This window comes from Talpa occidentalis, unplaced genomic scaffold, assembly GCF_014898055.3.
Source record: "Talpa occidentalis isolate TD23 unplaced genomic scaffold, MPIMG_talOcc4v2.1 talOcc4.5, whole genome shotgun sequence".
Lineage (NCBI taxonomy): Eukaryota > Metazoa > Chordata > Mammalia > Eulipotyphla > Talpidae > Talpa > Talpa occidentalis.
In genome coordinates this window covers 78104591-78248769 of record NW_023604861.1, presented here as the reverse complement: position 1 = coordinate 78248769, position 144179 = coordinate 78104591, and the positions used below count along the sequence as shown (strand labels likewise).

At 41.0% G+C, this 144179-nt stretch overlaps 1 long non-coding RNA gene across 3 annotated transcripts; it reads right to left on the bottom strand.

Moving 5' to 3' along the window:
- Positions 1–35445: 35445 nt before the first annotated feature.
- On the bottom strand, positions 35446–138174 carry LOC119259844 (uncharacterized). 3 transcript variants are annotated; one of them, XR_008554339.1, is made up of 6 exons: positions 138064–138174; positions 137564–137694; positions 90928–91136; positions 48422–48602; positions 36557–36670; positions 35446–35689 (listed from the first exon to the last, which is right to left on the bottom strand). It is a non-coding gene; the product is annotated as an uncharacterized LOC119259844 (long non-coding RNA). The 3 variants fall into 3 exon arrangements; XR_005128584.2 differs by having other exon boundaries at positions 35446–36670; XR_008554338.1 differs by having other exon boundaries at positions 35446–36670; positions 138129–138174.
- Positions 138175–144179: the final 6005 nt, after the last annotated feature.

The window sequence follows — 144179 nt, the reverse complement described above, 5'->3', positions numbered from 1 at the left end:
TTCTTTAAATTTCTCAATGCCAAACCAAGTCCCAAGTTGCAAACAGGGTATTTTAGACATCAGTACAAACTGCTTTGTCAGATTAGAAATACTTTTGATATTTGAAGAGTTTCAGCAAAATATAAGGCAGGTGATAAATACACTGAGATTACCGTTTAGATACCCGCAAGTGTCATTAAATGACAACTTATTTTCCAATCTACCTTCAAATTACATACAAACATTGTTGAAGTAAAGAACTTTCTATAATAATATCAGCACATCATATTTGGCTTTGCATCACTTTCATTCATGAAATGTTAAATTGCTCCCCCACTTCTTGATTTTTGTCTTACTTTATTTCGATGGCTTCAGAAACCATATTCTGTACTGTGATATTTCCAGGTCAAATTTTTGCGCAGACAAAGTCAATCAATAAACATTTCATCTGAAAATGCTAAAAAGCATCTGTGTAATATGTGTAAGATTCCAATCCTTCATAGTGATTCTCAGGGTGTCCTTATCACTGGTATGGTGTTTACAACACATTCTTGTGGGAATCAAGGTCAGAATACTTTCTGCATTTCCATTAGTTCCCACTAGAGAATGACAAAGTCCTTTCAACACTTCTTAGAGACCTCCTTTCAGCCCTCTACCATGTCTAACGCCTTAGAGTCAACATCTGAAACAATTATGCATGCATTGACTTGATACCTGAGGACCTATAAAGTGCAGTTAATTTGGTAAAACATCCAGTTAATATTCTGAGTTTCTACATGTTTTGCAGCATGTGACTCAAATGACTGAATTTTTGCTGGGTTAATGGGAAGTTCAGACACCTCCCAAATCCACCATTGCAAGACTCAAAATATGTGACTAACACTATCCATAAAGTTGATAGAATCAATTACTTTAACTGAAAGAAAACTTAAATTGTCCCTTTGCATTGGCTGTGCCATCAGCTGAACATGCTACATAACTTCTCCTAAAATATGATTTGATATGAGAACATCTGTAACCATGTGGAACATATTTTTCCCAGGACTTTACTTGGAGCTCTCTACAGATATCAGATGTTCTCCACAGAATCTGTGACAGGTCTTAGGATTCTTGAATAAACATCAGCTATGCCTCTGTCTTAAACAGTGTCAATGTGAATTGAAATTTTGCCAGCCTTCTTAACATCACCACCAGCAGACTTCTTAATTAATCTGTTGATACTGCAGATAAAACTTATATTAAAATCAAAGATGCATAGCCAATCTTCCACTTATTTTAGAAATTCACTTCAGTTTCCAAAGATTCAAGATGTGTTTGAGCAAGCAACAATCTGAGAAATATGCACTGGAGCTCTATTTTACCACTTATATTTGCTAGAGTGACAGGGTCCTTTACAATGGCCTAAGTCCATTAATCATGCAAAATAAAAATAATACTTCAGCACAACTTGTTCTTTCTTCATGTAATTTTGATTATCAAATGGAAGACTGGTGGTGTGATTAATAGTACTTCTTAAATGGGAAGCCTTCATCTCGTATACCAGTCTCTGACATAAATGTTCTACAAACTACATCTAAAAATATTATAAAAAAGAACCTATTCCATTAATTTTAATAAAGCTATCTCGGATATGCACAAGGAGGTATACACAAAGATATTCTCAAAATTTTTCAGTGATTTGAAATATTTGGATAGTCTTGTGTCATATAGTAAAGTTAAATGATTTATGGCACATTCCACAAGAAAAGCTATGCTGTTACTAAAATATGGTAAATGTATTTTTACTAACATGGATAATAGTCCACCGTTATAGTTAAGTGGTGGAAAATGTTAAAGACAATACAATAGTTTTTTTGTTTATGTTTTTAGTATGCATGTCTACATTGCAAGGAAATAATTCTGAAAAGATAGACATCAAATAGTAAAGAGTGGTTATCTCAGGATGATGGAACTATGGGTATATTTTATCTTTGCACCCTTCATTATGCCACCACCACTATGCTGTGACCTGTAAGTGCCCAGGATGTGAAAAGGTAGTCTGAGCTGAGAGCAAAAGACAGAGGGTGCACAGCTTTAATGGCTCCCAAAGGCAAAGGGCTCTGGCATGGAAGCTGTGAATGTGCACTTCTAATAGGCTCCAGGAAATACTAAGGTTATTACTTTAACCACTACCTTCCTACCTAACACTGTCTTCTTCCTACCTAACATTGTCTTCTTTGGCGGGGGGGGGGGGGGGTGTCTCTCTGTCTATCTGTCTGTCTCCCTGCCTGCCTGCTGATTCTTCTACTATATGATTGGCTTGGAAAGGCCTGTGGCTTCTGGCTCCAAACCTAGGCCTTCTGAATAACTAAGTGTTCAATACGTGATTGATGAAGAAATGCAGTGACTTTCAGGCATGGTGGTAGAATACTGAGCAGCTCTGTGGTGTTCACTACTTCTCATATGGGACCACATCATCATAAACTGCTTCACCCACCTGTGGGCCAGAATCTCTGGGGGCAGGACTATGAATCTAGCTCTCCAGGTGTTTCTGCTCAGTAAAGGTTGAGAAACTGTCCCAGGAGTCAAAGGATAGGGAGAATTCTGTGGTTTGGTCAGGGAAGGTTTTTGCACTGAGACAATGGAAGTCCCTGATAACGTGACACTGCCTTCAAGGAACTTCATCACACTTTAACTCATTAATCACTTCAGTATGAATTAATGCCTCCAATTAACACAGAAGAAAATAGAACAAAGTTGATAAGATTTAATAAAAAACTCTTTTTAAAGGTGCAGAAAGAACTTAGAACTAACTTAAGGATTCCCCAAGGAAGTTGGGGAAGAAGCACATCACAATCTGCCAGAAGACTTCTTGTTTTCAGGCAGGACAACCCCCAAATAAAGAGATTTTTAAAAGAGAACAAAAAGATGAATAAAAATGTTCCTACTCCCCTAAAGACGTTTAAGCAAGCTCTAAGTTAGAGGAGAAAAGAGAGCTGGACTCAGAACACTTAGTGGACGGTCTCTCCATGCGCCACTGTTCCCAGCTGTATCTGCCAAGACCCAGAATGCCGGGATCTTATAAAAGGCATTTTGAGAGGCCGCAACACTTCCTCCTCTTACCCCAACATGAGGCCCTCTATTAAGCCGGAACTAATTCTTATGACAAGTTACAAACCACAGGCAAAAATAATGAAAACCCTGACACCACTTACACTGGAGGAAGACTCCAGAGAGTTCTCATGACAAAGCCCCCATTATTCACCTAACTCTCATCGTCATCCCCAGCGCTGAGCACAGCAGCCTCCACAACCCTTGTAGAATGTGGCAGAGGACAGAATTTCCACAGTGGCACTGGTTCAAACTTATAGGAGACGATTCCGCCTATCTGACCAACTTTTACAGATTTTCTCTTTGAATTAGAATGAGAAAGACTCAAGTCAAAAGTTCCAGGTTTTATATTCCTGGTTATCGAACAGGGCATGGCCTGAAACAAGTTAGCTGATTTCTCTGGTCCCTGAGTGTGTGTGTATATGCTTGCATGTGTGTATATGTAAAAGTACAGCAATGGCTTCAAAATTGAGAATTTGAGCACATCTAGTATGGGGGTGATGTCTGTGTCCTTCCAGTTGTCTATTCACAAGTACTGACAGGTGCTCCTTTGCTAGAAAAAGAGGACTTATGCATCAAAGGTCTGTAAAAGGAATGAGGGTTGAGGAGCCACTCTCACTGGCAGCAACCCTGTTGGCCTGGAATCAGAAGGATCTGCCACCACAGTGAGGCTCCAGTGGCAGAATATGTGAGACCTGGCTCTTGCATGCAAGTATGCCACCCTCACTCTCCTGAGGAACGCAGAAACAGAGAAATCCATAAAAGAACGCCAAGGAGAGAAACTTCAGAATTGGGTCATTCCACTTACAGAGATTTCCTTCCAGCTCACTGGTGGGCAAGGCCTGGAAACTGCAATGCAATGAAAGCACTCCCATGATGCACCATGGGGCCAACAGAAAGCTCTAAGTAGGGAATATACTGGAAAGTAACTATGAACTACAAAAATTAACTAAAAGTATACAAAAGCCCCTACCTTTCTTTCTCAGCAAGAGGTCAAAGGGCAAAAGAGAACTCATATACCAAAGGTAAATTAAGTCCATAGAGGGTCCATGTGACTACATCTAAAAACATCTTTAGGAAGATAGATTAAGTTTCTCTTACTTTCCAAAGAGGCCTCAAATTGTTTCTGAGGTTGACTGATCCCTGCAAACTGTGAGTGAATTCAGCCAATCTATCTCTGATCTTCATAGCTTTAGTCCCCTCTATCTCCATTTAGGATAGTACCATCTGAATACAGACACCTTCAAATCAGCATGTTCTAAACTAGAATCTCTTTGTTCATAAATTTTAATTATCATTAAATATACATATATGTACTTTCCTCAGATCTAAGGTCATCGAGGTTACCGGATCTTATGTGTCTTTGCATCTCCAATGGAAAGATAGTAGCATCTCATAGTAGTTGGTTGCAGTGAACTAGAGTACTCATAAGTTTTAGCGAGAATAATGCTAGCTGCTGTGACACTTATTATACATGTTCTCAGGAACTGATTAAACATTACTTTTTTGCACTGAAGAACCCAACATGGATGTTCCTGACTAGCAGGCCAGCACTTTACACAGCTTATTTGGAACCTAGGAAAATTCTGTTTTATAGCTTTGCCCCCTTTAGGGTCTTAAAGTCATCTGCATTCCGCCCAAAGATGAGAGCAGGGTGTTAGGAGGAGAGGAGTACTGAAAGAGAATAAACTGCCGAGGAAAATCCCATTTTTGCCTATTCTCAAAAGTATCCAAGTTTGGAGGACAAATTATGTTGTGACGCTACTGGTGAACATCTCATAATCTATGAAACTACCACAGAGTTTCTCAAGGCTTACATTTTTCACCATAGACAACTGAAAAACTCTCTGTAAATATCGTAAACTTAATGAAGATAAAGGTCATTTCACCTCGCCACCATCTACTCTCCTGTGCAGTCAGGTAGACTTTGAACTTTAAAGTTTATTTCAGAGAAATCACAGCCCTCCAGAATATGCCTCCTCTGTGCAATATCAAAGCAGTGCCCCAAATGTGAAGGACCAAAGTCTGATACTGAAAAGCAGAAGTTTCATATCCAGTCACCAATAAATCTGTCTTCCAGGAAAGGTCTGCCATCTTCAGACAGGCTAGTTTTCCTTGCCCCCCTCCCCAAAAAACCCTACAATCCAATATAAAAACCCACCTTACTTCCAGCACTGAAAAGCATGACCTATTAGGAAGTCAAGAACCGTTTTCCCAATGGTGAACTGCCACTCAACTTTAAAAACAGAAGTTTCTAAATTTGAAATTAAAATTATATAGACGGGAACAAGCCTGAGGTTTACCTTTCTAATAACCCTTCATGATGTGAATGGGTTCCTAGACCCACTTCCTAATGTGGGTATGTGTGGAGGCCTCCCCACACCAAGACACAATTGAGACTTCAACTCAGTTCTGACACTGTCTACCAGTAGACAGCATCAGGTTCCACAGGTCAAAGGTTCAGCCTCCCAAAACCACCCTCTACTTCAAATGCCAGTCCCAAGCCAGTCAGTCTGAGTAGTTGGCTACAGATCAGAGGTTCCCAGGACCATCACTTCAGGTTAAATAAATTTGCAGAGTGGCTCACAGAACTGAGAGAAACATTTTACTTACTAGTTCATTGGCTTATTTTAAAAACTGATTTACTCTGTTGTGCAATGAATAGCACATTGGGCTTCTAAAAGCTGGTTTATCATATAACCCGGGAACAGCCAGATGGAAGAGATGCACAGGACGAGGCACGGGGACAGTGCAGAGCTGCCATGCCCTCTCCAAGTGTGTCTTGTTCACCAACGAAGCTCTCTGACCTTTGCCCTCTCCAAGTGTGTCTTGCTCACCAACGAAGCTCTCTGACCTTTGGGCTTTTATGGGGGCTCCATAACACACGTATGATTAACTCATTGGCCGATGGCAACTGATCAAACCTCCAGGTGTCTTCTCTCCACGGAGGTCAGAAGTGGGACTGAAAGTTTCAACCCTCTAATCACATGACTGATTTTCCTGGCAGGTAGACTGCATCTTTAGGTAAATGAATAACTTGCGACACTCACACTCTCAACACATAGGAAATGTCAAGGGTTTGGGAAGCTATATGACAGTCACTGTGGACTAAGACCAAATATATGTGAAAAAATATATACTTGGTCATCTGAATAATCAAATACATTTCTTATAAATTACACAATATTGCACAAAGCAAAAATAAAGGTGTAAGGAAATGTTTAAAGTACTTAAGGGCAAAAGGTTTTCAAGAATCCAAGAGAATTTCATAAAGTACAAATATATTATATCATGTATTAGATGGCTAAATGGAAACAATGTAAAACCCTTTGTTAGCCTACACTTTCATAACTTTAGTCTGAGCAAACTGAAATTATACAAAAATCTCTTTGAAAAATAGTCTGCAATTCAACTACACCAGTTCAAACTGATTTTTCATTAGTCCAGATGAAAAAGACTTTGCAAAATATAGAGGATTTCCCATCTAACAACTTCTCCAGTGGAGTCTTGTGAATATATTGCTAAGGAGTCTGATCAAATGCTTAAGTATTAACCATGTGCAAGAAAAGCCATTAAATGAATGAACCTTCTGTGAATTAAATTGATTTTCTAGAAAATGAAAACAAAACTGAATCCAAAAATAAACTATCTTAAAAATCACATTAGATGTGTAAAACCATAAAATATTTTTTTCACTGAGGCTATAAAAATTAAATTAGCTAAAAGAGGAAATAAATGCTTTTGTGTTCCAAGCTGTTCCATTTATTAGGACAATAGTACCTATGAAGGAGCCAAAACTCTAAAAAGAATGGTAATTGTTTCTTGGGATGATGCTTTGTGTAGTGAAAGAAAGTCAGTTTTATCTCTCAGTAGCTTTGCGGGAAGAGTAAAATCATACTTAGTGGCTGCTCACAACTGGAAATGGAGGGGTGATAACCAGAAGTTCAGGGATATCCACATTTGACCCAAAAGCCAATTGCTGACTAGTGATACCTGGAGAGGGAAGAAAGGAGCAGAGAAGCAGCCTGCCTGCCCTCTCCTCAGCAGGCAGCCAGCTCCTCTCCTGCTCTAAGCGGAAATCTAATGGATGAACTTTTCCAGTAATGAGGCTTCACAGTCTTGCCACCACCAAGAGGAACAGCAATCAGGCCAAGAGAAAGGCTGCTAACTTGCTCACAGAAGTGTTGATAAGGCTTTCTGCAACTGGTCTACCAGAGGAGGGCTTCTTATCAGTCGTCATTTGAACACTTTGTGAATCCTTCTTAGACCTCCCTGCACCAGACAGACAGATACACATACATATACACACACACACAGGCAAGATGGAGCAGGGAGGGAGGATATTACCAAATTGAATACCAACATTTTCAAAGGAGACTGTGTCTAGTGCATGTGTCTCATGTTATGAGAAAGCTATACTCCAGAAGAATATCATGTAAATCCCATCAGAATTAGAGAACAGTACCTTTTGGTAAACTCCAAATTGTTTAGTTTTCTTGAAGGGAGATGTACACATTATCTATAATTCCAGCTTCAACTCGATGACTGTGATTTTCAGACAAAATATAGAGGAAAATGAAAAAAACTGTCTTTTAATCTCCAGGATAGTTGAGCAGTCAGACAACAGACATAAGCAGGCAGGAAAACATGCTTTTCTTTATCAGAGTCACTGTGAGTGGGCTTAACAGCAGACCAAGCTCAAAGAAACTGGGATCAAAAGCAAAAAACCATCGACATTACTTAGCTAAACATTTTAAGAACTAGTCCTACTTAATATGGTAATAATCCTCATTTGACTAATATTTTTCAAAACACTTGTATGAAATTTTATTTTTAAGGTATAATCAAACCCCAAGAACAAATAATTAGCACTGTCCAAGTCAAAGTCTTGAATTCCTCCCCTTTGTCCTCATTCTGTTACTTCCAATCCCTTTTCTCTCACCCACTGCCAGAACTTCACCCTCAGACTCTCATGATATAATCGGCAGGTAGAAATACAGCTCAAAATATCATTATTTTTATATTATATGTATTCCAAGAATGATTATATTTATTTTCAGTTTGTAAACAGAAATACAATCACAGATTTTACATGTAATCCCTGACATCATTTATAATCATCTAGTTATATGAAAAATTTAATGCCCCAGCATTTTTTATGGTCTTCCTTTCCTATTTTAATCACTCACTGTACCAATTATCAATTATCTCTTGGTCACCTGGAATTTATCTCTAAGCTTTTTTTTTTTTAAGAAAATAACTAAATTCTTGTCTAGGAGAAAAACCAACCATAGGAATTTTCTGAAACTTTGCCTATCAGAGAATTTATCTATTGTTTTTGCATATAAAAGACATATTATCTAGGTATAAAATTCCATGTAATTTCATGAGCAAAACTACAGCCATTGCTTGGCATTGCTATCATAGAGTACTACTATTCTGGATGATTTTATCTTTCTTCTTTTGGCATCTTGGCATCATTTATTTGTCCCACACTGAACATGTGCTGTTTTAATTAAAAAAAAAAAAAAGAACAAACAGATTTGTGATGTGAGCTTACTATTTCATTCCCACATTGTGCTGAACTGAATGTTAAGAGGTATACACCAATAAATGTTGTCAAGGACACAACTATAGGTCAGCTATAGAACAATGGGGACTACTGATGATATAAATGATTATTATTACACAGTAATTTTACAATGAACAAAAATACATTGGGATTTAATTATCACTTTTTAGGGAGGAAAAAAAAAAAAACAACAGTATACCTGGACTACACAAGGTGAAAACATCAGAGGTCCTCAAACCTCCCCAAATTGTCCACAAAGATTCTGAAATCTGAGGTCACATGGTTTCACAATTAAGTTCAAGTCCTAATCTCCTTTAGGCTACAGAAGAATACCACCTCGCAGTCAGAAAGATGAGATGCCCCTTTCCCCAAAAGGAGACATCAAAACTGATTAAACTTTGGAAGGATTTGGATGAAGGACTACAGAACTGCTGTTAAAAACACCCTGTCCCAGTTCAAATTATTTCACCTATGGTCTCACAATTACTTTGTTGTAGCAACTCATGTAAAGGAAAAGACTTTTTGCTTTCACATTCATTAACCCATAGAAAATTTATGAGGCACAGCACCCTAGAATATCCTCCAAGAACCTCTAAAGGGGGAGGGGACTGTAACAATGCAAGCTCCAGAGGCTCCTCTACCTATCATGCAGGTGAGCCTGTACAGGTGACCTAAATTAGCCAAGCGAAGTATTCTTATCTACACAACAGAAATGTAGTAATACTTAACTGATAAGACTGTTGTGAGGGTTAAACGAGAAAACTATATCTAATACACTTAGCACAGGGCCCTTCATGGTTTTTTATGGGTTTTACTATCACAGCCAGGCCCAAATAAAGATCCCTGTGCTTGAGTAGAAGAAGTCTATAAAAGCTGCCATATCAAGCAATACACACAGTGACTGTGCCAATCTTGACACCTTATATCTTTATATCTTTCCATCTTATAGAACTTCCTATGTCATAACATCTATTTGTACATTCCCAGGGCCAGCTATTGTTAAGCTGTTTTTGTAGAGCCCCCAAAACTTTGTCATGGCAGCCCTCCAGTTTGGCCCTATGATGAAGTTCTTATCGGTGTGGTAACCTGCTAACATTTGACCTTTGGCAGCCAAAATCCTGGTGTCCAAATTTGCTTGCTTCAGTGTTTCACTGGGCAGACAACTGGAGAAACAGCTGTGCTAATGGTTTATTGACTTTTAGGATAAACTCAGCTAGGAGTGGCTAGAAATCTCCTTTTTGTCCCAGAAAAGAGAGATCCCTCTGAATTTCAGAAAGAAAAGACATCTCAGAACCAAGGGGTTTCTAGACTGTGATACGGGATGCTCTCAAGACTGCCAAGAAGAAAACATCTCACAGAGTTGAATGAGCTGAATGAGAACAACAGAAAGACAAGAAGGTTCTTGTGCTGCTTGTGCTCCCACCCAACAAGTCTCCTACTATACTCCTCCCAAAGTTGGGTTTGTTCTCAGCAGTGAATTGATGGCAAGGGGAGTGAGCAAATGCTGTATCCGAGTAATACCTGAGAGAGGGTATTAACCGAGAGAGTCCAAACCAAGTTAAGAAGTCACACTCCAAGTCCTGCTTCCCTGTGACACTGACAATTTGCAGGGGAATCTTCAAGTCACCCCACTTTTCAAAACTTCTATCCTCCACCTCTATCCATTTGCTCCCACAATTTCCACCCTCAGCAGTCTATTACTCCTTCTCTCCTTTTCTAAAGAGATCCTGAAAATGTGACAATTAAGAATAAAAAACAAATGAAAACACAAAGCTAATCACACAGACACTTCATAATAATTTTATAAAATAATATTTTAGAGTATCTCTTTGGAGGTAAGGTACATCCATGGTAAAGCATCGGAGTCAAAGAAGCTGAGCAAGTACATCAGATTTTAAAGTTCACATGAAAGCAGATTGAAAGGCCCCAGGTCACATATTCCTCTGTTTGACTTTTGTCGGAAGAGCTTACAACCTGGAAGCAGCCACAAGGCGAAATATTACATCAGACTTGTGAGAGCGTCTCTCCCTCCTGTTTTGTTTCTTTGTCAATGAGCTACCAGTGACTCCCATTCAGGAGCCGATTATGGCCATGAAACCTGTCATAAGCAGAGAAAACTGTCCCACAAACTTCACACTACCAAATCACAGAAGAAAGGCTGGAAGCTCCATTCTTTAATTTATTCACTGGGGCGAGTTTTCTACCCACTACTTACCCACTGTCTGATTCCCCACCAAAGCAGCATTTGCAAGTTGAAAGATTTATATTCTGTGAAATATTTCACTTGTCATCAGCCAGTGGCTCCAGGCTTGCCGGCTGTGCTGGTCAGTTCCAGGAAGGTTCCCTCAGCCTTCCTCATAGGCAAGGCCACACTGCTCCCAAGTGGCTTTTATGGAGAATCAGGAAGCCAGAATGAGCTGTGTTGGAGTGCTCTTCAGACCTCCCAGGCTCTACCTGCCTGCTAGAACCCCATCTCTATAAACCCAGACCTTGACACACTGGAGAGCTCAGCAGCTCCCAGCTATAGGGAGGCCCCTGGTCATAGCAAGGGGAGGAGTCACCTTAAATGCTTAAAACATCTAAAGAGCTTCACAGTTGGTCAGAGAAAACAAAGTCCAGAATTCAACCTGGATTTCATCACAGGGGAGTCTGTTAAGAAAAAAACATAAGGATGCCTTCTCCATCCTTTAACTTTAAAAAAGGAAAAAGACAACCAAGAAAATAATTGGACACTAAAAACACAGTCATGAGTACCTCTTCACAGGACTATTGGCACCACCTGAGGCAACTCCTTATCCTTTTATGAAACTATGTATAGCAGCTTATGAAAGTAAAGTGGTCTTAATAAGCTAAGTCTCCTTCAAGCTCATCCTTTCTCATCAATTAAAAATACAATCTATCTTTATAATTAGTGTTCTTATAACTGATTGTTATTGCACCCCAAAAAGGGTAGAACGGATGTTCTGGTACTATGATATAAGCTGTGCTCAAAGTTTAGAGCTACATCACCTCGTTAATTCTCAGTTGACAAGAGCTCAGTTAGTTAAAAACAAGACCTTCCTCCCACCCACCCACCACCCCCCCAAAAAAAAACAAGTCTCAGGGATATACCTGGCCCTACCAATTCCTGTTATCCTGGGGAATCTCAATACTCCCAAGTCCAGACCAGTGAAAACAGAACCTGTGCAGGTGGACCCAGGCATCACCTAGGTCATGAGGCTCACGGTGTTTTGAAGCTCCGCCAGGAGTTACAACCTGCAGGTGAGTTTGGGAACCGTCCTCCCTCGCTGGTGTTCTTAATACTAGCTGCACATAAAATTAACTGTGAAACCGCCCAACAATACCTATTCCCAGACCGCACCTCAAAACAACTAAAAGCAATCTCTGAAGATGGCGTGATTCAGAAGGTATATTATTAGATCAAATCATTTCACTCATTACAAAAACGTATCCACAGAAAAAGAAAAAAGCCTATATACATATACATATAAGATAAGCATAACCCCAAATCTATCTTCCAGAAATAACCATGGCCACAGTTAATTTCTGTAACTGGCGTAATGGGGGCAGGGCGTGTGTTGCAGGAACCTGTAAATGAAGGAAAGCGGACTCACAGGTCTTGAATTCAAAGCCCCCACCACCTTCCAACACGCTACAGGACGCTCAGAGGCGGAGGCTGCCCCTGCCGCGCGCATGCGCTTATGTAGACACAGGCTCGCACACAACTGACGCAGCGGAAGGCACGCAGCACGCACGCACGCACGCACGCACGCAGGCGCGGAGCACGCCCTCTGCACTGGAAACCTTCGCTTTGTGGGTAACCAGGTTAGAAGCATAGTGTTCACCAAACGGTATTTGCGAAAGAAGTTATCTCATGTGAATTTTTTTCTAATCAAAGATTTTTGGAATGCCCAATGTGAGCGGCTCATCGGAAAAAGCAACCCTAGCGGAGGGCCAACTTGCTCTCACACCATCTGTAGGGTGAATGGTTTTTCAGGCTTTTCTGTCCTCCCACCATTAAGATTGCTGGGCCTGATGGGGCACCTGCAGTGGTTACATTGTTGCAAATTATCTTGTTTACTTCTGTGGGTCATAGGCGTATTGAGACAGCCACCAAGAGAAGCAGAAGAGAGAAGGGGAGAAAGGAAGCCAGAGAAGCCCAGAGTAAGGACTTGCCCGGGCCTTGGAGGCCTTTTGGCCTCCTGGCCTCCTGGCCCCCTGGCACCGCTGCCTGCCGTGTACCTGGTTGTTGCGCTGCATGCAACGCTCAATAAAAGCCTGAGAATGCCACCGAGGGCTCCAAGACTTTTCTTTACCTGTCTGCGGGATCATAGATAACCTGCTCCTTGCCCTTCCTGCCCCTACACCATCCTAGGACAAAAATAAATAATAAAAAAGTGATGCTTGTTGAACCTCAGCTGTAAATCTTTGGTAAATTGTTGTGGCTTGTTTTTTTGTTTGTTTTTTAATTAAGACATTTGAAATACTAAGGTACAGGAAACAAATCCCTACCATTGAGAGCCTGGGGATATTTGAGGCCAAAAAGGAAAGATGAGTAACAAATTCCCGTAAGGCACTTGGTTAAAAGAAAGAGAGGAGCATACGGCCAGAGATCCTTTATAATATGTTGCTATTGTTAGGAATTTTAGTACGCTGGTAATTATACATGAATCCTCAGGCAAATCAAGCCTCATCGTCCCATTTGTAAGTGAGAGACATTGAGTCTAAGGCAAGGTTTCTCAGGTTGGCTTTACTGACATCCTCAGCAGGATACTTTTCATTTATGGGGGAGCTGTCCTGTGCATTGTGGGTTTAGCTGCATGCTGACCTGTACCCCTAGCTACCAATAGCAGACACTACCCACTCCCAGTTTTACAATCAAAAACTTCTCCAGAAGATGCCAAATACCTCTTGAGAAGCAAAATCAGCCATGGTTAAGAACCCCTGATATGGGGTAATTCTGAAGCTTTCTTTTCAAAAATTCACAATGTGGTTTGGTTTTTTTTGAAAGTGGGGAAATGATTTGACAAACAGGGAATGTGCATATAAAAAGACAAAGATGAGAAGCTGTGGTTACTATTTACCTGTGATAAAACAGAGGTTCTCAATCTTGGTTGAATATCATAATTTCCTTAATAACTTTTCAAATTCCCAGTCTGGAGATCAGACCCCTGACCAATTAAAATCAGAACTCTGGGAATGGAAAAGCATTTATCTCATTTCAGTGGGCAACAGTTTGAGGAGCACTAAAGGAGAGCTTAGCATGAAACAGAAAGAGCAATAAGTCTGTTCATCATTTCTTATGATTCCAATAGTTCATTTCAAACAGCAAGAAGAAAACCAAAAATCTAGTTTATACAGGCATTTTGCAAAGCACTGGGAATCAGGTAATCTTGAATCAACCCATCCTCAAGCTTTAGTTTAATTAAAACCAACACTGAATTCTAAGAAAAGTACACAGGCATACAGAGACCTAAGCAAAGTCAGAGAGTTCAATATCTCTCCATGATGTGCTACCATTCAACCCTTGAATCTCCTGTCCCCTACAGTTATTCACTTAAAACCATGCCAGTCATTCTCTCCAAACCATGACTGTCAATTGCATTAATCCTGTTGGAGATTATCTGTTCCGGTTTATCAAGCAAATGACAATCACATCAAAAGAAAATGTTATCACTCCCTGGAAGAGGAAGATACACCCTATGGACATCCCTGAATGAAATCAGTCTATGTTGCTGTGTTTGGAAGAACCCTGGAGACCCAGGCAATGAGCAAAGCCACTACATTGCTGACTAGATGTGAATAATAATATAAGTAGTTCAAAGGAGTTAGTCTAAAGTCACCAAAGAATTCTTGACTATTTCTTGGGGATTCTGTACTGATTAACTTGGTACTCTTTCAAAATGCTCACAATAACCTATGAAGAAAGTGGTGACATAAACATGTACAATCCTTTTTATTAGAATTTGACTTTGCTTGCTAGTACAAGTAACAGTGGCAGCCAAAATTTAATAAACACCCTGTGCCAGGCCTAGTGCAGTATTTTATATAGATATTTTATTTCATTCTCATTAGATTGGTTTAGTAGCAGTAGTGGTGGTGGTGGTATCATCATCCCTGTGTTGCAGCTCAAGAAACTGACACTTAGGTTAAATGACTTGCCCAACACCCTGCTGCCAGAAACCACAGAAATGGGAATTAAAACCCAAGTAGTCTGGCTACAGAGCTAAATTTTTGAGCATTATGTAATATGGCCTCCTGAGTCTCCTATTCATTTTTCAGATCATGAAACTCGTAACTTTGCATAGCAGTCTTTCAATCTCAGATTTCAAAACACTTTAAAGTTATATAGCATATAAGCTTATGACTGGATATGATCCACATGCAGTAAAGCTATGCCAGTGTTTACTAGCACAGCTTCGATTCAGAGTTGCCTTGGGGAGCTTATTTAAATGCAGGGTACTGGGTCCCATTGCATACGTACCTTATTGCATTTTGAGGAATCAAGAAGTCCAGGGGAGAATCTGCATTGTGAAGATGCTACCCAAGTGATGGTGTTACCCACAGAAGTCCAAAAACCATTCCCCTAGAATTGGTAGATCTTTGCATACACATGCAAGGCTTTTCTTTGACTAACTGACTTCCCTTAGTAACACTTCTTCAATTGTGCCTGCAAAATTCGAAGAAAGAAAACTTGTCTCTCCAGAATTATAACACAAAGAAACTTCAAAGATCAACTTAAAAACCAGAAAATTCCCAGTAAGGCAGCCCTCTGAAAAATCTCTCAATGTGTTTTAACATATTCAACTTTAGACATAAATCCACTTATCAAAATGCATCCTACATTGTACTGAAAATCTCCTTCTGAGGAGACCAGAAATCTACTTTATTATTATCACTTAAGTTGTTAGACAAGGCCTTGAATACACACGCACATACTTGCGCGTGCACACAGCCACACACACGCACAGCCCTACACAAATTTGAGTAAACAGTATCTAACCAGAAAATAGAATTGCTCTCAAATAACCATTATGACTTTTCTTATATGCTCACATTGCAATAAAATTCAGAGTGAGAGCTATCAGTGAAGATGGAAATTACAGACCATGCGCTCTTCTGCCAGATATGAGCCCTTAAGGGCTGGATGGCATCTATTCTTCTCTCAGTGTCTCCAGTTCTGAGCACATAGTAGGCAATTAATCCCCTGTTGTGTTGAGAAAGAATAAAGGAAACTTCAAAGGAGCCAGTGAGCAAGTCAATTCCCTGATGGAGAAAGCATCACTGGTCAGCTCTTCTCCCAGGAAGACTTGGGCAGGTCTGCTCTGCAGAGTATAAGCACATGCAAGGCTTTTCTTTGACTAACTGACTTCCCTTAGTAACACTTCTTCAATTCTTGAATCCATGCATCTTTGGTACAAAAGATAATAATCACCTTGGGGTCTCCCTGGTGGCGCAGGACTGCACTATCAAGCTATCGCCACTGCAGCACGAGTTCGATTCCCCAGCCGGCCAGGGTGCTAACCCACATGGCACAACAGACCTCTCCTGTGTCGCCCGCTGCTCCCCTCAGCAGTGTATTTCAGTAGATCCGCCTGTTCTGCTCCCCACTCTGTCTCTGGTGAATCCTCTCACCTCCCACACCTCTGGCCTACATCCCAGCTCTTGTATACATAAATAAATAAATCTTTAAAAAAAAAAAAGATAATAATCACCTCAACTTCTTCAGCACACATACAACCCAAAGTAAGCCACCAAATAAAAAATGAAAACCAGGATAAACACATTGAGGAAGGAAGGGAGAGAGAGGACAGATTGTGGTTTTTAAAAAAAAACAAAACAATAACAGTATACAACAAACCAGGGGTTATGAAAATATCAAATTTTCATTTTATAGCAAAGAGTCTGTTGTTTGCTGCATTCTACTATTCATGAATCTCATATTCTTCTTTACATTAAACGTATTTATGCTGCTGCTTTATTCTCTCCAGTCTCCGTACAACATTAATATTCACAAAGCTGCTAAAGGCTGCCAATGTACACACACACACACCCCTCCATCCCACCTAAAGGTCATCCTCTTGATCCCTGGGAACTTAGGTGATTAAGTAATACCCAAACTGCTGCAAAATGAATGCTAGGATGATATTACTCAAATAGCATCAGAAGAAACTATGTGTGAGGTTGGTTTCCACAGAATAATTCTGAGTTAATGGATTCAAAGTGTCTTATTCAGACTTTTACATAGTCACATCAAATCATAAACATTCAGACTTAAAAGACCCCAGGAAATCAAGCTCAAAGTTAAACTGCTTGCCCTTAATCAGATGATAAGTTGGTGCCTGAGTACCAAATGCTGTTGTCTCTCCGCGATGCCATATTGGGACCAATATTTTGCACTTAATAGATAGCTAGCTGGCAGTTCAACAAGAAAATTCATCTGGAGTCTTCTTGGTAATGACTGTGAGATCTGAATTCAATGTCTATAAATAATTGCCAATTTTTGCTACAGTTCCTAAAGAATGCTGGACTCCAATAATCAATATTGTAATAAATGAGTTCTAGCTCTTCTTTTTTGTTAACCTCTTTTTTTAAGTGTCAGTGGCTAATGGAAATAAAATATGAAAAAGAAAAGAGACTTTAAAGTTCAGAAAATCAACAAGCTAGATAGCCCCATTGGCTGGCTACATACTTTATTTCATAACTCTAACCCTGGCCATCTTTAAAGAAACCCTACTGTCTAACACTATTTCTCCAACTTTAATGTCACATAGATCTAAATGAATTAAATAAAATGTAGATTATGATTCAAAGGTCAGCGGTCTTGAGATTCTGCATTTCCAAAAAGCTCCCAGATGATACTGACGCTGCTGGCCACAGGACCCCCTCTTTGAGTAGCACCCGCAGTGTTCAGGGCATGGACCATGCAAAGCAAACCAGATGGCAGAGACTGAACGACAAGTCCGTAGGCCCTGAAAGCAAGGGTGGCTTCTCAGGAAAACTGCAAAGCCAGAGAATGGGCCAACAAAAGTTAGTTTGCAGCTAATTGAATAATATCCCCTGGGCCTTTAGTCTAGCTTATCTAGATGTCAATGTCAGAGAAGCCCACAGTGTCATCATTCAATGGTGGTAAGTTATATTTATCCAGAAGACTCATCTCTGAGAAATAAATCTGGAAGCACAAAGGCAGCAGAGCTTCCAATTCTCTGCATTAATACTCAGGAGCAAGGAATAAATGAAAACAGAGCACTCCCAGTTGCTTATAAATAACGTCAACGCCAAGTGCAGGGAAAGAGAAAGGCCTTTAATGATGCAGCCAGGAGAGCGCAAGGCTGAGCCCAGCCCTAGCCTTAGTTTACTAAACAAACCAAATCGTCATCTTTGCTTGGAAAATAGGTTTTGTGCCAGATGGACATTTATTTCTGAAAATCAAATGGGCAACTTAATTTCAACCTTTCTGATTAAGTAGATCCTAGCCGTTCTATGAACATGCTTCCAACCTTTCCCCCAGGGAACTGAGTGGTAACATGAAGAGCATGACCGTTTATTTGGCTTAAGGAACACATTAATTTATCTGGTTTATAGAATTTAAACATCTGACGAATGACAGTGGGGTTGATTTTATTCATCAGCTAATTGCTTTGCCACCTGGAGCTGAAGCTTTATATATGCAGCTTATAAAAGATCTGAAAAGGATCTCAATTATTCTTTAATTTGTTCCTTGAATATAAAGTAGGAAAATCTGGCTTAATCAAACATTGTCTCAATTCTACTGGGATATGTCTAGTTACCTTATAACAAGGTAAGCTTTCATTTAATCATATGATATGATAATTCCCCACTTTCAAGCCAAGTATCCTCTTAGTTACAATCAATTTTCCACTGAAAAAATAAACATTGTCTCTTTACTGAAATCCCAGAAGAGAAAAATAGCCCTTTTTAATGAAACTTGCTGCTAATACAACCACACTAGGAATTTCTGTGTAGGAATCCATTAAACCCCCTAATTTGACATTGCTGGTAAATTGCAGAATAAAGCGAGTTCCATGAACAATTCTCTATGCACATGGCCATTCTTGGCACACATGGAAGAATGGATAATGAGTGCACACACGCACACACACACAGCATTACTGGAATCTATTAAATCTCACTTAATAAATGTTTTAATCAAGTTGAATTCTACAATTTATCTGAGGGGGAAAAAAGAGGAGAAACTAGCAGTCATGCAATTTCTTTAATTGCACTGAGTGAATCTGAAATGCCAGCATGTGCTAGAAGGCTGCTAGAAATCCCAGGACATAAAAAGCAGTAACTGGCAGGCAACTGGGACACCTCCTGAAATGTAATCTTGCAACAAGCTGAAAGAATGTAATGCCATTACTTTAATGACCCAGGGTGTTGTGGATTTAAAGCCAAGTATTTGGTCCCATCTTACTAAGTTTTCCTTCCTCATCTATTAAATGCCCCAAGAAGGGGTAATGCAAGTGACAGAATGGGCAAAACCAGGGGGGATGAGGGGCCAGGCATTGCACAGTCTTCTTACAACAAAGCAGGTCAGCAGCCTGCAGGTAGGGGAACATCTGAGGTGTAAGGCAGGAAATTGTACAGCTATAGGCAGATGGGTGGCAACACAGACACTGTTGCTAGGAGCAGAGACTCGGGTTTAAAGGCAGGTCCCCTAGTCCCAGAAACGCCGCTGAAAGCAAAGAAAGACTAAAATCTTTTAGGAACTGTTACATGTGAAGAGACAAGCAACCAAAACAAAACTCCAGCAGAGAGGGAAAAACACAAGAACCCCAAAACAGACCAGGATGCATGCGGGGAAATTGGCCGTCAAGAATAGTGCAAACACAGGGGACAGAGGTGATGGTGCATGGGTGCATTGGTGAAGGAAACTATGGAGACTACACCTGAGGGGATGGGGGGAAGAAAATATGGTTTAAAAATGAACAATGATGTAAAAAATGAAAATATATATATAAATAAAATTACATATCCCCCCCCCAAAAAAAAAGAATAGTGCAAAGAGACAAAGACTGGCACAAGGATGGACGTATAGGGTAAAACCAGCCCTATTTTATCATCTTCCATGAACAAGAAGTATGTCTTCCTTAGCATTTTATTCAAGAATGAAGTACAATTGAATTTTAGAACTGAGCAATATCAAAATCCATTGTACACATGCACAATAGGAATCCCCCAGATCTTGAAGATAGCAGACCTTAGGAAATAGAGCTCAATTCTGGAGTTAAAATTCTAACCCTATAACTCACTAACTGTTTCTCAGGGAAGGTTTTTGCCTCTGACTTACAGGTTACTGGAGGGAACGGGGATGGAGCAGGGAATGGGGCAGAGACTTAGAACATTAATGCTGGTGGCTTACTGGAGGCTGAGTGGAACATTTGCACATATGGAGAAAGTAAAAACATAACTACCAAATTGTAATAATAATAAATCAAAATTTTAAATGGAGATAATAAACATAGTGCCTTTCATAGGACTGCTGTGAGAATTAAATGAGATAATTCATAAAGAGCGATTATAATTTCTGAGATATGTAACAACTCAGTAAGTATTACCTTCCATATTGTTGTTATTATTATTATTATCATCACTTTTATGAACTGAATTGTGTCCCAAAAATGCATATGTTGAAGTCTAATCCTCAATGTGACTGTATTTGAAGATGGGGCCTTTAAGGAGGTAACTAAGTTTCGTTCTTTTTTTTTTATTTTTTTGTACAAGAACTAGGGTGTAGGCCAAAGGTGCAGGGGTGTGAAAGGATTCATAAGAGACAGAGTAGGGTGCAAAACAGGTAGATTTTCTAAAATACACTGCTAAGGGAAGCAGCAGGCAAGACAGGAGAGGTCTGCTATGCCATATGTGGATTAGCTCCATAGGCAGGGATGGAACTCAGGCTATAGCAGTGATCACAATGAGATTTACCCCTAGAACACCAGGGACCAAGGTAATTAAGTTTAAATGAGAAAAACAGTGTGGCACTTCCTCAAAAAATTAAAAATAAACTACCATATGATCCAGCAATCCCACTTCTGTGTATATATCCAAAGGAAATGAAATCACTACCTTGAATAGATATCTGCACCCTGATATTTATTGTAACATATTCACAAAAGCCAAGAAATGGAACCATCTTAAATGCCATAAATGGATGAATGAAGAAAATAAAACGTGACACATATATACATATATAATGGAATCATATTATATGTAATGAATTATAAATATATTTATATATAATTCCACAAGTGGAATATTATTCAGTCATTAAAAAGGAAGGAAATCCTGCCTTTTGTGACAACATGGATGGACCTCCAGGGTATTATGCCAAATGAAGTCAGTCAACAAATACTTTATTCTCTTTCACATGAGGAATCTGAAAAGCTGCACTCAACTAAACAGAGAGTAGAAGTGGGCCTCCCCAGTGGCGCAGAGGTTGAGCACTGGGCTGCGAAGCTGCCCGCAGCCTCTGCAGCACCAGTTGCATCCCCAGCCGCGGGCGAGGGTCCCACATGGTGCACAGACCTCTCCTGCCGCACCCGCTGCCCCCCTCAGCAGTGTGCTTCGTCAGTCTGCCTGTTCTGCTCTCCGCTCTGGCTCTGGTGAATTCTCTCATCCTCCCGCGCTTCTGACTGTACCCAGTGCTCGTATAAATAAATAAATCTTTAAAAAAAAAAAGAGAGAGAGAGAGAGAGAAGTACTACCAGAGATAGGGGAGATGTTGTACAAAGGGTACACAATTCCAGCCATAACATGAGTAAGTTCTTGGGATATAATATACAGCATAGTGACCATAGTTTACAATACTGTATTGAATACTTGAAAGTTGTTAAGAGAATAACTCTCTAAAGTTTTTGCCACACATGAAAAAGTGTGATTATGTGAGGAGATAATTAGCCTTATTGTGATGAATGGTTCAACATCACTTATAATCAGGGAAATACAAATCAAACCCACAATGAGATACCACTTCACACTGGTGAGAATGGCCCATGTTAAAAAAAACTGGCAACAACAAATTCTGGTGAGGATGCAAAGAAAAAGGAGCCCTCTTACACTGCTGGAGGGAATGCAAATTGATCCAACCATTATGGAAAGCTGCGTAGAGTTTCCTCAAATTACTAAAAATGAAGCTACCATATCACCCAGTGATTCCACTCCTAGAAATTTACCCAAATGACACAAAAACATTCATTCAAAAGGAAACCTACAGTCCTATGTTTATTGCAGCACTGTTAACAATATCCAATATATGGGAGCAACCTAAATGCCCAAAAACAGATGACTGGACCAAGAAGATGTGGTATATATAGTATATGTGTGTGTATGTACACATAAATCTATGTATAATGGAATATTATTCAGCAATCAAAAAAGATAAACTCACGCCATTTGCAGCAACATGGATGGAACTAGAAGGGATTATTATATGTGAAATAACTCAGAAAGAAAAAGAAAAATATTGGATGGTTTCACTTATAGAAGGAATAGAAGGAAATTGAACAAAGCGACCAAAAAAAAGGCAAAATTTGCAGGCAAACTATAGACCGGAGGCATAAAGGATAGGAGAGGGAGGAGAGGGGTCTAAAATGGAGGGAGGAGCACAAGGGACTATAGTGACAGTTCCTGAGTGATATGGTGGTGGGAGATTTATGGGGACTACACCTGAGAGGCAAAATCAAATATTGTACAAAAATTAACAACAATGTAAGAAAATGAAAAGTTCAGTCAAAAAATAAATAAAGATAATACTATAGCAAAAAAAAATTAACATTATTGTGGAAATTATTTTGCTATATATGTGTATCAAATTATATTGTATGTCTCAAATTTACATGTTTTATGACAGTAATATCGCAATAAAGCCAGAAATTTTTAAAAATACTTACAAATAAAAGAATGTGCTCTGTGATCTGCTTCAGGTCAATTCCACAGTAATGGCTCTGATTGTTTATCAGCTGATACTTGAGGAAAGGTGATGAATACATGGGAGCTGATTTTTCTATTCTCTCTGCTTTTTTAAAAAAAAAGATTTATTTGTTTATGCATACAAGAGCTGGGGTACAGGCCAAAGGTGCGGGGGGTGAGGGTGAGAGGATCCACCAGAGACAGAGTGGGGAACAGAACAGGCAGACTGGCTGAAATACATGCTGAGGACCCAGCGGGCGAGTCAGGAGAGATCTGCTGTGCCATGTGGGCTTCTCCCTGGCCGGCTGAGGATCGAACTCATGCTGCAGAGGCTGTGGATTGCTTCATAGTGTGATGCTTAACCCCTTGCACCACCAGGGAGACCCTCTCTCTGCTTTTGTAGATTTTTTTTTTTAATTCAGAACAAAATTTTTTCATTGAAGTATTTTTACTGAGGTAGTGTTGAGTGCAACACTGTATATGATTAAGGGATATAGGTTCATACCTTTTCAATGTATGTTATCATACCACACCCACCACCAAATAATCTGCACCAATAATCTGCAATACAATCTACTGGGCCCATTCCCCCCTTTGATCCTCCTCCCCTATGTCTCTCCCACTGGTTCTCAATTATGCAGTCAGATTTCAAGGATTTGTTTTGGTTTAGTTTTGTCTGTTCTTTTGCTTTATTTCTTTATATTCCACATATGAGCAAAAATGATACGATATTTGACTTTCTCCTGACTTATTTTGCTTAGTATAAACCCTTCCAGTTTCATCCATGTTGTCACAAATGTGAAGATTTCATCTTATTATTTTTAAGGTCATAGTATTGCACTGTGTTTATACACATCTATATCCACTCATCTGTCATTAAGCTCTTAGTTGTTTCTGTAACTAGACTATTATAAATAGTGCTGCAATGAACATAGGGCTGCATATATCCCTTTGAATTAGTAAATTAACATTCTTCAGATAGATACCTAGGAATGGAATTGCTGGATCATATGGCAGATCTATTTTTAGTATCTTGAGAAGCCTCCACACTGTTTTCTGCAGGGGCTGGACCATCATTCTGATGTCCCTAAATTATACTCCTGGAAAATATCTTCATTTATCTTCAAAAACTATCGAATACCTGTGTCACAATTAGGGATTTTGTTGTTGATGATGAACAGTATCTAGAAGTATAATAGGATATCTGAAGAAACAAAACACCTGGTCCCTACTCTCAGAACTAATTCTCCACTAGGTAGAGACAAGACATGGGGACTTAGAACAATTTCACAGAAACTCAGAACTGTTCATAATTAAGATTCAAGGTAAGTGTGACTGGCTGATAGTATGCAGGACATTCAGCACAGGACAGACAGAAGCAGAGTGGGGAGCAGGAAGGTTTGGATGAGATCAGCTTAGGGTTAGGCCCACAGGGTCTGAGACTTGGGAGCAATTCTTCAGAGGCAAATGCTGGCATCAAAAGATAAGTCTGGGCAAAAAGTCAAGTTTGAATAAGCAGGTGGGACTTTATGTGCCACATGCTAATGGTTCTCAAATGTCTGTCTCTTCTCCCTTCTCTAGGCTGGGATTTGTCACAGAATTAGACAGTGTGCTTGATTTTCTCCCTGTTTTATTAGGTTATAGATTCAGCAGCATGAAAGAGGACCCAAAATGTAGTAGTTTAACCAAGAAACATTTCTCACTCACATAAAAATGTGAGCTTCTCTGTTCTTAAAGTTATCAAGGGTCCAAGTTCATTCTGCCTTGCCATCACAGGGGAGATGCCCCTGTCCTTGAAGAGGCTCACCATCACGGGACAGCATTCCCTCTGCCAGAAAGGGAGGAGAGAGATAGGCAGGAGAGAGTCTGTGGTTTCTTTTTGAAGTGGTACAAATCTTCAGAAGTTGACTGTGGTAATGGTTGCATAACTGAGTAAAGTGGATTGTGCACTGTAAATGGTTGAATTGTATAGTATGTGAGTTATATCTCATTAACATTGATCAAAATATTCCCCAACCCCCTGAGTATTCAGACCCCAGTCTTAAACATTCCATACTTTGTGTTTATTCCTCCAGGAGGCTCACATGCAATGCACACATGTGACTTTATTCCACCTTCCTGATCAAGTTCACATTTGCTATTTGTGCCTTTGGGCTTTAGAATTCCCTGTATATCCACAATTCTCCCTATCCTTCCTCACTGAGGAACATTTTATTTCCAGAATTTTATCATTGTTTTTTCCAAGATAACATTTTGGTTATCTTAACAAGTCTATATCCAACACAGCCATGGTGAAAAGAGATAATTTGAGAATAGTCTTTTACTAACCTAGCTGCAGGTGAAATGCATGTTACACCAAGAATGTGCATTATTTTCTGTCACCCTATCTTTAGACCCTGACAGGCTATCTGGTAAGTTTGAGGATTTCCTAATACACTTTAATAGAATTAAAAAGTAAATTGCTGGCGTGGAAAATATCTAAATAGCCAGTAAGAAAACAAAAAGTTAACCTTCTAGCCCATGCTCATAACAAATGATTTCTACTCTCTCTAGTGGTCAATTTCTAAATACTATGCCAGCACAAAATTATCTGTCTTTACTGAGCTTCCCAACTCAGTTATTGCCTGAGTTTTGTACCAGGGCATCTGCTCCCTAGCACTGAAACAGATCATTGTGGTGCCATAAAATACCCCCTTGAATACATAGTGCAGTTAAGAAGCTTTTGGGAGGTCAGGTTATTCAGCTGCCCTTTCTCCGGCAGAAAAGAAGTGATCAAAGCAAAGTAGCAAAATAAAGTAAGATAGACTAGGGCTCTTGTTATCTCTTTCCTCCCATCTCTTTCACACATGTCCTTGCTTCCCCCTAAAATAAAACTTCCTTGGAAAAACAATAGAGTGATTTTTCTTTAAAATGAAAAAAAAAAGAGGAAGACCAAAAACAAACACGCCATCTGTTAACAAACATCCAGAATGGATAATTCTGAATACTGAAAATATGGATAAATTTCATTTTCTTCTTTTCATTTTTCTGTATTTTTTTAATTATTGAAAAAATTCGATAAATAATATTTTTAAATATGTATCATGTCCCATAACCTCAACCCAGGCACTGTCTGAATGCAATGCCCTGTTTGGGCTCTGACCCCAGAAATAAATGGGAAATGTAATTTTTCTTTAAAAACCTATCGGCTCCGGGCCGATGCAGCGGTTGAGCGCTGGGTTGCGAAGCTGCCCGCAGCCTCTGCAGTGCAGGTTCAATCCCCGGCTGCTCCCCAGCCACCAGAAGAGGGTCCCACATGGCGCGCAGACCTCTCCTGCCGCCCGCTGCTCCCCTCAGCAGTGTACTTCGGTCCTTCTGCCTGTTCTGCTCCCCGCTCTGGCTCTGGTGAATTCTCTCACCCTCCCACGCTTCTGACTGTACCCAGTGCTTGTATAAATAAATAAATAAATAAATAAATAAATCTTAAAAAAAAAAACTCCCAGACATTAAAAAAAAAATAAATAAATAAAATAAATAAACCTATTGGCCCCATCCCTCCTAAATAGTCTCTCCCCTACCTAACATCATAGCCCTGTGCTCCATCCAGGAACTAATACTTTTCCTTTTTTTTTTTTAAGATTTATTTATTTATGCATACAAGAGCTGTGGTACAGGCCAGAGATGCGGGGAGTGAGATGATCCACCGGAGAGAGCGGGGAACAGAACAGGCAGACTGACGAAACACACTGCTGAGGGGAGCAGCGGGTGAGATAGGAGAGGTCTGCTTCGCCATGTGGGTTTCTCTCTGGCCAGCTAGGGGATTGAACTCGTGCTGCAGAGGCTGTGGATTGCTTCATAATGTGGTGTTTAAGCCCTTGTGCCACCATGGAGGCCTTGGGAACTAATACTTTTCCATCTGCAGTTTCAAAGTTACCCCTTTGGGGATTATTAGAGGTGCATGTACGCATGTGAGTGTGTGTGTGTGTTTTCACTTTTGATTTTGGGAATATCTAAATTCACAGGAAGTTGCAAAGAAATGTACTGGCAGGTCCTGCATACTCTTCACTCAGTATTCCCCTTTATAAACACCTTACATAACTATTGTACTATAGAGCAACAGCAAAGCCAAGAAATTGACACCATAAAAACCATAGTTTATTCAGATTTTACTGGTTATACATGTCTGTGCTCTATGCAGTTTTATCACGTGTGCAATTTCACGCAACCACCACCACAAGACACAGAACTATTCTAATAACACAAGACCCCCTCCCGCTTCTTCTTTATAACTACATCCATCCTCAATCCCAACATCCCTAAGCCCTGACTCAGGTCTGCTAAGCCCTGCTGCACCCTACCTGTAGATTCCTTGGGATCTTCTACATAATCATGTTGTCTGCAAAGAGATAATTTTCTCTCTTCTTTTCCTATCTTTCTGGCTTTTATTTCCTTCCTGTTCTTATCTTATTGCTGTAGCTAGAACTTGTACTACTATCTTGAATAAGTAAGTATAGGGGGAGCAGACATTCTTCCCTTGTTTCCAGCCACAGAAGGAAAATATTTCATCCTTCACCATTAAGTATAATGTTAGCTATAGGGCTTTCATAAGTTCAAGGAAAGTCCTGACTATTCCTAATATGCTGACAGTTTTTATCATGAATGGGTATTAATTTTGTCAAACGTTTTTCTGCCTCAGTTGACATCTATGACATTGGAATGATGGATTACATTGATTCACTTTCAATCAGCCTATATACCTGGATTAGATATCACCCGATTATAATTATTTTTGTTTTATACATGTTGGATTTGATTTGTTAAAATTTTTTGAAGATATTTGCCTATAAACTCATGAGGACTTTTGGCCTATGCCTCTGTGTGTTGGGGTTGGGGCAGAGGCAGGTAGGGTGTGGAGGGAGAGGGGTGTCACAGTTTGGTTAGGGCAGGCAAAGCTAAAGTTAGCTCCAAACAGCAGACCAGGAGTTTGAAGAGCCAGTGAAGAGGCCAATGGACCGGATCTTCACCAACAGCCCGTCAAGAAGTTCAGGAAGCGGTATGTCTCTAATTTATAATTTTCTGTTTTTGCTTTGTTGTGTTTTGTATTGCTATTTTTTTTTACACTGATGTCTTATTTGGTTCCCCTATATTCCTGCTATAAGGCATCCTGCACGGGAGGAGGCGGGAGAGGGATCAGAGGGAGGGAGGGAGGAGCACAGGGGGCTGAGGTGATGGCGCTCGGGTCCACTGGTGAAGGAAACTCTATGGGGACTACACTTGAGGGTGGTGAGGGGAAGCAAATATTGTTTAAAAATGAACAGTGATGTAAAAAATTAAAAATAATTTAAAAAAATATATAAATAAAATAAAATAAAATTGATCAACTGTAAAAAAAAAAAAGTCAGGAAGCATTAGGATCCAGGTCCTTTGATGCCAACATTCCAACCTATTTGCCAAGAAATCCAGTTCAACACCCTGCCCCTTTCCTGCAGATCTGGTGAAGGGCTTGTCCTCAATGCACGAAGGTGCTCTTCCCGGAGCTGTGTCCCGTGTAACAGCGCTCTGAGGAGGCCTGGGGCAGAAACATGCTGGAAGCTGCCAAGGATTCTGCTTCCTTGTTCAGAAAGGGGAGATAACAGATTTTCCATCTCACATACACCCCAAAGTCAGGCTGTTCCAGACCTTCATGGTGCACAATCTATTGCCCCATCCCAGGCAAAGAGAGAATTGCTGGTCTTAACTTCCTGCTCTATGAAGTCTCAGATTCCCCAAGGAGAGGCTTACAGATGTGCAGCCATAAGGAAGTTCCAGGGCACATTTGTACCACTAGTGCCACTGTAACATGTGACCAGAAAGAGATGAAACAGAGCACCCGCATACGAGATTACTGATTTATTTTATCACGTATTTTAAATGAGGCACAAAATCTACACTAAAATAGAGTGGAACCAGGGTGTTTGCATAAAGGACCAATCCCACGGTAAATGAAAGTCTAAGTACACTGAATCGGATCACTGCCTCATCAAATCGAGACACTATGTAGCGCTAATGTGCTACTACAATTCAGTACTGGGCCTCAACAATAAAGCCGGGACTGTAATTACTATAATGACCTCCCACTGCTATTGTGTCTTTAATTAAGTCTTTATCAGTAGGCATTTGCCACTTAAACCTAACTCACTGTAACTACGGCAGCGTATCATCTACATTTTCACAAAGAATTACTGAATCATATTTCTGTCACAAAGATGAAAGGGAATATTTTAGTTCAAGTGCCATTTGCAGACAAGCTGCATAAAGAAAAATCAAGCTGTCCTTTAGCAGCACTTTCTGACAAGTGAAACTCAACTGAGAGATGCTGAGGGGTTTTGTGTATGTGTGTTTTGGCTTTGCTGGGTTTCTTTTTAGCACAACTCCACTTCCTGTCTACATAAACTAGGGGAGAGAATGACACCCAATGAATAACACACTTGATTACATAAAATGTTTTGAGGTGAAAAGGGCTGAGACCCTGAGTTTCTGAGTGAGTTGCCCCAAGTCGCATGGTGGCGACTGACAGAGCTGGGTCCTGGTTCGCACCTCCCAGCTCTTCTCTGTCTTGTGAGGCTGGCCACAATACTGGGAGGGCCAGCAAGCTGCACTAGAATCAGCCCCGGCTGAGGAGACACATTCCAAGTACAACTTTCCTGTCATAGTCACTTCCTCACTTTGCCATCAGAGTGAGTGCTCAAAAGACCTTTTGGCAGAACTCAGCTGAGAGAGCCCAGCAGGTAACCATTTATCAGAAGAAGCCACCCTATTCGAGGCCCTCCAGGGGCTTTCACTAAGGGCCAAGCCCTACAGAGTTGGCCTCTGACGAGGGAAACCTGGGCATGCGCTCTGATCCTGCTCCTCTGAGGTCACTTGACCTGCTTGGGGACCCAGGAAGAGCCCCTCCCCCAGGACTCTGAATTCCCAGGACCTTCACCAAGGGGATGCAGCATCATTGTTTGTGTTTTTGCACATCTCCAAAAAAATTTGGACTTTAAAACATGCTCCTCCTCAGAAGGACATACATAAATCCTTCCAGAATTGGGGAACGATCTTCACAGAATAGGCTTGGGGGGGTAAGGAGATAGCAGAGCCTCCAGCAGGGCCCCCAGCAGCACTCATAAAGGAGAGGAAGGGGAGGAGATGGAGCTAGGTTGGGACGTCCCAAGGCCTTAGTTGCCCAGGAACTCAAGGACAAGTATGGGTGCTGCAGCTCTGTGACCTCCCACAAACCTGCAGGCATGAAGAGGCCAGCAACTTCAGTTCCTTTTATTTGAGGGATTCTGACTCCAGCTGGGGAACCTGACGCTGCCACCAATTGCCACCTTTTTCAGTGCCATCATAAGCCACAACTGCTTCCCCTTTCCTTTGCAGTTCTAATTTCATTTTGAACAACATAAAGGCTTTAACTGGACACAGAAGAACTGAAAATGAGAATAAAACAGAGTGAGAGAGGAAGCATGCTCCCTAGAGGGACCTGGAGGGAATTCTATTCAATTTTCTCCCACATATTTGCACCCACTGGGGAGCAACTCAGATTTTCCCACCTTGGCAGGGATGCCTGCTGCGAAAGTACAACTCAGCTTAGATGGGGCCACTGTTGTTAGCTGACTTCTACTCTTTCACTGTCTGTTGTTGAGGGAGCCAAGCCCACAAAAATGAGCAGAGAATTCTACCGTTGGATAAGAAATCCAAAATGACCTCGGCCCTAAATAAAGCAGCAATTTCAAAATTTACATGAAACCTTGTTTGCACCTACTGGACCAAAGTGGCCCCAGCTGGAATCTACATTGATCTGATGAGATTATACTTTTAGGCATGACTTCCTTCTCCTTGCTTCTTTGTTCTATAAAGAGCTCTTCTCAACCAGAGATTTGTCAGTGAATCTCCAGATTACCCTGTCACTGGGGCCTGCAGGCACCTCTTTGCTTTGCTTGTTTCTCCTCGCCTCCCCACTGCTGTGGACACCCTTCCCCCGGAGTCTGCACACAGCCCAGAGGCATGGTGGCCAGGGCCAGAGGGAAAGTGGCTCTGAGCACGGTGGGTCTGTGTTTATGAGGATCCCTGCCACTGTAGTTGGTCCTTTCAGAGACTGCCAGGCCTTCTCGACTAAGTCTGCTTCTCTCACAGGGAGCTTAGGCCGATGATTGTTTCCGCTAATGCTCTCAGGGGCTACCTTTTCATCTGACAAAGGACTAGGCCAAGTGATGAAAGACATAAGCCAAAATCCACTCTATGCCTCATCATACAAATACTTGGCTTTCCTGGGGCCACAACGCCTTCTAGTGACTGACATGTTTCTAGGTTCCTTACCACACCCTGCTGTGGACAGTTAGGATGTTTCTCTGGGTAAATGCCAAGATCCTCCCTGGAGGGCAAAAGAAATGTCAGAAGCACAGCTCTTATTAAACAATCTGAAATTATCATATGCCTAAAAACCATATTCGCTAGGAAGGATCTCTCTTAGATGTCATTTCCACGAAATGTAGAGGTAATTCCCATCCCGCAAACATGGAGCTGAGCCCAAAACACTTCATAAATATTTGTTGAATATAGATGAGTGATGCACGCCTGAATAAATTAATTTTTCTCAAAAGGAACCCAATTTCCTCCTCTGTTCCTTCAGTCTCCTTATTGCCAAGCATTGTATTGTGGATGACTCATAAGAAACCTCGTATTACTTCCACATGGAAAGAGAAAAGATAAATGGAGAGTATAAGAGAAGTATTTATTACCATGGAAGAAAAATAAGGATTGGGAAAAGTAGGGGTAAGCTTAGTTTAGATACCTGTTTTCAAACTTGTCTGTGCATTAAAATCCCCTGAGGAGTTTTAAAATGTACTGATGGCAGAGTCCCCTGACTTAATTGGTACAGCGTGTGATCTAATAGGACATTTTTTAAGTACCCCAGGTTCTTCTACTATACAGCCAAGATTAAGAAACACTGGTTTACAGGACACCTGTTCTAGAGATCTGTATACTAGTTAGAGAACAAAAAAAAAAAAATTGGCTCTGAGCCTCCTAGCAGCTAAGGCGAAAAGAGGGAAACACAATCCATTACACAATCCAATGACCACAAAAGAAAAATCAAACTGCTTATTTAAAAGTATAGTTAATACTGAGACTTGTCCCCAGATTTGTCCTCAGAAAGAAGACTTGGAAGGAAGCAAGTAATAATGTCTTCAAAGATGTTGCTACAGTACCCAATCAATAAATATTTACTGAGCACCTACTTCTTAGATCAGCTCTGTTCCAGGACCTGTAGGCAAGAAAATTTAAAAAACAAACTTGAAACTTTCTGCCTAATGACAATTAATAGCTGCTATTATTGAATGTTGTTCTGTGCTAAGCACTTCATATTCATTGCCTAAGTTAATCCTCACAACAACTCAAGGAGGTGGGCATTTTACACTTGATGGAAACTGAAGTTCAGAGAGGGCGGCCATTAAGTGTTAAGACTAATAGTCAATCTCAGGACTGTCTGACTCCAACATACATACTCTTGACCACTGTATTATACACTTAGAAGTAAATATAATTATTTTCATTGGACTCAACCTTAAAATACATTTTACTTTGAAATGAAAACATCATCCCAACCACCATTTGGTTAAAGCAAGTTCTGAAAATAAATTAGAACCACATAGTTCAATCACTGTTAAAATTAAAGATGCCTTTACCCATTGCCAGCAGAGTTATTCCAACAGCATATGCAGGCATATATACCAGTTATTCATTGTACCATTATTTCTAATAGCAAAAGACTAGAAACAAAGCAATAGTGTTTGAATGTGGTTGAATAAACAATGGTACATTCAGGTAATGAAATACTATGCAGCTATAAAAAATGAGCAAGATCTTTACGCTCTGATCTTAAAAATGAAAAATAATGTTCCAGACCATGGAATTACCTTTGAAATAAAAATGGAAGTAAAATAGCCATATATATTTAGAGTTTCAAATACTTCCTTTAAAAACCACCTGAAAGAACAATAAGAATCTAATAACAATGGTTGCCTATAGAACCCTATAAAATCAGGGAATGGGTAAGCAAGATAGATAGAAAGAGAAGACAAGATTTTAATGATATTTATTTTTAGCCCTTAAAATTTTTCCAACTTGCGAAAGTATTGCCCATTGAAGAAGACAAAATAATGTGAAAGAGTAACTGTGTGAGAGCTGAAACTCCTCAACTAATAAGTGGTAGAGTTGAAATTTAAATCCAAGTCCATCTGCTTCCAAGTCTATATTCTTAACACCATAGCGCACTGCCTTCCCCAAAATCTCAAGGGCAGCAACATTCCTTCTGATAGCCAGCCAACAGAACTGACCTGAATGAACAGGGTCCTGTCCTCACCCTTAGATATCCCTTAAGTGTGGCTCAGCATCTGGGGGGGTCCATAGCACTAATTCATTCACATTTGTTGGTTTCTAAAACTCTCCATGAAGGAAATGAGCAGTAATCACAAGTAGATGGGGAGTCATCTGCAAAGAGATACAAGCCCTAACAAAGATAAGTTGAGTATGTTTAAACATACAGTCCTTTGTAATGCAAACATTTAGAGGTCGTTTGTTTAAGGTGTGTTGCCTGCTATAAACCTTCCCAGTAACAAATAATAATATATTCTAAACACATTGTACCTGTTACTCAGGTTTATGACCATGCCTTGGCTTATAGTAAGGAAAGGACTGCCAATATAGAGCAAGGATGCTGCTCAACATAGAAAAGAAATTGACAAAATCTAGAATTTTACAGCCTGTCTACTCTGATTAGAAATGGTAAGTCCTAAAAAATAAAGCCAGACAGTTTTCTACCCACGACTTCTTAAGTTTGAAATCATCCCAAAGCTGCCTAAGAGGATATTTAGAAGAATCATTTTCAACATCTCAGGCACAGATGGTAGGGCTGTCCCCAGACGATGCAGCTGATGTGGAAGTGTTTGTGTAAAATTCCCAACTGCCCGTGAGTTGAAGAAGCATGTTAAAGGGATAACGGGTAGCACAGTTGGCCTTGACAAAATAGGAACTCCTCCTAAGGTATTGTTCCCATCCTTACAGTGATCTTGCATAAGCTAAATTGGTCTCTCCTTTTCTTGGAGGGTAGGAAAGATGGATCGATGTCCCTTCTCTTTCCTGAACCCAGACCAGCCACATTTGCTTTTCTTCCAGTAAAGTAAAGAGCGAAGCCTGAGGTTTGTGTTTTTTCCAGATCTGGACAGCAGGGGAGCGAAGGGGGTAATTTTTCTAGATAGAACTAATGTTATCAAAGGGGCCCAGATGGGCAATGCATTGGACTTTAAATTCAAATTGTAGAACCAAGGACTATTTGATGCAAGACTGTGAAATGAGGCACTATTGTTGTCAACATTCTTTTTTTTTAAATAAATTTTATTTTTATATTCCCCACACAATTGCAACCCCCTTATTTTGACCCCAATCCCTCCCCTCCCTGCCCCCCACCCTCCATAGAGTGTCTCTGGTTCAAAGTTTTTTGTTGATTTTGATTTTCACTTTCTTATAGTTATTCATTTTCCTGGTCCCTTATTTAAGTTTTCTAGATTCTTTGAGCCCCTTTTTTTATGTAAAATACTTTACCTGCAGCAGACTAAATCATTCTCACAATATCACTATGAAGTGGGTACTCCCTTTTGCCTCCTCTGAGGCACAGGAAGGTAATTTGTTCAAGGACATAGCTGTGGATGGGCATGAGATTTGGCCCTGGGGGGTCTGACTCTTGAGCCCAGGAGACCACTACGTCTCAATCATTTGTAATGATGAAGCATGCTCCCAGAGCTAGGTTTGAATTTCATCCTTATCACTAGCTTAGTTGAATGATACTAGGCAAGTCTCTCTAAACCTCAGTTTCCTCATCTGCAAAAGGGGATCAGTCACAGAATCTATTTCATAGGGTTATAAGGCATGACTGCGACCTGCATGTAAAGAATCTGACATGGAACCTGGCATGTGGTAGGTGTTCAGAAGTATTAGCTATTGTTGTTATTGAATATTTATAAGTCCTGTCTTGCCTCCCCCAATGTCATTGATGGTAAAGATGAAAGTTATTTGCTATCTTTCTCCCCAGGTGCCCAGTAGAGTGTCTACCACATAGCAGGCACTTGTAAAATGTTTGTTGACTAGAAGGTTCAACAACACTACTTTTCTCTGCTATTTCCAATGACCCAGTAAGGCCTCCTCTATTTTGACCACAATAGGCTCTTCTGGCTAAATTCTATTCCTTAACATTCAGAAATATATTATCAAGTGTCTAAGAGATCATTCTCAAATTCTTAAATTAGCAAAATTGTATGATTTTTTTTCCCTATAGAAAACAAGAAAAAGTCAGCCCCCCTCCATGCTCCCAAACCTTCTTGGGCTCTTGCTAGCATTTCAGAAAGTGCTCACTTTCATAAGTATAAGGATGGAAACTTACCAAAAAAAAAAAGCCTAGATTAGAAGGGAAGTGAATTTTTTCTTTGTAAAAAGCTTCATAGTCTCTTAACATCAATGATCCCCTCAAACTCCACTTCCAGAGAAATTCAAAGAAGATTTAACTCACATGGAATATTTCAGAGCACATTCATTTTGTAAAGTGAAAGTAACTCTCGTTGAATACAGCAACGTCATAATCCCATGCTGGCACACAGCCTGCATGCCCCTTCCCCCAGATGAAGAGGACTACCCTCATGGTGTACCCCGAAAATGCAAGCACTCATCTAGCAACACCACTTGCCTGCCACGGAAATCTCCCTGCAACCCCTCCCTATTGGCCAACCAAGCTTCTCAACATTCAGCAAACATCCTTCTTAGGCAGTGTATTAGTTTCCTAGGGCTGCTGTAACAAAACACCACAGACTGGCTGGCTTAAAACCACAGAATTTTATTCTCTTAAAGTTTTGGAGGCTAGGAGTCTGAAGTCAGAAGTTGGCCATGTTCCTCCTAAAGGCTATAAGGAAGATTTTTTTCTTGCCTCTTCCATCTCCTGAGGGTTGTCAGTAATCCATGTTGCTCTTTGACTTGCAGACATATCTCATTCTCTCTGCCTCTGCTTTCACTTGCTTGATTGCCTCTGTGTCTAAATTTCCCTCTTCTTATGTAGATTCAGGATGCACCCTAAGCCAAGATGACCGCATCCCACCTTGAGCATATTTGCAATGACCCTGTTTTCAATATTCACAGTTTCCAGGTGGACATGAACTTTGGAGGATACTATTCTACCCAGAATGGAAGAGAAGAGTATGGGAAGAGAGACTCAGCAGCTATGCTCCTGTTCCAATGTTGCAGCTATTTTAAAAACAGTAGCAGGGTCTAACTTGAAAGCCTCCTTCCCCTCTACAAAAATGTGCTCCAATATCTATATTCCACCATTAGAGAGTTTCCTTTTGTTCTCAATGCCTTTCTATTGCCAAACAAATTAAAACAAAACTTATAATATTGCAATTGCAATCTGAAAGGGTGGCATTCATAAATCATTATCATTTCACATTCAAGTGGTCATGAACCAACAGCTAGCAGAAGCAAGATTCCATCTGAATGGAGTGTGGAATCTGTGACTAGAAGGGAGCAGGTGGCTCAACAAACCTAAGTGTTGAGGCACCAAGCACAAAAGTGAACTTACTGCTTGGTGAAATCTCCCATGTCTCAGGGAACCCAGAGCACCAGAGACCAGATACCATGCAGGAGCTAGAAGGAATAGAGTTCATAACTCATGCTAGTTCACGTGTATGGAGCACCTACTATATGCTAGAAACCATGCCTGGTGCTTTGCACACATTATTTCATTCCACCTCACACCAACCTCAGGATGAAGAACATATGATCTCCCGATTCACAGATAAGAAAACTAAGACTCCAGGGAGTTAGGTAGCTTGGAAAAGGTTAGGAAAAAAGCAGTGAAAATCAAGCTCAAGACCATGTGCCAATATCTCCTGACACTTCACAGAGGAGAGAAGCTACAGGATCCAATATTCCCAGCCTCACTTCTGCTGGGAGCTGGTCCAGTTTGATCTTCTCTTGCTGTACATTGGGTTCGCTCTTCTGCTTCTAAACTGGCATCTGTTTTCTATTGTGTTTTCAATGTGCCTCTGTGTGTATCTTGGAGAGAGGGAGAAAGAGGATATATGGGTCAATATAAGCAGACTCTTAAAAGCTTATACTTTATCATTGTAATAATCATAATGTATTTTACTTTACAGCCACTCATAACTGAAGCCTCTGGGCACCCTAACAAAAATAGCTAAAAGAAAAAAGGAAATTATATTAAACAAAGGAAATACGACTATAAAACCCCAATAGCCAGGAAACTAAATGAACAACATAAAACCTCCAAACAACAAAACTACAATGAAACCAAGGGGGGAAAGAAACCTTTTCACGAGCTTTACCCTGAAGGATTCCACGCTGTGAGATCACATCTGTTTAAAGCACCATAATTTATCGATATGACATCAAACCAGGAACCAGCCATTGTAAACCTTTCCCGCAGAAACTCTCAGAAAACTAACCAGGTGGTCGATGGGGGGGTCTGAAGCATGTAGCCGGGGCAACAATGACTTTAAAATTTTATGTTCAAATACATCTATGTGAAGTTCCAAATCTTGGTACTGGGATGCAAAAATTAGTTCATTCCATGGCTAAGCAGAATTTACAAACAGGACTCTTTTTAACAAAATCTTTTTTTTTTTTTTTTTTTGTGAGCTAGTTCATTCACTACAACTCACAGAATTGAGTGCTTCGTTAAATGGATCATTTTCAAGAATGGATCCTATTTAGGATTAATCACTGAGTCCCAAACACTAAGAAATCTTTTGAAGGAAGGATAAAGACCATTTCATTTATAAAGCAACTGAGTCACTGAGCCTATCCTCCCATTCTGATGTTGCAGCTATTTCAAAAACAGAAACTCCTGCTGACACACGATACCATCATAAATATTTGTCCAGGAACCACTGATCATCATATTCATGCTTATGAGGGCAATATTTCCCCCAAGCAATTGCTTCCATATCTCGCCTACATGCTTTCCTATTGAATATTGGAAGGAGAACCTGCTGGCGGAAAGTCTTTAAAAGATTTGTAGGATTAGGATAGCCCAAGGGCTTAGGAAACAATACTGGTGGCAAAATCACATCAAATATTAAAATCTCGAAAGCCATGGTGTCTGTGAAGAATGTTTTTCAAAGTGTTTGTTCTTTCTACGTTGGTAAACATGTGGTGTCTGAATGAAGACACTCATAGCAGAAACAGATCTGGAACCCAATGAAACTAGAGTGAAGCAGTTAGACAGACATACAGAGGGAGAGAACGAAGGTAGCATTCAAGGGGGAACTTGATGATACAGAAGGATCCCTATGCATTGGAGAATCAACCCAGCCTGGGGTCCCACCCACAATCTTGCTTTTAGTAGCTAGGAGACCTGGGATAAGTGACTTAGCTTCTCTGGGCCTCTGTTTCTAACTTAAAAAATGAAGAGAAATTGCTAAAACAAACAAACAAAAAAAAACACCCTGCTCTTTTTCTTGTATGAGAGCCCAAGGAGTTCTCCAAAGGAATGACCTGGGTCTCCACAGTACAACCTGGCTGACTTAGTTAACAGTGCAAGCTGCAGGATGGTCCACACAGGATGACGCAATTTGTGTTTAGAAAAAAAGAGAACCCAGAGAACTCTGGAGAACCCAGAGTTCTCATTCAGGACAGTATAAATATGATTTTCCTTACAGAGCTGAATATTTCAAAAATTGGCTCAAAACCCATTTGGAAATGGAAAGGTAAGGTGCTTATTTGTAGCTGAAGAAGGGGAGGTTCTGGACAGGCTGAAAACCTGGATGGTTCCCGTATGCCAACACAGCAACCACTGGGGAACCAGCTTCACTTTCCACCATGTATCTGCCAGGTGTGAGGCACACACACCCACATCAGTATCCAAAAGCAGTTTCTGGAAACTCTAATAAGGTTACTAACAACCACCTCTGTCATGTTAATCAGGACACAGAACCTTTAGTCCCTTCTCGCTTTGAACTACCAGGTAAACCACTGGCAATCTGGGAGAGGACAGAGTTCCTCCTCATTGCTCAATGAAAGTGTTGGTGGACCTTGCTGGAAAGACAAGGTCTTCTTGTACAAGGTTTTCTTGTACAAATTAGAAGAGGAGGCATCACAAGCACACAAAGAGAAGAGAAAATGAAATAACCTCTCACAGCCTGAGAGGCTAAGTTACCAAAATGTGTTTCTTAACTTTAGATGCAGAGTGAGGATGAAGACAAACATTTATTTCAAAGTAGGTTACCCATGTCTTCTAGGTTGGCCCAACAAAACAGAAAGACTAATAGTAGGTAACAAGGGAGATGACTTAGAATTGGCACCAAAATGATTGTGATGTTTTTGTCCATGAAAAACTTTAAGAATACATCCAATCACACAAATAAAACAGAAAATAATGCTAGATGCTAGCTAAAATGCAAGAGTATCAGGAAGAAGGGCAGCTTTTTCTTCTGTCCATTTTGTACTCGTCAGATTCAGGATAAAGCCTCCTGCTGGGAGGAGGCGCTAAGGGATGGGCAGAGGATCCCCTGGTCTGCATGGTTGTTAGCTTCTGGCTCCAGGAATTAGCTCCACACACAAAGTTTATTTTAAAAGAAAAAAAAAAGGAATTTGAACCTAATTAAATATCAACTGAATTTGGAAAATTTTTTATGTTGCCTTTTTTTAAAAAAAACTGAATAATAGATTCAGGCACTATTCAATGGTAGACATCCTTCAAAAACAGTTTAAATTTAGTGTGTGTGTGCGTGTGCGTGTACGTGTGCGTGTGCGTGTGCGTGTGTGTGTTTTAAATCAACATTTGGGTTTAGCAAATTAGTGCAGGTTTGCCTGTTTTCTGGTATATGGATCAGTTCCAGATCTGTTTTTAAGTACCAAGCTCCTGAAGGATTATTATTTTTAGAATTCATATTCCTTCCTAATCCCCTAATCCATTTGGGGGAAATGTCCAGATTGTCAACCCAATACATGAGAAACCCTCAATGAAGCAGCAAGGAAAAAAAATACAAGACAATAGACAAATAACCATGGGATATAGCTTTTGTTGAGCTTGAAATGTGCCAAGTTGGAAATAGGAGAGAGAGGTTTGTGATATTCCAGTGGAACATATTGTCACTGTTATAACCAGCCCACGTTCACCGGAGCTGCCAATTATTCCCCAGCCACCATTTTTTTCCTTTAGATTGATCTCCTGCTTGAGGCTGTTTCACACCCATGACTCTGAAGCTTCCCTAGTGGCATGTTGGCTAATTAAGAGCAAAATCCATCTCTTGATGAAATAATGCTGCCACTGAAAAGGAATTCTACATTTTTTTTTAAATTCTTAATCAGGCTGGAAGGAGCAGTATTCTAACACTTGTATTGCGCATAGGAAAAAGGTCTATAGCTAGCAATTAGCAATGATGAAAAGGACAGCGATTTAAAGCATGTTGCGGTGACATTTTTATCAAATTAAATGAGTTTGCTAGGCCCACCAGCTGCATATGCTTATTGTCATTTACTGTTTGGACAGCAACACATCAGCCACTGAGTATCAGGAGGTGCTGAATTTAATAAGTCATTTTGACACTGGTGTGAAACGAGCAAATCAGCATTCTGAGGAATGTGTTCACACTCTGAACAGACAGGCAGACATTCTAAGCATGCGAGGTGACACCAATCAACAGGAAGAAATGATGAAAGCCAGGCTAGGAAGCAGGCACAGCGGTGGCGGCAACGCAGCCACAGAGACACCACTGGGAAAAAGAAAGAGATACATGCACTCCCGCACAGACCCGCACCCCCCCATACACACACCAAGGGTTTCTTGGTGTAGTTAGAACATCTAAAGAAACAAAGACTTTTCAGAAATACTGGGATGTATACCCATTGTAGATGCTGTAAGTTTTCATTTATAATTTAAAGACTTACACATTTCCCCTGTAACAACCACTTGAAGAAATTGTCAAGTCTTCAGAATTGTTTTTTTTTTTTTGCCCCCCTCATGTTTGAAACATGGCATCCCCTTCAAAAGAAATAAATAAAAATTCCTCTCCATCCTGGAAAACAAAAGTTTTGGCTTACCCTTTCTACCTAATGTGTTTGCTCTAAGCTGATTGTCCAGCCAGGATAGAAGTATTACTTGGTTTTTATTTACAGTGGGGTGAGGGTATAAGTTGCTTTCAAAACTCTCGCTCAGAATATAAGATGTAGAATTACATTCTGATAATCCCAGGAGCTATTTATGTTGCGGGAGAGATCTGATACCAATGTCTTAACCATGTACCTGGCATCAGAGTTAAAACACACCAGAAAGTCGATTGCCAATTACCTCTTAAAACATGCAGGTGTAATTTATAGCCTAACAAAGGTGACTAGTAATTAGTTCATGGCTTCGGAAGTTTCTAATGCCATCTAGTGGAAATGGTACATTTGATCACTTGCATATCAAACGGGAGCCTCAAATCCTAGATAATATGTAATTGTGCGTCTGCATATTCAGAAAAGCTCAACTCAGAGTCAAATCTCAAATATATCTAAAAAAAAAAATTGCTCCAGTGTTTTCATATGACTTGAGTGCACATAGAAAACAAAACTCTCCCAGAATACCCTTGGATACCTGCCCACGGAACATGAAATAAGTGTCAGCACCACCCACACCGCAGCTGTGTCTGCAAGATCACTTTCCTATCCCTGTTCTCTCTCATCTTCTAAACTCTAGAATCTAGAGGTCGACAATTCAGTAGACTTTTTTCCATTATTTTGCAAACAGTAGGTTCAATAAAACCTTCAAGATACCTTTTGAAAAAAATAGTACTGGAGGAACTAATTTGCTAATTTAAAACTAGAAACAGATCAATTTTCAGTGAAATCTTCATAGATTCTCCTTCATGGGATTCTATAGTGAGATTTTGAGCAGAATAGCGTTGGCAACTTTGTGCTGCTTTTCAAGGGGCTCACCAAGCAGCTGTGGGCATCTGATGCAGGAACCAAAAGGTGTTTTAACGCAATTGTAAAAACAAAAATAGGTCATATTTTACTTTGTATATAAAGATAGTTGGTAAACAGATATGTCACTTTCCTCTGTATCACTTCCCAGAGATAGTCCTCTCCAAAAGCATCGTTATAATAAGAGAAATCTCTGGAACCTTGAATTCTAGTGTAAGTTAATGTGAACTCAGAGCCACTCATTTCACTTCTCCCCCCACCTCAGTTTCTTCTTCCATCAAATAAGGAAGTTGGACTTGAAGTCAACTTAAAATCACTTTCTTCTTTAAAATTTCAGTTTTGAATTTCAAGGCCAAGACTCAGGACTTCTGTTTCAATGTAATTATTTTATTTAAAAAGTGCTAATTTCAGGGGCCTCCCTGGTGGCGCAGCCGTTGAACGCTGGGCTACAAAGCTGCCCGCAGCCTCTGCAGCGCCAGTTCGATCCCCGGCCACCCGGGGAGGGTCCCACATGGTGTGCAGACCGCTCCTGCCGCACCCGCTGCTCCCCTCAGCAGTGTATTTCGTCAGTCTGCCTGTTCTGCTCTCCGCTCTGGCTCTGGTGAATTCTCTCACCCTCCCGCGCTACTGACTGTACCCAGTGCTTATATAAACAAACAAATAAATAAATAAATAAACAAATAAATGGATGAATGAATGAATAAATAAATGAATAAATAAACAAATACATAAATCTTAAAAAAAGGTGTTAATTTCATTATAGCTGTTCTACTTAAAATAATCATGTTTATCAAGATCATTTATTAGTATGAGACTTGCAGTGAATTCCAGTGTTTGAACCACATCAATTTTATTTCTTATTTTTTTTATTTTTATAAAGATTTATTTATTTATTTATACAAGCACTGGGTACAGTCAGAGGCGCTGGGGGGTGAGAGAATTCACCAGAGCCAGGGCGGAGAGTAGAACAGGAAGACTGACGAAGTACACTGCTGAGGGGAGCAGCGGGCTGCAGGAGAGGTCTGCGAGCCATGTGGGACCCAGGCCGGTGGCCGGGGATCGAACCGGTGCTGCAGAGGCTGCGGGCAGCTTCGCAACCCTGTGCTCAACCGCTGCGCCACCGGGGAGGCCCCCCACATCAATTTTAAAAGCAATTTATCTGTTAAAAAAAAATACCGGATGGTCTCACTCATAGCAGGAATCTAGAAAACTTAAATAAGGGACCAGGAAAAAGAATAACTATAAGAGAGAAAATATCAAAATCAACAAATAACTATGAACCAGAGACACTCTATGGAGGGTGGGGGGCGGGGAAAGGAGGGGTTGGGGTCAAAATAAGGGGGTTGTAATTGTATGGGGAATATAAAAATAAAATTTAAATAAACTAAAAAAGAAATTAAATAAAAAAATAAAATAAACATGATTTAAAAAAGAGGGGGCTACAGTTTTAGCAAATGATGCTAAAGAATTTTTAAAGAATTAAAAATAGAAAGTATCTTTTCTATATACACCCACCTTAGCACTCCTATGATGAGTAAAATATATTTTATTTTAATATATTTGTAAAATACAGTATATCTTCTCAGTGGAAAAGAAATATTAACCATTGCACATGTAAAAATTTTTTTTAAAAAAGATGAGGAAAAGGAAGAAACAAAGAGAAAAATCATTTGTAGTTCTAACATCCAAGAACATCAATCTATTGAACACCATGGTGAATCCCTCTCAATCTTTCCTTATATATAATATTTACATAATTTGTACCATATGGTATATATAAATATATATATATTGATTTTTCACAATAGCACCAATTTTTCTGACTATAAAAATATAATTTATTATTATAGCAAATTGTTTAAATGTATAAATACATAAAGAAAATTAAAATTGCCCAGAATCTCACCACCCAGATATGTCCTCATTTACTGTTTTATTTCTGTAGAGTTCTTTTTCTATGCATAATTTAACACAGTTAAGATTATATTACATATTCTGATTTTAAGTACAATTAATCCAAGAAGAGTCATTCACGAGTCCTAGTTGGAAGATGTTACAAAGAGGGTCTTAATCACAGATTATGTCTGCCACTAGTAGTTTATTCATTTTTCATAATTACAAAAAAAAAAAACCTATATACTCAGGTCACTCAAAATGAATTCTAAGAAGCAGAAAAATTATTACTCAAGTTCCTTGTCAATGCAATGCAGTTATAATGCTGAATAAAATTAGTTTCACTGAGCAGTGGGAAAAAAATACATTACAGGTTTAGTAATTCTGCAAACAATGTCACTGTCATTTAAACATTGCAGTTCTTGTTTTAGAATAAAAAAAGAAGTAGGCTTTGTTGTCTTTTAAGTAGCAGGAAATTCCATCTGAACCATGAGGCAAAGAATATAACCTAAAAACACATTTCCTGACACTTAACAAATAGCAAAAACCAACAGAATTAAGTAATGGAAACTTCACAGACTCTAGCTACTCCCCAGAGCTATAAATTTATTTGAAAATATCTAATACAGTTTGATTCCTGATCATGGAATCAAAACAAAATAAGAAGATATTTGTAAATCTTTGTATGTGATAGTTCCTCATTCCCTAGTCTTTTATTCTACAATTGACTGGAATAAAACTTAAATTTTTCAAGTTGTTTCCAACTGGACATATTGTGAAATTTTTAATAGTTTCCACAAATTAAGGCAATTTTTGAGTTGCAACATTCCTCTTCCCAAACCTCAAAACTGTGGACTGGCATTGTCTTCAGTGGCAGTTATGGGGAGAACACTAAAATCAACCTGATTTTTGTTTCTGGGTAAATTGTTTTTGAACCTAATACTTAAGGATATTTTCTTTGGCCTTACAATTCAAAGGTCCCAAGAGGAGTCTAGCAGTAGGCCTTTTTCTCTTTTTAAGTGATAATCTTCTAAGTCATTTTATTTGTTATTTATTTGTTTATTTATTTGAACTAACATTGGTTTACAAGACTGTATGTGATTCAAAGCTATAGGATCACACCTCCTCAGATGCATGTCACCACATCACACCCATCTCCAAGGCACCCTCAGCTCTCCATCATAGTCCATTGTGCCCCCTCCCTTATTTGTTTCCCCCTCTGCTCCTCCCTATCTAGTAGCCTCAATTCCACAGTCAGATTCCTAGGGCTTATTATTGGTTTGGTTTGGCCTGACCCTTTGTTTTATGTCTCTATATTCCACATATATGAAACAAATGGTGCCTGTCTTTCTCCTGACTTATTTTGCTTAGCATAATGCCTCATTTCCATCCATGTTGTCACAAATGGCAAGAATTGATTTTTTTTTTATAGCTAGTATTTCAGCTATATACACTATATAGTGTTGTGTATATATACTATATATCGCTATTATAATAGGACTAGACCATTCCCATTAGGACCACTATGAGTCCTTTCACTCTCCATTCAAGTCTTCCTTTGGCTTAGGAAACTCTTCCCATTATATCATCAATTACCACTTTTGTCCAATTGGGAGGATGGTCTCATCTTCATGAAAACCAATTCATCTCTTATCCCTATATCTACCCATCCCTCATCCTTGTAATCTTTGTCTTTTTTTCCTCCACACTTAGAGAAAAGTTTTATTTTCCACAGTATGTGTTCTACATTACATAACTCTATAATGAACTTTAATTTCTAATTTATATCTAACTTCCTGACAGTCCATTATTTTACCCATTTTTTTTTTCATTCTCCCCTGTTATGTTTTTACCTCAACCCTATTGCCTTTTTTAGGTAGTACTAATGTAAATATCTTTAACTTGAGATGTTCTTTTACCCAAAACTTGTCTTTTATAAAGATATTTTAGAGACAGTATGGAGAGTCCTCAAAAAAAAAAAAAAAAGCTTCTATATGATCCAACAATTGTACTTCTGGGTATGTATCTGAAAAAAACAAAAGCACTGACTTGAAAGATATATGTACTCCCATTTTCATCACAACATTATTCACAAAGACATGGAATCAATCAAAGACTGAAGAATGAATTAATCAAATGTGAGACATTGTGTGTGGGCTACATCAATATCTATCACATATATAATGGAATATTATACAACCATTAAAAAGAATGAAAGTTTGCCACTTGTAACAACATGGATGAAAAATTCACTAAGTGAAAAAAAGTCAGACACAGAAAGACACATACCATATGATCTCACTTTATATGTGGAACAAAAAAAATTAGGTTCATAGATACAACAAACTGATGGTTGCCAGAGGTGGGTGATAGGAAGGTGGACAAAATGAGTGGAGGAGGTCAAAAGATACAAAACTCCAGTTACAAAATACATAAGTTATGGGGGTATAATTTTCAACATTGTGACTAAGTATTACTGTACTGTATATTTGAAAGTTATGAAATGAATAAATCTTAAAAATTGTCATCATAAGAAAAAATTTTGAACTATGTATGGTGATAGATATTAACTAGTCTTATTGTGGTGTTCATTGTGCAATATATACAAATATTGAATTGCTATGTTATACATCTGAAACTAATAAATTATGTGTCAATTATATCTCAATAACAAAATTTTCATAAGTTTTTAAAAAGACCAAAGGTGAAATTTTAAATAAAGTTACATGCAATTTTCTGTTTCCTAAAAAATAACTATGATCAAATTAGTTCAAATATTATTTGATACTGTTCAACATAAATAAGAATTATGTTATATCTTAATTTCTGTTCAAATATTTATGAATGGTAACTTACTATAAGTTTATTTTCCATACTTCAGTGTAGGAACCATCCAGAGTAGCATTGCTAATAGAAATGGGGAAACTAGCAACCTATTGGCATCTCTGCTCATCTTTACAAAATCTAGTTACACATTTTACTGCCCACCCTATCCAGGCCCTAAGGTGAAAAAAAAGAAATAAATGCAATAGGAAAAAATTCAAGGTGGTTTGTAGAAATATAAAAGGGATAATAGAAATTATCCACATGCAAAAAGTATTAATAGTTTATCATATTTGCTCAGATATTTTTATAAAAATAAAATACCACAGGTAAAGTTCAAACCTCTACAGTCTCCTCGCTGCAATCATTATTGTGAACTTATTGTGAATCTAGTCCATATTTTCATACTTTTACCACATATATCCATAAGTAATCTGTAGTGGACTGTGATTACCAATTCCTATATGCTATACCATACCAAACTAAAAATGGTATCACTTTGCATTTTTTCTCTGAACGTTATGGTCAATGGCGAGATCACATTTAGGTGTTCCAGCAGAGATGTCACCCACCAGTCAGAATCCACCGCCAGACCCAGGAGGACAAGAACCCATGATCACACCCCTATCTCTGAGTCACTTCAGCTGAAGCCAAATAGAGCAGAGGCAAACTGTCCACATGGAGGCCTGCCCAAACTGTATTTTGCTAGCAAAATATATTTTGCCATAGTATAAGCCATTAAGTTTGGAGGTGATTTGTTATGCAAACATAGTAACTTGAATAGCTTCTTCCCATTCTCTGTTCTGGTTTCCCCCACTTTCTTACCTGTTCCCCTACGAGCACTGCCATAATAAATTGTCTGTCTCTGAATCCAAGAGACCAAGACAGAGAGAGTTATGGGATAATCTATACCAAAAAAGAAGTATACAACTTCTCTTAAAAACTCTGTTCTTTTTCAAACTCAGTGAGCTGCTATTTCAGTGGCACTACTCATTGGATAAAAGAAGCAACTGAACTAAAACTTAAAGTAAGTAGGAGGAAGAAATTTGCTCTCTGAATTATTTTCTCAGTAACCACATTAATGGGGGAGGTTAAGACTCAAGAAATAACTATATTCAAAGCTAACGCAAAGAGAAGTATTTTGTAAAATCCTGTTTGTAAAGGCAGCATTTGGATAATTTACCTAATGCTTCTTAAAAGAATCCCCAGGAAGAAATCTCCCTCTCAGGTGAAAAAAAGGAGGAGCAAATCCCATGGCCTTCCTAATCCTGCCTCTCCAGGGAAATTTCCAGTATCCTTATGAACAGATGCCCTGACAAACAACTCAATGGCTGGGAGGAGAGTAAACAATGGTCCTGAGCCCCCAGTTCCACCCACTGGAGAAAAAAACCTTTGCCAGCAAGGTTACATATCACCTGTCCATCCAAAAACATGGGACCTTCCCTGGATAGTAGATGGAGCAATAAAATCCCATCAGCTAATGTGAGTGCTCAATCTTGATTTGCCAGACACAACCTCAGAAGTTTGATCTTGTATACATACTAGCTGCTTCTCCTACTTTAAAGTAACTAACCCCACCCATCTAGCTCTGCTTCACTTTTACCTCTGGTCTTGACACGAGTCCAGCAACCTGCATAGTCACAAAAGAAGAGCATGCCCTGTGGCTGGGATTTCACATGCTGGGTTTTATTGAAAGGATACTTCGTCTCACATCTATTCTGCAGTCACTCTAGCATGCTCATCTTCTCAAGTGATTTCAAGCACGGTTAATCCCAATTTCAGAGACCCTCCCAATGTCATCACTGTCAATGACTGTCGGTTCATAGACTGAGAGCCACATCCTGTAGCAGATTTCTCTTAGCTGCTGGGTCGCTTGTAGATATTTCAAAATAATGAGCCTACTTTGGAGTACTCAGAAATGAGCCTTAAGACATATTTTAGGATGAGGTGGATTAAATTATTCTCCACTTGATGGTGGGTACAGTGCAGTTACAAAACCTGAGGGAGGAGATTCTATACTTCTGATACACAAACAGCAAAGTAAACCAGTGTTACCACAAAAAAAGGAAAGAAAAAATTCTCTATCTTGAATCTTCATTTTCCTTACAAGATCCTCCCCTCCCACCATAGTGCACAGTTTATCTTTTCTCAAACTTATCTTACCCAAATCAGCTGGAAAATGAAGCTAATTTAGGAGACATTGGAGGCCTTTGGAAAGGTCTATTCTATTTATCTTCTGAACTCAATCTGGCCACCAATTTATGGCCAGGGAGAGAGGCTTACAACGGCAGTCATCAAGAAACAGAGCAATATTTGGTATTCTTCCAATGGCGTGTAACACGACCTGTGGAAAACAAGATCTGGGGTCATTCATTACCAAGATCACCAAATCCTGTGCATCAAGAAAGCCAATTCATCCTTGCCTTCTGTGGTTAAGAAAGAGAAGAAAATTTACCTACCGCAGTTGTGAGGTGCTCTGAAGAACACTCCAGAAGGCTTCAGGAAGATCACTCTCACAATGGCAGACACATATCTGGCCCAGTCCCATAACCCTGTAAGTTCTAGCAAACCATAAGCTGTTCTTGCGGATTTGACATTTGTTTTTTTGTGGGTTTTTTAATTTATTCTTTTAACTTTTTCCTTCTTTTTTTAATAGCATGAAATTTCTATTGGTGAGAGTAAACAAAATTATAAAAATGTTAGAAGTGAAATAAGAATATTAAAGTATTTTATGAAAGAAAGTATAAATGTTATTGAAGAAATCAACACCATATGAACTAACACAAATATATGTCATTTTCTTAGACGGACTGCATATGATTAATCACTCTGTTTTATTAAAATATGTGAATATACTGCAACTACAATTGGAGCATTAACTTTTTTTTTAAAGTGTTGATATTCTCTCTTTTTTTTTTAAAGATTTATTTATTTATTCATACAAGCATTGGGTACAGTCAGAAGCGTGGGAGGGTGAGAGAAATCACCAGAGCCAGAGAAGGAAACAGAACAGGCAGAGTGAGGAAATACACTGCTGAGGGGAGCAGCGGGCGTGGCAGGAGAGGTCTGTCGCACCATGTGAGACCCTCGCCGGTGGCCGGGGATCGAACCGGTGCTGCAGAGGCTGCGGGCAGCTTCACAGCCCAGCGCTCAACCGCTACGCCACCAAGGGAGGCCCGGAGCATTAACTTTTTTATATGAAAGAATAGTTGTTAAGAAATAACGAAGAAAATCTTGAAGAGCTATAATGCTGTTCTAATCAAATGAATACAAATAGGAGAGGGAATTCAATAATAGATCATAGTATACATATTGCCCATTAAATAACTACAATTTCCTTCCCCCCCTCACGTGGATTCCTTATATCCCCTTCCCTCTCAACTTCAGAGCACTCACAATGCTTATTGATATTTACTGGTTCTTTTAAGTATTTTGTTTATGAATCATCTGATATGTAAATGTCCAGTGTTTATTTTTATCGTTCCGACTTGCTTTACTGCACATACTTCTCTCAAAAGCCCCCATTTTGTTGAAGGGCTACATTTCATCCTTCCTTATGACTGAACAGTATTCCATAGTGTGGATATTACCACATCTTCTTGATACAATCACTGTCAATGGAAATTTAGGCTGCTTCCATATCCCAGCTACCGTAAATAGCGCTGCTGTGAACATTGTGTTGAGGTTTCATATTCTGTGGATAGATGCCCAGGAGCAGGAATTCTGAGTCATATGGTATTTCCATTTTCAGTTTTATAAGGTAAATCCAGATTGTTCTCTATAATGATTGCACCAGTTCACATTCCCATTAATAGTGCAATAGGGGGGCCTCCCGGGTGGCGCAGTGGTTGAGCGCTGGGTTGCCAAGCTGCCCGCAGCCTCCTCAGCGCTGGTTCGATCCCCGGCTGCTCCCCAGCTACCGGAGGAGGGTCCCACATGGCAGCAGACCTCTCCTGCCGCCCGCTGCTCCCCTCAGCAGTGTGCCTCGGTCCCTCTGCCTGCTCTGCTCCCCGCTCTGACTCTGGTGAATTCTCTCACCCTCCCGCGCTTCTGATTGTACCCAGTGCTTGTATAAATAAATAAATGTTTAAATAAATAAATAAATGGGCCTTCTTTAAAAAAAAAATAGTGCAATAGGGTTCTTCTTTCTCTGCCTCCTCTCCAGGACTTTTTTTGGGGGTCTTTTTTAATATGTGTCATTCTCATAGGTGAGTGTGAGCTGTATCTAATTGTGTTTTTTCTTAAAGATTTTATTTATTTTTATACAAGAACTGGAGTACAGGCCAGAGGCATGGGGGGGTGAGAGGATTCACTAGAGACAGAGTGGGGAGCAGAACAGGCAAAATGGACCAAAATACACTGTTGAGGGACCAGAGGGCGAGACAGGAGAGGTCTGCCGTGCCATATGGGTATCTCCCTGGCTGGGCAGAACTCGAACCCAAGCTGCAGAGGCTACAGACAGCTTCACAGCGCTGTGCTCAACCCGCTGCATCACCAGGGAGGCCCCTCATTGTGGTTTTAACCTATATTTCTCATTGCAAGTGATGTTGAACATTTTTTCATGGTTACTGACTTTCTGGATATCCTCTCTGGTGAATCATTTGTTCATATGTGCTGCCCACTTATTAATTGTGTTGTTTGTTTTAATTGTTAAATTGTGCTAGTTTTTATATATCTTGGATTTGAACCCATTACCAGTTATATTTTGTGTGAATATTATTTTCCATTTCGTAGAGTATCCTTTTATTCTTGTATTTTCTTTCACTGTATAAAAGCTCTTTTAAAAAATTATTTTTGCATAGAAGAACTGGGGTATAGGCCAGAGGTGCGGGTAGTAAGAGGATTCACCAGATATAGAGTGGAGAGCAGGTGATTTATTGAAATACACTGCTAAGGGGAGCAGTGGGCAAGACAGAGGAGGTCTGCTATACCATATGTGGGTTAGCTCCCTGTCCGGGGATCAAACTCAGGCCTTCGTGGTGATAGCTTGCTAGTACTGAGACTTAACCTCTACACCACCATGAAGGCCCCTGTAAAATCTCTTTAACTTGTTTATTTTTGGTTTTATTTTTCCCAATTGTTCATTTTCAGTTTTATTTCTCTCCATTGCTTTTGTTTGTCTGCTGTTGAGGCCCTCAATTGTATATTTTAATCCATTTATAGTATTTCTTAGCTCCAATATTCTCTAATTTCTTAGCACCTGCTTCATATTCTCTCTATCCTTATTCTGTTGCTGTTTTATATCCTCCAATGGTTTTCTGAGTTCCACAAGTGTTGTTGTAACTGTTACGTTGATCTCTTCAGTAATGTTCTGAAGTATTCTGGATTGAGACACCTTCCAGGGTCTTTTCTGCTCCAGCATTTGTGATAATGTTTTTCTTACTCTTCATTTTTACTTTCTATGGGTTGGAATAGGGAGAGACTTTCATACTATTGCCTTTACACCTGTTGAAGTAATTGAAGAACTGGTGCCAGTGGGGAGTAGAAGATGTAAAAGAAGTCCAGGGCAATAGGGCGCCAAAGGATCCCCTCTAGCAATTCAGGCTTCCTACTCTGCTGAGGGCACTAGAGTTGTGTGGTGGGATCTACCATGACCCCCTCCTCTAGGCCAGCTCCTCAGTCTTAGCCTCTCTTATCATCTCATATCAGCTTCTAAGTCTAGGCTATCTTTGAGCAATGGAGGCAGCACTGGGCACAGAATGTACTTGCTATGGGGTCACAGACCAAGAGTTGTTCTCTTTTCTTCCAGAGCACAGATCCTTATCCTGCGAGGTTTGCCCCTGTTATTAAGTTGCTTAAACTCTGCCTGATGCAAATGTTCACTTGTTTTGGTTTTAGCTCTAACAATACAGGGAGGTGTTTTAAATATCCCAGCTGCAGCTTCCAGTCTTAGAGTCTTCTATGAGGAGACTAGTTCTCCATATTGCTTCAGCTCCAACTGTTCTATTTTCAAAGGCTTCAGGCTCAACCCAGTGATGATTGCCCTGCACCCCACCCCTGCAGCGCTCCAACAGATGGCACCCTGGGTGCCATCTCTGCAGCCCCCTTATCCAGTGCAGTGCCTAGTCACTGATGTTGGTGGAAAATACTAGCTATGTGGAGAGAAATCCTAGCAAGCTGCATTTTATCTGCTCACTGTTTGGAATATGCAGAATCCAGAGTGGTCTGTAAAAAGTCAGGGTCATCTTGTGTCATGTGATAGAATCCCAATTCAAAAGCACTAAAATGAGTTATTTCACGGAGAGAGAGAGGAAGAGAGAGACAGAGAGAGAGAGAGAGAGAGAGAGAGAGAGAATGACCTGCATGATGCTTTTTAAGCACTCAACCAAAAAGACAGCAGACTGCAGGTCAACAAATATTTTATGCAAAATTGAAAATCTACCTCACAATATGTGCTTCACCCTTCACATTCAGAAGCTTCCTCGGGCCAGAGGGCTCAATCTGGTGATATTATGCCAACTGGAATGGACTGGGTGAACTGTATTAATTGTGAGTTATTGAGAACTCTTTCTACAACGTTGCCTAAAGATAGAGAGATCTTTTTTCTTTTTATTATGGAAAACTTAAAATATATGCAAAAGTAGCAAAAATATCATGAACCCCCATATTCTTTTTACTCAGATTTCACTACTATAAATTAAGGCAATCTTACACCGTCTAGACTTCTACCCACTTTCCTTTTTCATATTATTTCAAAGCCCATCCTAAATATTATTTTGGCTCATCTGTATGTATCTAAAAGGGCTTTCTTTTTAAAACATCAATAGTACTACTATCACACCTCAAAGCTTAGTGATAATTCTTTAATATCAACTATCCAGACAGTGTTCAAATCTCTAATCGCCTCATAAATTTTATATTTTTAACAGTATATTTATTTTAATAAGGATCCAAATGATGTCTACTTATTTCCACTGGTTGATTTTTCTTAAATCTTTTTTCTCTATTGGTTCCCCCTTAATGTTTTCTCTAGAAATGCATTTGTTAACAAAAAAAACAACCAAATGGTTTATTCTGAGTTTCCCAAAGTCAGGATTTCACCAAGAATATTGTAAAAGCATACTTAACTTTTCAAACAATTATCCTGTAGGTGAAAAAAGGGAAGAGCAGCTGAAGAAGGTATTGATCTGCTGGTGAAGACATTTTTGTATTTTTCATTTCAGTTGCAGGTTGGAGTAAGGAAGCCCAAGACTTGTCATGCTATCGGGACTCCCTTTATTTCGGCTAAAGAAAACATTCCAGGTACTACCACTCTGTGCACCTCATTATCACTCACTGTCATTCATGAAAACTTGCTCCTTCTCACAACACTGACAATAATCCATGCAGGAACCCAGGGAATGAGCACATGGTTGTAAAGGTAAAAGAAAGACTGAGGTGGGAAAACCAAAGGATGAGGAAGTATCAGGTTGATGCAGCCACAAGCGGGTGAATTAGGGATTATTGGAGAATGGATGGGCAATCAACAGGTGACCAAGTGTCACAGTGAAGGTAGAGAGCAAAGTTTGGGGCCTCTGCCATGATCATTGGGTCTCATGCCCTTGGTTCGAGATGAAGCCACCGGGGCGGCTGTGATAATAAGTCCACCCCTTCTCTACCAGGAACAACCTCTGCTCCCACAAATCAACAACCTGTAAACAACTCAGCAGTTGTCAGTGATTCGTTCCGACCTGAGTCATTTGGACAGCTCAGATATGGCTGTGCAGTTATGGCGGTCAGCGCCCAGCAATCTGTTAGCCTGAGAACTGCTGTGTTTCCACACACAAGGTGCCTGCAGTGATGAAGAGTCCCGTTTCATACACAATTGTAATCTCTAGAGCACATCCCCATAGTATGAGGGATCCCATGAAAATAGTAATAGCCTTTGACAGAGGAATAATGAAAGTAGCTGATAAAATAAGGATTTGGCCCTATTTGGGGATATTTAAGATATACTGTTTCTTTGTCTTTTACTTCTCTTTGGCTGTCATAATCAGACTTGGAATTTAATAAAAAAATTTCTCATGTGATAAGATGCTTCAAGTTAATACTTTTGAAAATCAAAGACAAAATCTTAAAGGCAGGGGATGGGAGAAAACCCATTATCTTCAATATAATAATAATATTGTCAGTTGAATTCCCAGACAATGGAATGTTATTTTCAAACTGTTGTGAGAAAATAACAAAGCTTCCATTTTCAAAATTGTGAAGTAACCCCTACCAGACCCAAATTTCCAACAGATCACAATGATAAACTCTGGACAAAATTTTTAAAAATATACATCTCAAAAGCATTAGAAAGTGAAGAAAAGTGGGAAGATTATGGAGGCATTTGGGGAGAAAGGTGCAGCACACAGTGAGTTACCTGTTTTATGGCATTTGACCTGAGGGCAGGTCGAAGTCAGTGCTGCAGAGAGTGAATCTGAAAAAAAAAAAAAAAAAAAAACCACCCACATTATTGGTTTGGGGGAAAAAAGACAAAAATAGCAGAGTTTAAGGTAACCACAAGCACAGAAACTGAACAGGAAATATCAGGAAAGAGTCAGAAAGGGTGACCACAATTTCTGTGTTTTGGCACTGCCCAAATATCTGGCTGACACCTGAACTCCATTCATAGGACAAATTCCAACTAAGAATACAAACCTCAAAAACCTATGGAACAAGGGTCTCCCTGGTGGTGCAAGGGGTTAAGCACCGCACTATGAAGCTATCCGCAACCTCTGCAGAACGAGTTCGATCCCTGGCTGGCCAGGAGAAACCCACATGGTGCAGCAGACCTCTCCTGGCTTGCCTGCTGCTCCCCTCAGCAGTGTATTTCAGTCAGTCTGCCTGTTCTGTTCCCCACTCTGTCTCTGGTGAATCCTCTCACCCCCCACCCCTCTGGCCTGTACCCTAGTTCTTGTATGCGTAAATAATAAATCTTTTAAAAATAAATTAAATAAATAAAAACCTATGGAACAATATCACAAGGTTTAAGAGAATATCAGAAGAAGAGAGAGAGATTAGGATAAATATTTAAACAAATAATTACTGAAATAACCTCAAACTTAGTGGAAGACATATATTGTCGAAACAGGAGACCCCCATGACTCATAAGCAGGACATACACAAAGAAAATCAAACAGTAATATCAGATTTGGCTGAATGCCAAAGACAAAGAGAAACTATTGAAAACAACCAGAGAAAAATTCATATAACATAAGCAGAACAAAAATTAGCAACACCAATGACTTCCCATTGGAAACTAGGAGGTGAGAAACAGTGGTAAATAATATTTTAAATGATGAAACAAAAAGCAGTCAACCAAGACCTCTACATCCAATGAAAATACAGTTCTAGAATCAGACAAAATAATAACATTTTCAGATGAAAATGACAGTACTCCCCCCCCTATAAATAGTTGGAGGTCGTTTTGAGGAGTGTTTTCCATTAATAAAGCTGGCAGGTGTTTAAGCCACCTGTTTAGTTCAGTTCTGGAAGACAGAGGTAAAGAAAAATCAAGGAGATGGCAATCAAATTTTACCCAAAACTACAGAACTCCAAAGAAAAGGTCCCTATGGATTATATTTATTCCACTTTAGAGGGTTCACATGTGCAGTCTGACTTGCCTTCCCTCTAACACACACACACACACACACACACACACACACACATCCTTTGCCTTCTTAACTTCCAATCCAGACCTTACTTTCACTCTTCTGTAGCTCAGAAATTCTCTAACTCATTCACCCAAGTGATTGCTCCACTCTTTGTATTCCTTAAGCATGTGTAGCATATATCATACAATCTGTCCTTTACAGAGTTACACTCTCTGGAATTTACTCATTTATATCTATAGCTATAATGGGGTTTTAAAATCAGAACTTTTCTACCTCAGTTTCCACAGGGGTACCTAGAAAATATGTGTCAGTGATCCCCATTTTCCAAAGCAAGATGTGAAATCCCTTCTGTAAGAACTGTAAAAAGAAAAAGTATGACAATCAATTTTTGACCTTGTCCTAATGGTATAAAATGCTGAAACTGAACAAGCTCTGTTTTGTTCCCCTATATCAACACCCTCCATACGACTGGACTCAACAGCAAGTGAGAGCAAATCCAAAACAGCAATGACTTCTAAAAGGTAGAACTGCATTTTTCCCGTGTGCAAATACCTAACTATCTAAATTAGTGGTTGTGGTGATTCTTTCCACATACCCACCAATTCGAGGTTAAAAGGGAAGGAAAAGGAACACACCCTCCTCTTTAAGGACACTTTCTGGAAACTGTACAGATAGTCTTTATATGCCATCAGCCAGGACTTATTGACATAGCTAACCCTAGTTACAAAGGAAGATGGGGAGATGGGAAGCCATGTTTGAACTGTGGAAAGAAGTGGAATAACTATTAGAGCACAATTAGTAGTGTTTTCTGCTAAAATGCTAACTCCCTTTACCTCAAACTGAATGGAAGAAGATTCAAGAAGTCCAGTTAGAACCTGAAGTCTGTGAGGCACCAGAGGCTGGAGGCTGTACTGACAAGCTGAAGAGAAAGGGCAGCTAGAGGTTGGGGAATAGAGAGAGGAGGGGGATGGCCCACATGAGAGTGAGCCTGCCTGGCGCCACCCTAAAGGGAAGGCACTGGGACACCAACTGAGTCTCTCTGTGTGAATCGGATCACTGGGAAACCAACAGGTCACAGAGGAGAGATTCCCAGAGATAGGGCCTCCCCGGTGGTGCAGCGGTTGAGCGCTGGGTTGCGAAGCAGCCCGCGGCCTCTGCGACGCCGGTTCGATCCCCGGCTGCTCCCCGGCCACCAGAGGAGGGTCCCACATGGCGCGCAGACCTCTCCTGCCGCCCGCTGCTCCCCTCAGCAGTGTACTTCGGTCCTTCTGCCTGCTCTGCTCCCCGCTCTGGCTCTGGTGAATTCTCTCATCCTCCCGCGCTTCTGGCTGTACCCAGTGCATGTATAAACAAAACAAACAAACAAACCAGCAAACAAATAAATAAAGCATGCCTCTATTAAAAAAAAAAAAAAAAAAGAGATTCCCAGAGATAGAGGCAGTATCTGAAGAATCCACAGACACTCATCTCACCCCCAGCACCAGTCACCCTCAACCCTCCCCATTATTATCCCTTCTCCCTCCACCCTACCCCAACCACAGGGCAGTCAGCAGCTTCTGGGAGCTGGCAAGGAGGAAAAGACTTGTAAGAAATAGAAGCTTCCCACACCTTCTTCCCTGATGCAGTACTCAGGCCAGATCAAAAGAACAGGAAACACTTTAATTTTAAATAAATTTGAAGTTTTATTATATCTCTGAAACTGCACATTCATTTGATGCTTCTCAATCCTGACTACTCATTGGGATCATCTGAGGACCTTTTAAAATTCCTGATGGCTGGTCCCACCCCCCAGATGTTGATTTCCCTGGTCTGGGGAGAGGCCTGGGTATCAGTAATTTAAAGAGTCACCCACGTGATTCTGCTGGGCAGCCCACATTGAAAATCACTGTGGTGATTCCCCATTAAGAACATGTTTGCAACTGGTCCAACCACTATGGAGAGCTTTGTGGAGATTTCTTGACCTACGAAACATAGAGCTTCCATATGATCCAGCAATTCCACTCCTAGGTATTTACCCAAAGGACACAGAAACATCAATTCCAAAGAGCACCCGCACCCCTATGTTTATAGCAGCACTGTTTACAATAGCTAAGCTTTGGAAACAACCCAAATGCCCAAAAATAGATGACTGGATCAAGAAGATGTGGTACATATATACCATGGAATATTACTCAGCATTCAAAAAAGATAAACACATGCAATTTGCAGCAACATGGATGGAGCTGGAAGGGATCATGCTCAGCGAAATAAGCCAGAAAGAAAAAGAAAAATACCGGATGGTCTCACTCATAGCAGGAATCTAAAAAACTTAAATAAGGGACCAGGAAAATGAATAACTGTAAGAAAGTGAAAATCAAAATCAACAAACAACTATGAACCAGAGACACTCTATGGGGGGTGGAGGGTGGGGAGGGGAGGGATTGGGGTCAAAATAAGGGGATTGCAATTGTATGGGGAATATAAAAATAAAATTAAAAAAAAAAGAACATGTTTGCAAACAAAAGATGATGAACTGATCAGGAAAGTGACAGAAGTTTCTACTGCAGCCAAGGGATAGAGAACTAGCCCCACAGTCCACGCTTGGAAGGAAAGAACAGTGACAATTTAAAATTGCACCTAGCGGAGTCCTCACTTGTAACCTGACAGTTACATAAATGCTACCTCCTTCAAGGAGATTAGAAGCTTTTTGAGGACAGGGCCCATCTGTTAGCATTCTTTTGGGGGCCCCATACTGCCCTGCATTTACTAGACTCTTTTGAATGAGTTTAACACAAACTTGCTGCCCTGTTGTTGACCTCTGACCTCCAGGCTGAGGAAAAAGAGAAGTGTCCTTTGTTATCACAGGATAAAGGAACTTGGCTCTCGAATAGCCTTGAACTATAATTTGGAGTCAATGAAAAACATAGAAAATTAATGAGACACAGGCCTTATGTGGCTGGAAATTTTTGATCAACCAACTATCAATTTCTATGATCCAAATTGTGACCTCTATTGAAATTGTCCCACATTTAAGCAAATTTGTGTCTTACTAATGCAATAGAAGGTCTGGCCTCCTACCTCTTAAGTAGACCCTAGCACAACAGCAGCCTTGCTTCTTGCACACATTCAGCACGACCACCACCCTCAGGCATGGGCAGCCCTGACCCAGTAATAAAGACAGCACACTGACAGGAGGCAGGAAAAGAGCCAAAAACTTGCAAAACCTTCAGCTAAATCCAAGAGCAGCTTTAGACTGTCAACACAAAGACGTCATGTCCCAAAGTAGCCTACAGCACCAGGATCCCACAGGAGATGGTTCTCAAAATGTTCCTTATTCCCTCAAGCCCACATTTATTGTACAGCTCCATCAAACAGACAGGAGCTGATTGCTAGATGCACCATGCCCCAAGATTTAGCACGGGAGAAATCGCACTTTCCTGTGAATGGATTCTGAAGCTTAGTATCAAGAGAGCACCCTTTTCATAACCTAAAAGGAAAAGCAAATAATCTTAAACCCATTCTAGTATCAAAATTGGCCTTCTCCATCACCAGCTGCTGTCTTTTTTCTGACTCAAAGACATTTTTTAACTAGAAATAAAATATACTCTACCAAGAGCCCAGGTTCAGAGAGAAGTCTGCTTAAACGGAGTTTAGTGAAAAAAGACTTCCAATGCCAATGTACTTTTCTAGACTTTTCCCAACAGAGGGAATCCCCCACATGAAAGGTAAGTTCAACCAAAGATGAAGCTCCCTTGCGTATCCTGTTGCCCCACGAAGTATCCATTACCAAGAAGTTCAAGGGCCTTCTGGAGGGGGTCAATACAAAAGACCCCCCAATGTTTGCAAAGCTGCTTACTGTGTCACGTTGTTACAGTGTCCTCGGAACCTCACTGCAGGGAGTTTCCACCAGCACCAAGCCAGGGGTCCAGCCTTCGGCTTTAATCGGATATTAGGCACAAGAACGTCAGACAGTGAAACAGTTTTGATGACAATAATGAGTATCCACTGAAAGTAATTTTTTTTAGGTTAATGAGCTCTTCCCCAAGAACGGCCACATACTGTACTGAAAAATGTCCTTAGGACGCACTGCACTTTCTCCCTATTTATTTAACTTTATGTGAATGCCATAAAACTTCTTTATTTGCTTTCAGTTAGCCCATAGGTTTTGACAAGATAAATTTTTATTTAGGTATTTGCCCAGCTACAATCAGAAACAGGAGACTCACTTTCCAAAGCTGGCCTGATAGATGGATTAATCAAAGCACTCCCCACCCCGCTTTCCTTCCAGCAACCACAGGAATCAACAGACGGAGTTTTTCCTTAATTAAAGAAACTCAGCAACAAGGTGATTTATCGATGATGAATCTTGCAGGCCTTTTCATTGTGCGGTCACTGTTGGCCACTGTTTGAAATTTACCAACATAAATAAAGCCTCTCCATGACTAAACAAAGTTAAAGTAGCAATAAATTGAGCCTGCCATGTACTCTGGGCTAGATCTGAAGCCAACATAAATACCAGAATGCCTTGGCCGTGACACGCTTGACACGATGACATCATGCACTCCCAAACAGAGCGGCCCTGCCCCAGCCAAAGCCTAAAACCAAATACAATTCCCCCAAATGAATCAAATTGCAATGGTCTAGACTCGGCTGCACCAAGTGTTCAACTTCTGGCTTCCTTGCCCTCCGCTGTCGAGCGATCACATTAAAAAATAATCTATATGCTGATCTAAATTTCGCTTTTTCTGCACGATTAAATTTTGGCAGAAGTAAATCTCTGCGATTCTCACTCCCTGGGAATGTTTGGAAAGTTACTAAAAACTCAGAATTTATCAGCTCAGGGTCCAACCGCTATGATGTGATCATGAGGCCGGCCCGCTGCTACCCTCAGCAGGAGACCGGCCCACTGGCTGCAGGGGACACCGAGTGTTAATAAGGGGGTGAACTTGGTTCTCTTAAAAAACAGCTCCAGGCTGGCTTCTCTCCCGGAGAACTGGCTTTGCCCAAATCTACAACAGACTGTAGTGAAATGCTTTTGCGAGACAAGAAAGGCAGCTGAATAGGGACTCAAGGCCCCCCAGCCCTATTACTGATGGGAGAGAAACCTTTCAGAACACACACATTCTCTCTCACACACAGGACGTCAAATTAAAAATGGAGAAAATCTAATAACTAATTGGTGAAACCATAAAAGCTGCCATAAAAGACATTTTCCTTAAACTACTTTACACAGGGCTGTATAATTTTATGTCACTTTTTATTTATGTTGCTGTAATGAAAGCTGTGCCAGGAGCTGATGAGCTTAGGAAGAAAGGAATTGAACTATTTTTAAAGGGGGCAAGGGAAGAAAGGGCTTCAGATAAGACCCTTACAGAAATGTAAAGAGGTTGGGGAAGAGAACCCATTCACTCAGAAAAGTCTTTGAGTAAAAATGTTTGCAATGAGAGTCTTTGTTCCAACACTCTCCACCCCCACGGCCTTAATCACTAAACGTTTATAAAATGGGGTTGATGGTGTTTCACAAAACTAAGGTATGAGGTAAGCAGAGAAACCCATGCCTTTTAGAGTCATCTTATGAAATCGGGTTTGTTTTGTGTGAAATGCATAAAAGAGCATGATTTGAGCTTCTAGAGGGATCCATATTTTAAAATGAGCCCCATGAGACACCATCTCTCACCTGTGAGCATGGCTCATAGCAAAAAGACCAGAAACAAGTGTTGGTGATGATGTGGCGAAAAAGGAACCCTCGTATGGTGGGAAAGTGGTCTGGTCCAGCACCTATGAAAGACAATATGGAGCTTTCTCAAAATATTAAAAATAGATTTACCATAGGACCCAGCAATTCCACTCCTACTTGAAGAATGTAAAAACACTAATTCGAAGGATAGATGCACCCCTATTTCATTGCAGCCCTATTTACAATAGCCAGGTTATGGAAATAACCTGTGGCCAGGGACAGATGAGTGGATTAGAAGAATATGAGATACACACACACATGCACACACACAATCTCCCTCACACACTCACTCACTGGAATACTACTCAGCTATTAAAAAAAAAATGAGCTCTTGCCATTTGCCACAACATGGATGGAACTAGAAGGGATTATGTTAAGTGAAATAAATCAGAGGGAGAAAGACAAATACCAGATGGTTTCACTTATATGTGGAATATAGAGAAACAAAACACAAGGTCAGACAAAACCAAACCAATCACACACCCTCGGAATCTGACTGTGGAATTGAGGCTATAAAATGGGGAGGGGGGAAGTAAAGAGGGAGGGGGCACATGGACTACGTGGAGGGCCGAGGGTGCCTTGGTGGTGGGTGTGGTGTGGGTGAGATGCATCTGAGGGGCTGTGATCCTCTGTCTCCAAATCACACAGAGATGTAAACCAATGCTACCTCGATTAAAATATAAATAAAGTAAAACAGCATGTGAACAAATGAGTGTCTTAAAAGAGACCCAAAGAGTGAGAAATGTGAGTATAAAAACACAGAAGTCTTGTGACATTTTCCCAGGGAAAATATAGGTTGCCCTTTCAAAGGCAGGGGCCTTCTGAACTCCAGCTAATTTTCAAAGCCAGGCTTTTTTTTCAGAGGTTGTTTTCAGAAACAATTTGCCTTCTATTAACAATGAAATCCAATTCTGCTCGGAATATTAGAGAGTGAAATACATATACAACTTAGAAGGACTCAGTTGCAAACAGACGGGGCAGTGTTTAGGTGGGCTCAACAGTCAAGGCCACTTTACACCATTATGGACCAGACTAAACAAACCTGACCCGCAGCCTGACCCTCCCAGGGTCCCAAAAGATTGGAAACTCCGAAAAGGCAGCCCTGACCAGACTTTACAGCCTGGTGATGGCATGCAAACGACGCTCTGTCTCTGTCACGCAGCCAAAGGTTGGTGTTGTATATGAGAGCAATTTCCTCAAGAATTCAGAGGAAAATGTGATACTTTGCCTTTATATACAGGGTTCACATCAGCAAGTGTATTTACTACTTGGGGACATCCAAGCCTCCTGATGAATGCCCCATCGAATCAGCCTGGCCCGGAAAGAGGGTTTTTTCCTGACTTCTGCCTAATCAGTTGGCAGTGGCAGGGCTGCCAGACCAGGAGGAGGAGACAGCCTGCTCACCCAGAACAGAAAAGGCCTCATTTGCAGATTTTCAAAGCTAAAACTGTGACCAGGAAAATGATGGCGATTCAGAGTCACTCTTCGCTAGAAAGCAGGCTTTCACTCACACCCTTGCGGCCCTCAACGTTGCTGGCAAATCTCACCTATTCACCCATGCACTGGGGTCCAACCTGGGGTTCCATCGCGCTCACCTTGCAGCTGTTGGCAGCGAGCAGCCCTGGGCCAGCTCCTCCAAGGGCCTGTTTTCACATGTTCCTGTTGCATGACTGTACACCCCCAGATGGGATGATTCACATCTATCCTGTGGGGAATTAGCTACTCCAAGCAGCCCTCAACGAGAATTTGGCTGGGAAAGAGGTTGCGTTTGCTGCTGTTGAGGGAGAAGGGGAGCGAAGGGAACAGAAGGGATGTCAACACAGAGAGAATAGAAGCTGTGGCTATTTGCTCAGGATCAGCACCAGTTTCTGTATATACGTTCCACGGCTCCAGAAACGAGGTGGAGAGGACAACCACCAGCCCAGGGGCCCCATACCTTTCAGCAGCAGCAGCCTCTCCCATCTCAGAGTTGCCTCCCAAATGACCCCTGGCCTCACGTAAGTTTAAAGGAGGTGCTGTGCTCCATCTTCCAACAGCACGTTTCTGTCCTTTATTCAAGGGGTCTTTATTTCACTCCTCTCCCCCCATCCTCTCATCTCCTCCTAGGGAATTCAGTTATGCAGATTCCATGAAATGAGGGCCACAGCCTGGGACTTTGCAAGCTGCTAATTGAAAACTTTGTCAGAAGTAGGAGGCAGCAGCAGGGAGAGAAAAACAATAACCCTTGACAGGGTTGTCCACCCTTATACTGTGGTCAGCATTTTGTCTTCCCAAAGGGCACTCACAGGAGTTCTTCCATCCAGCTAAGAGCACCTGGGGACTGAAACTCTGGGAGACAGTGCCAGACAAATCAAAAAGGTTCCAGATTCCTGCTTAACTCTGGAGTCACCTATTCTATGAACGTGGGATACCTGCTGCCTCTGGAGACAGGCTGCCTGGGCCAAGTCTTAGCCCTTCTGCTTTCAGCTGTGTGAACCTAAGACAAGTGAATCAACCTCTCTGGGCCTTAGTTTCCCCCTCTGTACATTGGGGGTAAGAATTGCATCAAATTCAACGGTCATTGTGAGAATTAAATGTAGTAATATATGTAGGCATTTCACCCACATCTGGTATAGTAAGTGATGACTTAAGACTTCGCTCTTGTTTCTAACATGAACAACTTTTCCCTTGCCAGATTGGACAATAGCCAAAAAGAGGGTAGGAAGGACAGAGACTGCTGTCCCCCATTTCATACGTACCAGTTCTATGAATTCCTCAAATGGAAAACAAGAATGCATGCATGTGTTAAAGTGGGGAGAAGGAGGTGGTAAGAGTTCAATGATGGGAAGAAGGCAAAGGGAATAGGAAAGAGAAGCTGTTTTTCAATTCTCTAGCACATAGCAAACACATTTCAGGTGCTTTCATAGATGTTCAAACAGTTAGGATCATACCTATATTTCACTAACAATCGGAGGTTCATAACAGTTCCATAAGCTCCCCAAAGTCACATGACTACTGAATGTGGCACAGAGAGTTCTCTTTGATGCCTCCAGATCCCCACTCCTATCACCACCTCCCACGTTCTGCACTGAGGTGCCTTCCTGCCTTTGAGGAGAGGCACGAAATCACTGAACAGCAACGTGAACACAGGTCTCAGGACTTAGGCACATTTTTCTAATACTACACTAAAAAGAAACCTTTTAATGCTTCCCACTGCAGAGCTCTGGCTGAAGAGTTCAGACCCAGGTTAATAATAAAAAGGCAAGTAAATGAAATCACCACGATTACAATGGTGGCGACTTTATCAGAGGACCTCCAAAATCACTAGCAATTATGTGGCACGAAACACCTCTATTATGAAAGCTGTGATGATTTTGTGTCTACTGATGAGGATAATGACTAATATATTCTGTCAACAGATATGACAGCTGTCTGTACGTATTTGGAGGCTTATATTTTTAGATGCCGTTACTGTACCTCCAGTTATTTTAACTACTAAATTTTGTTGACACGATGCAATCCAGTAACAAGGAGGCGGTTAAAATTCCTATTTCCAGCTGTTTCTCTTCCTTACATCATTTTTGTCTCATTATTCACTCGGTTCCATAAATCTGCCACTTGATCCCAGGCTAAGTGGTATGCTACAGGGAAATTGCTAATGTCACTAGGACACAAAATAAAATTGAACACCAGGTTCGCAGCATTCAGCATTAGAAGTGCCACACCCTGCCTGACGCTCATTCTCACATGTTCTCAGCACACCAATCAGAGGAGCTTCTGTCTGATGAGGGGCATGGGCCACACTTCCTCTGTCCTGGCTCCCTATTTTCCAAATTGGGGGGGTTGGAAAGAAAAGGAGGTGGAAAAGATTTGCAAGATGGGCTCTAATTTTAAGACAAAAGCCATCCCATTAAATCTTAACAGATGTTTCTCAAGTTTAGAAGATTAAGAAAGATTTCAGCATCAAAAATCAAAGAAAATACTCTGTGACCTTAAAAAAGAATAAAACACAAAGCTCTAACAAACCCAAAGTCCACTTTGACAGCTGTCTCTGATGGAATTGACGAGGTGCTATTGATGTTTGGATTAAACCATGCCTCTGTGATCAAGTACTCGAACATGGGATAAAAGACGAATATATTCTTTAATCCTACCCACTAATTTTGTCTAGGCCCTGAAAAGCAATGGTTACTGAACAAATGTTGAAAGTGGCTTCTCTTCTGTTTATTGACAAAGCTATTCTTATTTCATTAATTTGGCACGTATCTTACCAGCGTTTAAACTAACACAAGGAAATCCATACAAGATACTGGACTCTCCACAAACAGATCTCTGCAACTTCTAAAGCCACTAAAGGTAAAATCAATTGACCATGATTCTAGAAAGTGAGGAAGATGTTACAGGAAAATGTAATAGAAAAATTGGGTTCTGGTTTATTTTCTTTTTTTTTTTTCCTGCTAAACTATAAAATAGCATTGGGGACTCCAATTTTCAGTCTGCTGAGTTTTGAAAAAAAAAGGAGAAAAACTTTCTTAAAAAAAGGAAAGGGTGAAGAGGCAATTAAGTCATTAATTACTCTCTTTGTCTAATGCTGTCCTACCCATCAAACGTGGTCTCTTCTGTCTTCATCAAAGGTAGAGCTCACTCTACAATAAGTACCTCTTAACAAGACAATCTCATGTTTCAAAAGCTGCTCTATAAGGAATTTAGATGAAGAGAAATTAAAATAACACTTAGCGGCAGACCCCAGAGCTTGACAGCTGCACAGCGCCTACTATCACCCAAGGTCCTCGAAGGAGCAGTGAGGATCCATGGCCAGGATGCCGTTGAGAAACAGCATGCTATGTACAAAGGACAGGGAATCTTGAGATTTAGTACATAAGGAAACACAGAACATTAATGCTAAGAACTGGGGACCAATCCGTACCTCTCTTTAAGGGAAGAAAACAGGTTCTTTGCAGAAGGACCCATTGAAAATGCCAGGATAGGGCCTCCCTGGTGGCGCAAGGGGTTAAGCACCGCACTATGAAGCAATCCACAGCCTCTGCAACATGAGTTTGATCCCTGGCCTGCCAGGGAGAAACCCACATGGCCCAGCAGACCTCTCCTGTCTCACCCGCTGCTCCCCTCAGCAGTGTATTTCATCAGGCTGCCTGTTCTGTTCCCCACTCTGTCTCTGGTGAATCCTCTCACCCCCCGCATCTCTGGCCTGTACCCCAGCTCTTGTATGCATAAATAAATCAATCTTAAAAAAGGAAGAAAGGAAGGAAGGAAGGAAGGAAGGAAGGAAGGAAGGAAGGAAGGAAGGAAGGAAGGAAGGAAGGAAGGAAGGAAGGAAGGAGGGAGGAGGGAGGGAGGGAGGGAGGGAGGGAGGGAGGGAGGGAGGGAGGGAGGGAGGGAGGGAGGGAGGAGGAAGGAAGGAAGGAAGGAGGAAGGAAGGAAGGAAGGAAGGAAGGAAGGAGGGAGGGAGGGAGGGAGGGAGGGAGGGAGGGAGGGAAGGAAGGAAGAAGGAAGGAAGGAAGGAAGGAAGGAAGGAAGGAAGGAAATGCCAGGCTATCCTAAGGAAGAAACCAGGGAAGGCAGTGTCTGAGAAGAGTGAGATCAGTTAAGACCTCTCTAGTAGATGAGAACAACTTCAGGAAGATTTGCTGGGCAGGGGTCTCCACCTCCATCCCACCAGGCTGCCTGTGGCCCCCGCAGACCCTTCTCCTGGGTATATCTTCCAGGCGGTCAACTGATAGCCATGGAAAGACTCCCCTGTGCTCTGTGTGATTATGTGTCCTCCTTTACGGAGCTGAAGAGGTTCTTAGGAAAAAAAAAAAGTTCGAAAAAAGTTACCAAGTAAGCTGCACCCTCAGTTTGCTTTCTCCTGTCAAGAGTCGTGTGGCTGATCTGATGGAAGCCTTTGTTTCTCCAGATCTTGAACCTATTCTCTGAGTGGCAGGAGAGAAAGCCACCGCACCCGACAGCTTGCGTGGACAAGAAAGGAACGAGCAGGAATTTGAAAGCTATTTTGGAAGACTGGACCACACTTAGCAAGAAAAGATTCTCCCTTTTCCTCCCAATTTCCAGAGAGGCAGGCAGGTTACACTCTAGGAATCACAAAGAGAAGATTCAGCTAAGATTTTGTTGACTTCATTCTCAGATCCTCTGCCTATGAAACACTGCAATTACATAAGTACTAGTGTAATAACAACAGCTTTATTTTTGTGTGTTGCTATGGAATTTCGAAAACAAAACAAAGAAAACCACTGATCAGTAATTGTGACAAAACTTCTTAGCCACAGCATTGAGAATAGGGCCTAATTATTCCATAAACACACTTTGATTTGTTTACTTCAACGTCAAATTAACTTCAAAAATGTAACAGCCGAGGCTGATTTGAGACGCAACGCTGCTGCAGCGTGCTCCAGAAACTTGGGTAAATCTAGCCGTTTTTTAAACAGATTCGTTTATAGAAGTCTCTCCATAGGAGACCATGCATACAAAAGAAGAAACCACATATGCATTTTATTTAAAACAAAATTGTTTCCAAAATGGGGGGTGTGTGTCTTCCCCATTTTGGGTCTCTCTCATTTCCCCCCTTTACACAATAGAAACAAACATTTTTTAGGAAAATTTGCAGCCCGTGACTACAGAGAAACTTAGAGGTGTAATATGAATCTAGGAAGATTAAAACCTGCAAAGAAAAAAAAAAACTTTTTAAATTGTTGGGGAAAATCACTATACACTGACTAAAATAAGAAGACAAAAAAGGGAGAAACCCATAGTGAGGTCAGCATTCACCATTCAGTCGGCAGGTGCTTAATGAGTGATTCTTTCCTGTTCCTTTCCTTAACTCTTATATAGAGCTTACTTATCTAAGCAATTTATAAATATCAATCCACTCACTCAAAGCTACTGCGCCTCCAAGCAATAGCTCCAGGCACCGAAACGATTTGGAAGAAAACAAGCAAAAAATTGAGTGAAAAATACTGTCAGTATTTCCACCATAAAAAATAAATGATCGGACATTTGGCAGTGGGTGTGCTGTGATATGTAGAGTCGCTGAAGGGAGAAACTGTACACCTGATATCTATACAGTGCTGTAAATTAATGTGATCTCAATTTTTAAAAAGACAACCACAAGGAAGTTGGCATATTTTATTCTAGAGTTCTATGTACAGACTCTTTTGCCCAGCTATATTGTACTGAATTTTAAAAAATAAAAAAAACCGTAACCTTCAATCCTAGAAATGAGAGATAACCCATCTTCTGAAGGTAGGACTTGCCCAGCCAGCTCTACCATATTGAGTTTCCCACAAAATCAGCAGCAGTGTTCTTCCCTCAAACCTCACAGACCCTCATCTGGTAAAATGCGCTATAAGAATGAGAAGACTCTCCCCAGTCTCTCTCAACTCTACCCTGGGTTAAAAGCGGTGCCATCTTCACTATCAACCTGCACACCATAAAGCAACCCTGCCTCTCAGGACAGGGCTATCCTGATCACACAAATATCCAATTATATCTCTGAAATTTAGTTTTAAAAATACAATGGAGCCTTGCATGAATGGATATTTGTAAGCATTGTATTTTTAAACTAAATTTCAGAGATATAATGAGATGGAGCTAAGACATCATTAGAAGTGTTGTGTTCTCACCGTTGTTTGCTTAGATGATACTTTACCAGCCTCCCTTGCAAAATTGAAGATGATCATTGAATATCATAAAAATGGAAATAAAGTAATGTAATGGAGCAAATACCATGCTGATTTATGGAACTCACTCCATTATCTTCCATTGTGATCTTTCCTAAGCTGATTTGATTGTTCACAATTAGGTTCTTTGTAATAAACATGGGCAACATCCAATAACTAGAGGTGGGTGGAGCCTATAGCTCCCTCCCTTTGACATTTGATTACATTGAAAGTAAGTCTAAGTCTAAGCTAAATTCTGCCACATATACAGACACTAATTTAGCAAGTAGCCCCGCTACACTCACACAATCCGGTCTGTATGCTCAGAAGTGTTGGCCTTCTGCCCGCAGAAAGCTTTTAAGGTTCACCAGAGGCAAGCATGACAAAAATCTAGTGACAGATTTCAACTGACCTTATAGTTAGATTCATCAGACCAGAGAATTCTCTGTCTAATGGCAGGGCACAGCACCATTTCAGAATGCCACTTCTGACACCACTGAAAAACTATAGACTTCTAGATTAAACTCCTATTTATGCTAGGATAGAGGGTCTCTGCAATATTCCTGAGCAACCTATACATCTTGAACACCACTTTTGTGTCCTGTGAAAAATAACAAAACCTCTGGTGTCGGATAGATATAAAGAGAGCTGAAATGAAAATGAGCAAAGTCTCTGGTGGTCATTAGTTTTATAAGTCAGCTGAAGTCCATTCTGAGGTCTGGATTTCTGATTAGAAGCTTTCAAAACACTAACTATGTACCCCACGTGTATATGTTCCCTCTTAGGGTAACAGGCTGTCCCTAGGATATATGTCAAAATTAAGTTACACACAAATTACGCACTGCATATATATTAATATGAAAGTACATCACGTATGCACAGAAGTAGGTACAGAGAGATAATAGATACATGATAGATAGGTCATGCATATATAGAAGTACATAAATACATAATGGAGATGCATATATGTATGTGTATATGTATATATACACACATATTTGTAAAGTCAGGCTGTCTATGCCAAGTATTTCATTTTATTTTGTTATTTTGTTATTATTAAGTTAACATCGGTTTACAACATCATATGTGAGAGGCATATTGTGTTGCCCGCAATTTAGTTTAAAATACTTGACGCAGTATTTCAAAGTAAATACCTGACACATATTTTAAAATAAATTACAGGCAACACAATATTCCCCTTATATTAAAAACAAAAAGATCTAAAATCCAGTTAAAAGAAGGAGGTGGGTAGGAAAAACTTAAAGCCCTCATTTCATTTTTATGGATGAATTTTAAACTCATTTTATTGAAAAGAAGCCTGAATGCATTAGACATGTAGGGAAATAATCCCACTATTAATATAATCACTTGCAACTGTCAAATGTGCTCTGATGTATAATATCCTTTCTTTTACTCCAGAGGCCCCTAAGAAACAAAACTTAGGTGAAATTGCAAAGGAAGGAGAAAGATTATTAACCTGTGTTGAATCCTGTCAGAAAAAAAAAAGATAGCCTCAAACCACTCACAGGCCAAACAACTACAATCTCACAGGACAGAGGCTACAAAGGAGAGACATGCCAGCTCAAATGTGGAGGGAGGAAGGAGCACCTGCAGCTGCCAGGAAAGTCAGGCAAAGACCCCGAGGCCCCATGGTCAAGCTGGGCCTTGACAGAAAAGAAATTTGCCCCAGCAAATTTCTGGGGATCTCACTCCCCAGTCCGTCAAATGAGGAAGACGGTGTAGCTGTCTCTCAGAGGAATTTTCTTCATTTGTGCCTTTAAATTCTGGCATGTGATATTCACACGCAGATCCATCTCATAAAATCAGGAAGCAGGGCCTCCCCAGTGGCGCAGCGGTTGAGCGCTGTGTGGCAAATCTGCCCGCAGCCTCTGCAGCGCCAGTTCAATCCCCGGCCGCCGGGCGAGGGTCCGACATGGTGCGCAGACCTCTCCTGCCGCCCGCTGCTCCCCTCAGCAGTGTATTTCGTCAGTCTGCCTGTTCTGCTCTCCGCTCTGGCTCTGGTGAATTCTCTCACCCTCCCGCGCTTCTGACTATACCCAGTGCTTGTATAAATAAATAAATAAATCTTTTTTTAAAAAATCAGGAAGCAGCCTGCAAAGACTGCACTGAGTCAGGGACCCCGAATCCCAGCCTCAGCTCGGCTCCTGCTCGATCGATAGCCTTGGGTCAGTCTCTTTCTCTCTGTGCACTTAAGACCCTCCCACACATCGAAAATGAAGTCAATGAAACTGTTCTGCAACCTCCCTTGAATGCCAAGTGACAGCAAAGATTGGAAAAGGCATTGAAGAATTAAGCACTTTGCAAATACAAAACATTATTTTTATCACAAATAGAAGACACTATTTTGAATCCAAATACACTAAAAAGAGCAATTCAGGAGGTCAGGGAGGGAAGGAGAGGAAACACAAATCTGTCCTGTGGCAGAGTAAGGAAGTCTTCGGAGGAGGTTTGGGTCAAGCCTTAACCTTTGAGCCCCCAGTCACCACTGGCCCACGCCCCCTTTGACTTGATGCTCCAGGCTCTTATAACTGGGCCTTGAAAGAACAGAGACTAGGCTAAATGTGTCCCTGGGAATCCAAGGTTGAATGGAAGGTCTCTCTCTATTGAAGTTCTGGAACAGGGTCACCCATCTCCCTCTCCTAGATAAAAGAGAGAAAAAAGTTCTGGGGCTAAAGGGGCCTCCCCATTCTATGCACAGAGCTGAGAATCCTCCCCTGTAAGGGTAAGGAGTCAAAGGTGAAGTTTTGTGTCACTTAGTCCCTTAATCCTCACTATCAGCCTAATTTAAAAGTCTTCAAAGTGGATCTCTGATCAGAAGGAAAATGTTGTTTAATTAAAAAGTCTGCTTTTTAGAAACAGTATTTCCCTAGGGGAATCCATTTTAAAGGATTTCGACTAATGGGAGAGTCTCTTGGGTTTAAATATCAGCATCTTGAGAACTAACTCCAGGATTTGACAGATACCAGGGGCCTGGCTGACTGGCTCCTCAGTTCACCAAAAGTAAATAAATGTTTGAAAAGAGTCTCCACAAAGTATCCGAAAAGAGACCCCCATGTCAGCTGGTCACTGACAGTGCTTAAATAATAGACAAATATTTAGTCACAATGGGAGGCCATTACTGATTGTTAACTCATGCAAGAAACATTTATGAAGCACCTAGAATGGACTGGCACTAGAGGAGTCACTGAGTCACCAAAGGAATTCAAAATTCAGTAAGGAAAGGCAGGGAAGTAACTGAGGATAAAAACAACTCCTTATGGAGGCTTCCGGGAGAGCCTGGAGCCCCACCCCACACTCAGAGTGGGGGTGCTGGTGGGGAGGACCAGACTGCCTAGAGCAAAACTTCTTGAACTCCACCATGCACACGAACCTGCTGAAGTTCTTGTTACATGCACATTTCTGATCCAGTGGGTCAGCAATGGGACCACAGATTCTGCTCTTCTAAAACAAGCTCTTCTAAAACAAGCTCCCCGAGATGCTGAGGAGCTGCCGATACACAGATACTCAGAGCACAGTCTTAGAAAACAGAGAGCAGAGCAGATCTTGAAGGAATAGAAGTCAGTCAAGGCAAGAAGAAGTTGGGGTTGAGTGGGGAGTCGCATGGTCCAGGGACAACTATGAGGGAGGGGAAGGCCCAGAGAAACACAAATGTTTCCATTTGGCTTGAGTGGAAGATGGGAGGAAAGCCTGGAGAGGAAGACAAGATCAAAAGTATGGGGGCCTTGTATGCCCGGCTGGGGCATTTGGACTTTATGGAAAAGACAGTGAGAACCATTAAAAACATGATTGAGCTGGAAAGAGACATGATCATATGACATTTTAAAAAGATCTTTCAGTCAAAAGTATAGGAAAGTATCAGCAGAAAAAGGGAAAGGGTGAAGATGGGGAAGGAAGGAGGGCAACAAGGAGGCTTTTTATTACTACATTCCACAGAGAGAAATGGATGGATTTGAGCTTTATCAGGTAGATACCAACAATGGATATTTCTCCACAGCTTCAGCAGACTGCCCACCATGAGTGAATATTTATTTAACTGAATTCTGATTTCAGTTTATCTAGTGGGTATAACATGGATTCTGGTCAATGTCAGACATAAAACTATTGCACTGAACAAATGTGTCCAAAGCGGGCCTAACCTTCTGCACCAGATGTGCATTCATATCCACTGGGGTGGAGGAAGAAATAAAAGAATTTGTTTATATTTAGGTTTTTCTCAACCTTTTAAATATGTTGTTTTTGTTTATCTCTTATAGTGGATCTAAAGAGGCAGCATGTACGTGTCTATGTAGCATGTACCACATAGTATAACATACTACCTAGGATAGCAAGTGTAGTGTATAGCCTAGAAGCATGGGAGTATATGGCACTAAAGCACCAGACTCACACCTAACTAGAATGGACAACGGGGTAATAAAGTGAAAGATCGAAAGTGTAGTTTTCCCTATGAGCTCTCTCCTTGTACTCATTCATTCATCCATTCCCACCCCCCAAATTATTTCACTGTTCTCTTCATGTGTTCCATGTTCTGTTGCCCAAACTGTATTGACAGAGGCAAAAAGCAGGGAACTTTTAAAGGCTGGTCATACCCTGTCCTGTCCTGCTTTCCATGGGACTCGGATTGCTCCATGGTTCAAACAGGTATGAAAGAATTACCAGGGTGAGCAAATACATATCCAAATATGTACCCCCTCATAAAAGAAGGAGGATGGAAGAGGGCATGCAGACCCTGGATCCCAGACCCAGGATCCTAATCCCGATCACATATATTTGTCTGTTCAAGACATCCATGTAACAGGGCTCTTTTTTCACACCTCGCCTTCTCCACCTGAAGAAGGGAACTGCCTTCCTGATGGAGACATAGGAAGAAGCTCCTGCCCCTCAAAGATGCCTCCCCCTTGCTCCTACATGTTTGAAACTGCTCTCAGTTTCAAACTTACACAGTCTTTCAGATAAGATAAGGAATGTGGTTTCAATGCCCTTACCATGGGGCAAGGTAACCCACTGGTGAGTCTGCACTAAGTTGTAACTGACTTGTATCCAATACTCCCTAGAGAACCAGTTTTGCTAGGGGGAGAGATGGACTTGTCTTTGGTACCTACAAGTGAAGTGACAGGGCCTTAGCGCAAAAACAGCCTAGGAAAAGAAGTATCAGGCAATTGGGCCAGGGCACAAATATTGAACGCGTCTGTTTTGCAAAGAACTCCAAAAACATAGTTATTATAGAGATTGGTAGTGTGGGAAGGAAGCAGTCAGGTACCTGGGACAGGCCGGAAGCCAGCCTCCTGAGTGCTACTCCAGGTGCGTCTTCAGCAAACCTCGTGACAGAGGTAAATGAACAAATTGTGTCCAAATTCTCAGCCACATTTGGAGAAAATAGCTCAACTCCAGAGCTCTGAATGTTTGACCGACTTTGCTCCTCTCTCCCCTCTGGGTTTTTGAGGGAGCATTCTTGACACTTCTCAGAGTGCTACCTCTCTGAGAAGGTAAGGAGGTAAGTAGTGTTCTTGTCCATATCCCACCCCAGCGGTGAACTTGGGAACAATACACTGCCATCTTGCTGGACTCAAATAAGACAAAGAAGTAAACTTCACCCACTCCATAAGACTTGGGGTTAAATAGCCCACACATTTTGGGGAGGCAATAGAAAAGAGCAGTATCTACTTCCCAAGAATGAAAAATTGAAGCAGCCAAGTAGTTATTTTGAATCCAAGCACAAATACAGTTTGAGTGAGTTCATCTGCAACTTACAGACTAGTGAACAACTCAATAACATGAATTTTGTCAAGGTTTTATTTTACAATTCTGCTTCAAAATTATGACTATTAAAACTTAAATGCAAATCATGGGCGCCATTTTAAATGTGTAGACATTCCATTTTAATGCACTGACTTTTGAAGGCAATTATTTATATATAATAAATAGCGTTGCTATTACTAGTACACAGACTGGGTGGCTGAACCAACAGGAATGTATTTCACCACAGTTCTGGCTTGCAGATGGTTGGCTTCTCCCTCTGTCTTCACATGGTCCGCCCTGTGTGTGTCTCTCTCTGTATTTCCTCATCTTATAAGAACACCAGTCATATTGGATTAGGGCCCACCTTGATGTCCTCTTTTACCTTTTTGAAGACCTTGACTCCAAATACAACCACTTTTTGAAGTACTGGTGATTAGGATTTCAATATATTAATTTTAGGGGAACATAATTCATCCTATATATATTAAATAGGCCTACAGATAGGGTACTGTGAACAGATAACTAAGCATCTTTGTGTTAATTGTTCCAAAGTTTCCCATAAAACCTGAGTATGATGCATCTAGTCAAATTCTTGCACCTTCTTAATAGAAATGATGAAGGTCTGCAGATTATAATCTAAAAATTCATATAAAGGATCACACACACATACACACACCATTAGGATAATTTTCCTCAAAGGAACAGACACTCTTTAATTCTGAACATTTCAGGACATCTAAAATCACTTTCCCTAAGCAATTATGATTTTACAAAACACTGTCAAGACCACTGCAAAGTTTTACTGCCCAGACAGAGCTAAATGCCTGGAGCTTTCGGCAGTGATTTATTATTTACTCTGGAGGTAAGTTACTAAGAAAGATTTATTCGGTAAGAACAGAGCCATCCGTAACAGCACGATATATGTTTGACTGTGAGGGTTTGTGTGTTTTGTTTTTTTTTCCCACCATTCCTCAAGAGAGTTTGCTCTCTCTCATCAGGAAAATAGATCCGTATGTAACATTTCACCTTTTGTGAAATCTAGGGCACCCACATGCATTGACAAACCAGTTTGCCTTCCAATGTTCTCATTTTAATTTTAGCTCTGAGAAATGTTCAGTATATTTTCATAATAAAAACGGTGGGAAAACAATATTAAAGTCCATCGACAGAATCTATTGGGTCTCTGCTTTATCTATACAGGCTTTTATTTTCTGGGTAGTTGCTTCATTGCACTACAGTGGCCTAACCCACGCATTCATACTATCTTGGAAAGACTCCAGGTTTCTAAAAAAGAGCACTAATAATGCCTGTTTGCCAACTGAAGTTTCAGCGACGGTAACGAATAGTAGGCGCCAATTGCTGGCCTACTTCCGCCCCCTAGCGATCACCACGTATCGTTGCTTTATGCAACGGGTTGCTGGGACCAGAGAAAGTGGAGGTCTGCACATTCCCGCTACCCCCACTTTGACAACCTGGCCCCCAAGATACCCACGTCCTTCCAGCTGCCCTCTGGCCAGACACTGAAACGGGAGATGATAAACTCATTCATGTTAAGGGGGCCAGAACTTCAAACTCTCCTCCCCAGATGGCATGCATTTTTTAAAACAATCACTGAAGTGAGAAGACAATGCTGCTTAACCTAAAAGAATAAAACACCAGTGGTAGAAATTTAGGCTTAAGGAGAAAGGTTTTTTCCCTATTTTTAAAAATGTTTATGTTTGGTTTTTGGAGGAGTGATTTGAAGAGTCAACCAACGTCTTTGACAAATCACTCTTCTGTAATCTAACAAGAAAAGGGGTGAGGGTTGGGGGGCTGGCATCAGCCGAGGACCCAGGAAAATGTTCCATTTCCCAGACTTCTCGCCTCCATCCTCAGCGGTCCCACCCTGGTGCCCAGCTGGAAGGTGTGGCTCTGGGGTGGCCTCCGTGTCCAACGGGGCAGCTCGCCCGCAGACACAAAGTGGGTGGAAACATAAGTGAGGAATGCTCTGATCAGATTCCACGCACCCTCCCACAACACTAACAGGACTCCCTGCTGTGGTTCCTCCTCCGCAGGTCAGGGAGATTTTCCAGCTGATAGCCAATCCCAAGATGGCTTTAGATCAGGGGAGGCAGGGTTGAGCAAAGGGAGTTAGACTAGGAGGTAGGCTCTGGGAAGTTTTAGAAGTTCAGGCAATGGTTCTGAACAATGTTCTGAACTCTGGCCCATGTCGTCGTTAATCAAGTCCCTCCTCGGTATTTGAAACCGGCCACCCCCGCTCTACCCCCCTCCCCTCCCCAATCACGAGTAATGCAAAGGGTTGCCTCTATTGCCAGCACCGAGTCCCGTCTAGACAGAGCCATGAGGAAAATGGAAAGAATGCCCAGACAGCGAGGGTTGCTTCGCGTTGCAGAGCTCACTGCAGTCCCCAAGCCCATCACCCACTCCCACAGACAGGGTCCATGGAGGCAGAAGCTGGTGGAATGTGGCTGGTGGCTGGAGCCCTAAGGGTTGAATTGAGTTCCTTGCCTCAACTACTTGTGGCGGTGGTGCTATGTGGATAGAATGTAGGGGCTGCAGAGTTTGGATCCAGCTCAGGCGCTGACTCTGTGCCAATTTGGACATTTTCTCCCTCCTTTAGAGCTCAGCTCCAAGGTTATGCCCTCAAGATGTTCTCACTGACACTACGAACTAGATCTGATCCCCTGTTTATGAGTCCCATAATCCCCTCCAAGATTTGTGCATAGCATTTCTCACTGTTTGTAATTTTATGTTTTAGATGTGGGACAGTTGGTGTAATTTCTCTTTCCCCTAGTATAATCTAAGTGACACAGGGTCTCACCTTCATTTACCATCTTATCTCAGGGACTAGCACATAAGAGAAACTCAATAAAGAGCTGAGAAATGAATAAATTACACCGAGATTTTATAATCTATAAGATGGGATAATAGTACCTTCCTTATTATATTTTTGTGAAGATTAAATAAAATAATACATTTGTGAAGGTTCTTCCCTGTGTCTGACACGAAGTAGGTACACCAATGGGAGGCATTCCTTTGTCACTATCTGTCCACCATAGTGGACACTTGTCCCTGGCCACCAGAAGTGCCACTCAGCAGAGAAATTAGCCAAAACAGAAAACCAGAGACCAGAATAATACACAACTTCCATCACAAGTCCCAGAATAATCAAAACTAGTTGGCACATTACAATTCATTGCCTCTTCTCTCTAGGTGTCCCTCGATGGCAGGAAAAGTTATCTCCAGCCCCACTTCCCTCTCCATCCCAGATAGAGAGTAGCCAGAGGGACTGTAAATCCATTCCTAACATTTTCAGTTGTTTGAGTTATGTTCTACCAGAATTAAGAAGGTGACTTTAAAAACATGAAGGAGAAATAAAGGTTGCACTTTCCAGAGCAGAGTACAGGTATAAAATGAAACTGAACTTTTAATATGAAGCTGCTCGGGAGAAGAAAGGACTAAGAATATTTTTATAGAATACTTGCATTATGGGTAATTTTTTTAAATCCAGGGTTCAACTTGCATGACACTGATGCATAAGTCTACCACTTAATGACATTTACAACTCTGTAACAATACATTTTGTATAAATTACTGCTGAGGCTTAACATTTCTGATTATGATATATAGAATAAAGTGATGTCATAAAGGCAAAGTTTGTAAGTTACGATCTGTCCTGTTGCTTTAAATAAGAGGATTTCTGGAGACAATTGCCTTGATGAATATAAACTCAAATGAACCTTGAATCTCTTCAATTATTCTTATTTAGAATTCATTTTCCTTTGAACTTTCATTTAACTCAAAGCACAATCGTTCCATTATAAATCAAACATGAGCTTGTCTTTCCTGCAATAACAAGTATGCTTTAAATAATGAAGCAACACCTATGATCATAAAAGATAATGTTTCAATGCACCAAAATACAAAAGGCAAAAAGATTTATTATCTTAGTTTAGTAACGACGAGTTGAATACTGTTGTAGCAACAGACGTCTCTATTCCAGCCAACACTTTTTATTTGGCTGGGGTGCCTTATTATCAATGTAACATAGAAACCTGAGCTTCAGCACACAACCCCCTTGGCAGCTGAGAAGCTCAGATACCTCCTTGTTCAGTCTTCCTAGTAGGCTAATGGGTAGAACTAACTTGAGACCTGGAGGAGAGAAGGAGGACAGATAGGATCTGGGCATGGATAGTTAGGTGGAGGGTGGGAGGAACATGTGCACATATGGAAATTTAAAAAAATCCTAACAATATTGCATAGAGACAATAATGTCAAGTGTAATGTGATTTTAAGTGAAACAAAGCACAGGAAAATTAAAAAAAAAAAAGAAAAGAAAAAAACACCTCTCAACCTCCCAGGCCTCTCTCTCCATGAAAGGATTGGACTGAATCATCTGAAATTCACCTCAAGCTCTAAAGACTTCCGTTTACCCAGGATTATGGTGAGGAACAACTAAGTGAATGGATGTGAATACACTTTAAAAGGCATAAAAAGTGTTATACATGGTGCTTGATGGTTTTCACTTTGCATTTTATAATTACCTTTACACACCCGCTATGTGAACTATACTACTCAAAATAATGTAGGAAAACCTAGGAACATCTCCAGGCTATTACAGATGGAACAGTATGATAAAGATGATCTCCAGGAGTTCCCATAATAAATTCTCTTCAATGGGATCGAAATCCCACATTGGTCAAGTGGCCAAACTGCACCAAACAAGAGTACCTCTCCCATGGAATGTCTCCCCAGCAAGCAGAAGAACTAAGAAGAACTAAGAAGAACACAGAAGAACACAGAAGAACTAAGCAGGTAGGCTGGGCGATCCGAAAGCTCTCTTCCTGTTATCTCTTTATGCATTCCATCTTCAAAGCATTGTGACCTGTCTTCAATACACCCTCGGGTGTGGGATTTACATTTTTAATATTGGCATTTATGACATGGTGCTTTTTCCTGGTTAATTGGTATCAGAGAAAAATGTTTGCCTCTCTCCCGAAATAAATCTCTTCAAGAGCTTCAATCACACATTCTTTTGTTCTATCCCTCATTTGAAATGGGCTCTATAAAGCCGCCAGACCACGCTACATAATCTTTTGCCTCTCACGTTTTTAAATCTGGGGGTTTATGCTTTAATGGCTTTGATGTGCTTACTATTCAGCCTCTTACTTAAAGCACGTTCCTCCCCATCCAACACCCAGCTCTCTCCCTCAGCCTTACAAGCCTGTACCCTCTGAGGCTGAAAGGATTTATTTATCATCCAGAACGTTTCCATAATTTTGGAAACATATGTTTCGAAATTACATTCCAATATCACATACTATGTTCTTTGTCTTGCATCTGTTCTGTAAAAACAAACAAAACACACATAATTATATTGCAATGGCTGCAGAGTCTGCTTTTTCCACAAGAGTTGGTTCTTCCACGAACAGTGACGGTCACACAACAAAGGCGCTTACCCCCACTTTAAAGTCATCTGAAATCACATTCTTGTGTTAATTAGAACTAAGCACAGATAAGAGCAAACTTCTATAATGTAATTGTGAAACTTTGACTCCTTTCCAAAGTTATTTCATTTTTACAGGATAATCTCTTTATTGAAAATTAGCTATTGTCGAAAAACAGGTCTCAACATAATAGCCTCACATGGGTGACAATTCATCCTCCCAGGGTATGACTTGCATTAAATAAACTTTAAAAGTACACTTCTCTCCCTCTAATTTCTTAGTGGAAAGACAGCAAGTCAATGCACACCAAAATACTCCCCCACACACAAAACACAAAAATCAAAAATAAATCTGAGTGAAACAGAGAAGTTAGCCAAAATATATTCCATCTTTATATAACTACATTGCCACACATCAGCTCCCTCCAGCTCAAAAGTCTTTCATGTCACATAAACATTCACACACACAACTATTTAAGCATTAAAAACTCAATCATTTCATATCCACTCTGTTTCCCTAGAACATTTGATGTCAAAACAGAACAAAATTAGATCAATTAGCACTGAAACATTGAAAAAGTCCCCCAAGAATGCAGAAATGCCCAGCCTTTATGGAAAGCAGTGTGGCCGTGTCTCAAGGCATTAAAAATGGATGTGCCATCACAACCCTGTAATCCTCTCCTGGCATCTACCCCCAAAATTCAAAAACACTAACTCGAAAGGAAACTAGCCCTCCCATGTTTATTGCAGCATTGTTTACTATGGCTAAGTTATATAAACAACCTAAGTGCTCTGGCACAGATGAGTGGATCAAAAAGATGAGGTTATATATACACAATGGAATACTACTCAGCAATCAAAAAAAGATAAATTCATGCCATTTGCAGCAATATGGATGGAGCTGGAAAGGATAATGCTAAGTGAAATAAGTCAGAAGGAAAAAGATAAATACCAGATGGTGTCACAAATATGTGGAATCTAGAGCAACTAAGTAAATTAAGAGTCAAATAAAGACAGGCTTCCAAACTAACCCTTGAAAGCTGACTACAGAACTGAAGCAACCAGAGGGGAAGGGGTAAAAACAAAGAGGGAAGGAAGCACAATGGGCTGGGCTGTCGTGATGGACTGTGGGTAACTTGGTGGGGGGTTCACTATGGTGGTGATACCTGATGGGGATATCCAAATATTACCTCAATCAAAAATAAACAATTTTTTAATGCAAAGCAATTTTTTAAAATAAGGGACGATCAACAAATTTTCATCTACCAAAAATGTATTTGGTGATTTTAAATAAATACTGGAATTTGTTGATGATTTTTAAAAAGAAAGAAGAAAGAAAAAGTCCCTTCTAATACCAAGAACAACTATTCAGTCTGTCAAAAAAACAATTTTGCAGGCCTCCCTGGTGGCGCAGGGGTTAAAGACACAGCACTATCAAGCTATTGGCAGCCACTGCAGCACAAGTTCAATCCCCAGCCAGGGAGCAAACACACATGGTGCAGCAGACCTTTCCTGACTCACCTGCTGCTCCCCTCAGCAGTGAATTTCAGTAGATCTGCCTGTTCGGCTCCCCACTCTGTCTCTGGTGAATCCTCTCACCACCGCCGCCCACCCCCACCCTGTACCTCTGGCCTATGCCCCAGCTCTTGTATGCATAAATAAATAAATCTTTTAAAAGATAATACAATTTCACCATCATAATAAGTTTCCTCTCCTCATGATGCTACCTTTGTTACTCTAGGTAATAAAAGAAATTTTGGAACTGATAAGAGAAATAAGTGCTGTGTACAGTGGTGTGCTGGTTGAGATTTAACAACAACTCAAAGTAAGGGGAAAACTCTGGTTTGTAGTATTTGCTGATTTCTCTGATGTCAATGCCTCCATGGTGGCCAATTTCAAGTCACCAGTGTGACATCACTGAAAAGCAGAGCTGGGAATATTTATGCACAACTGCCCCTTGTAATGTGGAGTGAGCTGGTTCTACCACTGGACGCCTGCAACTAGATTTAGAGATTTTTAAATGTTCCCAGCACCTTTGACATCTGCAGTAGTTTTAGAGGTAACTCTTGTATATCGCTCTTAACCAATCTGTTTCTAAAATGGTCTTGAGACATTCCTGTCAATGCCCTGGGCTAAAAAAGCACTTTATACCCTTAGAGTTTCAGGGTGGAGAAGCCAGTACTCTCTCTTTTCTCATGCTACCCTATCAAGAACGGCACCCTATTAGAGAGCTAGTAACAGGTTCAATCGACATAAAACAAAATCCACATAAATCCTCGCCCTAAGTGGCTGGGTCTCAACATAACGAGACATTTAAAGAAAACAAAGATAATTCCAGAAGATTTGAAAAACAGTTACAGTGTTTTATAGTTTTCTTTGTATAGGTCCTTTACCTCTTTTGTTAGATTTATTCCCAAGTATTTAATTTTTTTTCAATAATAAAAGGGATTTTTTTTTTTATTTCTTCTTCAGATTTATTGTTTGTGTATAGGAAGGCTACTGACTTTTGTGTGTTCATTTTGTATCCTGCTACTTTACTGAACTGATTGATGAGTTGAATTAGTTTTTCTGTGGAGTTTTGGGGGTTCTCTATGTATATTATCATATCATCTGCAAATAGTGATAGTTTGACTTCTTCTTTTCCTATTTGGATTCCTTGTATGTCTTTCTCTTGTCTTATTGCTCTGGCTAGGACTTCCAGTATTATATTGAAAAGCAGTGGTGAGAGTGGACATCCTAGTCTTGTTCCAGATCTTAATGGAAATGTTTTCAGCTTTTCACCATTGAGAATGATATTGGCTGTTGGCTTGTCATAGATGGCCTTTATGATGTTGAGGTATGTTCCTTGTATCCCAAGAATTTCAAGGGCTTTTATCATAAATGTGTGTTGCACTTTGTCGAAAGCTTTCTCAGCATCTATTGATATTCTCATATAGTTTTTATATTTCTTTTTGTTGATGTGTTGGATAACGTTGATTGATTTTCAGATGTTGAACCATCCTTGTGTCCCTGGAATGAATCCTACTTGGTCGTGGTGAATTATCTTATGGATACATTGTTGGATTCTGGTAGCTAAAATTTTATTGAGGATTTTTGCATCAGTGTTCATTAGGGAGATTGGCCTGTAGTTTTCCTTTTTTGTGTTGTTCTTTTTCGGTTTTGGTATTAGTGTAATGTTGGCTTCATAGAACGTGTTTGGTATTGTCCCTTCCTTCTCAATTTTTTGGAATAGTTTGTGAAGGATAGGCACTAATTCGTCTCTGAATGTTTGATAGAATTCATTTGTAAATCCATCAGGTCCTGGGCTTTTGTTTTGGGGGAGGTTTTTGATTACCATTTCAATTTCGCTGCTTGTAATTGGTCTGTTTAGGTGTTCTATTTCTTCTTTCTCTAGCTTTGGGTGATTGTAGAGTTGTAGGAATTTGTCCATCTCCTCTAGATTGTTGAACTTGTTTCCATATAACTGTTCATAGTAGTTACTGATTATTCTTTTGATTTCTGCTGTGTCCGTTGTAATTTCTCCTCTTTCATTTATGATCCTGTTTATTTGTGCTTTTTCCCCTTTTTCCTTTGTGAGCCTGGCTAGGGGTTTGTCTATTTTATTGATTTTTTTGAAGAACCAGCTCTTGGTTTCATTGATATTTTGGATTTTTTTTTAGTTTCAATTTCATTTATTTCTACTTTGGTTTTTATTATTTCTTTTCTTCTTCTGGTTTTGGGGTTTTTTGTTGTTGTTGTTCTTTTTCTAGAACTTTGAGCTTCGAGATTAGGTTGTTTCTTTGAGTTCTTTCTTGTTTCTTGATGTGAGCCTCTATTGCTATATATTTTCCTCTTATTACTGCTTTTGCTACATCCCATACATTTAGGAAATTGGTGTCCTCGTTGTCATTCAATTCAAAGAATTTTTTAATTTCTTCTTTGATCTCCTCATTAGTCCAGTGGTCTTCCAGTAGTGTGGTTTTCAATCTCCATGGGGTAGGAGAGTTCCTTGCCTTCTTTTTATGGTTTATTTCTAGTTTGATGCCTTCATGGTCAGAAAAGATGGTTGGTATGATTTCGATCTTGGTGTATCTGTTGATGTTTGTCTTGTGTCCCAGTATGTGATTGATCCTGGAGAATGATCCGTGTGTGCTTGAGAAAAATGTGTACTCCGTTTTTTTGGGGGTTTAGTGTCCTATAGATGTCTGTTAAGCCCAAGCGCTCTAGATCCTTATTTAGAGCTTTAGTATCTTTACTTATTTTTTGTCTCATTGATATACAAAGAAAACTATAAAACACTGTTAAAAGAAATAGAAGAAGATACAAAGAAATGGAAAGACATCCCCTGCTCATGGATTGGAAGAATAAATATTATTAAAATGGCCATCCTATCAAAAGCAATATACAGATTCAATACTATTCCAATAAAAATTCCAATGTCATTCTTCAAAGAAATAGAACAATTATTGATGAAATAATATGGAATCACCAAACCCCAAATAGCCAAAGCTCTCCTGAAAAAAAAAAGAAGGGAATGGAGGCATCACACTCCCAGACTTCAAACTGTACTACAAAGCCATAATCATCAAAACTGCATGGTATTGGAACAAGAACAGACACACAGACCAATGGAATCAGATAGAAAATCCAGAAATAAACCCACAGATTTATGGTCAACTAATCTTTGACAAAGGAGCAAAGAATATGGATTGGAGCAAAGAAAGTTTGTTCAATAAATGGTGCTGGGAAAACTGGGTCGCTACATGCAAAAGAATGAAGCTTGACCACTACCTCACACCATACACAAAAATCAACTCAAAATGGATTAAAAAACTAGACATAAGACCTGAAACCATAAAATACATAGAAGGAAATACAGGCAAAACACTACATGATATGCACATCAAAGACATCTTTACAGACACATCACCCAAAGCAGTGATAGTGAAGGCAAAGATAAACAGCTGGGACTACATCAAATTAAAGAGCTTCTGCACAGCAAAAGAGACAATAACAAAAACAAAGAGAAATCCCACTGACTGGGAGAACATTTTTGCACACAACACTAATGATAAAGAACTGATCACAAAAATCTGCAAAGAGCTGATGAGACTCAACAACAACAAAGAAAATAATCCAGTCAAAAAATGGGCAGAAGAGCTAAAAAGAAACTTCTCCAAAGAGGAAATGCAAATGGCCAACAAGCATATGAAAAAATGTTCAACATCACTTGTAATCAGGGAAATGCAAATCAAAACTACCATGAGATACCATCTTACACCAGTGAGAATGGCACATATTAAAAAAACTAGCAACAACAAATGTTGGCAAGGATGTGGAGAAAAAGGAACTCTCCTGCAGTGTTGGTGGAAGTGCAAACTGGTCCAACCACTATGGAGAGCTGTGTGGAGATTTCTTGACCTACGAAACATAGAGCTTCCATATGATCCAGCAATTCCACTCCTAGGTATTTACCCAAAGGACACAGAAATATCAATTCCAAAGAGCACCCGCACCCCTATGTTTATAGCAGCACTGTTTACAATAGCTAAGCTTTGGAAACAACCCAAATGCCCAAAAATAGATGACTGGATCAAGAAGATGTGGTACATATACACCATGGAATATTACTCAGCATTCAAAAAAGATAAACACTTGCAATTTGCAGCCACATGGATGGCGCTGGAAGGGATCATGCTCAGCAAACTAAGCCAGAAAGAAAAAGAAAAATACCGGATGGTCTCACTCATAGCAGGAATCTAGAAAACTTAAATAAGGGACCAGGAAAATGAATAACTATAAGAAAGTGAAAATCAAAATCAACAAAAAACTATGACCAGAGACACTCTATGGGGGGTGGGGGGCAGGGACGGGAGGGATTGGGGTCAAAATAAGGGGGTTGCAATTGTATGGGGAATATAAAAATAAAATTTATTTAAAAAAAAAACAGTTACAGACTTGGCAATTTTTTAAAATTAAGTTTTATGTTGATGCTTCACCAAGAAATTTTCCCTGTGACCTCTCATTCTATCTTCAAAATTTCACAGTTATATAGCATGCTTGAGCTCACACACACACACCTGCCCACCACACCCATTCAGTGCACACCCTCCTTACGCACCACACTCATTTTCCACACTGCCTCCAGCAGGCACAGTACCCTGTGGGGCACAGCCCCCCTCCCAGTTGGAGAAAAGAACTGCTTTTCTCCAATTCTCCAGCTCAAGTAACTGATGTTACTGCGATGTCACCGTGACACAATGCTGTCTGTCAATGTGACTTCTGCAGCATCACAGTCATAACCATCAGGGACACTTACCCGGCTCTTGAGCCACATGCCCCTCAGCCTGAGCACTTTAGGCAGCAGCACTCATTTAACTCACAAGCCCAGGAGTCAAACCAGACAGACTAGTGTGAGACCCATTGTTCCTAACCACTGCGATGCCCCTCTCAGGCCCACTGAAGAAAAGCCACCGCAGGAACTGAGCCAAGTCAAACTTCTTGTGCCTCAGTTTCCTCATTTGTAAAAGGGGCTAGTGATAGTCCCTACCTCGTAGAGTTTAGTGGACGATTAAGTTTGTGAACATGGTGCAGTGCCTGAAACTAACACTATCTTTAGACACCTAAGTGTGAACTAGGAAGTGTCAGCTAGTAATAATTAGCTCTTCATATCTTCAGCATTTTCAGAGCCTTCTAGATTCCAGATAAGGGGAAGTTTTTTTTGTAAAGGGTCAGATAATAAATATTTTCAACTTTGCCACATAAAGTCTTTATTACTTAATTGTTTAGGGTTTTTAAGACTTTAAAAATGTCCAAATCATTTTTAGCTCATGAGCAAAACACGGGGCCTAGGCTGGATCTGGCCCACAGGCCATAGTCAGCTGACCCCCGCACTAGACAGAGAGAGAGCCCTGTCTTAAATACCACTATTTTTTGTGTGACCCAGTGTTAACGTTTTAACACAGACATGTCCTCAGACAAAATCTTAATCTAGAGCCTTTGTGCATAGCAATCACATTCAAACAAAGGTGGGTGGTATGTCCAAAGCACCTCCCTCCTGCTGCTTCACCACCAGCAGGTAGTGGCAACCTCCTGGCAGTAGTTCAGTTGGAATCCACAGTTCCTGGCAGCTGGCTTCAGGCCCAGGAGCCAGGGAAATCTTGCTGCAGTGGCTCCACTTGAACAAATTCTTCTAAAGTCACAAAAATTCCATCTATCTATTTTTATCTTGAGCAGTCATCCTGTTCTTCCCGGCATCTCTGCTTTGCTGAGCTGCAGCCTGGCCCCACACGATTTGACACTTAATTACATACTGTCTTGAATCATTATCTAACTGTTCTTGAACTGTTATCTCCTCATCTAGACGAATTGATCTGACAACAGGAAGCACTTCTTGCTTCTCTTGTATCCCCTCAACAAGCACTGAGGGGTGAGGGGGTACTATTGAAGGGAAAATCTCTTCCAACCCTAAGTCTAAGACTCCCCAGGGGAGGAGAGTATTGGCAAACAGAGTAAGAGCAGTAACAGGGTGAAGCATCTCCTGAGGCAAGCACTAAGTCAGAGCAAGTGGAGAGTTTAGTGGGGAGGTTTTTCTGTGTTTCAGGACCCAGGGTGGAATCAATCAGATTCTTCGTTTCACAATATAGGACAGCTTTGGGTCTATACACAATCCCTCTCCCCTTGCTTTTTTATAATTCCCTCTCAGTTCTATTCCCCAGCCCATTTCCCTCCCTGTAATGTCCATTTCACTATGTTTATGTGTATGCATCCTTTGACTGTTGTCTTTGCATATATAGAAATGGTTCATGTTTAAGACATCATTAGAAATGGTTCATGTTTAAGACATCATTCTATTTCTTCCTTTTTCACCCAGCGTGATGTTTTTAAGAGCTATCCGTACTGCCAGGCTTACATCTAGTTCATTTCTCCTAAATGTCGCATACTATTCCATAATCTGCACTTGCTTTATTTCACACATCCAATCTCCCAAGGTTGGAAAAGAGAGTGTTCCCAACTGCCACTCCCACAAACAGAGCTCCGATGAACAGCCTCATACATGTCCCTTACAAGTGGAAGTGGGAACCTGTCAGGCACATATGCCCAGGAGCAGCAAAGCTGAATCATATGGTGTACGTGTACTTGGTTTGACTAAGCATTGCCAGGTGTTCTCTCAAGTCTCCCTCCCGCCAGCAATGCCTGAGGGTTTCTGAGACTCATATCTCAGCCAACACTAGAAATATACAGGGTGAAGGATTGAAATGTGTCTTCCTCTCCAAAAAAAAAAAAAAATCCGTAACTCGTGACCCCCCAGTAGCTCAGAATGTGACCATATTTAAAAGTAGGGTCTTGGCAGATACACTCCAATTAAGATGAGATCACTAGGATAGACCCTAATCCAATATGCCTAGTGTCCTTATAAAAAGAGGAAATTTGGACACAAAGACAGACATGTACAGATGTAAAGAAGCAGACATGGGGGAATGCATGTGAAGCTGAAGGCAGAGATTGGAGTGATACATTTACAAGTTAACAAAATCAAAGATCGCCAGCCAACCACCAGAAGCTAGGAGAGAATGATGAAATAAACTGGCCCTCACAGCCCTCAAAAGGAACCAATCTTGCCAACACCTTGACTTTGAACTTCTAGCTTCCAGAACTATGAGACAAGCTGTCTCCATTGTGTAAGCCACCCAGTTTGGAGTATTTTTTTACATCAGCCCTCAGAAACAAGTACATTCGGCTTCCCAAGTTCTGTCAATCTGACGGGTATAACATAAATTCTCATTATTTTTACTTTTATGCCTCTAATCACTAGTGAGTTTGAACATCTTCATTGCTTTGTAGTCATATGGTTTCCCTGTAAATTGCTAATTTGTATCATTTACCCATTTTTATAGGAATTCCTGCCTTTTTCTTGATTTACAACAGGTCCTTAGGCTCTTAAAGTTTGGTACTTTACAAACAAACTTCAAACTATCATCTGTCTTTTAACTTTATTAGTTCCCCACTGGGAATTGATAATTAATTTCTATTTAATCAAAATTATTAGTTTTTAAAATTATGGTTTGTGCAACTGGAGTTTTGCTTAAGAAATTCTTCCCCACGCCTTTGTTCCCAATGCCCCAAAATAGATGACTGGGTCAGGAAGATGTGGTACATACACACAATGGAATACAATTCAGCAATCAAAAAAGATAAACATGCCATCTGTGGCAACACGGATGGAGCAGGAAGGGATTATGCTCAGTGAAATAAGTCAGAAGGAAAAAGAAAAATACTCGATGGTTTCAATTATAGTAAGAATGTAGAGAAACCAAATAAGGGATCAGAAAAAATAATAATAATAAATAAAAAAAATTAACAGGCAACTACAAATCAGAGACATTCTGAATATAGGGGCGGGGGAGCAAGAGGGATCAAAACAGGAGAGGGAAGAGCACAAGGGACTATGGTGATGGTGTTAGGGGGAAAGGATGTCCTGAGCAGACTCCATACAGGCTTTGTGGACTCCACCCCCATGACACTGGGAACTACAAATCCCATGATCACCAAAGGGAAGGTTGCAAGGACCTGAGGGTGGAGTTAAGCAACTAGGCTCTAGGTTTGAGTATTTAACTGTCCTTGTGGCCGGGGGTTGCCCTCTTAGCCATGCAGCGTGCTAGGTTTTTCGCCAGCTTGGCGAGTCATTGGAATTCCAGGTCAGCAGAACGGATGCATTTAAGAACTTATCTCCTTTTTCTCCCTGAGTTATTCATTTCCCATTTCCCCTTCCCTTGTAAATAAACCTTTTATCAACCTTTTGTGTGTGCCTGCAGTTTAGCATTAATAAGTCCCCTTGAAGCGCGCGGGTGAGGACCCACAGTCAGGCAACCCGTTTTATATGGTGGTTTGCCCTGTAACAATGGTGTGATGGTGCACCGGTGAATTGGTGGTGGGAATTCCATGGGGACTAAACCTGCAGGGAAATAGCAAACACTGTACAAAAATTAACAGTGATGTAAAATATATAAAAATAAATTATATTTTAAAAAAAGAAATTCTTCCCCATACCTGTTACAAAGATATTTCTCCTACATAAGTTCTATGTTTCTCCTACATAAGTTCTATGTTCTCCTACATAAGTCTATAAGTTCTATGTTTCTTTGGCATATTAAATTAATATATAAATGTGTGTGTGTGTGTGTGTGTGTGTGATGTGAGCTAGAGAGCTGTTTAAAAAACCACTGTGTAACAAAACATTCGAAATGAGGGATCTCCCTGGTAGCTCAAGGGGTTAAGCATCAGCACTATGAAGAAATCCGCAGCTACTGCAGCACGAGTTCGATCCCCGGCCAGGGAGCTACCAACATAGTGCAGCAGACCTCTCCTGTCTCACCCGCTGCTCCCCTCAGCAGTGTATTTCAGTCAGTCTGCCTGTTCTGTTCCCCGCTCTGTCTCTGGTGAATCCTCTCTCACACACACAACCCTAGCACCTCTGGTCTATACCCCAGTTCTTGGCTTAAAATAAAAACATTTCTTTTGCTCACATATCTGCTCACATATTGGTAGGAGCATTAGGATGGTTGCTCTTTGTGCTGGGAGTGCCGACTGAGATGGCTGGAACTGAAGGATGCATTTTCTAGCTAGGCATTCCTGGCAGCTGTCCACCAGGGTTCCACTATGGCTGAGGGGTGGGGGGAGCCACAGTTTCTTCCTACTTGCACCTCATCACAGACTATTCAGACATCTTCATTTTGAAGGTTGAATTCTGAGAAAGAAAGAAAAAAGGCTTCAGATGTACCACTTTATATAACACAGCATCAGAAATTACTTAGTGTTACTTCCACTACAGTTAAAACCTGCCCAGAATCAAGGGTAGGGGGCATACATCCCCCAGCTCCCAGTGGGAAGAATATCAAGGTCACACTGTAAAAAGTGCATGTGGGAGGGGAGAGAATGTTGCAATCATCTCTAGGGATAGACTCTGCCAGCGTCCAGTTTTATTAGTGGGTCATTTTTATGATTTCTTAAATTCTTTTATATACCTGGCCTGAAGCTGAGTTCTCTCAACTGATACACTGTTCTGTTTACCCCAGCTTTGCCACAATAATATTAGCAATAGATCTTACTCTGGAATAAAGTTTCTTCTCTTCATTGTCCTTATTTCAAGCTTGTTATTCATAAACCTTTATTTTTCTACTTTTTAAAATATACCTATCAAGCTCTTTAAAAGAATCCTACTGGAAATTTGTCAGTCTGTCTTGAATTTATAAGCTAATTTGGGGAGAATAAACATAATTTTATATTTTCACCCAATCATAGATATTATTCTGGTATTATTCAGTTTCTTTTATTGACTCTGTTTTCCTGGTTAATTTTTGTTAATTCACATCTGCATAAATCAATAAATGATTATAGGATGGTTTCTGCTATTTATAAGTTTTGGGTTGTCAGTCTTCTATTGCTTTTGCTTGTTTGCTCTCCATTGATCCTTGTCTTTATTATTTCTTTCCTTCTTGTTTATTTCAGTGTGTTCTATTCCAATGTCTTGGGTTGAATTCTCGATTAATGTTAACCTTTTTTGTTTCCTGAAAAATAAATTTAAAGCAATAGATTCTCCTCTGACAACTGTTTCAGCTGTGCCCCACTTAACTGGAAAGGGAGGGATCTTATTATTTTTCAGTATCAATTATTATTTTTACTAACTTTCCTTATATCCACTATGAACTTAACTAGTAACTCTTCCTTTCTATCCAAGATTTCCCCATAATATTATTTGGTTTCTAGATATATTGGTGTCTTCTAGATAACTTTATTTTAACTTATATTTTTATAGTACTATGGTCAGCGATCATAACATAATTATTATTTCTTGGAATTTACTGAGGCTTCCTTTGTAGCCTAGATATGGTCAGTTTTTCTGTAGCATTTCTTATATGTCCAAAAAGACTTATATTCTCTATTGCTAGAAAGTTCTACATAGTTCTCTTAGTTCAAGCTTTTTATTATGTTATTTAAACAATCTGCATCTCTGCTTACTTTTGTTTCATTTGGGCTATCAGTTTTTAACACTGATGTGTTATAATAACTGTAGATTCACAAATTTCTTAAAAAAAAAAAACAGACTACTTTATGGATGAGCAACAAAGGTAGCAGAGAACAGTTTAGCAGATTCTCTCATATCAATTAGGGGATCCACACTGAGAAATTACAGGAAATTCAAGACCTGTACCCTATCTCAGCTTGAACTGCTGCCTCTAAAGCAGTTGTATAGGCCCTGGTTACTTCATCGGCAAAGGGGAACCTGTGTGAAGGTGGGGCTGACTTTCATATGCCCTTCAGGTGTTTCCACCTCCAAGAGCTGGTTCTAAATTAGGGATCAGCACAAGTCCCCAACCCTGCATCTGTGGCAGGTATCACCAGTCAGTCAGTCTTCAGATAGCCCACATCAGTCAGAATAAGCTTTATTGGCATCAATGGTGTTGGTGACAAAAAATACCAATCTGACTTTTGAGACTTAAGTTGTATCTAAAAAACTGAAGACAACCCCTCACCTCACAAGGCAAAGTCAACTCAGTGGACCAAAATTACTTCCTGATTTGCTCTCAAGCCTCTTGCAAATCAATCACCCACCCTCAAACTTTTCCATGTCACATGAGGATATCTAACATATGAATAAGGTGTCCTCCTGCTTTGTGAGAATTTCCAAAGAATTCCTGTTCTCTTATCCTTTACAGTTTGAATGAGACCCATTTTCCTGATCAAACAGGATGACTGTCAACACCCATGCCACAACCTGAAGTCTTCTGTGTAACTTGAGTGTTACACAGAATGAGACCCTTAAATAAACCAAGCTATCCAGAGGCTCTTTTCTTGGACATAATTAAGCTTTTGATTTAAGCTGGTATATCTGTGAGAGTTATTGAACAGATACAGGCTGAATTCAGAGCTGAACTGAGCAAATAAACACTAGACTGTAAGGATACCCGGCAACTCACACACTGTCCAGAAGGCTGGGAAAGAGATTCAGAAAACAGGAAGACACAAGAGAAGATCTGGGAAGTATAGCCTTGCCACCCCTCAGACACAGTTTGAAAAGTTCACCTCAGCCAGTGTCACCCCCAGCATGGCCCCTGGAAACTGCCTGCCCTCCTTTCTGCTCACCTGCCAACCCTCCACCTCCCGCCAAAGATCTCCACTGTCCCTCCTTCCTGGCCTCACCAGCAATCCTTTCAGAGCCTTGGGCAGGGAGAAGTGATCGCCAGACATTCCCCTGCTTGCTGGAATCGGGGAGCTCAGGAGGGCATGTATCTGGTCTTGAAGGTTTCCACACTGAGAGCCAGATCTGGTCTGCTCATACCAAGAATCATATGCTGGAGAAGTCGCCAAATGTAAAAAGCATTCAGTGTTCATCAAAAGACACAAAAACCACTGAGTTGGTTACAGTGGTGTGTAGATAGTTGCCCAGGATCCTTCTGAGAGGGTGCATGTCCCAGAATAATATGAACCCAATATAAACCTATTCTCATCTGAGAGACAGAGAATGATGTGTTTCCACTTACATGGTTGAGATAAGGATGATATGAAGTAAAATATGTGTGAGTGGACTGTGAATTAATTATAAAGGGCTATGTTGACATCAGTGACTCCAGTCATTCCTCTGTCTTGTTTGCAAGCTTCTTTCTAACCTTCCCCTGGTGTTGATGCATCACATAAACTTTGCCTGCCCTTTTAGCCTTACAGCAGATAACTTGCCTCTTACTCCACACAGTTAATACAACGCATACACAAAAAAAATTCTACCAGCTTCCTGCCACCAAATTGACAGACCACCCTGAACCCACTTTGTTTTTTCCTCCTGTACTATATCCATGGAGATATCACTTCCTATTCAAGATTGATTGTACCTTGGATAACTACCTCCATCACTTCTTATTTCCCCAGAACAGAGGAGGAGGGATATACGAACTGATTATATGAAGCGATCATCACTTACCCCCTATTTGTGCCCTAGCTCTCTCTGGTAGGTCTGTCTGACTCCAGAGGCCAAACTTGTCACTGCTAAATATGCCACTTCCTTGCTTTATGAATACCTGAAGGGGTTAGATATACACCCCAAGGAACCAACACAGTTAATGTCTGCCAGTACCCAGAGGGTGAAAGAAAGCTTCAAAGAAGAGAGAGCCCGATGCAAATCTATAAGAAGAGAAGGGCAGACAAGGGGTCTGAGGTAGATTCAGGAGAACAGGGGGACAGGGTTGATGGGGTAATAGAGGGAAGGGGAAGAGAGAAGCAGTCATGGAAATCCCCAAATCAATGACTGATCTTTCAGACTAGCAAACATAGCACCAGCTACAGTAAGAGAGCTGGCAAAAGAAAATAGAAAAAAGATTTTACAGTCACTAAAGTGAACCTAGTCAGATCATGGACTAGCAAGACCAGAGAAATCTGTTCCCATCCTCTGATTATTCAGCTCTCTGGCATTTGGGGCAAATTTTCCATCCCTTAAAGTAGCTACCTGGGAATATTCCCAACCACCTCCCTCAGAACCTAGTGGGTGTGTGCAGGTGTGTGCTCTTAAAAGGTAGGAACAGCTCTTTCACCGTGAGCTGTGAGTAAAAGAAAAAAAGATTTAAGAAAAGGAATCAGTGGCAACAGCAGGCACAGGTATCTGCAGACAGGTGGGTATCTCCCCACTGCCCGGCATTCGCTGTCAAGGAAATGGCCCACGCCCCCATGTCATGCAGTTTTCTGTCCTGCCTTATTCCACCCACACCTACACATCACAATCTAGCATGACCAGCTACTCACAGTCCCTCCAAACGTCTTCTTATGAACCAACAACAGGGCAGCAGTCCCAAAAACCTGGGAACTTTCTGCTGGGTCAGCGGGCATTCTACCTCAAGCCTGGGTGGGGTGGGAAATGCACTCATGGGACCCTATCAAAGCACACCTGTATGTCACACCCCATAAGCCCACACCACTCCCATCCATCATGAGAACACAGTATCTGAATCTTCCCGGGGAGCCTGCAACTTCTGAGAAACAAACATTACAAAACCAAAGAAAACATGAGCCCCAATAGTTTAAAACTATTACCGGCTGGGGGATACGGATATATATTTAGCCAGTTCCAGTAAGATTTTGTAATTCTTCCTTATTAACAAGTCCTGATTCAGGAACATGATTTTCATTGTTTGGTTCTAAGCTTAAAATACATATATCCACATATGTGTGGATATATATTCATGCACATAAAGGGTGATTTTTTTATATACACATAACACATACATAGTTATTTTATATAAACATATTTGGTGATTTTATATATGTATAATGTGTGCATATATATAGTCATTTTACCATTTAGACTATATAAGAGAGCAACCATAAAATTGAAATTCTGTCTTTCAAAGGGTTTTATGTACTTCTTTAACTAAAAACAGTTTCACAATAAAAATATCTAGTTTTACAAGTGAGCCCAACCCAAAATAGTAACTGTGGCCTTAAGGGCTATTATCCCATGGCTATATGAAGGATTTAGGAATATAAATGCCCATTAACACAACTAAGCATAACAATCTGATTTATAAAGAATCTCTTGCCAGGGCCCTGGTAGCACCCTACAATTACACCGCCCCAATTAAAACATCCTACAAGCCTAATAGACTTGCCCTGAAAGAAATCACCTTGTAAAAGCATGACCCACCCAAAAAATCCTGATGGAGGGGGTTCCACAACAAGGTGGTGGCCGCAAAGGGGTTTTCGGATGGAAGGAGAACATTTTAAGTGTCTAATTCCCACGCTTGAAGCCAGCCAAAATACACAGAAATGAATTATAATGCCAAAGCAAAGAAGCATTAATGAGGAAGGTTGCCCGGGTGTCCATCTCAGACTGTCCTAGTAAATTTGGTATTTGCTTGTTACTAATGAACATATCTGAGTTCTAAACTTGGGGAAGCTAAATGATATTTTCTACTGAATAGCAGGAGGAACCCTTCTATTTCAGAGACCAATTTGGCCTCAGCTGTGTGTGTGTGTATGTGTGTGTCTGGGGGGGGGGGGCACGCACATGTACGTGTGCACGTGTTGCAGGACAGGGGTTCTCATCAGTCTTAACTGATATTAGACAATTATCATAGCAAAATGGAAAAACACCTCTCAAAATTTAATCTCCTTTCCTAGATGTCAGTGGGCAATTGAAATTTCCTAAGAATTTACTAAACTAAATGTCTCCAAAGTCTGAGCAAATAGCGAACAGTGCCCCCTGACTATACTGGGGGGGGGGGAGGAAGCATACAACAAAGAAGAAAAGATCTATTCACAGATGACAGAGGCAGCAACACAACACCATGTTCCACCACATGTCTCCTCCCATGAATTCAGCAAGTTTCTCTTAAGGTCAACATTCCAAATGCAAGTGCTGCTGAGGGTTCAATCAGGATTTTGAGCTCGTCTAAAAAGGAATTTCCCAAGAGCAACCAAGAACCTTTAAAGTATCCAGATTCTTTTATCCCCTTCTGGAAATATACTCTAAGGAAATCCATAAAATGTGGTCCAAAAGCAAAGTACTCTGATTTTCACTATATAGTGTTGTTGAATATAGAAAGAGATGGAAAAAGATTCAACGTTCAACAAGAAGGGAATAACCATGTACAGTCTGGTGAATCCATAGACAAAGAATTATATTGCCTGTTCAATGTTTACCCCTCTGGAAAAAAACAAAATAAGATTTGAATAAAAGGAAACAAAAATTGTGGTTTTGGATAGTAACTGTTACTGGTGTAAAGGTGTCAATTCCCTTCATCTTATTTTATACGTTCAATATGATCCCAATTAAAACTGCCTCCTTTCTGTTGAGAGGATAGAAATTTGAAAAAACTATTACATGTCCACTGAGAAAAAATAGTAGTGAGGGTACTCTAGCCCTCCCTATTATGAAAAATAGATTATAAAGCTAATGTAATAAAAACAGTATGCAAATATAAATGTAGGACAAGACAGACAGTCCAATGAAATAGACTAGGAGGTTCAAGGGTACACATACTATTAGGAAGTACTCATAAGAATTTAGCATATGATAAAGATAACATTCCAAATCAGAAAGGAACACAATGAATGTTCGAAAGTTATGGAAAGAAGCTAGCTAGGTGTTGGGAAATTTCTTAAACTGAAGCCCTACAATACATATTTTTATTTTAACATGAAAATAAAAACATTTTTAAAATACTGCTAATAAGGGAAATAGGTGAGTTGTCTAAATTATCTTGGAATAAATTAGACTCTTTTTTAACATGAAATAAAATAATTGAAAGAAAAGACTAATGAAGTTGATTACATGAACATTGTAAATTACTATATGTAAAAACAGCATAAATAAGGTCAAAGACAAAAATTTGTAGAACTATCTCCAATACATTTGATAAACAGCTACTTTCCTTAATCTCTAAAGACTATAACACTATAACCTATCACTAAGAAATTTACAAATAAGATACAAGAAATGTGCAGGGCCTCCCCGGTAGTGTGGGGGGTTAAGCGCAGCTCTGTGAAGCTGCCCGCAGCCTCTGCAGCACAGGTTCGATTCCCGGCCTGCCAGGAAGATATCCACATGGCGCGGCAGACCTCTCCTCTCTCACCTGCTGCTCCCCTCAGCAGTGTTTTCGGTCGTCTGCCTGTTCTGTCTCTGGTAAATTCTCTCACCATCCCATGCCTCCGGCCTGTACCCCAGTTCTTGTATAAATAAATAAATCTTTTTAAAAAATACACAAACAATATTTTGTAGAAAAATACAAGTAGCCAATAAATGGGTAAATACATGTACACCTCAACAATAATGAATGATGCAAATTAAAATGAGATGTCTGTATCTCTGTTATTTTTTTCATGTTTATTTATTTATTTTTGCATAGAAGAACTGGGGATAGGCCAGAGGTGAAGGGGTTGAGAAGATTCACTGGAGACAGACGGGGTATGGGAGGCAGAACAGATGGATTTGCTGAAATACACTGCTAAGGGAAGCAGCGGAGAGACAGGAAAGGTCTGCTGTGCCATGTGTGGGTCACCTCGCTGGCTGGGGATCAAATTCAGGTCATAGTGGTGATAGCATGTTAGCGCTGAGACTTAACCCCTTAGCCACCAGGGAGGCCATCTCTGTCTATTTTAGACAGCATATGATAAGAGTATAAGAAACCAGAATGCTGTGTGTTGCTAATAAGACTATTAATGAATAAACTTTTTAGGAGGGCAATTTTCCCATACTTCCTCATATTTTAAATGTGAACACTCCCTTTAGCCCAGAATTTCCACTTCCAGGAATTAATACTACATAAACACTCACACTTGTGCACAGAAATATATGTGCAAACATGTTCAATGCAACATTGTTCACAACAGCAAAAAATGAAAACCATTCAAATAGCCATTAATAGGAGTTTGGTAAAGGATGAGATTTCCATGGACTGCAATACTTAGTAACAGTTTCAAAGAATGAGGTAGACTTGACCATAGTAATAGAAAAGATGTTCAAAATACAGAAAGTGTAAAAAATCATGTTGAAAATTGTATGAATAGTATGAACCAATTATATCTGTCCATCACTATAAAACTAATGGCTGGGAAAAAATGTAGGGAATTGTTTTGAAAAGGGGGTTACAGGAAGCAAGGGAATGAAGTAGGGAAGAAGGGTTTACTTTTCATTCCATTTTTTTCTTTTTTTTAAAAGATTTATTTATTTATACATACAAGAGCCAGGGCACAGGCCAGAGATACAAGGGTGTGAGAGGATTCACCAGAGACATAGCGGGGAACAGAACAGGCAGACTGACTGAAATACACTGCTGAGGGGAGCAGCAGGTGAGCCAGGAGAGGTCTGCTGTGCCATGTGGGTTTCTCCCTCGCCAGCTGGGGATCGAACTCGTGCTGCAGAGGTTGCAGATTGCTTCATAGTGTGGTGCTCAACCCCTTGCGCCACCAGAGAGGACCCTTCATTCCATTTTTTTCTATATATCTTTCAAAGTTTTTTACTAATGATGAACAGGTATTACCACTTAAATCATAAACTAGAGTTGAAATTTCAAAAATTTTAATTTAAACATTTTAAGTTTGCCAAGACTTATTAAAAGATCCAGGGAAGTAATTGCAATATAGTATAGAAAGAAAAGCCAAAGTACATAATTATATAGAGTATACTCTTAATCTTTAAAAAAATATTATATCTGAATAATCACATAGGAAAAAAAATGCTAGTGGAAAACACACCAAAACAGTAATGTTAATTACTTGCAGTTACAATGGTCATCTATTTTTATTTCATTCTTTGTATTTTCTTGTTTATCAAATTTTCTAAAATTAACATTATTATAATCAGAAAAAAATAATGAGCAATTCATAATTTGCTTAGCAAATTATGTATTCTGTACTAGACCAGTAATCAAGAGGAGAAGATGTGGGACATAATCCTTTCCCTAAATGATGTACAGTTTCACAGAAGAATCTGTACTACAGTTAAAAACCATTAGCCATCCTGACAGGACAACAAAGAGCCAAGTACTAAATTGAGTTTTATCAAATACCAAAATGCACGGAAGAGAAAATATGATCAATGAGACAACAGAAAGAAAAGACACAATGCTGCTCCCATATGCTAATACCTCCCTAACCAAACCAGAGGGTGGCCTTAGAAATGAGACTTCTTTTCCATAGACAGAACTGTACACATGCTTGATTCTGAACATGAGGAGGTCTACTTCCTCAAAGTAATACCTTCTCCTTGTTCCAGTTCCCAACATCTTACTGTCAAAGGTTTATCTCCTTATTTCATATTACTCTTCCCCTTGAGAAACAAATGCATTTAGGAGTGCTAACATCTACACTGAAACGGATAAGTCTTCCTGTGTCAATGACAGACATTACTGATCAAGCAGACATCACTAATTATCTCAGCATTCGCCCCTGTGATAGCCTCTCATTATACTTCTCAGCACAACATTCCAAGCAACGATCAACAATTGAGCGAAGTTGAGATTAATAGAAAACTATTCGCCAACCCTCTTAAAGTGATAGAATAAATTTGCATTTGAGTAAGAACTGAGAATTTTACAAAGTTCTGTCACATGCATTATCTCACTCAAGCAGACATTGTTTTTCCTTTATACCAAAATGGAGGATTTAAGTGTTTCCACAGTGGTTCATGGACAGACCACTATTAAGAAGCAAGTTCCATTTTCTAACATGAAAACTCAGTCCTCTAAGTCCACAACTCTCCCCCAATGCATTCCTCTTTACAAAGCAGTGTAAATTGTTGAACTTACCCTCTTCTCAAGCCAGTTTGGGGAGGGGAGAGTTTCAGCATCACTGAGATCACCAAAGGGCACTCTTAAAGTAAAGAACAATCAGAAAGCTAGGCTTGTGGATATAAAGCATGCCAGAATTCTGTCCAAAGTGAATTCTCTGCACTTGAATTTGAGATACACTCAAATTCTCAATTACATCTGGTATCTGACTGATATACCACCAAAACTTCCATTAAAGGTAAGAACGGTATCCCTATCCCAACATACACACAAGCACACACCCACACACAAGGCCAAAAGAAATGGAATTGTGCAGAGTCCTTGTCTCAGGCTAATAAATAGATTTGCATTGCTCCTTTTCTGTTGTGCCAATACCCTCACAGTCCCCTCTCTACTCTCCAGACCCCAATGACCAATGACAAATTGATGGGCACTCCCAAGGTGTCCCTCAAGTTCTCAACACCCTCAGACTCTTAACAACCATTTTCTCCTGTGGTGGTTCAGAGTGGACTCTTGGCTTTGCCTGGGCTGCTCCCTGATCTGAAGTTCCTGGCATTTGGCTCCATTTGAAGGCACATTAAGGTTAACTTCCATTAGTATGAAGTTCCCATTGCAGAAATGAGAGACAGAGAGAAAGGAAGTGTGTTTATAAGGACACCCATCAACTCACCCTGCAATCTAATCCAATCCAATATTAAATGTGCAACAGTCCTAAAAGTGTTTTAAAACATCAGAATTAAACAGCATGTTGAAGTTGAGGTTAACATACAGATTCTTGACTTAAAAGGTTGGATTTTCACAACAAACATGAGTTGCTATAGAGACAGCATAAGCCTATGTAAACTTCAGGCATTCATATTCATAGAAACTCCTGAAGCAAGACCAAATGTGGGCCCTAACAGTCCCGTGCTTGCCAACTTCCAAATAGTGCACAAATTATGCCAAAAATAAATGGGTGTGACTAATACAAGCTTAGAACTTTTTTTAAAATTTTACCTTGAGGGCAACATTTGCTGATATAGGAGCTGGGCGTGTAAAGTATACCTCCCCCCTCCATAAATCCATCTGTTTTATTTACACTTCCTAAAAGACCTGTGTGCACATTTTTTCCATAAATTGTACAACTGCTAGTAATCACGTATCATTTCAATCTGTGCCTCAGTTCTATTTTAACATGGTGTCTCTTCCTTTTTGTTTGTGTTCCATTAAGCACATTCTAGAGGCAAGGCAGTCAAGACTTAACTCTTCTGGTCCCAAATACACACTGGAGTCTGCAGAACTGCTAACCAGCCTTTGCATAGGCGACACCTTCCAGGTCTGCAAGCCCAGGGTAAATCCTATTACAAGCCCAGGGATGTCAAATTGGTTTCTGCTATTGACCTTCTTTCTCGTGACCCCTTCCCCAACCCTCCAGGTCCCAATCCCAAATCCCTCATTTCTCCAGCATGGAGGTCAACCTGTGTGACAACTGTGCTCGGCTCCGAATCTACTCTATCCTATGCTGGAAACTCACTGCTAATTACTGTAGTCACACTTCTTAATTCAACAAGCGCCAGGCGGCTGCCTGCCATCTCCCCAGTGGGATGGGTCACCAGCCATCTCACGCAGGTCACTAAGTTGGCATTTATTTCCTGATAGGAGATGGCGTTACAAGGTAGCTGTTCCAACATGAATGGTAATCAACAATAATTAAAAGTGATACACCCATTCTGACTCATATGATAGTGCTAAAAAAAATCCAAGAAAGGTGGTGGAAGGAGGAGAAAAAAACTGCTCAGCCAAGACAAATAAGTTTTTCATCTCAATATAATATTTCTGGAAAATAATGCATGTCTTTGTTTTCTTTTAATTCATAATAGGAAAACAGCTACATTGTAACCACGATGAAAAGCAGTGAATTTGAATTTCCTTAAAGGGAGAAAATGTTTACTCACAAAGGCTGAGTCCCTTCCCCTTGTTGTCCAGAGAGGAGCAGAGCAGGGCTAGGGAGGCCCTAATCTTCCCTCCATCCTAGGAGGCCATCTTGACTGTTCCATGGCTGATGTCAACTTCCAGTCTCAGAAACAGAATATCAACTACAACCAACCATCCGCCCACCAGAAGTGGCTTAACCTGCAGCACAGACATTGACTTTTGCCTGCCCAGTGCTCAGCCTTATCTGGAATCCGCCTCTGTAAACCTGGCAGCTCCAACTCAGCACTATTAATCACCAAGTCTTTTGGGGAAGGGGATAAACAGATATTCCAAGCACAAAGCTGTGCTTTATGCACTGGTTGTATGCCCCCAGATCAAGACTCAGGAATTTTTATCTTAAGCTCCATTGGGATTATCCATGATCTACACCCTCCTGTCCGCCATTACCAAGCCCCTCTGTTGCTCTCATCTTAAATCAGGTTCCCAGAATCAGACCGTACAAGGATGACTCATTTGCCAGTAATGTATCAATGATGTGTTCCCAGGAGAAATGGAGAGGGTGGGGGTGGGGTGGGGACAGGACAGGGGCAGCAAAAGTGCTGAGCATGGATGTGACTCTCTGGAGCACAAACTGTCTCAGTCTGAGGCAAGGGTTGGAACTTTTTACTCCACAGTCAGTCATTTGCTACCAACCTCTGGGCAGACATAAAGCTCCAGACACTTTTGACTTCCCGTGCCAGGACTCAAGCTATTCCAGGGGCCCCAGAACATCATGTGAAGAAGGTCATTAGTGCCAACCTGGACTCAAGGTGAGTCCTGGGCCCTGGGCTCTCAGGACTGAAAAAGCCACCTCAGGGGGCACCAGTGGCATCTAATACACCCCAGAGAAGTGAACACTGGTAGTGCTTTAACATTAGTGTCTTAAGACAATGCTTCATATGAAAATCTTAGAGAACCAGATATGAATGGGAGAGTGTCCCATCACTGATTGTACCCGCTTTACAGGAAAACACCTAAATGTAAAGTTACTAAAGGATGTCACCCCCAGGCCAGGAAATAAGACAGTCAGATGGGACACCTTGTGAGCTAGGATGCCAGGTCTTGATGCAACGGTACAACTTAAAGCGCCGTTTCATTCACCGTTCTGCAAGACCACCATCCAAGCACATTATCCACACACACACACACCCCACTGCCGCAAAATGCTAAGGGGCTGCTTCCCAAGCCTAAGACATCCTCCTGCCCTCTGACCACACTGCTTTACCACATCTCACCTACTTTGGTCATTTCAGCAAAGAAAGAGCAATGAAGGGCAGGAACTGCAAAGTAGATCATTTGCTCCCCCAAAGGCTTGAGAGCATGAGCCAACTCTGACTGATGTGTAGTAGCTGAAAAAGTGGTCAGAAGGGTGTGAGATCTAGCCCTGGTGCCGGACACTAGTGCAGGATGCGGAAGTACAGCCTATGCTAGACCCTCATCTGCTCTTGAGAGCTCAGCTTCCCTTCCAGAGCCTGTCATACTCATTTCACAGACATTGCACTCACAGAAGGGGAAAAAATAACGCTGGGTTTTCAAATGTTTACAATTTCAATATAAAGTTTGGCACTGAAAAGTCTATAAAAGTGGGCTTATCACTTGTCCTGAGGAAATGAACCATTTCAAGAATATAAAGCGTAGAGAGAGAGCAATTCTTATGACATACATAATAAGCTGGTAAGATAAAAATAAATTCGCAAATGCCAAGATACATGGAATTTCAGCTAGTCAAGAGCCCACTTACAGGATGAACAAAGAGGATTCTAGGTGTTCATGAAGTAAAGGGAGCACTGTTCTCTATAGGGGGAGGTGGGGTGTAAGCAGACCCCTGGAGGATGTGTTGAAACTGGATGTGTAGGGATGGAAGGAAGGACTTTCTACCCCGTGGGAAGGAGAGAAAGGAAACCACATTCTGGGAATTTTTCTGAGGAGTCCTTGAAGGTTCTAGAGCGCAGAAACTAAGTTCTCCGACACGCTACACCGCCCACTGAAACAAAGCTGTGTTTCATTTTAAGAAAAGAATGAAAATAGCTCCTGACGAGGGAAAGACAACAGGACCTCCAGCCCCTTCTACTTGAAAAGAGTGGTAGAAACAGCTACCTCCCATAAGACAAGTCACCTTAAACACGCACCTCGCCTTCCCTTGGCGATTTATTTCCCAGCAATCGGGCCCATATTTAATGAAATCTGACCAGCAGTCAGAATCCTAGAGACCCTTGCCCCGCGGCTTCAAACCTTCCCTCCATCTCCCCACCACCGCCTACGACCCCAGAAGGGCCCCCTCCCAGCGCCGCCCCCACCCACTCCCAGCGCCGCCCCTAGGGCCGGGCGGATGATGCTGTCGGCTGAAAACAGACGTGCAGGCCCAGGGGAGCGCTCAGGCTTCGCCTGCTGACTCCGCCCAGCTCTCCCGATTTCCCCCAGCTCACACGCCCCTCCTCTTGCTGCAGCGGCGAGCCTTTCTCCCCTCGCTCAGCCACGCCAAATGCCAAGGAACGATTTCAGCTTTCCAGAAGCTGAAGATCAGCTCCAAGCTTAGACTTGTTCTAAAATAATTGAGGGAGGTAGAGAAAGAGGCCTGGGAAATGAGAGAAAAATTAAGGTTATTGGCTTCCTGTCATTTGGCAATAAACCTGCCAAAGCAAAGTTTACAGTTTTTAAAGACTTTAGACAAGGGGGAGAAGCCCCTTATCCATGCTGATTTTAGGAAGACCTTTTCATCCTATTCACTCAGTGTGCACTGTGGGGGATTTGTTGCTCTAAGAACAAGAAACCAATAAATGACACCTCCTTCCAAATTGCTGCAGTCTGCTGGGGGATGGGCCTCTCTCACGAGGAGCGCCTCTCTGACGCTGTGGATTAATAACAATATAACAACTTGCATTTGTGAGGAGCTTTTAACTTTTCAAAGTGCTCTCCCATCCATCACCCCACTTTATCCTCCTGACAGCCTGGTGATGCAGGTGGAGCAAGGATTACCAGCGCCAGCCTTTAATGTAAGCAGAGCAGATTATGTACTCAGTGGATCTGGGGGCCCAGGAAGGGACCCATCGACTCAGAGAATCCTTCCCAACAAATTGCACCTGAAAATCCTTCTCACAAAGACAGCCCTTCTTCCACTTCACAACACAGATAAGGCTCAAAAAACAAATAGACTTTGGAAAGATAACCTGTTGACCAGTGTGTAATGTGGGCAGAGCTGCAGGTGACCCGTTCCCTACAGCAATTTTTAGTAGGGGAAGACAACCGGTCATCCAAAGGGAAAGGAAGAAAAAAACTTAGCTCACAATGTTAGTCGCTCCTAAGAATTATTACCCCTACATTATAGGTGGAAAGAAAGAGGTTAAGTCACCCCTCATTCATTCATTCCTTGATTCAAACACTTAGTAACGCCCGCCGTGCCCATGAAGCCTGGCCGCACAAGATGGATGCACAGATCCTGCCCTCAGTGAGCTCCTGGTAGGTAAAGGAGGCACCATGAGTGTCAGGAGGTTGTTTTGAGATACTTACTCCCTTCCAACCACCTTCCTGTCCCCCCTCTCCGAATTTAGAGGAATTCTAAATTCACAGTCTATAGAGAGAAACTTAAGTAACCCAAAACAAAAAAGATGACTGGTTTCAGTCATGTTAAACACGCAGCAGATTTTTTTCTGGGAGAGAGAAAAGGGCTTTAGAATTCTAAAATCTCACTTTTTCTTTCAAAAGCCAACCTCTGGAAGTTTCAGCACAGAATGGAGAAGGATGCGCAATGGTGGTCGCTGACTCTTGTGCAGGAAAGGAAGACATCCCACCAGCTGCTCAGAACAGATTCTTTGGTGATCTGATTACATTAGTTCCTGCGAACACTGAGTCCTGAGGAGCCTAGGAGGTCAGAAACACTAATAATGCACAACCCTTATGATTGTGTCCACTTGTCCCTCAGGCACCAAACCGATGCTTTTGATATTTCTCTCCTCCAATGCAGAGAAAAATGTGATTTGGGTCTCTACAAATGATGCTGTGTGTATGTGTGTGTGTGTGTGTGTGTGTGTTTCAAAAATAACTTGCTGTAATTGATTTCAAATATAATGAGATTGTAACTTATTGGTGATTTATTTTTCAGTTAAATCACTTTTTAGACAAAACAGGAAAAAATGCATACAATTTACCATTTCAGCCATTTTTTAGGTTACAGTTCAGTAGTGTTAAATCTATTTACATTGTTGTAAACTCAATCTTCACAATTGTTTCATTTAGAAGAACTGAGGCTCTATGTTCATTGAACAATAATTCCTTTATGGCTCCTGCCCCAATCCCTATTAATTATCCATCTACTTTCTGTGTCTAGATTTCTTCATGTGAATGGAATCTTGTTTCAATCTTTCTGTCACTGGTTTATTTCTCCTAGCACAATGTCTCCAGATCATCCATATTGTAGCATTTCTTTTTAAGGCTACATAGTATTTCCTTGGTGGTCTAGAGCACATTTTCTTTATCCATCTATCTACCAGTGGACACTTGGGTTGCTTCCACCTCTTGGCTATTATGAATAATGCTATTATGAACATGGGTGTCAAAATCTCTTTAAAGCTCTATTTTCAATACTGCTGGATACATGCCTCCAAGTTGGATTGCTGGATCATATGGCAGTCCTATTTTTAGTTTTTGAGGAATTGCCATAGTGTTTTCCATAGCAGTTATACCTTTCTATAGTACCACCAATAGCGCATAAGGATTCCAACTTCTCCACATCCCTGCCAACACATGTTATTTTTCTGGTGGTTTTGGTTTGGTTCGTTTTTTGTAGTAGCCAAGTAATGGATATGAGGAGATGTTTATTGTGGGTTTGACTGATATTTACCTGATGATTAAGGAGACTGAGCATCTTTTCAGATGCTTACTAGCCAAGTGCAGTCCGGTAACCCTTTTTAAAAGGACAGACTTTTGAAGTCCTGAAATTTTGTTTCCCAGTTCTTGGGCAGGTCCCAGCTGCCATCTTTCAAATAGATGGCCCAATGAAAAAGAGGCAATTGCTGCTGTTTTCATATTAATATATGACTAAAGCAGAATTCCTCGGTCTTGGCACCACTGATACTTTCGATTAGCTAATGCTTTGCTTTGGGGAAGGTCCTGCACATCATAGGATGTTTAGCAGCAGTCCTGGCCTCTAAAGGCCACAGTACTCCCTGCTCCACATGTGACAACCAGAAATGAATTTAGACTTTGCCCAGTGTCTGGGGTGCAGAGGAGCAAAATTGCTCCTGGTGGAGAGCCACGAGATTAGAGGTTGCAAACAAGTGTGTTTAAAGCTAGCCAAAACAATAATTATATATTTTTGAATTAACATTTAAAAAGTTGGAGATATCACTTAAAAAAATACAGATTCCAGTTACTCTTGAGAAAGAGGAATATCGAGCCATTGTGGCCTGCGTTGCCCCATGGCAAGAATTGGATGAGTTTAGCAGCTACTAGCCCACCCAAGTCTGAGTATGTGGCCTAAATACAGCCCAAGAAACAAAACCTATTTGAATGCCAGATAAAGCTGTCTCCAATTTTTCAAATGAACTGATTCTGACTCACCTAAATTCTCCTACAAGTATACACGACATAAAATCCCAGGCTGCCTGACACCAATGAACTATCTTTCCTTCTATCTCCCAATCTCAGCCCTTCCTGTCGCTCTCTGCACTCCTCTCCTCTCCTCTCCTCTCTTCCTCTCTCCTCCCCTCCCTCTCTTCTCCTCTCCTCTCTTCTCTCATCTCATCTTCTCTCTCTGTCTCTGTCTCTGTCTCTGTCTCTCTCTCTCTCTCTCTCTCTCTCTCACACACACACACACACACGCACGCACGCACACAACATACACAAGGCAACGTGGTTCACAGAGGGAAAACCTTCAACTAGAAATCGGGAGAACAGGCTCTAATCCTCAGGCAGTGACCTGGAGTAATTCAGTTCAAGAAATAGCCATTGAAAACCTGCATGCAAGATTCCAAATTTAGTCCCTGAACTCATCTGGACCCAGCTTCTTTACTTAACCCAATGTGTTGGGTTCTATGTTGAACAGGTAAGCTCCAGTTGCTGTTTGAGTGCTAAACATCTATGATCCACACATGGTGACCATACACAGTGAAATCCTTCAGAATAATTGATACTGGGGAAAGAAAGAACAGCATTGATTTGTGGCCAGAAGAAATTATAGAATATCTTTTATAAATTGTGGTTATGTTTTCCACATTTATACTGCCTTGCACACTGGGCTCTAGTAGGCATTGGTGGGTATGGCACAGATCCCCTGCAGAGAAAGCCCTTCTACCCAGCTGGGCAGTGCATACTTCCAGGTCAGCCTCGGTTACAGAGAGCCCAGCAGCACCCACATCTGATAAGTAATGGGGTGGGGGTGTACAAAGAGTTAGCCATGTCAATCCAGTACAGGACCCTGCTGGGCAGTATTTAAACTTTCCACTCGGGTGGCCAAGCTTAATGAGCCCTGCATCACAGTTCAATTTCTTCCTCTGCCTAATTCTTCTTCCTCCCCCTTCTCTTCACAGGAATTGAACCCTAATCACATCTTGTACCCCAAACCTTGGCTCAGTATCTGCTTCTGGAAAGCACATGCTTCAGCCTTGGGCTATTATTGGATAGCCAAGCATATGTGTGTACATGTGTGATTTTGTTCAGAGATCCACGCCTCCCCAACTTGAGTCGGGAATAAAGCCTGATTAGCAGGTAGCTCTAAGAAGTCCCTGTGACCCCAGTCACCTCACTACTGACTGATTTAGAAAAGGAGTGTGAGCCAATACTGGCCAATGAGATGTGACAGATAATTTGCTGAGAGGTCTCTAAGAAGTGTTTCCTACATAATAAAAAGCAGGGCCTCCCCTAGTGGCGCAGGAGGTTGAGCGCTTCGCTGTGAAGCTGTCTGCAGCCTCTGCAGCACTGGTTCCATTCTGGCCAGCTGGTGAGGGACCCACATGGTGCAGCAGACCTCTCCTGTTGTGCCCACTGCTCCCCTCAGCAATGTATTTCAGTCAGTCAGTCAGCCTGTTCTGCTCCCCGATCTGTCTCTGGTGGATCCTCTCACCCCCTGCATCTCTGGCCTGTACCCCAGCTCTTGTATGTATAAATAAATCTTTAAATAATAATAATAATAGTAAAAAGCAACATAAAGTGGGAATTTTCTTCTGCTGGACATACATGTGTCTATTTTGAAGCCAGAACTCTGGCAGCCATCTTGGTACCAGGAAAAGGTACCAAGCTCACTGAGGAGGACAAAGTGGAAAGAATGTGAGACCCTGTGATATTTTTTGAGGTACCAACTTTGGATTAATCCTGACTCTCCCCTACTATAAGTCTTCTTGTTATATAAGATGACAAATTATATGTGCTATTTAAACCATTCTGACCTGGGTTTTTCTGTAATTTGCAATTAACAGCATCCTACCCAATGTGCAGGCAATCAAATACAGCCCAATAGAGATTCTTGTAGGGTCTTTTCTAAACACTACATTTAAAATTGTAAGTGGTGTGCCAATTTTTTTGTTTGAGGTAATTGAAAATTTGTCATCAAGAGCAATATAAACATGCCTTTGAAATCCCATTTCACTTGTGGTATCTTAGAAGAGTTTGCCAAGAATTTCATCCCAATTCTTGCTAGTCATTGTGGATTGACAGAGTATTTCAAGCCAAGCAAACAGCCTCATAATTAAGGCTACCCAGTACTATGCACCCAATATCACTCACCCAACCCAAATATAATTATCCCCTGGACGTCTCCTAGGACTTGTGGTGGTGCTTATTCCTCGCAGACCTCCAAGGGGCCATTTCTGGGTATAAAACTGGAACACACTAAACAATTCTCTAATTACTACACTGAAACAGCCTCTTCTACAAAGGAGTAACATCCCTTAGAGAGACTCTCTCTCTGCTATGTTTTCCAAAGATGGAACTTGCTTACCACAAGCGATTAAATTCTTGCAGAACAGAAAGAAAGACTAAATGGGAAGAAATGCAAATGTGCACACACAAAGCCACCTGTGCAGGTCAGAGAGGTAGTTACTCGTGATTTGACTGGACCAGCAAAGCCCCAGTCCCTGGCTGGACACGGGCAATCTGTCTTCTGTCTCCATCAGCTTGTGGTTTCCAGGGTTTGGGCTCAGAGACTGTTCCCTATGCCAATTCCCTTTGGCAGGAAAGATACCTTCTGGCATCTCTATTGATATTCCCAGTCCTTCACCCCTGCCAACCTACTCATGTTTTATCTATTTTTATTTGAATTGGTGATCAAGGGATTAACCCAGTTTATACAAACTCCATCTTCCAAAAACCATTATGGTGTAGTTGCAATTGTGATATTTCACTCTCCAAATGAATCGAATTGGATTTTAATGACAGTAGGCTCCATTAAGCAACACCTGATTGGGTTATTTCCTGGAAATTTCATCTTCACTGTTTTTTCCATCTCTGTTACCCTTCTTCCCCAGCAAAAAAAGAAAAAGAAACAGCAGGAGAACTATCAAGGGCCACTACCAAGCTCAGATTGGATGATCCTTGAAATCAAGATCACATTTTCTTTTGTTTCTTCTATCAAGTCAAATATCCCTGATTCACAGGATACTCTCAACACAGTGTCAACTTGCATTGAAAAAGAAAAGGGGAAAAAAAACTATTTTATTGATTATTTAGTACTTATAGGGGACTATAATTCTTCGCAAGAAACTCATGTTGGGATGCACAATTTATATGTAATTTTCTACACTTATTAGAATTTATTTTTAATAACATCAAAACACTGTACCCCTTAGAATTGAAAGGCCCATTTGATTTTACATTTATTTATATAACTTGAATTAAATCTGTGTAAGTTAAGTGACGAGCAAAACAATTACTCTTTTTTTTTTAAGATTTATTTATTTATTTATACAAGCACTGGGTACAGTCAGAAGTGCGGGAGGGTGAGAGAACCCACCAGAGCCAGAGCGGGGACAGAGCAGGCAGAAGGACCGAAGTACACTGCTGAGGGGAGCAGCGGGCAGCAGGAGAGATCTGTGTACCACGTGGGACCCTCCTCTGGTGGCCGGGGAGCAGCTGGGGATCGAACCAGCGCTGCAGAGGCTGCGGGCAGCTTCGCAACCCAGCACTCATCCGCTGCACCACCGGGGAGGCCCACATTACTCTTTGAATCAGTATGAAAAGATCCAGTTTTTCTTTTGACAGTATTAAGAAATTCACAAAGAAATGTATTTAAGAGCTTGACAGAATCCAACAATACAAGTTCCTGAGGGCCAAAGTATATTTGTCTTGTCCCCACTATAATTCAAGGGCTGTGCGACTCCTGCCATATACTAATAATCAATTCCCTTTTTAATGACTAGTAACTGAAAGGATGAATAGATGAATTCCTGAGAATAATTGAGAAATTCCCAGGCTATTGATAAACTACCCTGAAAGTGTATTCAGTCAATCTGCTATCCATTTTACCCCAATAATCAGTGTCTAACCTCAAAAGAAGAGAAAATGCTAAAACCATCCTGTATGAATGGTTGATTAGCTACAAGGGCAAATGGGAGAGATGAGAGAAGCATAAAAGAATAGCAACTTTGTCTTTCACCCCCTCATTCAAATCTAAACACTGTGATTTAATTTCCCCTCTCCAAATGAAATCTTTGTAAAATGAAACCATGAGTTGTAAGTGCAAATTAGCACTTCCCATTAACTAGAATGTTAAAAGTCTTTCTTTACAAACTGCCAAACCACAAGTGAACCAGGAAAGAGATATCAAAGATTTATACCATCACCAGCTCTCCCTAAAGGCAACCTTTGGGACTATGTCACTGTGTAACAGATTTGAAGCAATCTAATGCTAACTTGTATTTCTAATGAGGAAATGTATTCATTGTGCACCTAGTATGTACAATACCCTTCAAGTGATATAAAATACACAAAACCAAGATACAGTCTTACACTACTCAAGGAGTTTACAATTTAATTTGGAAGATAAGCCACATGTGGAAATAACAAGTAAGTACTGCAATGATTGATTTAACAAGGCCAAGTATAAAAATAGACAAGTTAATGCGCAGAAAATAAGTGTTACACTTTAGAAGACTACTTTATAAATCTCTCTTAAGTAAAGAGAGCAACCAAAATGCAAAATATTTCAAAGAGAATCTTAAATAATAAATTACATATTTTAATGTGCAGCAGTAAAAAGTGCTAAATTAAGAGTATTAGCCATGAAAAGATAGATTCACAAATTTTTACAGAAAAGGGATTTTTTACCCAATGCCATTCAGTACTTAAGAATGTATTGTTTGTTTTTCTACATTAAGTATCTATTCATGTATTACTTTTATAACTTAAATAAATTTTTTTAATATTTAGGAGAAATATATAGTTTAGTTTTCTAATCACCTCCTGAAGTCTATTTGGGATCCTTTCTCAACATTCTTCATGTTAATAGGGCATACTAAACTGAATTTGGAAAAATGTTCAGTGTGGAATATTTGAATAACAACCCTCTTATGTTTTGATAAGTGTTCATTCACATACGTAAGACAAAGCATTACAAGTTGGAAAATAAATGAATTCTGACACATCAAAAGCAATTTCTTTCCTCTGATATTTTATCTGTTTGTGGTCTGGATTTTGAAATACAGGAGAATGTTATCATGAATTCCAAATATAATTATGTGTTTCTAGAAAAGAGACGTCATTATTTGATAGCACAAATGGCTTTTGTATGATATCCAATGCCATTTCCCCCACTTTGTTCTCGTAAGTCATCCTAATTGAACACTTGGAGGAGACTCAGGCCCTGTCTACACAGGCAAAATAAGAAATGGCATTAAAACTGTGATAGAATATCCTACTAAAAGATTATTTCCACAGGATAATTAAATCAAAAACCAGACCTAAAGGTGAGGGACAAATACTAATCTCATACCATTCTCCCAAAAAGAAAATGACATCACTCCCAAAACACAAGGGTTTTCTCTTTTCTAAGATACAGAACCAAAAAAAAAAAAAAAAAAAGGATCAGGATCATGTCCTAATCTTCTTGATTTCATTCCAATGGGAAAATAGGCCAAGGAAACTCTGAGTATAGCATCATACCAGGTTAATACCAGTTTTCTCTTTCAACTACAAGATTAATACATATACACTGGGCAAAATATAACATATATATAAATATCCCTGGGCACTGGTTTTATTTGAATAAGTATTCTACTTGGCTAACATCCTAAACAGAGTTTGTGGGATTTTTTTTTATATCTACTTGCATCTATTCTGGCCTCCATAGGGGGTGTAAACAGTTGGAAAACAGGTGTCTCAGAAAGTTACCATCTGCCTGGGCCCATGACCAGCATACAAATGCTCCCCTCTTTGAGTTAAAGGCTTGAGAACAATAAAAAGAGAATATTTTCCATACCTTTTCCCTCCCTCGTAAGCAGAAATATCCCTTGTTGGGGTATAGCCATTGGTAGGGTTGCCAGCAATAACCAGTCAAAAAGGGAGTTGAAATGGTTCCTCTGTGAGCTTGAGGCAGTAGCCATACTTCTCTCTCCATCATGATTCATGGGGATGCCTGGATTGAAGAGATTTGCTAATGACAATCCACCCTATTATCTCTATGGTAGGATACACACAGATCACCCTCACCCATATGAATTCTAAACTACTGGTAAAATCTCATCTGGGAATTCATCACTGGACAAATAAATAAATAAGTAAATACTTGACTATATTTTGCCTACAAGAAACTCACTGTAGCTTTAAGGACACAGAGAATCAAACTGAAGGAATGGAAAGCTACTCCAGAAATGCAGGAACCAAAAAGAGCAATATACCCTATATCAGACAAAATAGATCTTAAGCCAAAAACTGTAACAAGCAACAAAGAAGGTCATTATGTAATGATAAAAGGCTCAATTCATCAAAGATATAACAACCATAAACATATGTGGACCCAACATCAGAGCACCTAAATAAGTTAAGCAAATACTAACAGATCTGAGAGGGGGTATAACTTGGTGGCAGAGCATTTGATTACAATACTACCATATCTGAAGGGAAAAACAGACCATAATAAAATAACAGTAGGGAACTTCAATACCCAATTTCCAGCAATGGAAAGATCATCCAGGCAAAAAAAACAATAAGGAAACATTGGACTTGGATTATACGTTTAGACCAAATGTAAGAAGTCTGAAATTATGTTAAATACCTTTTCTGACCACAATGGTATGAAACTAGAAACCATTAACAAAAGGAAAACTGAAAAATTCGCAAATATGTGGAAATTAAATAAGATACTCCTAAACCAGGGCCTCCCTGGTGGCACAGGGGGTTAAGCACAGCACTGTGATGCTGTCCACAGCTCTTGTCTGCATAAATAAATAAATCCTTTTAAAAAATTTAAAAATCAACAAATCTAAAAACTGAATTTTTGAAAAATAAAATTGACAAATCATTAGCTAGATTAACATGGAAAAAAAAGGAGATTCAAGTAAATAAAATCAGAAGTGAAAATAAAGACATTACATCTGATACCACAAAACTACAAAAGATCCGGCCTCCCTGGTGGTGCAAGGGGTTAAGCACTGTACTATGAAGCGGTCCACAGCCTCTGCAGGACGAGTTCGATCCCCAGCCGGCCAGGGAGAAATCCACATGGCACAGCAGACCTCTCCTGACTCGCCCGCTGCTCGCCTCAACAGTGTATTTCAGTCGGTCTGCCTGTTCTGTTCCCCACTCCGTCTCTGGTGAATCCTCTCACCCCCCTGCACCTCTGGCCTGTACCCCAGCTCTTGTATGCATAAATAAATCTTTAAAAAAAATATGAAATAAATCTTTTTAAAAAATATACGAAAGATCTTAAGCTACTACTATAAACAATTTCACACCAACAATTCGGACAAACTAAAAGAAACTACCAAGACTGAATCATGAAGAAACATAAAATCTTTACAGGCCAATAGCAAGTAAAAAGATTGAGTCCGAATCAAGAATTCCTCAACAAGGAAAACCGAAGGCCAGAGAATTTCCCTGGTGTTATCTAACAAACACTTAAAGAAGAACTAATGTCAATATTTCTCAAACTTCTTTTTTTTCCAAAAAGTGGAGGGAACATTCCTCAGCTCATTTTCTGAGACCAGTATTACCCTGACACCAAAGTCAGAATAGGGCACTACCAAAAAGAAAAAAAAAAAAAAAAAAACCACCTTTTTCATATCCAATATCCCTGATGACTATAGGTGCAACAATTCTCAGTAAAATATTAGCAAAGTGAATTCAAAAGCAAATTAAATGTACCTTACAATATGGCCAAGTGAGATTTAATCCTGGAATGCAAGATGCTTCAACCTACACAAATAAATAAATTTATAGAATAAAAAATAAAAGTGATATGATTGGGCCTCCCCAGTGGCACAGTGGTTGAGCACTGGGCTGCGAAGCTGCCCGCAGCCTCTGCAGCACCAGTTCACTCCCCGGCCACCAGCAAGGGCCCCACATGGTGCGCAGACCTCTCTTGCTGTGCCCGCTGCTCCCCTCAGCAGTGTATTTCATGAGTCTGCCTGTTCTGTTCCCCACTCTGGCTCTGGCTCTGGTGAATTCTCTCACCCTCCCGCACTTCTGACTGTACCCAGTGAGTGAATAAATAAATAAATAAATAAATAAATAAATAAATAAATCTTTAAAAAAAGCGATATGATCATCTCGATAGATGCAGAAAAAAAATTGGCAAAATACAGCATCTTTTCATGATAAAAACTCTCAACAACTTGGATATAGAAGGAAGGTACCTCAACATAGTAAAGGTCGTATACAACAAGCCCACAGCTAACAGACTCAATGGTGCAAGCTTGAAAGCTTTTCCTCTAAAATCAGGAATAAGACAAGAGTGTATACTATAATCATTCCTATTCAACATAGTACTGGAAGTCCTAGACAATTAGGCTAGGCAAAAAAAGAAATAAGAGGCAATCCAAACTGAAAAGGAAGAAGTAAAATTATATTTGCAGAGGATGTGATTTAATATAGAGAAAATTCTAAAGGCTCGACCATAAAGTTATTAGAACTAGTAAACAAATTCAGTAAAGTTGCAGGATACAAAATCAATATACAGAAATCACTTGTGGTCTTACACACTAATAGCAAAATATTTGAAATAGAAATTTTTTAAATACATTATTCACCCTTGGAAATATGACTTCAAAATTGAGGCTACTGAAAAGGGAGATATAGCAGGGGTGGGGAGAGTACCAGTGGTCTATTGTGAAGGCCAGTGGGTGCTTTGATGGTGGGTGTGATGTGGTGACATGTACTGGGGAGATGTAGATCTATTTCCGAGACCCATATATAGTCTTGTAAACCAATGTTACCTCAATAAAAAAAATACAGTAGTTCATAAACAATAAAATATTATGAATAAATTTAAGCAAGGAGATGAAAGATCCATACACTGAAAACTATAATACTTTGGTGCAAGAAATTAAAGAAGACACAAGTAAATGTAAAGGTATTTTGTATTCATGGATTGAAAGAATTAATATTGTTAAAATGCTTCTACTACTCAATGTCACCTAGAGACTTAATGTAATCCCTATCAAAATTCCAGTTGCATTTTTCACAGAAATAATGTTCCAAAAACTCATGTATAACCACAACAGACCCCTGGTAGACAAAGCAATTTTGAAAAAGAACAGAGATATAGGCATAGCACATCCTGATATCAAGCTATATTCCAAAGCTATCATAATCAAAACAGTAGGGCACTGGAAATAAAAATAGACTCTTAGATAAATGAAACAGAATCAAAGACTTAGAAATAAACCCTCACATATACATTGAACTAATCTTTGACAAGGGAGCCAAGAATATTCAGTGGGATAGTTTTTTCTGTAAATGGTACTGGGAAAACTAGGTAACCACATGTGGAAGAATTGAAACTGGACTCTTACCTCACATGATTCACAAGTATTCACTCGAAGTGGGTTATAGACTTAAGCAACAAACCTAAAACTACATAAAACTCCTAGAAAAAAAACTATATAAAAATCTCTTTTGCGGGCCTCCCTGGTGGTGCAAGGGGTTAAGCACTGCACTATGAAGCAATCCACAGCCTCTGCAGCACGAGTTAGATCCCCGGCCAGCCAGAGAGCAACCCACATGGAGAAGCAGACCTCTCCTGTCTCACCCGCTGCTCCCCTCAGCAGTGTGTTTCCATCAGTCTGCCTGTTCTGCTTTCCACTCTGTCTCTGGTGAATCCTCTCACCCCCCACACCTCTGGCCTGTACCCTAGCTCTTATATGTATTTATATATATCTTTTTTAAAAATCTCCTTGGCAATGAGTTTTTGGCTATAACACTAAAAGCACAAGCAATAAAAGTAAAAATAAGTAAGTGGGACTACATCAAACTCAAAAAACTTCTGCAGGGCCTTCCCTGGTGGCGCGGCGGTTGAGCGCTGGGCTGCTAGGCTGCCTGCAGCCTCTGCAGCGCTGGTTAGATCCCTGGCCACAGGCAAGGGTTCCATATGGCGCGCAGACCTCTCCTGCCTGCCGCTGATCCCCTCAGCAGTGTACTTTGGTCCTTCTGCCTGCTCTGCTCCCTGCTCTGGCTCTGGTGAATTCTCTCACTCTCCCGCGCTTCTGACTGTACCCAGTGCTTGTATAAATAAATAAATAAATCTTAAAAAAAAAAAAAAAAAAAACTTCAAAAAAAAAAAAAACTAAAAATGAATGGGAGAAAATATTTACAATACAATTTAAAAACTGGGCAGAGGAGCTGAATAGATATTTTCCAAAGGAGACATACAAATAGTCAATAAATACATGAAAAGAAGCTCAACATTATTAATCATCAGGGGAACTCAAATTGATACCACAATGCAATATTACTATTACAATCATTACAACACTTATTATTACAATAATAATGGCTATTATCAGAAAGTCAAGCAGTAATACATGTTAGCTAGAGTGTGGTGAAAGGGAACTTTGGTGTACTTTTGGTGGGAATGTAAATAGATGCTGCCACTATGGAAAACCTTGTGGACAACCTTCAAAAAAATTACAATTAGAATTACCATATAATCCAAAGTCACACTTTTAAGTATATATCCAAAGGAAATGAAATCAGGATTGCAAAGAGATATAGTCACTGCCATGTTCATCATTATTCACAATAGCCAAGAGATGGAAACAACCAGATAAAGAAGATGTGTTATATACACAGACATACATGCAAGCAGATACATACACATACACATATAAGAATTGTTAAGAGAGTGAATCGTAAATGTTCTCACCCAAATTAAGAAATGTGAATTAATGGATGTGTTAACTAACCCTACTATAGAAATCATTTTGCAAAATAGAAGTGACTTAGAGATTAAGTCTCAGCACTATCATTTCGATGGCTTAAGTTAGATCCCCAACCAGGTTGCTAACTCACGTATGGTGCAGCAGACCTCTCCTATCTTGCCCACTGCTCCCCTTAGCAGTATGTTTCAATAAATATGCCTGTTCTACTCTCCCTATTGTCTCTGGTAAATCCTCTCACTCCCTGCACCTCTGCAAAAATAAATAAATAAAATCTTTTTTAAAAGAAAGAAGCCATCACACTGTACACCTTAAACTTACATAATGCTTTATCTCAGTTAGATCTCAGTAGAGCTGGGATAACAGAAACTATCACCTTTGAGGGAGAAGTCCCTTTCTACTTGAATTAAAGAGAGAGAAAAAAGCAGACTGGGTAGGTCGTTGGTTCAAAACAGTGTGGTGGCTTCCATTGTCAGTCCAGATGGAGGAAATGCATCTATCTCTCCTACTAATTACAATGTAAAATTCTGCACAGAACACAAAAAGCAACCACTTAAAAACTGAAATGTAAACAGTAGTAAATAGATTGGAGAGAAAAGCAAAAATGTGAACATCTGGTGCAGCAATGAGTTTCCTGGAATTTTTTAAATAAGAAAACATAGGGAAAAATCTCCTTGACATAAGAGATTTATCTTTGACCTTGACAAATTTATCTTCCAGTGTTGACAGAATGGGGTTCAAGTTATAGAACTGTAAAGCATGAATAGCAAATCTCTAAGAGAAACTTCCATTTCCTGGCCAGAGGACTAAGTAAAAAAGATACCTCTGAGCCTGAGAGTGAGAGAAATAACCATCATCCCCCTCCCTTCCAAGCCTGATCTTGGGGCCAGCCCCAGTTTTTGAACTATACCGCACAACCACCTAAAAGCCCAAGAGAAAATTAGTCTCTCAGGCTAGGGGGAAAAAAAGGGATTCCTGTGTTCCATAGGAGGTGGAGAGAATCCCTGTTATTTTTCTCTCTGTCTCTTTTCTCTCACTACTTAGAGACTTTGGCAGCCTCAGATGTGCAGAACTTCATGAGATTAGAAGGAATGAGTTAACTCAGAGAAACCCTTCTTTCTGGACAAAAAAACAAGGAAGAGAAGGTCCTAGAAGCTGAAGAGTGTGGGACAATCACAAAGAACAGAGGGCTGGGGAAATGGATCCCTTGATTCTACATCTGAACCAATACAAGTCTGAGCTGCATGTGTGTGGAACAAACCCAAAAAAACATACCAAAGGTTTTGAGGTCTGGCCAAGACCCATACTAATCCCTAAGTGGCACATGTGCTGGGAAGACCCAAATAACACAGCAAAAGTGTTGAAAACTAAACTGATATTAGAGTCACAGTCCAGAGACTGTGGGCCAGAACTCCCAGTCTGAACCTAAGGGGGCTGACTGTTTGCTAAAACAAACAAAAGTATCAACATTTTCCAGAAGGCTCGAATACGACTTAGAGTCATGTCACATAATATTCAAAATATCCAGGATGCAATCCAAAATTTCTCAACATGATAAAAACAGCAAAATCTGGCCAATTCTCAAGGAAAAAGTCAACCAACAGATGCCCCAGTACCAAAATGAAGTCCCAGAAAAAAAAATTGAATAAATAATGGCTGAAAGTTTTCCAAATTTAGTGAAAGATCTAAATTTACAAAATCAAGAAATTTAGATGAATTCCAAACTGGATAAACTCAGAAAAATAGTCAACACAACATAATTAAAGAGTTAAAAAAATAAAACAAAGAAATTGTTTTGAAAGTAGCCAGAGAAAAATCAACAGATCACATTTAAGGATAAATGATTCCAGATTTCTCCCCAGAAATAGTGGAGCCCAGAAAATAATGAACAAAATCTTTAAGTATTGAAAGAAAAGAACAATCATCTGAAAGTGGTATAAGAAAAAACTTAAAACTACACAAATTAAGGAAAAGCAGCAGAAATAGTAATTAGGTAGATAAATAAAATAGGTATTTTCCTTATGACAGTTTACTACCAAAAATAATAGCATTATTGGGTGGTTTTCAATGTATATAAATATAATACATATGACAATTATAACGTTAGGAAGATAAAGTGAACAAAATCCAAAGGAAACAAATGAAAACAAATTTTTAAAATGGTAAACATTAAACAAATCATATAAAATACAAACATGTCAAAGTGGGATTTTTTTTAAAGACCTAAACTATAAGCTATAATGCAAGAAAAAAATTAAATATAATTTTACTAAGGACTAAAGTTTAAGTGATAGAAAAAAATATATCATGGAATTATTCCTTTTTTAAAAAGCCGGAGTGGCTAAAATATCAGAAAAAGTTGATTTCAGAACAGGGATATCTACCAAGGATAAAGAGAAATAAAATGTAACAAGCAGCCCATTTTCTAGAGAAGACATAACCACCCTACATATATATGTACCTAACAACAGAACATCAAACACACGAAACAAAAATGGCTAGAATTAAAAGGAAAACAGATCAAAGAAGACACTTGAAAAGCAAATAAGGACGTAAAAATGTACTCACAACGTCATCATTCATTAGGGACAAGCAACTATAGCCAAAATGCACATACTACATACTCTTTCCAATACTCCCCTTCCACATAATCTGGCAATCCTAGGTACTAGCAAGGACATGAAATCACCTGAAATTTCATATATTTCAGCAGGAATACGAAAATGGTAGAGCCACTTTGGAAAAACAGTTTGGTAGTCAGCTGCATAAGTACCTAATGGATTGCCAAGCTCCTCCACCCCTTTTCCTGATGCCCGCCACAAGCATTTTCCCCAAAAATGCCCATGAATGTCTAATCCCATCTTGGTGTCTGTTTCGCAGACAATATGAACCAACATAATTATAGAGTGAAAAAGAAAACACAAACTTTCTGGATAAGTTCATAAATTCATCCTGAACTGCAAAAGTTGAAAAGCACCTCTCCAAATTAAATTCTCACATAAAACACTCCAAGATTCTCAATTTTCCCAGAATCTAGCTATTTCCTCCCATTAATCATAATGTTCTTCCAATTTATAGATGGGCATACTGAGCCTCGGCAGGTTAAGTAAGTTGTCTGAAGGTCATCTAGCTATTAAGTGGAAATCAGTTATTGACTCAAAGTTCCAGTTTCAACTACACTTTAGTGAAATTGAAATGTCATAAGTGCTTTGTAAATGGTACATCACCATCTAACATAAAGTGAAATTGGGCCTCGCCGGTGGCGCAGCGGTTGAGCGCTGGGTTGCGAAGCTGCCCGCAACCTCTGCGGCGCCAGTTTGATCCCCGGCTGCTCCCCGGCCACCGGAGGAGGGTCCCACATGGCGCGCAGACCTCTCCTGCCGCCCGCTGCTCCCCTCAGCAGTGTACCTCGGTCCTTCTGCCTGCTCTGCTCCCCACTCTGGCTCTGGTGAATTCTCTCACCCTCCCGCGCTTCTGACTGTACCCAGTGCATGTATAACAAAACAAACAAACAAACAAATAAATAAATAAAACATGCCTCTATTAAAAAAATAAAAATTAAAAATTAAAAAATAATAATAATAACATAAAGTGAAATAAACCATTAATGTCATCATCACTATCAGTATCCTCTTTTCTCCCTGAGGATCTCTGCAGTAAAATGAAAGGTGAAGCAACTCTGTCATACTGAATATGGAAGACAGAATAATATTCCCCATAGATGTTTATATCTTACTCCCCATACCCTGCTATATGTAACCTTAAATGACAAAAGGGGACTTTGCAAATGTGACTAGGGATCTGGGTTATTCCAGGGCTCAGGAGGAAGGTAAAGGTGTAGCCACAAGAGTCTTTATAAGACGGAAGCTGGAGCAGCAAAGTAAGAGAAGGTATGACCACAGGAGCAGACGCCAGAGAACCAGAGTGAGGTGGAGATGCTACTCAACAGCTTTGAAAATGGAAGGGACTACAAGCCAATGAATGCAGAAAGCCTCCGGAACCCATTCTCCCCTACAGTCTCCAAAAGAAACACAGCCCTGCCAGCACCTTGATAAACTGCATCACTGCCAGAGAATAAATGTGTGTTGTTTTAAGCCATTAAGTGTATGGTCATTCGTTGTAACAGCAACAGGAACCGAATACACTAACTACTCTAAAAATCTACCACTCTACACTCACCCAACACACATACCCCATTACAGATTATACCTAGCATCACCTCCCCAACACCCAGGCTTTACTCCAGCCTCTATCTGGACTTGGACCCTCATAGTTCTTGTACATGTCAGCCAATCTGCTCCCCTAGGGCTGCCCCAGATACTCCTGAAGACTCCTTTCCAGTCCTCATGTCTCTGACTCTAATTCACTTATCAATGAGGCTGTGCTTTTTATTAAGCAATTAAGAAAAAAAGTCTAGACTCCCCTGAGCCACAGAGGGGAGCTCCACAGAAAGGTCTTTTATGCAAGATAGAAAGTGCATTCTATCAAGACCTGGAAATAGTGTGACTACTTTTAAAATAAATATACAAATAAATGTGAACTTCCTCCAAGGAAACTTGTGAGGAAGGTTTATATAAAAGCAGACCACCCACAGTAGCTTTCTGTACTGGCAATTTGGAGACCCCCCCAAAAGAGAAGACGCATTCCTGGCCTCTTTTGGAACCACACCCTCTGCCTTTAGGAAACATCTCATGGACTGAACAAGAAGGGCAGAAACACCCAGACAGGATATTCTGGATGCATTATTCATCTCCGAAACTTCTGGACATAAAAGAAACTAAAGGACAACTGACAACATTCCAAGAATATTTCATAGCACCAGGTTCGAAGGCCTCAGTGACAAGGTAGTAGCTAATTTACAGGATCACTAGAGTTAATAGCTGTAGTTCTGTGAAACCATGAGCTTCAGCAAAGTGTCCATTGTCCTCTTTCCACTGTCTGGTTCCCACTATCTCTCTGTGGTTAGTGCTGATAATTGTTAGGAAAAGGAGAAAATCGCCCACACAGGCCCAGTGATGTTTAGCTCAGGATCTGGCCACATAGTTCTTCCCTGAGCAGCGATCGTGGAATCTGTTGCTTTATGTAGTTGAGCAAATGAATTTATTAGCTGCCTCTGTATAGGATGCTTGAGTTAATACCTCACTGGAGAATGTTTAAACTTCTTATCACAATCTCAGTGGATGATCAACTTTAAATCAGGGAAACAGAAGCGAGAGAATTGTGCAAATAGTGTTTATATAGTCAGTGCTCACTTAAGATTTCAAGGGTTCATTTACACAGCCCAGGGAAAATTAAAATGTTTGTGAAAGCTTTAGAAGGGAAATTATGTGATGAGAAGATGTATAAAGTACTTAGAAAAATCACATTGCCCCCATATTTAGAGCCTCCTAGAGATCCAACATCTTTTTATTCAAAAAAGAAAGTCTACAGACATGATGTCAAAGGTAAGAAACCTTGCAGAATAAAATTGATAGATGTGACTATATACAAGTTTTCTAAAATTCTATAGTTCAAAGACATTCAGTAAAATTAAACACTACAAGTAGGTGAAAAATTGTAACGTATTTGACAAGCAATAGGTTGACATCATTAACATACTAAAAAGTAAGTAAAAGTGACCAAAGCAGGATAATGAATGATAAATATTAAGTAATATCCAACTTGATTAATTAAGAAGTACAAATTAAAACAATAAGCTTTTAACATCAGATAAGACTTAAAATAGGCAGTCTTTCTTACATGCTACTGGGAAAAATACAATTTACTCTATGCTTTTGCAAAGAAACTCAGGAAATACATTAAAAAACTTTAAAATATACATTCCTTTTGATTTTATAATCATGTCCAACACTAACAAGCTCACCTCTATGAATATTTTCTAAGGAAATCATCAAGAATGTGGGCAAAGATGGATGGCACTAATGGCACTAATATCCCTGGATATTAAAAAATCAGAAATTATTTAAGAAATTGTGATAATTGAAACAATAGAATACCATGTGCTAATATTGAATTTGGTGATTTAACGAAATATTCATGATGTATTATTAGACAGGAAAAAACAAACAGGATATATAGTAAGCATATTGTGAAACAGATAAATAGGCAGATAGATATAGATAAATGGATTGTGAGTGGCTGGAGGGTGGATGGGGGTGGATGAGTGGGTGGATGGGTGGTCAGATTGAAAGACAGAGAGATGGGTGGGGGTAGGTAAGGGAGTGATGGGTAAATGATGGTGAGTGGGGCTGGGGGTGGATGGATATATAGGAATTACAGAGATTCTACATCTTTTAGGAGACAATACCCCTTCTTTACCAGAGGTTTTCTTGAGGTGGGATTGTCAATAAACACATTCATGATCTCTCCTCATTCCCTTTAACTCATCCCATCTTAGAGGAGGAAAAGTGACTTACTTGGTTGGTAAATCTAGAAAGAAAAACTGAGACCAACTTGGCTTGTTCCTCCCTCCCTTCTCCTGGGATGGGCTGGCTTCAGTGAGCACACGGTCTCTGCTGCCCTCCCTGGGCCAGGTCTCTTAGCCAATACAACGCCATCTGTGCCTTGTTGCTACATCTGTCTAATTCTGGGATTCAGTTTGCAGCCCCATGTGACTCACTCTAAGCTACATCTCCAACTTTTCCTTTATCAGCAATAAAGAGAATGTCCCAGACTGCATTTGTACCCTTAGCCATATTTCTGGGTGTTCTAGACCCCCATGGGGAAGTTGGGTAGACTGTATTGATATCCTCCGAAGTCCCAACATTGGTGAGGCAGGATTGTGGGTGAAAACCTCATCTGGTAAACTGAGACAAAGAGGAATTTATTTAAGAGACTAAGTAGCAGAGGTGAGAGAATTGTTTCTAGATTTAGCAGGAACCCAAGGGCCCAAGCTTAGGAGTTTCTAAGCAGAATGTACAACAGGAGTCTCAGGAAGGTGTTTGAGCAAGAACATGATCTCTTCAACATTCCCCTCAGTTCTTCGTTCTATTCTTATGTGGTTTGCTCAAAATCAAAACTTTGAAGACAGAATGTCCTGATGTCCAAATGGCACCTTTACCCAGCATCTACTCCCAATCACCCCTCCTTCCTACCTGAGCCCAGATTGTCAGTCACCACTGCTCTTCAGTCACCATTGCTTAGGGGAAGTAGGTCCCACGCAGCTCCAGGACAGACCTTGCCTTAAGCCCACTGACCACCTCACTCCCTCGACCACAGCGCATGAGTAAGCAGGCCACATGGGCTGGGCCAGTCAGCTGATGACTTGGAATGGTGGGAAGTTGGGGGCTAACCTCTCTTTCGAAATCTGTCCCCCTGGACATGGGCAGGGAAGCATATGGCTCTGGGGATTGTTTGGCTGACTTAAAATGCAGCTGACACCACAGAAGGCTAACTAGAAAGGCCAACAGAGCTGCTCAAGCAAACCGACCTGAAGCCAGATGGCCTGTGGGCAAGCCCAAGTGAGTGGTGTGCACTGGTTATAAAGAAGGTCAATGATTTGGACCTATCCAGACAGCCTGAGTGCGGATCCTGCATAAGCCAGATTTTACCTGGGCCATGGGGTAGTTCAACCTTTCTGAACCTCAGTTTCCTAATCTCTAAAAAGGGAATAGCAACAGCACTTCCCCCAAAGGTTACTGGAGGATGAGATGAGACTCTCTGTCTAAAACCCTTTGACTGTGTCTGGCTTGTAGTAACTGGGTGACAGGTTGCTATTTTTGTATGCCCAGTGAAACAGCAGCGGTAGCAGCCAGCTCTCACGTGCCTCTTCACATTCTCTCAGCCTCGCCTGCCTCGTGCACCCAGACTGGTTGCTTCATCGCCTAAGTCAGGCCCACACTGGTCTTTTTTCCCTCTTGGTGACACACCTACTCAGTGTCATGCCTGGATAACCCAGAAGGCGAGGCCACCTCCAAAAAACCACTGTTCCAGCAGTGGGGATGACAGCCAATGGGTAAGAGTTAGCCCTTCGTCCTCCCAGACAAATATGCCGATGTGGATTTCATGTGGTGTGAGGCTTTCTAGCGATCAGAGTGGAACAAGCAGCCAGCTGCCCAGAGCAGGCATCAGCGTGAATTCACATCCCTCTCCTGCTCTCCCTCCCCTGCCTCAGTCCCCAGGGCTAGCTCCTTCTTTCTCTCAGGCTCTGTGGGCAAAACCAGGCTGAGCTCGGACAATTCCTGGGTGGCACATTTTTATGGTGGATGTCTCTTTTGCTCCTGTTCCCTTTTCTCTATTTCCTAATTATTCTTCCTGCTCTGATTATTATTTTGCCCTTTTTTCTCCAAGCTTATAATCAGCTCTTTAGGGCTAATTTTTCTGTTATGAGAATAATATGAAATTAGACGTAAGGGGAAAGAGTGGGGATGTGACCTTAAGTATTGCTGACAAAAATAACATACCCAACAGAGGGTCAGGGCGGAGACGTCAGGGGAGAGGCAGAGTCATTATTCCTCCTGGATGTTCCTCAGTCAGTTCAGAAATGGTTCTGCAGAAAAGGGCAGACTCCTGCACGGAGAAGGAGGGAGGGGGAAGAGGGGGACAGAGGGAGGGGAGGGCCCCTGCCCTCTTTTGTTCTCCAGCCTGATTTCTTAGATGGAGTGAGGAGCAGGGTCCCCTTCTGCTCCAGGTCTCCTGTTCAGTGGAGGTGCTAACTGGCTGGCAGACACAGGTGAAAGGCAGACTCTTGGGGAGCAGGAGAAGACAGGCAGGGTGACAAACCAAGTGTGAAGGCCCCTCACCGAGCTGCAGACGGCCGTTTGCCTGTGGCTCGGATGGCCAGTGCACTGGATGCACTGAGCTCCACAGCCCTTGTTAAGAAGCAGGGACAAAAGCTGAGAAGAATAATTTAAAAGCAGAAGAATGCACAAAAGCCCACTTGGATTATTTACATCACCACGTGGGACTCGGCCCCTGCGGTTTCCGTGTCTGCCTGCCGCGGGTGGGCCAGAACACTGGACCAGGTTATGATCAAGTCTCTGGGCATCTCCCCCTCCCCCCTCAGCGAGGCGGGTGGCAGACAGAAGTGTGTGCCCGTGGCCAGGCCAGTCTAGCACCATGCTGTGCTGGAAGCTCTGACAGTAAGGGGGACTCCACGGGGTGCCCCAGAATCTGATAACAAGGTTACCCTCTGAAACAAGCAGGTAAAGTCTTCATGAATTAGCACAAAAATAGTAAGAGAAGCCGCCTGATCCACCTAAGTCAAAGCAGAGCCCATACGGACAATTTTTAAATTTTCATCAATTGCTCTATTTTTATAGTGGTAAAAAACATATAATACAAAATTTATCATCTTAACCATTCTAAGTGGCTAGTGACAAGTGTACACACACATTGCTGTTCTAGAACTCTGCAAGTTTTTCATTTGGCAAGACAACCTCTGCAGTCCCCTTTCCTCTCCCTGCACCCCTACAGGCTCATTCTACTTCATGTTCCTAAGACTGAGGACTTGAGATACCTCATATAAGAGGGTCACATAGCATCAGCTTTTGTGACTAGTTTATTTCACTTAGCATAATATCTCCGGGCTCCATCTATATTGTGGTTTATGGCAAGATTACCTTCTTATTTCAAGGCCGAGTAATATTTCATTGTATAAATAATGGATAATTTTACTGGTGAAAGGTAAAAAGGGATGAACTTGGAAAATACAGCTGTGTGGATTCAGCTCCTGCCCAGGTAGAAAAAAACATTACTTCAAGTTGGCTCAAATAACTGAGATGGGTTATTATTCATTTTCTTATTTATTATTTACTTACTCATTTACCAAGTTTGTACCAAGACCCACCGTAACAGGGTGGCCCCCAGGAAAGTGGGAGGTTTCGAAATCTGTCCAGGTTCCCTGCCCGACCCAAGGGAGGGTGGAGCTGAGCAGGAAGAGAAGAAGCTGCAGAGGAGACTGAGGAAGGAAGGAAGAAGGATGGAGCCAGAAGGAGCCCTGGAGAAGGCACATGGGGCCGAGAGACACATGAAGAAACTGCGCTTGCCTTTTGGTCATGGACTGGGTGACACAGATGTGGGTGAGACCCGTGGGGAAGTGACAATGGAGGCTTTTATCTTGATGTTGATTTTGCTCTTTTCCTTCCGGGCTTGTCTGCTTGTTTCTGACCCTTTGCTGTGGGTGCCCACTGGAAGATGCTTTAGACTTGTGGTAGGCTTTGGGGCGTTGCTCTGGGCCAATCCCATTTGGATGGAGTTTTACCCACAAGGGGACGGGTAACTTTGGGTGCTTGATTTAGAAATTACATTCTTTGCCTTTCCTGTATTGTTTCCAAATTGTATTAAAGTTCCTTCCCATTAAAGTCTCATGTTTTGTGTTAATGCAGCTAATGGCAGAACCCTATATAGAATAGGTAGGTTTGCGGGGTTTGGGCTGCCCCTCTCCCTGCCCTGTAACACCACCATGTCCCAGGGTACTGACAGAGTCCCCACCTTCATGGTGCTTCCCCTGGCCCAGTGGGGAACAAACAAAAACCAATAAGCCCCCAATGACCCAATTAATGCCATAATTGAAAGGATATTGGGTGTAGGGAGAGCACAAGGGAAGGAAGCTCCCTAGTCTTGGGGAACTAGGAGTGGGGTTCACCAATTGAAGAGGGATGAGCAACAGAGTGGGAACAATTACAGATACAGAAGTTCAGAGGACACACCTGATGATATGGAATAAGAACTACCTAGTACCACCTACAAACTGTCCTTGCCTCCCAAAGGATAGTCTTGAATCTAATGAAATCTCTAGGTCAGAGTTTTTCAATCTCAACACTATAGATACTTGGGGCCAGACAATTCTTAGTTGTAGGGAGAAGGGGCAGCCCTATGTACTGTAGAATGTTTAGCAACATCCATGGTCTCTAACTACCAATGTCCATGAGAGACCAAATCTCTCCAGATACTGTCAAATGTCCTTGCAGTTTAAAAAATTACCCCCTAGTTAAAAAACACTACTGTAGGGCCTCCCTAGTGGCGCAGGCAGTTGAGCACAGCTCTGTGAAGCTGTCCGCAGCCTCTGCAGTGCCGGTTCTATACCAGCCGGCCTCGGAGCAACTCACATGGTGAGCAGACCTCTCTTGTCTCACCCACTGCTCCCCTCAGCAGTGTATTTCATCAGTCTGCCTGTTCTGTTCCCCACTATGTCTCTGGTGAATCCTCTCAACCTCCTGCATATCTGGCCTGTACCCCAGCTCTTGCATAAATAAAATAAATCTTTAAAAAAAAAAAAACACTACAATAACAGAAAGTTTAGAAGTAGTTAGGACTTCAGGAGTGATTTGATCAGGGCTCTCATCCTTTTTTTCCCCTGCATTTCTTTCATTAATTTTCCTGTCCCTGTGTCAGCATCACCCCAAATCTGGTTTTGTTGAAGGTATCAAAGTGCTGCAGAAGCTCCAGGCCTCACAGTCATATTTGCTGACCAGAAAAACAGTTTCTTTTCCCCCAACTACTGAGCGAACATAGGTCTGACTTCACCTAATTGAGCTAACGGAAATCCTGTGTGCTTTCTTAGCCCCATCTCTGCGGTCAGGAGAAAGGCCTATTGACTGTATTGGGCTCACATTATATGTCTATCCCAAAATCAACTTCTTCATTTATTTTTAAAATGTTTGATGTCTATTATAGTCAACTCTGTGTCTTACTGTAAATTCTCTTTTCTCTTTAAGCTAGTTTGAAGATGGTTCTGTTATTTGCAACCAACAATAAAGTTTTAAAAACACAGATTACACATGAAGCATTTTAAGAGGGGGCCTGAATATCAGGATAAATCTCAAATCGGTCCTCGTGCAACGGTACATTGAATAAGCAAAATGCCTAAATGATAGTGATGTCTCGACTACAGCAGCATCATTTACCGTCTCCCATTATCCCTTCAAATTTTACTTAGAAGGTATCCCTTCCTCAGATGAAAATTCCACCAGTTTTTGTGTAATTGTTGCAGGTGTTACCCATTTATGGGTCAGAGACAATCCTAAATCACTATACATCCCAAATATAGTCTCAACTCCAAAATTAAGACACCCAGTCAGCATTTGGAACAGACTTATACTTAAGAATATTTGAGATATGCTTATACTTGAAAAGTATTCATTGTTTCTCTAAAATTCTAACCTAGCTGAGCATCCTGTATTTTATCTGACAGCCCAACTCTTCGGCTACCTGAGTGCCCTCACAGCAGGCTGCTGGTTTCCCCCAGATGGGTGATCTGAGAGAGAGCAAGGAGAAAGTCTTAATGTCCTTTATGACCTAGCCTTGAAGGAATGTTTACGTCCACTATATTCTATGTTCATTAGAAATAAATCACTACACCGAGCCCACATCCAAGCAGAGGGGAATTAAGCATCACCTCTTGAAAGAAGAGGTATAGAAGAATTTGTTAATGTGAGGGGAATTAAGCATCACTTCTTGAAAGAAGAAGTATAGAAGAATGTGTTAATGTGTTTTAAACCACAGTAATCCCACATCCACTTCCCTGCCCAGCCCCCCCATCTGGTGCTAGAGACACACACTCCTGAGCCCTACAACCTTCAGCTGTGAGTGTCAGAGCACACGCAGCCACATTCTCCTGGCTCTGCCCAAAGCAGCCAGACTCCTTCCCTGGCCGCTAGGTTCACAGAGAGCATCCACTCTCTGCTGGAGTCGGCCCTGATCTTCTGTGTAGTCATGGAAAACACTTGTCAAAGTTCTTCGAGTGGTCCCCAGCCTGCGGTTAGAAGAAAGCATGCCCAAATCCTCCCCAGAAAAGGGATGTTGGGGGCCCAGAGCACAGCAACAACTCTTTACAAAGAAATCCCTTCAAGTCTTGTTCTTGTCTTTCTCTCCTATTTTACAGGATATCTGAAGGTCAAGAAGCAGGTCCCCAGAGACTGCCTTTGAAAGTTTGTTGATGCAGAATTATCTCCCACTCACTCTGCAGGAAAGTCTCAACCTTCCATTTTTCATATCAGTGTATAAAATAATTCAGGACAAAGAAAGCACCATGAACAAGAAGAGGGAGGGTCTGGTCACAAAGCATGTGGATTTGAGAAAAATCTTAAGTTAGATACTCACTGTGTATCACATGCCAAAAATCATTCTAGATACGATACACCAATAAAAAAATAATTTTATAATTAGAAAATGTTTAAGAGTATACTTAATTGATTTTGAAATAATAGAGAACCTTCCAAGCCTAAAGGCAGTGGGGTAGGGGGAGAGGTGGGAGAAGTGTAATAGGTTTAACATTTCTTTTTAACAAAAATACTTAATAGATATAGAGAACTTACTGCTAAATTGAACCTCAGAAAATCCTCCCCTAGGATCAGAGGCAGTAAAAACCCCAAGCAATCTATTTCCATGTTATGTGGATCCAAAAAATCTTTCTGCAATATTCCACCAGTCACTTTGAAATGAACCAAAAAAAAAAAAAAAACATGTTCTAAACTCTGCAGTGAGGTTACTGTTTTCCATCATGTGGAGATCATATTTACAATCAGTACAGCTGAGAGCAGGATATGTGTTTTGCTTATTCATTTCACAAAATCAAGTATGAGACTCTGTCTGCACTGCTCCAGGCTGTCGGGACCCCTGGTAAACCAGATCATAACCTCCCTCCCCAATATGTTCACCTTCTTCGGAAGTAGAGAGAGACTAGATAAATACAGAAATTAACAGACACTTTTGTCCTGTGATCATAGTTTTACATTGAATTGTTTTCACAATTTAGTAGAAGAATCAATTGAAAGCTGTGGTTCTCAACCTTGACTGAACTTTGGACTTATGTGGGGTACCTTAAAAATGCTGATGCCTGGACACCATTCCCCGAGATCCTGACATCCCTCGTCCGGGGCATCCGGATGTTTAAAAAAATTTCTCAGGTTATGCTGGAGTGCAGCCTGATTGAGTCACTGAAAAGGGTTTATATAAGAAATTACCACTAGATGTCACTGTCCCCAAAGTTTTGAACAGAAACTATTTCAAGTAGCCAAAAATTAGAAATCTGCAAACATTTCTACCCACCGCCAGATTTTGGACCCAAGGAAAGGCCCAGTGAAAAATAGTTCCTCAATTTCTCTTTGCCCTGAATGAGGCAAGTCACCCAAAACCCAGGTGTATTAATTTACTAGTGCTGCCATAACAAAATACTACAAACTGGGTGACTGAAACAGAAATGTATTTTCTCGCAATTCTGGAAGCTGAAAGTCCAGAAATCAGTCAAGAATGATATCTTCTGAGGTCTCTGTTTTTGGCTGTCTTTTCACTGTGTCCTTACATTGTCATCTCTGTCTGTGTTGTTTGTGTCCTCATCTCTCCTGCTTAGAGGGCATCAGTCACATTGAATGGGAGCCTGCCTCACTGACTCAATTTAATTTCAATACTCTGTAAAGGCCCAAGCCCCAAACACAGTTACATTCAGAGGTACTGGAAGCTAGGGCTTCAACATATGAATTTTGAAGGGACATAATTCAATCAACAAGACCAGAAAATCAGTGTCAAGCCAATCCAGTTGATTAATTGCAGAACAGTTTCCTCAGCATCCACAGTTTTTACACATCTCTCACAGGTGACTATGCAGAGGTAGTTGCATTTCTTTTTGAGTTCCTTTCCAAAGGTCATACCTGTTATTCAGTTTTACTTCAAAGTCTTCTAAATTGCCACCAAACACTTAGAATTAAAATATTTATTTGGATGTTCCAGTCAAAAAATGGGCAGAAGAGCTAAAAAGAAACTTCTCTGAAGAGGAAATGCAAATGGCCAACAGGCATATGAAAAAATGTTCAACATCACTTGTAATCAGGGAAATGCAAATCAAAACTACCATGCGATACCCTCTTACACCAGTGAGAATGGCACATATGAAAAAACTAGCAACAACAAATGTTGGCAAAGATGTGGAGAAAAAGGAACTCTTCTGCACTGTTGGTGGGAGTGCAAACTGGTCCAACCACTATGGAGAGCTGTGTGGAGATTTCTGACCTACTAAATATAGAGCTTCCATAGGATCCAGCAATTCCACTCCTAGGTATTTACCCAAAGGACACAGAAACATCAATTCCAAAGGGCACCTGCACCCCTATGTTTATAGCAGCACTATTTACAATAGCTAAGATATGGAAACAGCCCAAATGCCCAAAAATAGATGACTGGATCAAGAAGATGTGGTACATATACACCATGGAATACTACTCAGCATTCAAAAAAGATAAACACATGCAATTTGCAGCAACATGGATGGCGTTGGAAGGGATCATGCTCAGCGAAATAAGCCAGAAAGAAAAAGAAAAATACCGGATGGTCTCACTCATAGCAGGAATCTAGAAAACTTAAATAAGGGACCAGGAAAATGAATAACTATAAGAAAGCGAAAATCAAAATCAACAAAAAACTATGAACCAGAGACACTTTTTGGGGGTGGGGGGTGGGAGGGGAGGGATTGGGGTCAGAATGGGGGGGTTGCAATTGTATGGGGAATATAAAAATAAAATTTATTATTATAAAAAAAACTTATAAAAAAATATTTATTTGGATGTTAACCCAAATTCCTGAGCCAGGGCACTAGAGCTAAAAAAAAAAAAAAAAAAAAAAAAAAAAAAAAGACAACAACCCAAAGACGGAGAATAGAGTCATATTGTGTCGTACTGTGATTACTGTGGTAGTTCCATTGTTATTTTCATAACACAAGTGATACATATATACATTGAGCAAAAATTAGGAAACACAATATAAAAAATTAAAGTCATCCAAAACTCCACTACCCAAGCAACACTTAGAATATTCCCCCCAAGACTGTTCCTTACTGCATGTGTGTGACTTTAAAAAAAGGAATCACATGGTTTTGTGACTGGCTTTTCTGCACATAACAAAATACCCTGAGCGCTTTTCCATGCCAATATTAATTTGGTGGAAATCTGAAAGAAGGGGCTATCTGATCGTTTTATGTACTTATATATTTAGATAAAAGTTATGCATGTCCACAACTAAAATTTTAAACCAGGGTGGAGAGTATAAAAGAAAACTCTTCTCTATTCCCACCCCATTCCCCAAACTCTTGGTTCTAAGACAAAATATTCACTTAGATCTCTGTGCACTTTGCCCCCCATCTCCTGAGTGTGCCACTGTGTTTCAGCTGCTGAGAGCTGTGACATAAGGCTTGCCAGACGTCACCACCACACACACACACACACACACAGGCACACACATGCTTACAGCTGCCATCGGGGCATCTGGATCCCACCACCAAGGTCACCCCTCAAGAGCCTTCTGGAGACTCTTCAGGGTTGTTTGGACAGAGACATGATTCCTTTGACAGTTAACATGCTCCCACATGTTTTTCTGTCTGGTGAAACCATTCCCGCCCACTGAACACTACCCAAGAGGAGGCTCTAGAACTGCGCCCGCCAATAAAGAATCGCTAGAAGCGTATGGTGACTTACAATTAAATTAGTTAAAATAAAAAATTCACCAAACCGTTGAGGACTGGTGCCCCTTCTCCTGCACCCTCTTGCTGTTACTGAGCAACCACCAACCCTGCATCACAAGTGGTTCCCCGCTATCCAGGGGTGCAGTGGGCAGCAGCTAGCAAGCCTCGGTCTTACCACAATGTCTAGAGTCAACTCAGCTCTCAGGACTCTGTCTTTAAAACTGATTAACTGCCTCCCCATTTGCTTCCTTGTTGAAGAGGAGCCTCTGGAGACTGAGAGGAGTCTGAGTGGTATGAGCACAGCCAGGAGAGGCCAGCAAGGAGGTGTCCCCCAGAGTAAGGACTCCCAGCTGCAACCCCCCTCTCGGCTTCTCGTCCACATTCCCAGCCCTCACAACCAGCTCCTCAGCTTCTCTCCCAAAGTGGCAAACCCGACTGGAGTCACAGGCCCAGACCAGAACTGAACACGCCTGCCTGAAGTGGGAGGAGCAAAAGCCTCCCAGCTGCCCAAGCTCATGGGCACCAGCAGCCCGAGGAGCAGGGAGGAATTCCAGCTGTCAGAACCTTCATGCTGAGCCCTTGGGGGAGGGATTTACTCAGAAGAGAAGGGCTCACACACCAAAAACAAACCAAAATACAACTTTAGGACATGCTGAGCTGAAGAGAAATTTCCCTGAGCTTCTCCTGGCAGGAACGTTTCTAAACCGTTGCCCAAAAACTCCTGTGGCAGCTCTTTGTGTCCCTGAAGACTGTGTGTGCTCCCATCTCAGCGTGTGTGGGTCACTATGGCTGAGTAATGCTGCAGTAATAAACAACCCCTCATCTTCAGCAGCTTAACACAAGCTTTATTTCTCACCATTGCGACCTGTTGGGTCACCGGGAGTGCTGTTGGGGAATTCCGAGCATTCCAGTCACTGCAGGTTAAAGGATACTCCATCAGCTGAGGGCCCTGCAGGTTCTCACGCTGGCAGGATGCAGAGATGCGAAAGAGCTACTGACTGCCCCAGGGGTCTCCTGTGATAGCCTTCCTGCTCAGTATTCAGAGCTTTCTCCTCAGCCTCTTTCCATTGCTGCCACTATTTGCAAAGGAACTGTTGCTGGAAATGCCACATCTGCTGCCTGTCACTACCAAGAACCAATAGGCAGAGAGAGGGACTGAATCTGTAAGGAGTGCATTTATTTAGAGAGCTGCCAGGGGTCTGAGAAGGGGGGGGGGGGGAGGGGTGCCGCATAGAGCCTGTCACAACAGCCCATCACAGTAGATGCTCCTCACATCCTTCACATTCAGCCCCCAGAACCTAGCAGCCTCAAGGTTATCTCGACCCTGGTACATCTCTTGACATCAATGACCATCACTCCTTTAGGCATCTTTGGGGCAGGAATTTCAGTTTACAGCAAGAGTTTTCATTTAAAGAAAGTGGATCATTAGTCTTGTAGTGTGTAAGTGCAGCCTGTGCTATATATGTGTAGGCTTCTGTACTAGGTATGGTGCTCCCTTCCTCCCTAGCCTGTGTCAGTACCATTCACAGCAATTAAAAAAATGCAGATTTATTTAAAAAAAAAAGCACCAACCTCCTGTGGCAGCAGGGGTGCTCCTGTAGGTGGAGAGTGCCAGCCACACAGGGGCTCCCTGCACCCTCAGGCCTCCCACACTCTCATGGGTGAGGGAGAAACCAAATAAATACCTTCCACCGAACCCGAAACCAGCCAGAAACACCTCTCCCGGCAGCATATTCAAGACAGAGTGTTTTCACAGCAAATGAAATAGATCTCCCGGAAAAAGCTTTGCTGAGAAATTTTCTTCCAAGTTTAAGCACCAGTTGAGCACGTTTCATAGTTTCAAGGTCCCAGAAGCAAGTTTTTCTCATTTTTCATTTTTCCTCACTTTTCCTCTTTCCTGCCCTGCCAATAGCCCTTGCTAAGAGGACTGCATCAAAAATGGCAGCTTGGACATCTTTAAAAGCTCCAAATTTGCTCACTGCATAACCCCATGGCCCTCTGGAAGGGAGCCAGCCTCACTCTGCAGCACAGCACCCCGGAAGGCAGGGGCAGGTGAAGCACAGCTGATAGCAGACCCCTGCGGCCCCCTCACCTAGGTGGTGGCTGGTGGCACGGGGTCTCTGCAGGTAAAAATCCTGAGGAAGAGAGCCCACAGGGCCTGGAATGCTCTATGTCCTCCAAGTTCACTGTCCACCCAGCGCAGGGGTCTCGGGAAGCAGCATCCCGCGTGCCCCGGCCCCCTCCCATAAGGAAAACTCACCGTGGGTGAGCTCTTTCATGTCCTTGGCCTCTAGAACAAGAGCAGGTTAGTCAGCAGCCATCACCCAGATGTCAGGGAGAAACAGGAGGCAGCATGGTGGTCTGAGGCTCAGCAGGAACTCAGAGGAAGGCCTGAGACAAAGAAGAAGGAACGGCTCCAAGTGTCATTTTGGACACAAAATTCCCAAGAGCCCAACCCACACACTAAACCATTAAACAAAAAGCTTTAAACCATTGCACAGGCAGGGAACTTCAGCCTTCTGCAGGACAAAGAAAGGAAACAAAATCCAAAATGGTCAGCTGGTCTGTCTGTCTGTCTGTCTGTCTGTCTGTCTGGAGAAGCTAGCTCTTGGCCTGAACACCCCTTGCTAAGGAGACTGGATCAGAGGCTAATGGATGAGTGTGAGTCAGATGCATGTGGTTTGTCTGATATAATATTGGCCCACACAAGGTTTTTAAATTTTGAAATAATTGCTGATATTTGAGATCAAGCAATATCACTTTTTTAAAAAATGCAGATCATCTCTTCTCTTGAAAAAGCTGCTCTTTGGCTCTGTGGGGTTCACCTCTGGGCTAGAGCAGAGTCATAGCTGCCCCACTGAAGAGCCACCCACTCCCACTCTCCCTGGACCCTCCACCTTAGTCACAGGCCACTCTCTCAGCTGTGGCTGTGACTGTGACACTCCAGCCACATCACAGTGTCATCTCTCCACTAGTGATGGGCTGTAGCCCTGTCCTGTCTGGCTGCACCCCAGGGCAGTTAGAAGTCATGACAGTCTATGCCTGCTGACCAAAGGGCAGACTCAGGGGAGGCGCAGAGGGACTTATGGAGAGGGTTCACCTAAGAAGCCTAGGTTGCTGCCCCCCAAGAAGAGGAGGTGGTGGGACTGCTCTGTCAATATCAACATGAGCCTCCATTGAGGCTGGGGCCATTCGCTCGTCCCTCAGGTAAGAAAAAGCCCCGTGAGATGTCCAGGCCGTGCCTAAGGGAAGGAGGCTGCTATGCCCTGTCCTGCTCACACCACAGCCTCAGCCCATTGGGCTACAGGACAAGTGGCACCCCGGGGGGGCAGGGTTGTTACAGATCAGTTGATGACCAGGTTCAGTGAAGCCTAGGGACAGCAGAGGGGTCACCTCTCAAGTCCCCCACATTCTCAATCAGGGGCTTGATTGAGAAGAGGGTAATAAGGATTACTTACAAGAGTGTTTACACAGCTCTTAAAAGATGGTCGCTATATGCAAAAGAATGAAGCTTGACTACTACCTCACACCATGCACAAAAACCAACTCAAAATGGATTAAAGAACTAGACATAAGACCTGAAACCATAAAATACATAGAAGGAAATATAGGCGAAACACTACATGATATGCACATCAAAGACATCTTTACAGACACATCACCCAAAGCAGTGATAGTGAAGGCAAAGATAAACAGCTGGGACTACATCAAATTAAAGAGCTTCTGCACAGCAAAAGAGACAATAACAAAAACAGAGAAAAACCCCACCGACTGGGAGAACATTTTTGCACACAACACTAATGATAAAGGACTGATCACAAAAATCTGCAAAGAGCTGATGAGACTCAACAACAACAAAGAAAATAATCCAGTCAAAAAATGGGCAGAAGAGCTAAAAAGAAACTTCTCTGAAGAGGAAATGCAAATGGCCAACAGGCATATGAAAACATGTTCAACATCACTTGTAATCAGGGAAATGCAAATCAAAACTACAATGAGATACCATCTTACACCAGTGAGAACGGCACATATTAAAAAAAAACTAGCAACAACAAATGTTGGCGAGGTTGTGGAGAAAAAGTGCAAACTGGTCCAACCACTATGAAGAGCTGTGTGGAGATTTCTTGACCTACGAAACATAGAGCTTCCATAGGATCCAGCAATTCCACTCCTAGGTATTTACCCAAAGGACACAGAAACATCAATTCCAAAGAGCACCCGCACCCCTATGTTTATAGCAGCACTGTTTACAATAGCTAAGCTTCGGAAACAACCCAAATGCCCAAAAACAGATGACTGGATCAAGAAGATGTGGTACATATACACCATGGAATATTACTCAGCATTCAAAAAAGATAAACACATGCAATTTGCAGCAACATGGATGGCGCTTGGAAGGGATCATGCTCAGCGAAATAAGCCAGAAAGAAAAAGAAAAATACAGGATGGTCTCACTCATAGCAGGAATCTAGAAAACTTAAATAAGGGACCAGGAAAAAGAATAAATATATGAAAGAAAATATAAAAATCAACAAACAACTATGAACCAGAGACACTCTATGGGGGATGAGGGACGGGGAAAGGAGGGATTGGGGTCAAAATAAGGGGGTTGTAATTGTATGGGGAATATAAAAATAAAATTCAAATAATAAGAAAAAAGAATCTCAAATGTTTTCTCTCCTGTTAAAAAAAAAAAAATCAGTAAAACCCGTGCTTGTCTTCACAGTGGATGTCAGGGTTTTGCACCTTATGTGTGTCCACAGCACCATTAATGTTGCACAAGAAGCATCCCTTTGGGTGTCATCAGGTCTTAGACCAGAATGGACCTTCAGCAGTCATCTGGGGGCATCTTTTCTTTTTTTTTTTAAAGACTTATTTATTTATTTATATAAGCACTGGGTACAGTCAGGAGTGCAGGAGGGTGAGAGAATTCACCAGAGCCAGAGCGGGGAACAGAACAGGCAGACGCATGAAATACACTACTGAGGGGAGCAGCGGGCGCTGCAGGAGAGGTCTGTCACGCCATGTGGGACCCTCGCCGGCAGCCGGGGATTGAACCGGCACTGCAGAGGCTGCGGGCAGCTTCGCAGCCCAGCACTCAACCATTGCGCCACCAGGGGAGGCCTGGGGGGCATCTTTTCTATCAGCAAGTGAACCAAAGCCTGAGAGGGAAAGAAACACACTTGAAGGTCAGATCTAGTTACTGGCAGACCCAGAAGCAGAATCCAAAGGCCTCCCTTCTGACTTGAGCCTCTCCCACTCCCCCACTGCTCTGATGGCCTAGAAAGGAAATGGAGCAATACTGTAGGAGATGTCAAAGTCTTACACAATTGAACCCAGATTTCTTTTAAGCATAGTTACTTTTTCTGACACCTGAACTCTCCAGAACTCTCCCGTCGTGCAAATTTACTGGCAACCTTGGGAACCCAGCATAACTTTGATCCAGGTTAGGCTTGGGTGCCCAGGAGCCAAATGGGACAGAGTATCCTTCCAGAGCAAATCTGGGGCCCAAGTCAGAGGGAAACTCAGAGCCAAGTTCTTGAGAGAAAGCCAAGAGTTTCACCAGGGAGTCTAGTATACTTCCAGGGGTATAGAGGCAGAACAAGGAAAAGGATGAGGAGCCCAGGAGTTAAAGGTCAGGTTGAAATGGTATCAGATGGAGTAGGAGTTGGAGCGCCACTCACACTGTAGTCTAAACTAGAGCCCCTGGAATTGTGCGGTACACAGGCTACAGAACTACATATGGAGGCAGGAGACTGTGGGTGGTGTGTCTCAAACAAATGTGGATCTCCTTGGGGCTGTGTGGGAGTATTTGTGGCTCACCCATGTTGGGCAATGGCTTGGTAGTACACTGCAAGCTGACTTAAAATTGGGCAGACACGATATCTATACTCCTTGCTAATGTGTAGGCTTACACTAATCTGTTGATTTAAATGTATGATTATTTGAGTTTATTGTATTTGTCAGTTTAATTTTAATATCTTGAATGTAAATCAAATCCAAAAAGGTATATATATATATATATATATATATATATAGAAAGACTTTGTTTAAGTCCTGCTAGTCCCTCCTTCCTTGCCAAATCACAGCTCAGCCCAATGAAAGGATGAAAGTAATGACATTCTCTATGTCCCAGGGAAGAAAAAAATCACCATTGTTGCATTTTTAACATAGAATTATTCGGTCCATAAAGAAACCATTATCTTGAAAACCAGATTTTGTTCACAAAGAAAAAATCTTCCTAAATTCCAGTGCCTCCCTTTTGATATCAACAGCATCACTTACAATCTTAGCCCAAATCTTACCAGAAAACACAGATAAAGATTGGATGTCAGGATGTAGTTTTATTGTGGAGAATAAAATAAAAGTGTAAGAGCAAACAGAAAGTAGTGAGGACAAGCCTAGGGCCCGGGTCTCCAAGAAGGAGAAAAACAACCTCCAGATATCCTGGGCTTGAACGGAACTCCACACAATGCTAGGGCAAGTCCTAGTGTCCCTGCTGGTGTCCTAGGTGCAGAAGAGACCTACTGAGGATGGTGCCCACATGGTACAGGAGGGAAGGGGCTACAGCAGGGGCGGGGCTGGCTGTCTGGAGTCTGAGCTGATGAGCCAGCAGTGCTGAGTGTCCCGACAATGGTTCATAAATGCTGAGAGATCAGGAGACGTGGAACCTGAGAACCTTAAAGGCAGAAGCAAGATAGTCTCACTGTCTGCAGCAAAATGAGCCTGATGTCAGGGCTCGACAAGACCTAGTCCTCAGAGGAAGCCACCCAGGGACCAGACCAGACCAGACCAGTCACATGGTGACCCATAATGGCACAGTCCAGAACAACCCCACCAGGACGAGAGGCCCTCTAATGTTGGAAAGGAGGGGGGATAAAATTATTCTCGAGAATCCTGTGTACTTGGTGTACTGGAACCATAATGTGTAAACTGCAAGCCTGCCACAGTTTTATAATGGAAATGCACTTTAACAAAAAAATCATTGTTCAAGAACATCCTTCCTGGTTGCTTTTTGAAAAGAGTCCAGCAGTAGCACTGCCTTGTGAAGCGAACCACCTGTCCCTATCTCATTGTTCGTATGGCAAGAGTGGTGACACCAGCCAGGTCACCTTCAGAGTGAACTGAGCAGCTCCCAAGGACAGAGTCAGAGGAGGGGTGCATAGCCACTCTGGGCTGCTCCCGCAGAAAGGCTTGGCCTTGTCTGTTCAGCCTCTATAACAAACATCACAGCCTGTGGGGCTTAAACAACACACAGTAATGCCTTATTGTTCCTGAGACTAGACATCAAAGATCAGGGAGCCGGCAGGTCAGGTTCTGGTGAGAGCCCCCTTCCTAATCTGGAGAAGCTGTCTTTTTGCTGTGTCCTCACGTGACAGAGATCATCTCTCTTGTGTCTCTTCTTACAAGGGCACAGTGACGATTAATTCAATATGTCAACTTGATGGAGCTATGCCCAGAGACTGGTAAACATTCTTTCTGAGTGTGTCTGTGAGGGTGTTTCTAGAAGACATTAGCATTTGATTCAGTGCTCTGAATAAAGAGATTCACCCTCACCATTGTGGATGGCACCTTCCTGTCTCTTGGGGGCCTGGATAAAACAAAAAGCAAAGAAAGTGTCAATGCCATCTCTCTTCTTCAGCTGGGACATCCATCTTCTGCCCTTGGATCCTGCAGTTCATGGTTCTTAGGACTCCAGAACTTACACCAGTGGCCCTTGGTTCTCAAGAGACTGAATTAAACCTTTAGAATTGAATTAAACCACTGATTTTCCTGGTTCTTCAGTATACAACTGACAAATTGTGTGACCTCTTGACCACCAAAAGCATGTGAGCTAGTCTCTATGATTAGTATCTTCTATCTCCATCACCATCTCTCTCTATCCACCTCCATCCATCCACCCACTCATCCATTCAATTGATCCTCTTTCTCTGGACTAAAACAGGTACTAACCTCATTCATAAAGTTCTACCCATGTGACCTAATTATCTCCCTAAGGCCTCATCTCCAACTACAATCATATTGAAGATTAAATTTTCAACCTATGAATTTTGGGAGGATAAAATATTCAGTCTATACTAGGCATTGATAAAATTACAGCCTCAAGGTAAATGCCCAGAGCCCTATGGAATAGCCCAGTAGGCCTCTTGTCCTACCTCTGGGGAAATTAGGGACAACCTTGACCCACTTTCACCAATAGGAAGAGACCTGGAGTGGAGACCACTGGTAGTCACCATGGCATTTTCTTGCTGCAAAAATATAAAGCAGCCCCAGGCCAGAAACGGAGTGGGTATTCTGGGGGGAAGTTCACCCTTCACATTTTCTTAGCTGTCTAGGATAAAAATCCCTAAGCTGCCACTTTGTGAAGATTTTGAGGGTTCAATAAATGTGTGTTAATTGATGCTTTCAATGTCCTTTGAGTTTTTCAGAGGAAACTTCCATTTCAAGATAAGTCATCTTACTTTCAATCTTTTGGGATTATTGTGTAGGGACCAGAGATTGACAAGTTCTTACATGTTTTCCTTTCATTTGAAAAGTGTTCAGTATTTGGGGGAAAAATATGGATCTTCTCTTAAGTTGCTCAAGTGTATTTGCCTTGAAAAGGCTGTCTTTCTCTACCCTGGCTAAGCTGGTTGTGGCCCAGCTCAGGTGCTGTGGGACCTCAGTCTCCTGTAAGGGAAAGACCAAGCAGGCAGAAGAATCTAAAACAGTAGATGCTTCAAAGACACGGTCCATTTGAAGAGGGTCTTCAAAGCCCCAAATCCACATGGGTTGCAAAAGCAAGAGAAGAAAATATTTTTCACAAGAGAGTAATCAAGCATGAGGATTTTCCTGGGTGTCTTTAATTCTATTTCTCTGCTTCTAAAGTGGTACAA